Genomic DNA, 140,933 nt, shown 5'->3' with positions numbered 1-140,933 from the left:
TGAGAAGTGGCAGTGCTGACCAAAACCACAGGTGGTGCAGCACTACTGCCCATCAGATGTAGTGAAACTGAAGGCAAAAGCACTATTAATTATAAGGACAGTCACTTTATAATGCCAAAGGGTTCAATTCACCAGGAAGAGAAAACTGTTTCTGAAACTGAAAACCTGGGCGTCTGGGTGGCTCAGTCAATGAAGCATCTACCTTTGGCTCAGGTCATGATGCCAGGGTCCTGGGACGGAGCAGCACATCGGGCTCTGTGGGGAGTCCGCCTCTTCCTCTGTCCCTCCCAGCCCATGCTTGTGCTCTCTCTCTCCCTCACTCTCTGTCTGAAATAAATAAAATCTTCTAAAAAACCTAAAACGTGGCCTCAAAATAAGTAATACAGCCCAAATTAACAAAGCCCATTAAGAAACGGATGTGTCCAGCAGCAGAGAACACTGAGACATGTGTTCCCCAGCAGTGAGTAAATCACACAGACAAAATGACAGTAAGAAGAGAGAAACCTCTGTAACCCAGGGAGCAAGAATGAGGCGCTGCGCTTGCGCGGGCTCCCACCCTCCCACCGCACAGCACACACTGCACGCAGGCTGCGCGCACTTCTCCGCGTGCTGCAGGGGCTGGGGTTACGTGCACTACATTCTCAGACCATACTGCAGTTTAGCTAGAACTTGATTTTTTTTTTTTACGACAGTTAACTAAAACAAAACAAAACACAAAGCCACATGCTTGGACATTTAAAAAAAAAACCACATTTCTAATAACTGGAGGGCTGTCAAACAAAGACTCATAAAGGGAATTGAAAAACGTTTTCCTCTGACTTAAAGTGATGACACCAGACATCAAAACTTGATGCGCAGGGCGCCTGGGTGGCTCAGTGGGTTAAGCCTCTGCCTTCGGCTCAGGTCGTGATCTCAGGGTCCTGGGATCGAGCCCTGTGTTGGGCTCTCTGCTCAGCAGGGGGCCTGCTTCCTCCTCTCTCTCTGCCTGCCTCTCTGCCTGCTTGTGATCTCTCCCTCTCTCTCTGTCAGATAAATAAATAAAATCTTTAAAGATTTATTTACTTATTTGATAGACAAATCATAAGGAGGCAGAGAGGCAGGCAGAGAGAGGAGGAAGCAGGCTCCCTGCTGAGCAGAGAGCCCGATGGCGGGACTCGATCCCAGGACCCTGGGATCATGACCTGAGCTGAAGGCAGAGGCTTTAACCCACTGAGCCACCCAGGCGTCCCAATAAATAAAATCTTTAAAAAAAAAAACTTGATGCGTGCAGCTGCGAGAGCCTGCAGGTCAGCCTGGAACGCTTGTATTTGGAAAGAAGGCTGGAAATCAATGAGCTAAGTTTACAATTTGAGGAGCAAGAAAAAGAAAAGCAGAGAATGTTCTCCAAGAAAGGAGAAGACGTGACAGAGAGAAAAGCAGAGTGTAATGAGCTGTAGGCGCACAGCAGTACAGGCCAGTAACGCCAGCAAGTTCGATCTTTGAAAAATAAAACCAACAAAATTCCACCAAGACAGGGAAAACAGAGAAGGTACAAGTAAACAACACTAGAATGAAAAAGGACACATAAATATAGATGTTGCATAAGTTTATAAAAGTTATGCACAACTACATACTAGTAAATTTAGTGACAGATATAATGGACAAAAATATACCTTAGCCACACTGACCCGAGCAGGTGCAGGGAACATAAAATTAGGTTTCAAATTGTGTGTACATGCACAGAGCACCTCACAGGAAATATATCAGACCCTGGAAGCGGCCCGCAGAGAGGCCAGGGTGGCACAGACAAAGGGTCACCCTATGGCGTGCACTTCCTGAGTTATGAACGGTGTGCATGGGTCACCCATTCAACAGCAGAGTCAAACGCACCGGCAGACAAGGTAAGGCCCCCACCTGGCTGGGTGTGCAGGCCGGCCCTGCAGCTGGGGAGTCAGCAAACCCCATTATCAGTCGGCACTAGGTCTTCTTTCTCCTTCTTTCTGTTCATCTTTACAAATTTAGTACATAGAAATGGCATCTTCTTTGTTTTCAGGGGTGCCTCTATCACTGAGACAGAATTCTCCTATCTTCACTGGCCACCTGCATCTCTTCTATAAACTTCCCGTTCACGCTCTCCATTGGTTAGTGGTGACTAGTGGTAAGTTAGCAATAAGAACTGTTACATTTGGGGCGCTTGGGTGGCTCAATGGGTTAAGCCGCTGCCTTTGGCTCAGGTCATGATCTCAGGGTCCTGGGATAGAGTCCCACATCAGGCTCTCTGCTCAGCAGGGAGCCTGCTTCCCTCTTTCTCTGCCTACCTCTCCATCTACTTGTGATTTCTCTCTGTCAAATAAATAAATAAAAAATCTAAAAAAAAAAAGAACAGTTACATTCAAGTTTAGGCTGAAAAGGAAATTTTTAAATCTTCCCAACTCACAATAAACAACTAGGGAGCAGCCCAAGATCACTGCTCCCCACGCCCAGTCGGAGGCGTGACGCCTAGGAGGAGTCTCTGGACGGCGATCTGCAGCAGAACTATCCAAACCCTTCAGACTCACCCAAATCCCGTGAAACTGCACCCAAGCATGCCGTACGCATGCGCATTCACCGAACAGGCTGTCTGTCAAGCACTGGACCCTGGCGGTGGCCGGGGTTTGCACAGAGCCTCGCTCAGAGCGGGCACTAACAGTGCTGCCCGCCCTTCCTCACCTGTTTTCCAGAACTCCAGAAGTTCTGGAGAAAGCTTTCCAGTTGAGGCACCATCAGTTCTCCTACAAGTCCATGACCCAGACAATACATGGTCCAGCCCAGAGCTCAGAGCAGGACACTTTTCAATACTCTTACAGTCATCACTTTAGAGTCTCACAGGGGTCAGAACGCAGCAGGGCTACCAAAGGCAGCATTGAGGCTCGAGGAGGAAGAAGTGACTTGATGGCTAGCAGGTGCAGGCTGGGATTTAATCATAAGGTGACTGGCTCAAAACCCTATGCTCGTCCACTACACTTCAGATAAAATTGTAAAAGTTGCATGTTTTTACCCTGCCTAGACCTCACACACTGCAGCAAGTCCCGGGTCACAAGCAACAGAAAGCAACTCTAGTTAACTTCAATCACAAAGCAGCTCTCCGGCAGATCGGGAAATGGAGAGACGAGTCATGAACTAAGACCAGAGGAGCAGCTGCACCACTGAAAACACAGCCAAGATTGTACTAAATAAATGGGCCACGGGGCTGGGACACCCACCTCGGGCACCACCACCGCCTCATCCCACCACCATGGCCACTACTGCTGGCTTCCTGAGGCGTGTGACACGACCACGACTTCTCTCAAGAGTCTAAGTGCGTGAGGATAGCATGGGTTTGGCCAAGCTTGGGGCTCACTATCATCTCGTGGCTTCCAGGAAGCAAGGAGAGGGAAGACCTGTCACCTGGGGCAGGCACTGCCAGCAGCTATCCCTCTGCACCCAGGTTCACCACTGGCCTTCCCAACAGGACCCCGCACTCAGCTAAGGAAAGACATTTTCCAGCTTCCCAGCAGAAATGGGATGACTACTGGCCAAGGAGATGGTGGCAGACTGCATTGCTTGTCCTGTTCTTCGTGTCTGCTCTTGCCCCATGGACTGTGGGCAGACCAGCCTCCTCGCCCACTGGCTCTGCACTTGCTCATATGTCTGGCTTCCACTGATGAGACTGAGGAGGAAGAGACTTAAAGTGGCTTCTGTGTCTCTGCTCATTCCTTTCGGGAATGACATCCGCCTAAGAAGAGACTGTCCCTGACAGCTGTTTCTCCCTCTCCGCTCCTGGAACGACAGGCTTGGGAACAGAGCTGAACCCCATTTGGCAGCTGACCTAGACCTATGAGTGTGAAATAAATAATTGCTCTAGTCACTTTTCGTTCCTCAGTCACAACTGACAGATGTGGAGACGGAAATGGAAGTTACTCAGTGGGACTAGAGGGTGAGCCCGCAAGTGCTCTTCTGCCCCTCCTCCACACCTCCTTCCTACCTTGAGGCAAGGATGTGACAGCTAAGCCTGCAAATGCCATCCTGTGACCATGGGCAGCCTTGTGGATAGAAGGTACCTGCTTACGGTGATGGAAGAAAAAGACTGAGGGGCCCTGGATCCCAGATACTTCTGGAGCCTCTGCAGTGGCCATGGACACGCTGCCTCCAGACTTCAGGACAAAGGAGAAAAGTCAATTAATCCCATCATAGGCTTTCTTAAGTAGAAACTAAGGACCACTTCTACCTAAGGGCCACAAAATGAGAGATTCAACACCAAAAAAAAAATATAAAGGTGCTCAGAAACAAACAAAACCCACACCAAAATGTCCACAATAAACCACATGTGAGGTTCACTTATTACATGGCTTTTTCACCAAGTTATCACAATCACTATAACTCAAGTCACTGAAAAATGACAAAATAAATTCTGAGATTCTTTCTATTTCTGTTAGCTAAAAATGCAGCCTTGATTTGTTTTTTAAGTGAATCCAAGAGACAAAAATAAACCCAGATAATTCAGAATGCATTGAGGACAACACATATGCCTACTATGTGAGAAGCTCCCAGCATTATTTATTCTAAGAAAACTTGCTTTACTGCAAGAAATATAAAGAGCTTAAAAGTAAAACAATTAATGACGTAACACATTACCTCCTCCAACACCAGATTCCTTTCCTTGCCTTCACAGTAGCAGGTGACATAACCCGACCAGAACAAAACCAGAAACACCGCATATTGCTGAGACTCTGAAAGTTCAATCAGCCAGAGCATTCTGCTCTCCCAAACTAGAGCCACCGAGCAGGACAACAAGCAGCCCCAGCCTGCAGCGTGAGCCTGGACACCGGGTCCAGGAAGCAGGCATACATCCATGTGGGCCTGGAGGCCATCTGGTGAGCCAGAAACTCTCCCCTTACGACCCCTGGGAGACTCAGGAGGCACTCCATCAGCCGCTCGTGCTGGGCACCATACTACACGGGAACATCCCAAGGAGCTGCTTGGGGTCTCTGCTCCAGAAGCTTGTAACACACTAGGGAAAGCACAACATGCCAGAAAACCACTGTCCTTTTTAGCTATGGGGGCTACCCTGGATGTCTGCAGGGGTCTTTACGGGCCCAAGGAGGGGAGCGGTCAGGCTCCTTAGGCCTGAGAGCTGGGGTGGGCAGTGTCAGCCTCTTCTCAGGAATCAGTTCCTGAGGTTCTGCCCAGTTGGGTGAAAAGCCATAAAGGCCATCCTCACGGGTACTTTAAGCAGCACATCTGTTGGTAAAACACAAATGTTGTCACAAATACGAAGTCACAGATTGCAAAGACACCTGACAGTCTTTAAAACTCATTTCTCTGGTTTTGCAAAGCTACAACTGGAAAATCATGCTGTTAAATTATACACTCATAGAAGATGTATGTTTAAAAAGTGGGGGAACCGTATGGGTGTTATTTAGGCTTTCATCAATTTGTTCCATGTTTTTGGATAACTGCAAATCCCCAAAAAGTAAATCAAAGTAACCATTCCACATATCTGCCCTTTATGTGTACTTTCTGAGTCCAGAAGGTTGGTTTGATTAACCCATAAACAAAACCGTTCCACTTGGCCACAGAGAAGCTAATGAGTAAACAGCAGAGCAGACTGCGTTCTATTCTGTCCCTCTCAGCATGAGACAAAATCTTAGGGCAAGGTCCCACTACAGAATTCGGTCATCCATCCACGCATGCAGTAAGTACACATGATTCTAGGCACTGGATAGACAGCAGGGAAGAGGCTAAGAAAATCCCTGCCCTCATGGGGCTTGGATTCTAGTGAGAGGAAGAGGGCAGAGGGACAGAGAGAGAAAGAGAGAGAGACAGAACACAAATAAAACCAATGAGTAAAACAGCATATGGCAGATGGTAACAAGTGCTAGGCTAGATAGGGGGAACTGGTGGGGTAGAGGCAGATGTCAGCTTTCGGGGAGGGCCACACTGAGAAGGCGACACTTGAGCAGACTTGAAGGAGACCAAAAAGGGAGCCGTGTGAAACCTGGAGAAAGAATGTCCGCAACAGAGGGAAGGACAGGACTATACCCAGAGGGTCCAGGAAGGGAGGCTAGGGAAGCCACAGTGATGGATGAGTGACAGAGAGTGGCAGGAGAGGCGATCACACCAGGCCACTGTAAGAACTTTGGCTCTAATTCTGAGGTGGGGGGGCAGGGAGGGTCCTGCACGTTGCAGGACTGAACAGAGAGGCAGGCGGCAAGCAGCAAGGTTGGAAGCTTGGACCAGGATGGGACCAGCAGAGATGGGAACTTGTCGGGGAGAACAAACAGGGCCTGCGGACAAATGGGACATGGTGTGGGACACGAGAACCAGGCTTCCGGCCCAAGGAGCAAGAAGACCCGGCAAAGAGAAGGCAGGGGGAACTGGCAGTGGTGTCAAAGCCCAGGTCTGAACAGATACAGCGGGAGAAGCCCATCCGAAGACAAGCAGATACTAAGTCAGCACTGGGAGCGTGGGTCTGGAGCTCAGGGGACCCAGTTAGCCTGGAGACATAAATTTGGCAGCCAGGGCTTTGCAAATGGTTGGAGAGCCATGAGGCTGGATCAGATCACCTGCACAGTGTAGGTAGAGAAGTATGAGCCCAAGGCCCTTCAACATCACAGGGGCCCAGAGGAAGACCCAGCACCCAGTCACGAAGGACTAGCAAGGGCCTCTGAATACAGCGGATAATCTTGCTCTGCAGGGATGATACAATTAAGATAAACATGGCTAGTCACCCATTCTGTTAGAAAGGGACCAAAGCTGTGGTTTGGAAGCAACAGGGGTCAGGGTCGGCCCCGCTGAGAAGGTAGACACTGCTGCAAAGTCTTGAGGGAGGGAAGGGGCTGACTCGTGCGGGTAACTGCGATCACCGATGTGGACAGGTTGGGAAAGAGAAGTAACAACCGACTCCTGGATTTAACAATAGGAAGGCCATCGTTCATGTTAGCGAAAGGCCTACTAGAGGGAGCTCAGGAAAGTGTGTAGAGACAGAGTGAAGTCCCGCCGGCAAAGGGAAGCAAAGAAGCTGGAAGGGGGGTGGGGTCAAGGGCCACTTTTGTCAAAGCTGGAGAAGCAGCAGCAGGCTTCAAGGGGGATGGGCATGACCTGGCACTGCGTCCTCCTGACGCAGGAGAGGGCTGCAGAGACAGCAGGAACAGGAGCAGGAGCAAGGGCCGAGGAGAGGAGTGGGGTACAGGGCGGGAGGCAGATGCTGGCCCTGCTGATCTCTCTGGACCGCTTCCCTGCGCTCTGGGAACCAGCAGATGAGACAGCAGCCGCGAGAAGGTGTGACGGCCGATGAGGAGGGCGGGACAGGCAAGGAGAGACCGGGGAGCCGGCGTATGTTAGCCAAAGAAGTCCGGGGGCTCTCTCCAGCTGTGTGGCCGGTGATGACTGATTTTCATCAGGGTTAAGGTTTCGACAACACAGTATGGCAAAGCATGAAGGTGGTGAGGCTGTGGAGGTGGCATGCCAGGGAATGACAACGACTGCCCGTGCCACTCACATCGGGAAGGACAGAGTGAGGATCCGGGGAGGCCCGCCACAGGGAGCAGGTAGAGCCTTCAAGGGCACCCGAGCGCCTGCAAGGACAAAGGCTTGTTATCCAGCTGGGTGCGGAGGCACTCAGCCGCCCACAGCCGGACACAGAAGGGGCTCTACTTTTGCAGATGATGGAAACGATTAGCGGTGAGTTTTCTGGCGCCGGCAGCTACTGTAAAAGTTGTCTGACTTTGAGAAAGAACAAAAAGTTGTGGCTATGCTTCAGAACATGTGCACCTTTACGAAGTCATTTTTTAAAAAAAGATTTTATTCATTTATCTGACAGAGAGAGACACAGCAAGAGAGGGAACACAAGCAGGGGAGCAGCAGAGGGAGAGGGAGAAGCAGGCCTCCGGCCGAGCAGGGAACACAGTGCAGGGCTTGATTCCAGGACTCTGGGATCACGACCTGAGCTGAAGGCAGACAGATGCTCAACGACTGAGCCACCCAGGCACCCCAAGAAGTCATTAAAGGTTTTATTTATTTATTTGACAGAGAGAAATCACAAGTAGTCGGAGAGGCAGGCAGAGAGAGAGAGAGAGGGAAGCAGGCTCCCCGCTGAGCAGAGAGCCCAATGCGGGACTCGATCCCAGGACCCCGAGATCATGACCTGAGCCGAAGGCAGCAGCTTAACCCACTGAGCCCCCCAGGCGCCCCCCCAAGAAGTCATTTTTAAAAAAACAGGCACAAGTGTAAGCACTTTCACGGTTCTCCCCCCCCCCCTTTTTAAAGTAAGCATTATGCCCAATGTGGGGCTTGAACTCATGACCCTGAGGTCAAGAGTCATATGTTCTACCCACTTAGCCAGGTAGGCGCCCCAGCACTTTCACTTTTTAAATGTTTCATTTCCATGTCTAGTCACAGCACAAGGTATAAGGAGTATGAGAAGAGACTTAAAGGAACCCTTGATTTTTTTTTTAAGATTTTATTTATTTATTTGACAGATAGAGATCACGAGTAGGCATGTGACCAAAAGCCAAGGGGCACCCAGGACCACCAGGCAGCTGTCAGCCACTGGAAGAGTCAGGAAGGATCTTCCACTAGAGCCTCTGGAAGGAGTGGGGCCCTGTGACACCTGCATTTTGGATTTCTGGCCTCCAGCACTCCGTAAGCTCTAATTCTCACTAGACGACTGAACCTTAACCAAGGATGCATGTGACTTCAGGACATCTGGGGGGCTCAGTCGGTGAAGTGTTGGCCTTCGGCTCAGGTCACGATCCCAGGGTCCTGGGATCCAGCCCCGCACTGGGCTCCCTAATGAGTGGGAGGCCTGCTGCTCCCTCTGCCTGCCACTCTCGGTGCTTCTGCTCTCACTTACAAATAAATAAAATCTTTAAAAAAAGGTAAGGATCCACGTTACTTCTACCCTCTCCACCCTGACCGAAGAGGAAGTTCCCACCCAAAGTCCACCCTCTAGTGGCCACTCTCCATGCAAGAATTGCTTTTCCAGGGCTCTGTGCCCTCCTCCTCATGCAACCATGCTCTCACACCACCCGCCTGAAGGAGCCTCTGCGGCACCGTCGCCCTCCACCCCACGCTCATTTCTCCAGTCCCCATCACGGCTCTTCTCAAAGAGTTGTCTATACCTCGTCTCCACTGTGCTCCCCTCGGCAGCACATACACTATCCCTGGTCTCTACTCCCTCACCTCCCACTCGCCCCAATCTGCCTTCTGTCCCTATTACCTCTGGTGAAGTTCACTACATTACAGCCACGTGCCTGCTTAAGATCCTTCATTACACACCGAACTGCACACACGCGTTTGCTACCTAGCCCTTCAAACCCTGAAGAAACAAAGTACAGATGTGGGAAGAGGAAGAAAACTCCAACAGAGAGGACAGCAGATGCGGACTTCCAAACAGATATACTTCACAAATTTCCAGATGCTGGAAGGAGGCAGAGTATGCTGACTAATAGAACAGAGCAGAAGGTACTACAAAGGAGATGGGAACCCATGAGCCGGTTAGAACCCCGAAGAGGCTCTCGGAGAATCAGAGTAGACCAGGCACAAGCAGTGCCCCTTGGACTCTCATACACATGGATCATTCCTGGGGCTTCTGAGTGTCAGACTGTGATCTGGAAGATTGGGGCGGGGCACTTCCAGAAAGCTCCCAGGTGAGGCTAATGATACCGTGGCTGATCAGTGGAGCACCTCTGAGTGGCAAGGTACCACTTTCTCCCATGGGCAAGAAACCAAAGGGTCTCTTCTAAATCCAGGAAGGGCTGGAATTTTCCCATCTTCCCAGTAAGGCTCCTGGCATGGCTGACAGGCCGAGGTGAAGCCCATCTCCATCTGACCTCTGGGAGTCCATGGCACAAGGGCTGACTCCTATCTGCTTACCCTGCGAGGCCAACTCTGGTTAACCTGCCCCGCCCCCTACAGAACCCCTACTCCAAACCCTTGTTGCGGGAGAGACCCCACAGGAAACGGGAGACCCCCCAGAGCAGAGGCGGTGCGCCAGCTACCCAGGCCGCTTGCTCCCAACCTGCATGGCTCTCTAGGGCTAGGGGAAGAGACCTGGCAGCATGGAAAAGAGAGTAACTCTGTCCCTAGAGGAAATATAATATCCTGGAGAAAAGTCTAGAAGACAATATAGCTATAAAACAAAACAGAAGTGTCCCCAAACAAGAAGGAAACAGACAATAAAAGAGTTCAGATATTAAAAAGGATTAGCTACAAATACAAAACAACAGTAAGGCACTGTTTACAATAGGAAAAGGCTGAAAAGGATCCAAATGTCCGTCCAGAAAGAGCTGCTCCACTAGAGCGCAGTTCATTTACAGAGCGGAGTCTATGCGGCAGGCACACGGACGAGGAGGAGCAAACTCTGTACTGCCATAAAAAAGGAAAGAAGCTACAAGGATAGGGAATGTTCTCCAGGACAGACCAAGTGAAAACAAACTAAAAACAAAATGTGAAACGCCCATCATGCTAACCGTCTGGGTCACGAAAGAGGAGAAACAAGAATGCGTGTGTACTGGCTTATCTTTTTAAGAGGAAACCCGAGACGGATGAGCAAAAACCTAAAATGATTACCTGTAAAGGGGGCAAAGAGGGGTAGAAACAGAAATGTTACTTTGGAGTATACATTTCTTTTTTTTTTTTTTTTAAAGATTTTATTTGTTTATTTGACAGAGATTACAAGTAGACAGAGAGGCAGGCAGAGAGAGAGAGAGAGAGGGAAGCAGGCTCCCCGCTGAGCAGAGAGCCCGATGCGGGACTCGATCCCAGGACCCTGGGGATCATGACCCGAGCCGAAGGCAGTGGCTCAACCCACTGAGCCACCCAGGCGCCCTGGAGTATACATTTCTTATATAGGATTGGCTTAAAAAAAATTCAAGTCTGTCCTACTAGATCCAGTAGACGTCATCTCACATTTCAACGCTACTTACGTGCACATGAAGTATGGGCATACAAGCCATTAATAAAAAGAATCATTATTACAGGGGCGCCTGGGTGGCTCAGTGGGTTAAGCCGCTGCCTTCGGCTCGGGTCATGATTTCAGGGTCCTGGGATCGAGCCCCGCATCGGGCTCTCTGCTCAGCGGGGAGCCTGCTTCCCCCTCTGTCTCTGCCTGCCTCTCTGCCTACTTGTGATCTCGCTCTCTGTCAAGTAGAATAAATAAAATCTTTAAAAAAAAAGAATCATTATTACAATTGTAACTTACTACTCTACAATAATAACTAAGTGAACTCCATACGGCCATAAAAAAATGAGAGAAGCTACAAGGATAGGGGATGCTCTCCAGGACAGAGCAAGTGAAAACAAACTAGAACAGAAAGTATTCAGTGAAGTAGCAATTCCCCATATTAAATTAGGCTTGACTTTTGAACCATTAAATATTTCACATATTCCAAAAAGAGAAAAAAGCCAACAATACTGAAAATAAACCTAGCTGTATATGAAATCAATAACATAACCACACAGAAAAGAACTATTCCAAGTGACTTTCCCCCAACATATTATAAAGAAAGTCAAATATACAGAAAAATTTAGCAAGCTGCACAGAGGACACCCACATTCTCATCACCTAGACTCTGCCCTTGTTGACACGGTTCATCTAGCCAGCAATCCATCTGATTTTTGATGCATTTCTAAGTCTGCACACCAGTACACCCAAATACTTTTGGCATGCATATCATTAACTATAGTTGAAAACTCATTATCATTTTCTTAGGTAAAATTTACCTCTAGTGAAATGACAAATCAAAGTGTATCATTTGATGAGTTTTGTCAAAGGCATTCATCTGTGTAAGCCAAACCTTTTTTTTTTTTAAGATTTTATTTATTTATTTGTCAGACAGAGATCACAAGCAGGCAGAGAGGCAGGCAGAGAGAGAGGAGGAAGCAGGCTCCCCCCTGAACTGAGAGCCCGATGTGGGGCTCGATCCCAGGACCCTGAGGTCATGACCTGAGCTGAAGGCAGAGGCTTAACCCACTGAGCCACCGAGGTGCCCCAAGCCAAACCTTTCTTTTCTTTCTTTCTTTTTTTTTTTAAGATTTTATTTATTTATTTGACAGACAGGGATCACAGGTAGGCAGAGAGGCAGGTAGAAAGAGAGGAGGAAGCAGGCTCCCCGTGGAGCAGAGAGCCCGATTCGGGGCTTGATCCCAGGACTCTGGGATCATGACCTGAGCAGAAGGCAGAGGCTTTAACCCACTGAGCCACCCAGGCGCCCCTAAGCCAAACCTTTCTTAAGAGAAAACATCACTATGGTTCCCTGGTACCATTTCTCATTCAGTCATACTCAACATCCTCATCAGCATCTGGTATTGCCAATTTTCAATTCTGGCCATTCTGGTGGGTGTGCAGTAGTATTTCATTGTGGTTTTAGTTTGCATTTCTCTGATGGGTAATGTTAAGCATGTTCTCATGGTCGTCATTCAGATGCCTTATTTTGCAAAGTATCTATTAAAATCTTTTCCCCTTTTTATTATTGAACTGTGAGTTCTTTACATATTCTAAGTACAAGTCCTCTGTCAAATATATGATTTTCTATTTTCTCTATGACTTGTCTCAACTATTTTCTCAGTGATTTGTCTTTTCATCTTCTTCTTCTTCTTTTTTTTTTTTTTTAAAGATTTTATTTATTTATTTGACAGAGAGAGAGCAATCACAACTAGGCAGACAGGCAGGGAGGGGGAAGCAGGCTCCCCGCCAAGCAGGGAGCCCGATGCAGGGCTCGATTCCAGGACCCCGGGACCACGACCCGAGCCGGAGGCAGAGGCCCAACACACTGAGCCACCCAGGCGCCCCTGTCTTTTCATCTTCTTAATGGTAGCCACTGAAGAGCAAAAGTTTTAAATTTTAATGTTGAAGTTCCTAACCCTGGTACCTAAGGATGTGACCTTATTTGGAAATAGGGTCGCTGGAGCTGTCATTAGACAGGTCATCCTGGAATAGGGTGGAACCCTAGTCCACTATGACTGGTGTCCTTATTAGAAGACAGCTATGTGAAGACACAGACACCTGAGGAAAACACCATGTGATGAGGAAGGCAGACACTACACTTATGCAGCTGCAAGTCAAGGAATATCAAAGATTGTCAGCAAACCACCAGAAGCTGGGAAGAGGCAAGGAAGTATTTCTCTAGAGGTTTCAGAGGGTGCACGGCCCTGATGACACCCTGAGTTTTAAGCCACCCAGTCTGTGGTATTTTGTTACAGCAACTCTAGAAAACTAACATGGATAGGGTCAAGGTCCTTTTTTCTGGTATATAACCATCATTTGCTATCATCCGGAACCATCTGGTGAAAAGGCTGTCCCTTCTCCCATTGAACTGCTCTGGTGTCTCTGTGAAAGATGAAAGGATCACTGTGGTACCCGGGGGGCTCAGTTGGTGAAGCATCCAACTCTTGGTTTCAGCTCAGGTCATGATCTCAGGGTTGTGAGACCAAGCTCCGCATCAGGCTCTGTGCCAGGCATTGAAGTCTGCTTCAGATTCTTGCTCTCCCTCTCCAATCCCCCCTTCTTGTTCTCGCTCTCTCAAACAAAAAAATGATCAAAGAAATTTGATCAGTTTCTGGGCTCTCTATTCTATTCCACTGAACTAGGTCTTTATCCTTATGCAAGTACCAAACAGTCTTCATTACTATAGATTAATAGTAAGTCAAAGTCAGGTAGAGTAAATGTTCCAATTTTGTTGTTTTTCAATACTGCTTTGAATGTCTTAGTACTCTGCATTTCCATATACATTTTACACTCTGCTTGTCCATTTCTAGAAAAAGCCTGTAATTATGACTGGAATTACATCTAACCTACAGATCAATATGGGGGAACTAACATTGTAAATATCAGTCTTTCAAACCATGAACATAGTAAATCTTTCTATTTATTTAGGTCATTAATTTCTTACAGCAATGTTTTCAGTGTCAGTGTATAGACCTTATACATTTTTCATTAAATTATTCCCAATGCTACTGCATTATAAATTTTACTTTCCAATTAATTTTTGTATAATTGACCTTATGTCCTGAGACCTTGCTGAATTCACTTTTCAGTTGTAGTCGGTTTTTCTTTCTCTCTCTTACAGATTCTCAGATTTTCTACATTAACTTCAAAAGGAAACAGCTTTATCTCCTTTTAACATTAATGCTTTTTTAATCTTTTCTTGCCTTATCATACTGGCTAAAACCTCTACTACAATACTGAACATAAGTATTAAGAGTGAACACCTTTGCCTTGTCTCTGATTTTAGGGGTAGCATGTTCAATATTTTCCTATTAAGTATAGTTTATTTCAGCTTTCTTAAATTTATTGTATCAAATGAGAAAGTTCCCTTCCATTCCTAATTTGGTGAGTTTCTATTATGAACAGGCAGTGAATTCTGTCAAATGCTTTTCCTAAGTTTACTGAGATAATTATGTTTTTTCTCCTTTATTCTCTCTTTTCAAAAAGATTTTATTTATTTATTTGAGAGAAAGCAAGCAAGCAAGTGAGAGAGAGTGCACGTGCAAGTGCATGTGTGCATGCACAAGTAGGGTAGTGGAGGGATGGAGGGGGAAGGAGAGGCCCAGGAGAAGCTGACTCCATGCTCAGTGTGGAGCCCAACATGGGGCTCAATCTCATGACCCTGAGATCATGACCTAAGCTGAAATCAAGAGTGGGCCACTTAACCAACTGAGCCACCCAGGTGCTCTCTCCTTTATTCTTTTTTTTTTTTAAATTTTTATTTAAATTTATTTGACAGAAACAGACACGGTGAGAGAGGAAACACAAGCAGGGGGAGAGGGAGAGGGAGTGGCAGGCTTCCCGATGAGCAGGGAGCCCGATGCAGGGCCTCGATCCCAGGACTCAATCCCAGGACTCTGGGATTATGACCTGAGCTGAAGGCAGAGGCTTAATGACTGAGCCACCCAGGTGCCCCTTTTTTATTCTCTTAATACAGCGAATTATAGAATGGTTTTTAATGTTAAGTCACATTTTTAAAAGATTTTATTTATTTATTTGTCAGAGAATGAGAGAGGCAGAACATAAGCAGGGGGAGCGGCAGGCAGAGGGAGAAGCAGGCTCCCCGCTGAGCAAGGAGACAGATGTGGGGCTCGATCCCAGGACCACAGGATCATGACCTGGGCCAAAGGCAGACACTTAACTGACTGAACCACCAAGATGTCCCACACCTTCCTCCTTTTCTAATATATGGACTTAAAGTTTTAAATTTCCCTCGAAGTACTCCTATAGCTGCATCCTATAAGTCTTAGTACATTTAATTTTCATTATAATTCATTATTGTTTGTAATCTTTTCTAATTTTTCTTTTGACCTCTTCTTTGACCCTATTCAGATATGTATTAATTTTTAATAAAGATTTTTATTTATTTATTTATTTGACAGGCAAAGATCACAAGTAGGCAGAGAGGCAGGCAGAGAGAGAGGCAGGGAGCCCGATGTGGGGCTCTATCCCAGGACCCTGGGATCATGACCTGAGTGGAAAGCAGACGCTTTAACCCACTGAGCCACCCAGGTGACCCTAGATATATATTAATTTTTAAATAGTTCGGGATTTTCTTTTAGATCTTATTGTTAGGATTTCTAATTAATCCAATTCTGATCAAAGAACATAATTCAAACTTCTGAAATTTATTGAGACTCAAGTTATGGTCCAGCAAAATGATACACCGTTGAACTGTAATATGTACATTTGAAAAGAATATGTATTCTCCAATTGTTGAGCTATTCTATAAATGTCAATTAAGTCATTATGACTGATACTGTTCAGATCTACATCCTGATTTTTTTGGTCTAGTTCTAACAATTACTAAGAGTATTAAAATTGTCAAGTATAATTAAAAATTTGTCTATTTCTCTCTTTAATTTTGCCAACTTTTCTTCATGTATTTTGCAGCTTTGTAATCAGGCACATACATATTTGTGACTGTTAATGTCTTCCTGATAAAATGACCCTTTTCTCATTATGAAGTGTTGTCTCTTTATCTCTGGTAATATCCTTTGTTTTGAAATCTGGATTTTTTTTTTTTTTTTTTGGATATTAGTATTGCTACCCCATCTTTCCTATGCTTACTGTTTGCACAGTATACTTTTTCCTATTCTTTTATTTTCAACCTAGCGGTGTCTTCATATTAAAACCGCTTCTTGGGGGACGCCTGGGTGGCTCAGTTGGTTAAGCAGCTGCCTTCGGCTCAGGTCATGATCCCAGCGTCCTGGGATCGAGTCCCACATCGGGCTCCTTGCTCCGCAGGGAGCCTGCTTCTCCCTCTGACTCTTCCTTCCACTCTGTCTGCCTGTGCTCGCTCTCACTCACTCTCTCTCTGACAAATAAATAAATAAAATCTTAAAAAAAAAAAGAAAAATATTAAAAAAAAAATAAAAATAAAAAAAAAATAAAACCGCTTCTTGGGTGCCTGGGTGGCTCTGTCATTAAGCGTCTGCCTTTGGCTCAGGTCATCATCCCGGAGTCCTGGGATCAAGCCCACCATCAGGATCCTTGCTCCACAGGATGCCTGCTTTTCCTGTCCCACTCCCCTGCTTGTGTTCCCTCTCTCCCTGTGTCTCTGTCAAAACAAACGAACAAAAAACTGCTTCTCTTATAGACAACAGATAGTTGCGCTTTGATTTTTTTTTAAGTAGGCTGCTCACCCAACATGGAGCCCAACACAGAACTTGAACTCATGACCTAGAGATCAAGACCTGAGCTGAACCAACTGAACCGCCCAGATGCCCTGGGCCTTGATTTTTAATCCAGCCTACAATCTCTTGCCATTTAACTGAAGTGTCTAGTTCATATTCATTTAACGTAATTATCTATGTGAGTAGATTTAGGGCTACTGATTCATGCTTTCGTTATGAGCATATTTTCTTATACTTCCTTGAGCATGGTTACAACAGCTGCTTTAAAATCCTTCTCTGCTAATTCCAACACCTGGGTCATCTTGGGGCAGGTTGCCATTGATCGCCTTTTCTCTTAAACAGGGGTGGGCAAAGTATGACCTGCAGGCCCAAACTGACCCACTGCCTATCTTTGTAAATAAAATTCCACTGGAATGCAATCATGCCTATTCATTTATGTACTGTCTACAGCTGCTTTCACCCTACAACAGCAGAGTTGTGTAGCTGTGACACAGCCTATACGGTCAGCAAAGCCTAAAATAGTTACTATGCACAGAAAAAAGTTTGCTTAACCCTGCTCCTGAGTAAGGGTCACATTTTCCTATTTTTCAAATGTCCAGACATCACAAATGATATACTGTCAGACTTTGGGTTCTGTTATATTCCAATAAAGAGTATCGATTTATTTGGCAGGCAGTCAACTTGATAGAATTCAAACTCCAAAGGTCTTCCCTATGGTGGACAGCATCTATAATCTGTTCATTTCTTTTGCCTTAGCTGGAATTTAGCCAAGTTTATAAGAAGAATCTGGGCCCCCTGCCTATGGCTATCTGGATTTAGTAGAAATCCTGATTTCCAGCTGCTGTGATTGCTGTGAACTCTGTCCAGTGATTCTTCAATCACTAAGACAGCAGCTTAGTGGTAGTAATAACATTATAATTTTATAACTACTTTATGCATATTATTAGATAAAGCAAATAGTAAGTATGTTAATTAAGAATCAACATCTTCAGGGCACCTGGGTGGCTCAGCTGGCTAAGCGTCCAACTCTTGGTTTTGGCTCAGTTCATGATCTCAGGTTCCTGGGATCAAGACCCATATTATCAGGCTCTCCCTCCCGCTCAGAGGGGAGTCTGCTTTCCCTCTCCCTCTCCCCCTCCACACATTCCCCATTTGTGCACTCTGTCTCTCTCTAAAATAAATAAATCTTAAAAAAAAGAATCAACATTTTCAGTGTAAGAAAAAGACACAAAAGGATAATATTAAAGATGAGCCCTCAAATGTTAAATTTCCACTGAAGACATCATTATATGTACATTAGTTAAAACCATTTTTCAGCATATTTTTTAGCTTAGTCCACTGAGAGCCTAGAGAGATTGTCACCCCAGTAAGAATGAGCACATTTAGCACCCAAATCTTGGCTCCTAAACACCATTTTCCACTAAAAGGAATCAAAACTCTTAGACAAGCACACATGCAAAAGGCACACACATGCTTTCTTGTGCCAGAAAGCAAAGAATCACTCAAAGACTGAGAGTATGCCAAGAAGAGTCAGGTGTCAGCATGAAGGGACTCACACTGGCCAAATCTGGAATACTCTGATAAAAAAAAATAATGATTGTAGCTGAATTATAAAACACTCAATAAGTAAAAATCCATGAGTCCACACTGACCTGGAAGAGAAAACACAACAGCAGATAGTTTGCTACCATCTGAAGGTGACTATCACACCCACTCCTTACTCTGGAATTTAGTAATTAAAGGCAAAGATTTAGTACTTACGCTATCTTTTTAGAAGGAAATACAGATCCTCCTTTTTGATGAGAGAAAGTTCTTAACAGAATGCCAGTATTAAATGTAGAAGAGATGACAGAATTAGAAAATCCATCATTTTCTAACTCCCAAAGAAATAATAGATTGAGGCATGCAAGGATCATCAGTGAATGCTAAAATCATTAGATGAATAGTTGTTGGGAAACAGAATCCTTGTGTCATGCCAAAGCATCATACCACAAATTACTTATCAATTACAACAGAGAAGCTGCATCTGCATCTGGAAAGACCTGGCAACCATCTGCTTCTTCAGCCAAATGGTAAAATGTAGCATCAGGAACCACAGGAAAACTATCTAGTGTATGCCTCCTGAGGTAATACTAATACAAAATAATCTTGCCTAAAATGTTTACCTAAGCAAGCCCGTAAATCTAACCTCTCATTTATAATTAATTGTAAGCGATAAACAGGAAAAGAGACACGTGGAGAATGAGGGCCTTCTGTGAAACAACTGGGCTAGTGCTTCAAAAAGTCTATGTTGCAGGTGGACTGGAGGTGGGGAGGCTATTCTTATTAAAAGAGAAAAAGGAAACATACTCAAATGTAAGGTATAAATCTTAATTGCTTTCTAGTTCCCCTCTTCCCAAACAGCTGTAAGAATCACTTGGGAAAAACCAGAATTTAGAATAGCTGTCTGATAACAGAAAACTGTTAATGCTTTTAGATGTGCTTAGGGTACTGTGTCATACTGGAAAATGTCCTTATTTTTAGGAGATATATGCTGAAGTACTTAGGGATGAAATGTCATGATGTCTGCGAATTCCTTTCAAATGGTCAGCAAAAAGATATAAAAATGCACACATCTAAACAGACCAAGCAAATATGTCAAAATGTTAACAATTGTTGAATCTAGGCAGTGGGCATACAGGCTTCACGGTAAGTAGAGAGAAAGATTTGGCTGAAATGAAGAATGTAACAGAAGGGATGGAAATAGAGTCTAGGAGATCTTCCAAAATTCGGAGTGAAAGAAAACAAAAGGAAAATAGGAGAAGATTGAGACAGAGGAGCAATATAAGAAGTCCAAAATTAAGCTGAAAGGAATCTCCAGAAAAAAGAGAAAATGGAAAAATAAAACATTTTTTTAAAAAAGAGCTGACAACAGACAATGATTTAATGACCCCAGTACAATGAATGAAAAAGACACAACTTCAGACACATTCTCGTGAAATTTTAAGACACCAAAGAGAAAGAAAAAAAAAATCCTAAAAATGTTCTATGGAAGAAGAGAGAAAAGAAGGCTACCTACAAAAGAACCACTATCAGACTGACATCAGATGTTTCTTCCCTTAGTGACTTTGCATGTTAGAAGACAATGGAAGCAGTGCCTTCAAAGTTAGGAGGAAAAATGATTTTCAACTTGGAATCTTATGCTCAGTCAATAGAAGAGCAAAAGAAAAGCATTTCAGACATGCAGTGACTCAGAAGACTTGTCTATTAACAATGCTTTTGGCTGCAAGTAACAGAAAAGTCAAACTGGCTTACACAATAAGAAAATATATTCTCTCATGTAACTGGAAGCCCAGAGCCCTTCTGTTCCTCTGCTTCCCCATCCTTGGTGACAAAGAGCTGTCACTTTCCACTAAGTGAGGCTTAGTACCTCAATCTGAGGTTACACCAGAGCTGCTAACAGCATTCCTGATTTACGTCCAGTGAGGGGAAGTACAGTCTGCCCTGAACATACCACCAAAGCCCCTCCCTTCATTCTGAGTGGACCAACTGAGGCCACAGGTCCAACCTTAATAACAGTTGCTACGGGAATGCAATGTGCAGAATGACTTCAGGATCCTCGCTGGTGGTGGGAGTAAGGTGGAAAGGTGATCACATCAGGGTTCTGTTAGGAATCAGTAAAGAGGGAATGGACATGGGTAATCAACAAGAGTGTTCACTACAGTCAGTTTACTACCCACACACACTATCTCGGTAAGTTATTTTTAAAGATGTATTCCAGAAAACAAGGATAAGCCACGTAAAAGACATGGCTTCTGGGAAACAGTGGCTCCAACCCAAGAGCTCGTGACGGGAAGATCTAGGCGGCAGCTGTGTACAACCTTAGGGAGCGAGTACTTGCCCAGATTGCAGGAAGGGAACAGAGAGCTCTGAGTGGAATATCAGAGGGGAAGGGGAGCTGACACAGAGCCGCAGGCAAGAAACAGCATGGCTGAAAAGACTTCACAACAAGATCAGGAAATACTATTAAAGAAAAGCAAAAACCAATCAGAAAGAGTGGGAATATCTGTACAAGAAAGTGAAGGTCCAAATATGAAGCAGGGGGTGCCTGGGTGGCTCAGTGGGTTAATTAAGCCTCTGCCTTCGGCCTGGGTCATGATCCCAGGGTCCTGGGACATTGGGCTCTCTGCTCAGCAGGGGAACTGCTTCCCCCCTCTCTCTGCCTGCCTCTCTGCCTACTTGCGATCTCCCTCTCTCTGTCAAATAAACAAATAAAATCTTACAAAAAATAAACAAACAAACAAACATGAAGCAGGTTAGTTAAACTCTGGCAAGGATTTTAGGCAGGTGATGGAGTCTAAGAAAAGAGGATCCATTTACCTTGCTTGGTCATTCTTCTTTGAGTGGTCTAGCAACTGTGACTCGACCTATAAAGAAGGAAATGTAATCCTAGCATTTGTGACTTGGCCTCAGAGTAAACAATATTTTCATATGTGTAATAGTGTCAATGATGTTGACAGGTTTTCAACTTTGGAATTAACCTATGACCGCTTGGATGTGGTTGTAGGGCAGAACACAAATGTTAACAATTTTAAGAACTGATATGGTCAAGTGTAGTTTTAGGAGGTAAAAGTGGGGAAAAGGTGGGAGGAAAGGCAGGGTCATTAGTATCCTCATCTTTACAGAGGTGAAGTGCCATGGGTAAAGCTGATGCAATAGGAACCACTGAAGTTACAGAGAAAAGGTGAAAATGTGTCTCAACATGGGAGGTACTGTATGCTAAGTCATCCTCTTTCATTTCAGGGAGTTAATATAATTCCCCAAAGTTGGTAAATCAAGGAAGATGTATAAGCATATGATTCAATTTTGAAGGTAACCATCAAAGAAACTGAAAGTAGAAACAGTTAAAAGCTCTCATATCTGGGCTCTGGAACAGGAAGAGGAAAGGGTAGGCAGCTGTTTTCACCATAACCTGCTTTGAGACAAGTGATATTGTTATCGACAGGCTGTAATATTTTGATAAAACTCAAAGCCCAAACAACCTAACCCTTCAATAGTTTCCTACTGCTCCGACATTAATAAGAAAGTCCTGCCCTGGGGTGCCCGGGTAGCTAGTTGGTTAAAGCATCTGACTCCCGATTTCCACTCAGGTCATGATGTCAAGACTGTGAGATCGAGCTCTGAGCTGGGCTCTGCTCAGCACAGTGTGTGTGAGATTGTCTCTCCCCTGTCCCTCCCCCTGCTCAAATGCACTGACTCTCTCTCTAAAATAAATAAAATCTTAAAAAAGCAGTCCTGCACCTAGCCCATCACCCTGTCTCCCTGCACCACTGCCACCACCCTCCTACTGTGCTTCAGGCATACAGGGCTTCCTCAAGGGCCTCAGACGGCTAAGCTCCTGCGGGGCTCAGGGCCCTCACACGCGCTCTTCTGCGTCAGAAAGCCCTCCTCCACTCCGCGTCCTGCCCGCTCCCGTTCACCCCTCAATTCTCGGCTTCCATACTGCCTCCTTAGCACAGGTTTCCTTACCCCTCACAAGTTGGACTGTCCCACTACTCACGCTCATCATGAACACCCCTTCCCTCCCCGCCCCCACCGCCACTTGTCCTTCAGAGCACTTAACCTGCCGTAATTACATAACTACTTGTCAATTACTCAAAATCTGTGTCTCCTGCCAAACTTAAGGAAAGGCACCAATCTGTCTCAGTCATCCTACGGGCTGCCTACTACGGTGCCCGAGCACGGCACAGCCCTGGCTCCTTTGTGGATGGTATGAACGGCTGGATGACAGCCTGACGAGCCGCAGACCCTTCGGCAGAGAGCAGCAAAGCATGTGGTACTTAGACAGAACTGTGCTGGCCAGATGAAAAGTCACTAAATGTGGAACAAGACCATCACTTAGAACTGACTGTCACTGTAACAAATAGCTCTATGAAATGTGCAGTGTTTCCCGAATGTCAGTGAGGAAGCTGTTCAACGTCACCCGAAGTCCTGTGGCATCCGCTGCGCGGTGACGTGAGGCTTGGACTGAGGCCTTAGCGTTAGAGGTGGTAAGGAGGACTAGGCTCTGCAGGGCATGTTGAACGCAGATACCCACAGGAGTTGCTGGTAAGGGAAACAGCAGAATCAAAGGATTCTCCTAGAATTCTGCACTGGTAACAGGATGGATACTGACATTATTTACTGGGATAAAAAAGACAGGGGGAAAGGCAGATCTGAAGTGGGGGGAAAGCAAGAGAACTGTTTGGGACTTGTTCAGTCTGAACTTGTTCAGTCAACTCACGCGGAAATATTACAGAGGCCACCCAGCGTGGGGGCTAAAGGGGGGGGGGAGTGAGAGATACGGGCACAGAGTGGTATCGTCAGGACACAGGCATACCTGTCGTTGGGAGCAATGGAGACATGGAATCAGTGGATATGCCCGTAATTAAACCGAGGCACAGACCTCCAAATGTCATGTATGCGTCAAAAAATGATGGTATAAAGGGGCACCTGGGTGGCTCAGCTGGCTGAGTGTTGACTCTTGATTTTGGCTCAGGTCATGATATCAGAATCATGAGATCAAGCCCTGTGTCAGGCTCCACACTCAGACACTGTGCTGGGCTTGGAGCCTGCTTAAGATTCTCTCTCTCGGGTCGCCTGGGTGGCTCAGTCAGTTAAGTGTCTGACCAGCTCAAGTCATGATCTCAGGGTTCTGGGATCAAGGCCTACATTGGGCTCCCCCACTCAGCGGGGAGTCTGCTTCTCCCACTGCCCTCCCCCACTTGTGCTTGCTCTCTACTTTTTAAAAAAAATCTCAAGAAAAAGATTCTCGGGACACCTGGGTGGCTCAGTTGGTTAGGCAGCTGCCTTCGGCTCAGGTCATGATCCCGGTGTCCTGGGATCGAGTCCCACATCGGGCTCCTTGCTCCGCGGGGAGCCTGCTTCTCCCTCTGACTCTGCCTTCCACTCTGTCTGCCTATGCTCGCTCTCGCTCGCTCTCTCTCTGACAAATAAATAAATAAAATCTTAAAAAAGAAAAAGAAAAAGATTCTCTCCCCCCATTCAACACACATGCACTTTCTCTCTCTAAAAAAAAAAAATGATGGTGCAAAGAAATTATTAGCCAGACGTTATCTATCTGTAGATGCCACGTTTATAGGTAATTCTCACTTTTCCTCTTTATTTTCTCAAAAATTTTTTCCACTGAGGAGCACCTGGGTGGCTCAATGGGTTAAGCCTCTACCTTCGGCTCTGGTCATAATCTCTGGGTCTTGGGATCAAGCCTTGCATTGGGCTCTCTGCTCGGCGGAGAGCCTGCTTCCCCCTCTCTCTCTCTGCCTGCCCCTCTGCCTATTTGTGATCTCTGTCTGTCAAATAAATAAATAAATAACCTTTTAAAAAATTGTTTTTCCATTGAACAGATACTATTTTTATAATTAGAAAATGCAATTAAGGGGCGCCTGGGTAGCTCAGTCAGTTAAGCAGCCAACTCTTGATTTGGGCCCAGGTCATGATCTCAAGGGTCCTGGGACTGAGCCCTGCATCAGGCTCCGCATTCAGCAGGTAGTCTGCTTCAGGATTCTCGCTCTCCTTCTGTGCCTCCCCCTGCTCTCTCTCCAATAAATAAATAAATCTTTAAAAAAAAATTGCGGAGCACTTGGGTGGCTGAGTGGATTAAAGCCTCTGCCTTCAGCTCAGGTCATGATCCCAGGGTCCTGGGATCAAGCCCCATGTCCGGCTCCCTGCTCAGCAGGAAACCTGCTTCTCCCTCTTCCACTCCCCCTGCCAGTGTTCCCTCTCTCACGGTCTCTCTCTCTCTCTGTCAAATAAATAAATAAAATCTTTAAAAAATGTATTCTTGGGATGTCTGGCTGGCTCAGTCGGTGGATCATGACTCTTGATCTTGGGCTTGTGGATTTGAGCCCCACACTGGATGTAGAGATGACTTAAAAATAAAAAAATCTTAGGAAGAAGTATCCTTAGGGGCACCTGGGTGGCTCAGTCATTAAGCATCAGCTCAGGTCACAATCCCAGTATCCTGGGATCGAGCCCCGCATTGGGCTCCCTGCTCAGCGGGAAGCCTGCTTCTCCCTCTCCCACTCCCCCTGCTTGTGTTCTCTCACTGTGTCTCTCTCTGTCAAAGAAATAAATAAAATCTTTTTTTTTTAAAGAATTATCCTTAAACAGTTTCGTAGCATTACACTTTGCACGGATTCTACAGACTACTGAGTGGGCTCATAAAGACACTTGGGAGAGTGAGCCGCAGCAGGCTCTGAAAGCCGCGCTGTCTCCCTTTATTGCGTCTGTGCTCTGGGGTCTCTCGAGGCTCTTCTCCCACATGCTGACTACTCAGGAGCTGGGTGCTCCGATGTTTGAGGCTGCACGGTACGATGTGCCCAGGTGTTCTTAACCTTCTTCTGCCATGGACTCTCTGGGCTTGGTGGTACCCTCCTCAGAAGAGTGGTTTGAAATGCATAAAAATAAATGTGCTGCTGAAGCGAGCACTGAAATGCATAAAAATAAATGCATAGGAACTGATTAACAGCATACGTCAACATGGGTGCTAGAGTAGTATGTGCTTCTTCAGGAAACCATTAAATAACTAAGTCTAATAACTACCCTAGGTCTGAAGAGTAACGAGGACAAATGATGTTTCTAAAATATCTGTAACTTTAATGTGATATGAAAGCATCTTTCATCTCCATTAGTGACTAAGTCACAGGTACTCCTAATACTACCATGGTCTATGGCCTACATATGTCATTGAAGGAAAACTGAATTTTCAGTGAGAGGTTAGTGAAAATCAAGAAGTATTTTTCCCATCCAAGATCACAGAACCCATGGATTCTCAACCATGACTCAGAACCCTTGGCTAGGAGGCAGAGGACCAGGAGGATAGCAGGAAGGCAAGACCTCAAAGGTAGATTGAATAGTAACAGGAGTTTTTGTCACATGGTGCAATTTCCAGAGTGATTATTTCCATATACATTTTCTGAATTTTCTGCAATGATCCTTCACTTGTTTAATTAAGAAAGAAACAGCTTAATAAATACTATATTTTTATTTGTCTTAAATAATCTGGAAGAGTAGCTAATAAATTTTAGACAGCTGATGGGGCCCCTGGGTGGCTCAGACATTAAGTGTCTGCCTTCAGCTCAGGTCCTGATCCCAGGGTTCTGGGATCAAGCCCCACATTGGGCTCCCTGATCCTCCCTCTCCCACTCCCCCATGCTTGTGTTCCCTCTCTCGCTGTGTCTCTGTCAAAAAATAAATAAAATCTTTAAAAAAAATTTATACAGTTGCTTATAAGCTACATTTTTATAGGGTCGCCACTTAAAAAAGACTCAACTTTTCCTCACTCCTTAAGTATTATGACAACTTTAATCATTCCTATGTTCTTACAAGCTTAGAAAAAAAATTCACTAGAATTTTTTATTCTGGAGTTAAGTGGAACAAAACGACAAACTGTCACAACTGCAGACGTTTGTCTGTTTTTTGTTTGTTTGTTTTGGTTTTTTTTGGCCAAGTCTAATTCCAAAAACAGCTGAAAATATTAGAGCAAATTAGGACTTAATACGGACTGATACCTTCTGCTGTTTACAAAAACACCAAAAAAAACCACACAGAAATTCACATTTTAAAAATATATTATTAAATATCTATAGACAAGTTTAAAATTTAACTTATCAAAGTAATGTCAAAACTTAAGTATCACCAGAAGTCCTAGAAAAGCCAAAATGCTTTAATCTTTTCAAAAATAATCCACACGTAGAAAGTCAGTTTGTGCTTAAAAGTGCTCAAGCTCGGGTTTTAACAACGTGGAATGTTGCAAAGACGACGGGAACAGAGGGAAATGTGCGCATCTCGGAAGCCTTCTTTGCCTTCTTTCAAATCTAAAAATAAAACCTTTGGACTGCCCTATTAATAAATCTAGAAAATGGATGCCTTTTTTTGTAGAAAGCTTTCACAAACAAAGAAATAAAAAATATCTTCTTGGTTAATAGGACCAAAGGATGTAAACATAAACCAGATGTCAATGCCCGTTTCTCTAAATTCCATTCTCCCTCTGGGCTCTGGTGGGGCTTCTGCTGCAAAGATGTTTCTACGGCCCAAGGAGACATGTTGAATGAAGGTCTACACAGAACGACACAAACCAAGCTCAAGAGCCAACTACAGAACGAAAAGAACGAGTTGCAGAATGGTACACAGAGCAGGAAAGCCTCCGGCACGTAGACAGTTTTGAGTGTTATACATTATTATGTGGGACACAGCACACAGCTTGCATGGAGAGTGTCCCCCGCTCCCTTTGGGGACAGGCTACCCTGGGGAGGCAGGGCGAGCTAGCACAGCCAGGACCTCACTGGGCCCGTCACACCAGAACCCCTGGAGGAGGAGGGTGTGAAGAGGGCAAAATGCTAACATATCTTAAGTGTGAGCAGAACATGCCCGAGCAGAGGGCCAGGAGGACGGCAGGAAGGCAAGACCTCGAAGGCAGAAGGGTCAGGCTGGCCTGCAGGAGGGCAGAGAAGCAGGCGCGCAGATAAGCAGCACAGAGCGCTCTTCTCTAACCTTCTGGGCCCGGGCTCGTGGGGCTGACAGTGCTGCCAGCCATGGCGGCTCATCGGGGTGGACCCCGTCCCTGACGAGAGAGTGAGCTAGCTTACGCACTGCTTCCTGCACCGTGAAAATCTTGGTTAAAAAAATAAGGAAAAATCAGAAGAGCTACGCAGCGGCTTTGGCACCAGAGCTGACTCTCCATGATACCAAGCTCCTCTCAGTATCAAGTATGGGAAAAGGAAGTGTGTTGGAGAAGGGGAAGCCCTCTCCTCAGGGGTCTCGTGGAGGGAAGGAAGGTTTCATAAAGAGACCTGAAGCGGGAGTCCTGGGGACCTGATGGGTGGGTGGGAAGTCACTCAGGGCAGATGGCCTTCAGAGCAGCGTGGGATGGAATGGGGTCAGGATGGATGGCCAGAGCTCCTCATGCTGCCTTCTGGGGCTCAGGGACATCTCAGAATGTGGTGCAACTTAGAAGGAAAGCAGAGTGCATCTGGCACAGCTGGTGTGGTGTGTCTCATTTCCTACCAGCGCACTCCTCAAACAAAAACGCTCCTTGCCCTCGGGCCCGGCTTGCTGACCCTGTGTCCTCTCTGTGCTCCAAATACCTCAGACCTAGCCCACCAGTCAGTTGTCTCTTGTCTTAGCCTCTGAACATGGTCTCTCCCCAACTCATACTTTCTTCTGAACTAGCTAACGTCGCCTTATTGTTCAGGTCTTGGTAGTCCCTTTTCAAAGAAGTCACTTCCCTGACCCTCACTTCCAAGTGTAGGCAGGGCCCCTCTACCATTTGTGTGCTCCCTCAGTGGTCAGCGCTCTTCCGTCATAGCATCTGGCCCCTTGTAAAGTAAAGGTCTGTTTGCCCATCTGTATCTTCCTTTAGATCAGAAGATAGCTAAGGGTAATCCACAGCATCTCGTACAGCACATGACACATAATACCATGCTAAACCGGTATAGGGTCAATTAATCAAGTGTTGCTCTGTAAAGAGCACAAGAATCGAAGAGAAACGAAGCGACAGCAATCCTGTCCTGAATATTTCCAGGACATTCCTTATGCATATTACAATACAAATAAGACAGAAGGTCCAGCAGCTTCAGGAGACCTTTCAACTCTGAGTCCCAAGGAGCCACTTCAACTTAGTACCAAAATAAAAATGCTCCATTTTCTTCAAAATTCACAAATGAGAATTGGCTGAAGTTCTGCTTGTCAAGTAAAGGGTCCTGCCTCATAGGCTCTGCTCACCTGATGTCACATCTGATGAAAGGGAAGCTTCTGAAGTTTTGCTTTCTAGCACTAACTGCTAAAAATTATTTCTTCCTAGCCTAATTAATGGCTCTCTAGTCTCTACAAATAGCACTGCAGCCACAAATTTGTGTGTTCATCTACTCATACGTAGTCTTTTCTTTAGAACTATGCAATTAACAGGGCACCTGGGGTGGCTCAGATGGTTAACCGTCTGCCTTTGGCTCGGGTCGTGATCCCGGGGTCCTGGGATCGAGTCCCACATCGGGCTCCCTGCTCAGTGGGGAGCCTGCTTCTCCCTCTGTGTCTCTCTCTCATGAATAAAGAAATAAAATCTTAAAAAAAAACTATGCAATTAACGGGCCACCCTTGATTTAGCAATATCTCTCCAAGTTTAAAATGCATATACTCTTTAAGCCAGCAAGTCCCACATCTAGGAATTTCTTCTACAACCCTTAAAAAGAATGATATGGCTCTACAGAAATGGATATCAATCTCCAAGATACATTAACTAAAAACAGCAAATTTTGGAAATGTGCAAGGTGTTTTACCATTTGTGTAAAAACGCACACCCACCCTTGTGTGTGTAAATGCCCACAAAATATGTAAACACAAATATAAAATAGATAACAATATGAAGTATCTAGAATAGTCAATTTCATAGAAACAGAAAGTGGAAGAAGGGTAGTGGCCAGGTGGGGGAGGGGGAACAGGGAGTTAGGGTTTAATGGAGATGGTTTCAGTTTTGCAAGATGAGAAGGGTTCTGGAGGTACATAATGGGGACGGTTGCACAAGAATACACTTAATGGCACAGAAGTGTACGTGTAAAAGTGGCTAAAATGCTAAATGTCACGTATATTTTATTTTTTTATTTTTATTTTTTTTTAAGATTTTATTTATTTATTTATTTGACAGACAGAGATCACAAGTAGGCAGAGAAGCAGGTAGAAAGAAAGAGAGGAGGAAGCAGGCTATCCGTGGAGCGGACAGCCCGATGCGGGGCTCGATCCCAGGACCCTGGGATCATGACCTGAGCCGAAGGCAGAGGCTTTAACCCACTGAGCCACCCAGGCGCCCCAATGTCACGTATATTTTAACACAATCTAAAAATTACACCCAGGTGCATGTGCACAGGCACACACACAAATAATTAATAAGAAACTGGTAACAATGGCTGCCTCCAGAGAGAGAAATGGTTATTTGGGGACAGAGTGGCAAGTAGCTCTTTAACCATATAACCTCTGACACAACCTTTTTCGTTCTGTACTATACACCCATTTTAAAAAGTTCATTTAAAAAACCCAGCCTATATAAGAAGCTTTTCTTAATTATAAACCATTTATATCCTTTATTAAGTAAAAAATATTTTTCAATCCAAATCAGGATTCCACTTCAGTTTTAAGGTTATTTATTAGATTTAAACGATGTAAGCTGCAAAAAATTACTTTTTCCCTAAGAATATATTCACCAAAAGCCTGCCTTTATTTTTATGAGCTATTACAGAAATGCTTCAAAATCATCATAGAAGAAAATTACCATTTTTATCAGTACACAACTTTTATTCCATCACAACCAAGCTAGCTGAATATAGAACTGTTTCACCAGCAAAAAGCCCTCATCATAATTCAAGACAAAAATCAGCCTGCAATTACATGAGTTAGGAAACAAACGGCGCTTATGTTGCAGTCTACCCTAAGCTCTCACTTCTGTGTCAGAATCTAAAACACACACACGCACGCACGCATATATGCACGCACATGCACACACACACTCTGGATTCCTCCTAGTTTATCCCAAACCTACTTTGTGAAGATCCACTATTTTCTCGAGTCTTCTGGAATGAGCACTGGAGCCGTAGCCACTGGTACTGCAGCCTCTTTGGCCCCGCCCAAGCCAAGGAGAAAGCGGCACTTGCAGGGCCCCAGACTGCTTCTGCCTTGAATCAGGGGCTCCAGGACTTGTTGGGGGAATGAACAGATGATTATATGCTGACCAGCAAGTCATCAAGTCTCACAAAGAAAAACTTCAGAAAGAAAAAAGTAAGAGACACTTTGCTCACTCGAACTCAAGTCTCAAAGTGAAGACTTCACTAAAGGTAGAGACGAGGCGACTGCCCCACCGAACAGTTATGACACAACCAGCTAAGTGGGCTCTAGATCTCATCCCGACCCAAAGCTACACACTAAAGAGGCATTTTTATAACCATATGAAAAACAGGAAAACTTACCTATAATTCTTTTGTATGTATCAATATAGTACATCAATCTTTTTATAGGAAGAAAAATATACGGATGGATACTGACATGTTCTTAAGGTAGGAAAGGACTTTTTCTAAGTATAAAAGCGAAAGAAAAAATCCTAACAGAAATTTTGTATATCAAAAAAGACAAGAAGAATCAAAAGATATACGACAAGGTAGGAGTATCTGTGTAATGACAGAGAGTATCCTGGACACATTACAAGTTCTTACAGATCAACTGAAAAACAAATATCCTGACGGAGGAACAAAGGCAGAACACCAACAGGCAAGCAACTCCCAAACACCAAATACAAATGGCTGATGATTACTGAGGTCCGGCCCCAGTAACAACCCAAGGAGCACAGATTTAAAAGATGGGCATCCAATTCTGGGAGGGTGTGGGAAGAGGCACTTTCTCATACTGTCATGGGAACCGCAACAGCCACTTTAGGAGGCGATGTGGTGGTACCCTCAGCAATTCCGAGTCTAGGCAGCTGTTCTTCGAAAAGACTGGCACATGTGGAAGTTCAATCCAGCAGCATCTTTAATAGTGAACCGTCGGGAAAGTCAACAGGGGGACAAGGCATGACAGTAAGTCAGCACCAGATCACACCGCCACTTAACAGAAACGAGGTAGAGAGAAATAGATCACAAGAACAGATGCAAAATATGTATAGTATCAACCTCATTTTGTTAAAACACAAAATGTGCATATTTGTATAGCCTGAGAAGATTCACAAGGACCTGCATTTATAGTTGTTACTCTGGGTATCGCGAGCATGGAGAGTAATGGTGAGCTTTCGTCTTTTTAAATGGTATACTTTAAAATGGTTTGTTTTCTATAAAAGCATGCATTATTTTTATAATTTCTTAAAAAAGGAAAAAAAGAAAAATAATAAGAAACTTATCTAGTAAAGACAGGTTCTGTCCTTGCAGAATTCCCTTCAGTTTCTTGAAGCTCAAATGGCTGTCTTTCCCACTCGTAAGTAACAGATATTATTCTAAATATCTCTTACTTTCTACATGTCTTGGAAGAAACTATTTAGACTGACCACTGCCTGTTTTATAAAATCCATTCATAATCTGAGAAAAAGACTATGAAAAACATAAACCACCCCCAGGCCTCACATCTACCAGAAGAAACGCATTCACTGCCATGATACATTTAGTCCACACCATTTCTGAGACAATGCACAAAGCACCAGCCACACAACTCCCACCAGCATAAATATGCGGTGTACAAAGGACGTCCTGTCAGCAGGGCCCAGAGTACACCCCACAGCAATAAAGCAGAAATGACAATTTGAGTCACAGGATCAGGGCTGGAACCAAATTTGGGACTTGGAGGCAGCGCAATGCTCCTCACTTCATTCCACACCTTCTAGTTTCCCTCACCCCAGCCGTGCCCTCACACAGTCCTCTAACAGGCCATGTTATGGATGGCCACAAAGCTTTAGACTCAGGTGTCAGAAACCACCAGAGAGAGACAACAAAGTGCTACCTGGGGGTCTCAGCCAGAATCACAATGGCAGCTTATGCATAAACTTACATTTTTTCTTAGGAAAAAGAATGGAAAAATTCAATCAGTACGTTCTGCCTTACCACATGGAATTTTGAAATCCAGGTGTCAAAACATCAAATGTGGAGTGACCACTGATTTTAAAAAAGCTTGAAATATTGAGCCTGACAGTTGAGAATTAAAGAACCACTCATTTTTACAAAATTAAATCCCACACAATGGCACCAAGATGGCCAAAAGTGTGGCTTATAGAGCACCTGAGTGTCAGACCTCATATGGCTTGGGTCCTCAGCTTTTCCAAAGGCACTCATTCTACTCTAGAGTCTCAAGAGCCAGACCCGTGTCTGGGTCTTCTCTTTAGTTCCCGTGGGAGGAGGGTAGCAAGCACAGCCAATAGCCGTGCGCTCTGTGGTTCTGTGACAGCTTTCAAGAAGCTGTCCTTCTAGGGGGCCGCATACCAGTTCCCGTGTCTGAAAATATTTTACCACTGCTCACTAACATTGACCAGGAAGTCATTTACCCAAAACCAAAGCAAACAAAGCACCACGCTGAAGACCGCTAGGCAACAGCAGCAGTGGCAGGTGAAGAACTCAGTCAGAGCGCCCTCGGCTCAGCTGACCTGCTTCAAGGTGAACTGAAGTTGCAGATCACCAGTTCCGGCTCTAATCTGACGCCCGCCCCCAGATCACGCTGTGGCTACCAAGTAACCCTACCCAAACTGACCTTTCAGGGCTCAGGGAAGTGACTTTTTTTTATTATATGGCACAGTTTGGCACAGTTATAGCTTTAGTCTTTGGGGTACTTTTATACTGTCCAAGAGTAGTACATCTTGTTTTTTTTTTTTCCTTGTTTTTTTTTTTTTTTTGTTTTTTTTTTTTTTTTAAAAACAGATGGCCAAACCAGGACATATACTAAAAAAAAAAAAAGGAAGGTTACTTACCTGAGCCCTAACATTCCAGCTACCATGGAATCCTGTTGGAGCTGGTCTACAGAAGCAAGATGTATTCTGGGGAGTCACATGTCACATCAAAGCAGGAACTGGTGAGTCTGTATTTTTATGGAGCCTAAAACAAAGAAAATCGTAAGTTGAAAGCCCCCATCGTGCTGCACGACCTTTTTCCCAGGGCTATTTGGGACATTTTGAAGATAAACATATAGACAAAGTACTATGCTATTTCCCAGCTTACCTACTAGGAACAAAGGATAAACTGCAAATTCCTAGCACATAACACACATACTAAAATAAAGATTCATGTGTGTTAGAACCGACACTATCACAAGTCACCTCTGAGGGACACTTTGGAACTTTGGCACTATAAAGCGTACTGTCAGTGGTGATCCCTGGTAAGTATTTCTTGCACTATGTCATACAGAAAGGCTCAGGGAGAGAAAACATGTTCAAGAGAACATTCAACATCAAAATGTCATCCCAAAAAGAACACATGAAATCCAGAGGAAAAGTCTCCCTTCTTTTTCAAGCAGCTGAATTTGAAACGAGCTGCTGTAACATCACTTAAAGGAGCTTCAACCCTGAGGGGGCGGGGGGAAACAGCACCAACAGAAACCAAACGCCCTGGGAGATCCAAAGCCCTCCTCCAATATATGCAAGTCTGATTCAGAGCGATCACTTTTAAGCCTCTCAGATCAGTTAAATCACAATGCTCAACAAACTAAGTTATTAGTTTGATAGTTTCTCTTTTGTTTTTGAATATATTCAAAAGAAGACTTCTGTCATTACATTTTTCATCAACATAATATCATTTCCTTGTTAAAATCTAAACTGCCCCGTATTAGCTAATCTCTGGTTAGCGTGCCAGCCCAAGAGCAGCACTTTCACCTTTACACTAAAAAAGCCTCCAGTATACAATTTAGAGACTATTCACACTAATAATTACTCATGTAATTTAACCCAGAGAAAGGGCAACACCAACCAAGTCTTCTACAGCTGGTCTATAACTACTGGGATGGTACCTAGAATTATCTATTGAGGTGCAGTGAGGCCTTACAATTCCCTTAAACAGTGGAGTCACAGAATACTTTGAAACCCAGAAGTCAAGGTAACAGTACTACTCAGTTAGCTATAGAATAAAAATCAAACCAGTATCTTGGCTGGGAGGCCCTGGCAAAGTTACAACTTCTCACAGCCATGGTTTTTTACTTATAAACTGAGGGAGCTGGACTAAGGTTCCTTCCAGCTCTGAAATTTTAAGATCTTTGATTAACTCAAGATTTCATGGAAAAAAGAGCAAGCAAATGAAAGCAGGTAAGTAAAAATCCAATGAAACAGTAATTTGCAGGTTCATATATATGATGCCCCCAGCTCCTAGGCAAGGAAGACAAGTCAACCCTTCCTAAGGCTTGCTCCCCAGAGTACAGACATCTGCAGGAACTGCAGAACAGCCATGCTGAGGACACCTTCGCATGCCAGCAGACCCAACGTAAGTAAGTCCTGAAGAAGTTATAAAGGCCAAGGCTTTATTCTTGAGTAGAATGGCCACACACACCCCTTCGATATGGGAATGGGGATGCTCTGCCTGCCACCAAATACCCACTCCCACTCAGATCCCCCCAACACCATACCTACCATCAAAAATGGCAGAACCAAGTATTTAAGTAATGGCATGCAAATCAAGATTTCAATAGGAAAGAGTTCCTTGCAAGAGAAAGGCAGAAGAGAACAGATAAAGGCAGAAGAGCATAACTTTGTGTAAGTGAGCCCAAGGAAGAAGAACCCATTCACATCTGTCCTACTGGAAATGAGGAAAAGGCACAGTGGTCACAGTGGTGACAACAGCAATCTGACTGGAGAAGGCTGGTGCAGAAGAATTGAGACAAGGTCCTTCCGTTGAAGCAGAAATAATGCTCTGCCCAAGAAAAAAGACTGTGTCTGCCGGCCACATGAGGCCGGTCTGCATGCATGTCACCGCAGCAGAGGGCAGTGGAAACAAGCAGGTGTCCCGCTGCGCTGCCTGGGACTCGCCTCCAATCCAGGACTGTTTCCCCCACCCCTCCACCCCCGTGTGCTTAAAAAACTACAGTTGATCCTTGAACAACACAGGTTTGAACTGTTCGGGTCCACTTACATGCAGATGTTTTTCAGTACAGTACTATCAATGTATTTTCTCTTCCTTATGATTTTCTTAATAACATCTTCTTTGTTGTCTTTAAGAATACGGTATATACTACACATAACATACAAAATATGCATCAATCAACTGTTTAAGTTAATAATAAGGCTTTCGGTCAACAGTAGGCTATTAGCAGTTAGATCTGGGGAGGGGGGAGTCAGAAATTATACGTGGATTTTCAACTGCACGGGGGTGGGAGGTCGGGGCCCCTAATCTCTGCATCGTTCAAAGGTCAACTATAGTCACTACGAATGTCAAACATTTTCTGGGATTCTCTCCTCATAGATAACTCAGGTAGCCTGGCGACAAACTGCCTTAGCCAATTAAAAGATTTCTACTGACAGTCACCTTTATAAATGATGACAAGTTCCAGGACACGTCATTTATCATGCAAATAGTCCCAGGCAGGTTCGTCAGCAGTAGAAACTGGGCTAGAGTAAGGAACTAACAATTTTGCTTCTGTTCTTCTCTATTTCAGGTGAAAGAAGCAAGGTTCTCATTCAGTGCCCACATAGGGGATGGAGTATTCGGGTGGAGGCAACATTGTATTGGACTTATCTAGTCAAACTCCACAGCTTCTTTTTGTTAAACTCCACAGTTTGCCACTCCATCCCTTCTAGCTTTGGCCACACAGAGGCAGGGTGAATGGGAAACAATGACTCTGGCTAGAAATTGCAAAGAGAACACAAAATTGTATTCCAACCCTCCCAATACATCAACAGCACAAAAGTCAGAGTAGAGTTTGACTGCATCACGCTTTATCGGGTGAAATAAAGACCTGGTACTGTAGCTCTAAAGCACTCCAGGCACATCTGTAACAAGAAACAGGATGCCGTGAGAGCCCATGAAGCAAGAAAGCTGCAGGTCTCTTCAAGCTATTAGAACATACTGACTTCAGATGCCACCAGGCACTTTTCAGAGAAACTACATTCTGGAAGCTGCCTGTGCTGCTTAAAAGGCTAGAGGTATGATGAACAGCTAACTGGAGGGGCACTCGAGGAGGCAAGTGCATTGCCAATGATGCAAAACAAAGCAGAGTCCTCATCCTGGCACGTCATAGGCCGAGATGCACAAACCTTGGAATCTCTGTCAAGTGGGCTTGTGCGAGTGTATGGCTAGGAAAGTCCCTCAGTGATCTGCCACCAAGCCAACAAGCCACCAAGCTGACGTGCCACAAAGAGGTATCTATAACAACTTATTTAACCAACTGTACTCTACTAGATGGACTGTGTCCCTTAAGGTTCTCACGTGTCCGGGTAAGAAAATAAAAAAAAGCAAGTGTTTCCCGGGCTTCCTGACTGGCATTTGAAATAGAAGTCATAAAAGGTCCATAAATAAGCCTATTCCCTAAAGCCCTGGTGGGAATTCCTAAAAGACCGAAGAAACCTAGACACCGTTTTTTTTGTTTGTTTGTTCTTGTTTGTTTTTTTAAATAAGGATCTAGCAGATATCAAAAGACCCAAGAGGTCAGCTTACTCTTGTTGTTAACTGAAGTTGCTGAGATCCAGATGAAAATTCTGGCCATGAAACACAAATTTCTTCTCAAGCAATAAGTGCCCATTAACAACACTGAATTTTACTACCACGGCACAAATAAGCTTAATTTTTCTGGTATAACAAAACACCTAAAACTTGTGAGAGTCTCCCAAAGTCTAAGCCACTTGGCATCAGGCGCTGCTAGATTTGCTTCCACCATCACCAAGCCCCCCCCCCACGCCCCTCCGCCGAATTCGATCCTACCATCTCACAATTTGGGGTACTGATCCCCCACAGAACAGAGACACAATGTGTGAATGGCTCTGCAGAGTCCATTCTTGTTCCTGGAAAAAGAACCAGAAGCACACATCTGCCGGACCATGAGTCAGGAATATCACTTTTGTGGTGGAGCCCATTTCTGCTGTGACCAATCCACAACGAACACACTCAACACAGGCGACCACCACAGAGGTAGGTATTCCAGAGCAAGCTTTCCCAATCTCAGGTCCACTTAGCAAGGTCATAAACGGTCTCCTCCGTGAAAGCAAGTTTTTTAGACTCTTTACAATGACATTAAGTCTTCAGGGCAAAACCACAGTAACACTGCCACACCACGTAAAAGTCACCTGAGTTTCAGTGTGGGCAATTCAGTTACAACCAAACTAAAAAGAAAATAAACTTTCAGGGGGCAACTGACAGGAACCACAGCGATGCGATGCACTTGCCCCATCTGGTAATGATGATCTTGAGCAGGGCGCGCTCCAGGACTATAGAAGCCGGTTACATACTATGTCCCACTCCACTTATGTAACTAGATGATCTCCGGCGAAGGGGGGCGGGGAGGATCGGAGGGCGCTCACATTCTGAGGCCACGGAACCCCCAAAGACCCTGGGGGCGCACTCCCACCGAAGAGCCTCCGGTGCTCCCGGACACACAGTCCCCTATGAAAGGTTCATGATGGGAACTATAACCGCCTCTTTATGATGAGTTGTGGGACCAGGAACACAACGTCTAGTCCCTTTTGTGGGTGGGCAATAATTCCCACCTACTTTTCCTGCTGGAGGGGAGAGGAGATGGTGGACCGACTCGCTCGCACTGGGGGCAGAAAGTCATGGAATGGGCGAGAAGGAGGGGGAGGCAAAGCCTGGAGATGGGGGTGAGAGCGCAGGAACCCTTGTGGCGCACTCTCCCGACGGGAGGCGGACTGCGCACGCGCGCCGGTGGGGGGGCCGAGTAACGGCACAGGGGGCGCGCGAGGGAGGGAGAGGGGAGAGCGCGATCCAGGGAGAGGCCGGGGCGGCGGGCGCGCGACGACGCCGCGGGCCCGAAGCCCCGAGAAGGGCACGACGCGCGCGCAGCCCCGACAGGCAAAACCCCGGCGACAGGGGCGCCCGCGGGGCCGGGGGCCGGGATGCGCGCCGGAGGCGGGAGGGAGGGGGGCGCCAGGCGAAGTCGGCCCTGGACGACCGCGCCGAGGACGGTCACCGCGAGTGCGGGTGACGGGCCGGGGGGGGGGGGAGCCGTCACCGGCGGCGGCGGGAGGGGGAGGGTAGAGAGGAGGGACGCCATCCGCCAGCCGTGTCGCCCGACCCCGCGGGCCCCTCCCGCGCCTCGTCCCGCCCCTACCCTCCGCCCCCCGGCAAGGGTCCCCGCCCGCGGCCGCGGCGATCCCACTCACAGTCTCTCCTCCTCGCCTCCTCCTCCTCCTCCGCTCGGCGCGGCAGCGGCGGCGGCGGCCATTTTCCGGACGGCTTTTACCACAGCCCTCTCTCTGAGAGGAGGGAGCGCGCGCGCCGCCGACGCCGGGACCCCGCACGGCCGACGTCGCGCCCCGCCCTCCCGGCCTGCTAGCGCGCTGCTGCACCTGCGCGCCCGCGCCCCGCCCCCGGCACCGCCGGAGCCCTCCCGCCATTGGGTGCGGCGGCCAGGGTGGGGCGGGGTCTCGGTAACGATGCTACCAATTGGCTGGGGTTGGTGTCCGTTCCCGCTAGGGAAAAGGGGGTGGAAACCCCGTCCAGCTCCCGATTGGTTGCCATCCACCGTCACTGGGGGAAAGAGGCGGCTAGGGCGCGGAGGGGCTGGTTTAGTGGGAGGAATTTGAATATTAAGGATTAATGGGCCCTTGCGGATGCTGGGGCAAGTGAAGGCCTAGGCTCCGCACGCCTTTTTTGCGTGGCCCTCCTGGGCCATTGACCCGCTGTACACAAACGCACAAACTACGCTGCTGTAAGAGTTTCACCGCACCTGTATTTTCTCAGTATCCCCACCTTCACTAGGAGTAGCAAACTTGCCTATCCTGGAGCCTGACGTTGTTCCAGACAACCGACCTTCGTTTCAGGGGCCTACCCATTGCATTCTTTCATCTGGGCCTGCTGTGTGCCCGATGCCGTATGCCACACTCTCACAGGGTCAGGGAATAAATAACAAACTACAGCCGTGGTCTTCCTGAAACTCTGGTGGGAGAAGACTGTGTATGGCCAGGCTGCACCGAGATCTGTTAATTGTATCAGAAGCTTTGGTGGAGGTGTGCAGAAGGGGCAGTGAGAGCACAAAGGAAGCAGCACTTAGCTCTGCCAGGAGGGGAGAGGGAACACTTGCTAGAAAAGGTGATTTGTGAACTAAGATGCAGCAATTCTGGGTCAGAAAAATATTTAGGAGTATGGAAAAAGTTTTATCCAATAGGGTGTGCAGGACAGGACTATTTCTCAAAGCAACCTTAATTGTATTCCACCTATCTAGTACATCCAATGCTCCTTGTACTGGTTCTGTGCTTAACAAGGAAACTTCTAGGGGTGCCTGGGAGGCTCAGTTGGTTAAGCAACTGCCTTAGGCTCAAGTCATGATCCTGGAGTCCTGGGATAGAGTTCTGCATCGGGCTCCCTGCTGAGCAGGGAGTCTGCTTCTCCCTCTGACCCTCTCCCTCTCAAGCTCGCGCGCTCTCTCTCTCTCAAATAAATAAATAAAATCTTAAAAAAAAGAAAACAAGGAATCTTCTAATTCTGATTTGGTGGCTCCCCTTCATTTATTAAATACCTGCTACATGCCAGGCATCGTTCCAGGCTCTGGATTCACAGTACTGAACAAGACAGTAAACATTCTTGTGGCAAAGATTCATACTAAGCATACAAATTAGTAATATAATGTCGCATAGTGATAAGGGTTTTGAGACACATAAAGCAAGAGTAAAGGGGGTGCTATTTAGAGATCTATAGACTTTTGCCTTTGTTTTATTCCCCCATATGGATATCTGTGGAGAGAAAATTCCAGGCAAGTTCAAAAGCCCTGAGGAGCTACTGTGCCTGGCATGTTGGGAAGAAAGTTTATGTGGCCAGAGAATAGCAGGGTATGCAGTTGGACAGGCAGCTAGAGCCACCATGGGAACTAGGAGCCTCTCCTGAGATGAAGCCTTTGGAGGACTTTGAACTGAGAGTTAACATCATCAGATCCATGTAGTATGTGCAGTGTGGAGAGCTGTCCGTGAGGGACAGAACCAGAAACAAAAGTCCAGTCAGGAAACCCTGACAACCGTCTAGGAGAAGTGATAGTGGCATGAACTAGGTTCTGAGGTGCTGTAACACTCATTCTGGATTTTCAAAGTCGAGTAGAAAAGATTAGATGTATAGAGAAAGAGAAGGAACAAGGATGATTCCTGAGTTTTCCACTGAGCAACTGAATGAATCGGTACCTTTCACTATGATGGTGAAAACTGTACGAAACCACATTTTCAGAGGTACATATCAAGAGTTCCGTTTTTGTTTTTTTTTAAGATTTTATTTATTTGACAGAGAGAGATCACAAGCAGGCAGAGAGGCAGGCAGAGAGAGAGAGAAGGAAGCAGGCTCGAGGCTGAGCAGAGAGCCCGATGCGGGGCTCGATCCCAGGACCCTGGGATCATGACGTGAGCCAAAGGCAGCAGCTTAATCCACTGAGCCACCCAGGCGCCCCAAGAGTTCCGTTTTGACCATGTTAAGCTTGGGTGCCTATTAGATGTGCAAGTGGAGGTGTTGAGTAGGCGTTTGGGTTAACAAGTCAACAAGTTGAGCATTCAGCTCCAGAAGCTATAAAAGAGGGGTACCTGGGGGGCTCAGTCAGTGCAGTGTATGACTTCAGCTCAGGTCATGATTTCGGGGTCCTGGGATCCAGCCCCGCACGTCAGGATTCATGCTCAGCCAGGAGTCTCCTTTTCCCTCTGCTCCTCCCCCTGCTTGTGCTTGCTCCCAAATGTGTATGATCTTTCTCTCTTTCTCTCTCAAATAAATAAATAAAATCTTAAAAAAAGAAAAGAAACTATAAAAAGAAACAGCAGAGTAAACCTGGAGAAAATAGAAGACAATTAAGGATGAGTAGAAAAGGATGAAACAGAAACAAATGATAGGATTGGAACATCAAAAGCTGATTCTTCGAAAAGCTGAAAAGAAAAGCCAGCCCTTTAAGAACCTAAATATAAAGAGAGGAAAGACAAATTATATTATAAATGAAAAAGAGATGCAACCACAGATATATAGATTATACAATAGGTAGTAGACAAGACATAAAATTTTAAAAGGATATTATGAACAACTGTATGGCAGAAAATTGGAAAACATAAACAAAATGAACAAATTCCTAGAAAAGCACAGCTTACCAAAACTGACCCTAGAAACATAAAACCTGGATAGACCCTCTATAACCACAAAGAAATTGACTATGTATCTTAAAAATCTACCCCCACCAAACAAACAAAAAAGGCTTGGAGAGCTTTGCAGTTGAAGTCTACCAAATTATTAATGAATGGGTAATTCCAACCATACACAGAAAAAAAAAACTTCTCCAAACGTATTTTATGAGACTAATATAACTACTATAATAAGCCAATAAAAGTATGCTATAGGATATGTTAGATAGATGTAATAATGCTAGACAAATAAACTGAGTCCAGCAGATTATAATTATATTTCATAACCAAGTTGAAATTTATGCTAAGAATGCAAGGATGGTTTAAAATTAGAAATCAATCTTAAAAGATTTAAGGGGAACAAATTATACAATTATTTCAATAAATGCAGGAAAAGTGTTTAATAAAATACAACACCTACTTACGAGGAAAACAACTCAGAGAGCTATGAGTACAAGGGAGCTTCCTCAATCTAATCAAAGGTATCTATTGAGAAGCTCAGAGCCAACATCATATTTAATGGTGTTAGGTGGGGACAAAACAAGAAATAGAACAAGATCTATGGTGCAACATTATTCATGTAAAATAAAACACAGGTATCCTCCTCCAATTCTCTTTGAAACCTCACCCTTGGAGTTTCATCATGAGGAGAAAAACCCATTAGCCTCAGTAAGGGAAGATCAATCCCTGGTGTTTAGGGTTAGGGTTAGACATACAGACACATATATAGACACATACAGACACAGCCAGTAATAAAAAGCTGGGAAATGTAATTTAAAAACAACACTCAACTTACTCTGGCTACAAAAATTATAAAATGGCAGGGAATAGCCTTAAGAAATGCCAAAAACCGGGGCGCCTGGGTGGCTCAGTGGATTAAGCCGCTGCCTTCGGCTCAGGTCATGATCTCAGAGTCCTGGGATCGAGTCCCGCATCGGGCTCTCTGCTCAGCAGAGAGCCTGCTTTCCTCTCTCTCTCTGCCTGCCTCTCCATCTACTTGTGATTTCTCTCTGTCAAATAAATAAATAAAAAATCTTTAAAAAAAAAAAGAAATGCCAAAAACCTATTTAAAAACTATAAAACTTGACTGGAAGACATAAAAGAAGACGAAAGAAAGAAAGAAGAAAGGAAGGGAGGGAGAGATCTTGGAAGACGACATCAAAAACTAATGATGTATTGTATGGTGACTGACATAACACAATAAAGAAAATAAAGTACTAATAAGAGATTTAAAAAAGAAAGAAAGATGGGGCCCCTGGGTGGCTCAGTTATTAAGCGTCTGCCTTCGGCTTAGGTCATGATCCCAGGGTCCTGGGATCAAGCCCCACATTGGGCTCCCTGCCTGTGGGAAACCTGCTTCTCCTTATGTTCCCTCTCTCTCTGTCTCTGTCTCTGTGAAGTAAGAAAAAACAAACAAACAAACGAACAAACAAACTACTGCATTCCTGGAAAGAAAGAGTTACATAATAAAGATGCCAATTCTTCATAAATTAATCTAGAGATTCTTTTCCCCAAGTCAAAATCAAGGACTTTCTGCGAACAAGTTAATTCTAGATTGGGAAGAGTAAGTGCACAAGACTAGAAGTCAAGACATTTTTGAAAAAGAAAACCAATGAAGAGGATCTTGCTGAATTCCTTAGTTTGACTAAACAAGGCTTAAATAATACAATTTCACTTTTGCCATTGAAAAGTAGAAAAACAGTAGAGTTTAAAGTATTCACCAGTAGAATTAAAAATGTGTCATTTAAAAAAATGGGCTATAATGTTTATTAAATGGGTCCCCTTAAAATTTAGACTGTAAAAGATAAAAACCAGGAAAATTGGAGCACCTGGGTGGCTCAGTTGGTTAAGTGTCTGCTTTTGGCTCAGGTCATGATCTTGGGGTCCTGGGATCGAGCCCCACATCGAGCTCTCTGCTCAGCGGGGAGTCTGTTTCCCCCTCCCTCTGCCGCCACCCCTTGTGCTGTCTCACTCTCTAATAAATAAATAAATAAAATCTTTTAGAAAAACCAGGAAAATATAGTATGACTAGCAACTGACAGAAAACCAACTACCAGAAGGATTTTATCAATATGACATACAGAGCACCAACTCCTAATTGATCTGTCTAAAAATTCCTTGGACTGATAGGAATATTTACTTTTAAGAAAGCACATCCACAAAGACAATGGAAAATGAGAAGGACAAAACGGATGGTCTGGAGTTGTAGAACTAGCATCCCAGATGATAACAAAAAATTAAGAACATAAATTTGTTTCAAGCACTATGGAAAATTTCCTAAAGTTACTTATGAATTAGACACCTCAAAAAAAGTCTCAGTAAATTCCAAAATGTTGAAATCATGCAGTCCAGTCTCTGGCAACTTTATGATAAGATTCAAACTTAGGAACAAAAGAATGGGCAAAAGCAAAACAAAATAAAATGAAAAACCACTTTCCACTTGTAAGTTTTAAAACAGACTTCAAAATAACTCTGGCTGAAGAGGAAACAACAGCTAAAATGATAAACTTCAGAAATGACAAACAATGACCTAAGTTATGTAGCTAAAGTAGTCATCTAGAAAAATTAATAACCTTGGGGGGCCTGGGTGGCTCAGTCACTGAAGCATCTGCCTTCGGCCCAAGTCATGATCTCAGGGTCCTGGGACCAAGCCCCACATCAGGCCCTAGGCTCAGCAGTGAGTCTGCTTCTCCCTCTCCCTCTGCCTCTGTGATCTCTCTCTCTCTCCCAAATAAGTAAATAAAATCTTTAAAAAACTTAATAGCCTAACTACATGTACTAAGAAATGGGAAAATAGATGAGAAATGAATTAATTCTGATACATTATATTCACAGTTGTATGTGCATACACACAGAGGTTTTTTTTCCTTTTTTAAGATTTATCTATTTATTTATTTACTTTAGAGAGAGAGAGCAAGAGCGAGCATGTTTGTGGGGAGGGGCAGAGGGAGAGAGAGAATCTCCAGCAGAGTCCTCCCTGAGCTTGGACCCTGACCAGTGGGCTCAGGCTCACAGTGCCAAAGATCATGACCTGAGTCAAAGCCAAGAGCCAATGGTCAACCAACTGAACCACCCAGGTGCCCCAGAGTAGGCTCAGAACCAGCAGGCATGTGGTGGAAGGCAACAGAACAAAATGGGACCGAACACATGAGAATTAACTGAAGATCCCAATACAGAATGACTGCAACAGTTGGAAGCTCCTCTTCTCTACCAGGTAGCTGAGCTGGCAGCTGGTGCAGGCCTGCAAGAAAAACCCGTGACCGTCCTCTATAGAAATGGAATGAAATGTCTACAGAGAGGTAGAGCCTCCAGCATGGGAGTTGGCAACTCCTGAACAATTTTCTCCTCGTTCTAACGTTTGGAGAATGTGAACTCTGTTCTTTGGTTCCCTGGCCTACACAGAAGACTCATAGCAGGAAAACAGACCTATTTTCCCCAAAGCAGATTAAATCCACAATAGCTATCCAGCATTTCTTTGCTAAATATTAAAAAACCACTAAGAGGGGCACCTGGGTGGCTCAGGGGGGTTAAGCCTCTGCCTTCGGCTCGGGTCATGATCTCAGGGTCCTGGGATCGAGCCCCACATCGAGCTCTCTGCTCGCGGGGAGCCTGCTTCCTCCTCTCTCTCTCTGCCTGCCTCTCTGCCTACTTGTGATCTCGCTCTGCCAAATGAATAAATAAAACCTCTAAATAAACCCATTAAGAATCCTCAGAAATTTGAAGAAGGTCTTTGACATTAAAAATAATCAAGTATGACCTATAGAAAAAAATGAACTTAAAGGAATTCCAGAAAATGCAGGGATCATATGGAAAGAAAATTTTAATTTAATTAGCATATTCAGAAAACTAAAAAAGATATTGTATCCACAAAACAAGAATAGAATATTATGTAAAAGGAATGGAGAAGAAAAAATAATTACTGGAAATTAAATGTGATTATTGAAATTCAAATTCCAATAGCAATATTGAAAGGCAAAACTGAAGAAGTCTGCTAGGAAATAGAACAAAACAATACAGACAAAAAATATGAGCAAAAATATAAGGACTAGGAAGAACAATTTGATAAGTCCAGCAAGCAATTAACAAGAGTTCTTGAAAGATAAAAGTGAGAAAAAAGAACAGGAATCAGAATAAGTAACATCATCTCATAACACTGATAAAAGATAATAGGGCAACAATTTTAAAAAGATAATAGGGCATGGTGCCTCGGTGGCTCAGTCGGTTAAGCATCTGCCTTTTTTCTTGGGTCGTGATCCCAGGATGCTGGGATCTCAGGGTGACCTGCTCCCTGCTTAGTGGGGGTTGGGGGGGCGCATCTGCTTCTCCTCCCTGCTTGTGGTCTCTCTCTCAAATAAATAAATAAAATCTTTTTTAAAAAAGGTAATAGGGCAATGTTTTCAGAATTCTAAGAAAAAATGGTTTTCAATCCAGATTCTACACCAGCCAAAATATCCATCAAATATGACAACGGAATTAAAATATTTTTAGATATGCAAGAGCTAAAAAAATTTCTCTCAAATACACTTTCTTAGGAAACTACTTGAGGATGTTCTCCAGCAAAACAAGGGTATAAGCCAAGAAAAAGGAAAATGTGGGATCCACAAAACAGTGGATCTAATCCAGGACTACAGTGATAGGAAATATCAGGGATGCCAACTGGGCAGAAGGCCTGATTGGCAATCTGAGCAGATTGAAGTAGGAGAATGGCAGGCTCTGGGAGAGAGAACTCCAAGAATTCAGAGAAGAAAGGGCGTGTGTGCGTCAACTCAAATATGATATGGTGTGATTGGGAGTTTGAAGAAAATTGAATGCGATGATGGTTAATTAGTACAAGAAAATAAAGGAAAGCACCTAGAAACAGGAAAACAAGAACTGATGAGAAATTTATGATCAAAATAAGAAAGAAAGTAAAATATGTCATAATTTTACCAACTAATGGTGCACAAGAAGAGAGAATTCACTGGACCTTGATTCTGAAACAACTCTCTTTCCCAATGGCCCAGGGTTCATCAGTTCAATTTATACAAAGGAAATGTAATCCTAAAATGTGTCTTCTTGATCTGGCATCAAAAATATTTACACAAATAGCATAACCCACATTCAGGTTATGATATCTTTGGTTTTCAACTTGTCTTTGGTTTTCAACTTGCAGAAAACTTGTTTATATACACAGAACATGGAAGGATAGGTTCTCATTGCAGGATGGCACACAGCCCTAACTCAGAAGGCCTGGGTGCTCCTGAGGGTGATCTTGGGAACTCCTGCCACACCGTATTTGATATTCATACTCTTATCTTTAGATGTTTGTAAGTATAAATATTACACTCAAACCTCTTCTCTTAACTTTCTTTTTAAAAAAACATTTTATTGGGACGCCTGGGTGGCTCAGTTGGTTAAGCAGCTGCCTCAGGTCATGATCCCAGCGTCCTGGGATCGAGTCCCACATCGGGCTCCTTGCTCGACAGGGAGTCTGCTTCTCCCTCTGCCTCTGCGTGCCATTCTGTCTGCCTGTGTTCATGCTCTCTCTCTCTCTCTGACAAATAAATGAAAAAATCTTAAAAAAAATTCTTTAAAAAAACATTTTATTTATTTGAGAGAGAGAGAGAGAGACAGAGGCAGGGGGAGGGGCAGAGGGAGATGGAGAAAGCAGACCCCCCACTGAACAAGGAGTGTAACACAGGACTTGATCCCAGGACGCCAAGATCATGACCTGAGCTGAAGGCTAATGCTTAACCCACTGAGCCACCCAGGTGTGCTAACTTTCTTTTTTTTTTTTTTTTAAGATTTATTTATTTATTTATTTGACAGAGAGAGATCACAAGTAGGCAGAGAGGCAGGCAGAGAGAGAGAGAGAGAGAGGGAAGCAGGCTCCCTGCTGAGCAGAGAGCCCGACGCGGGACTCGATCCCAGGACCCTGAGATCACGACCCGAGCCGAAGGCAGCGGCTTAACCCACTGAGCCACCCAGGTGCCCCTAACTTTCAATAGTAATGTATCTTTGACCACTCGATAGCAGCTTCACTTGACTTTTGAACTGTCAGAATATTTACATCTCATCCTCATAAAGAGGAAAAGATAATCTCTAAAAGGGGAGAGAGTGGAGGCAAGAGGAACAGAAACATCGGGAAACTGAAGGATGCCAGTAGGCGTTATCCATTTTTTCCCCTACCTGAATGTCATGGAACTTAAGGATATGATTCAAGTGTTCATCACAGTAAATATACAAGATGGGCCAAGAAACTGTTGACTCAAGAGAAGACTGCCTTACCAGATATCCAAACACACTCTGTAATGAAGGGGGTGGTGCAGAGGGAGAGGAAGAAACAGAAAATCTCAAGCAGGCTCCACACCTAGTGTAAAGCCCAACGTAAGACTTGATCTCACGACCCTGAGATCATGACTTGAGCTGAAATCAAGTGTCGGATGCTTAACCTACTGAACCATGCAGTCACCCATGGCTCCCCCTCTTCTTGTGTAATTCAGGAAGAACTCCTGCTGTGGCAAACTGTGGTGGGCAGTGACTGAGTTCTAACCAGGGTTAAGTTCAGGGATGTTCTCCAAGGGACTTCTGGGAAGCCACAGACGTTCTGCTCCTCCTGGAATGGATTGGGTCTGGAGGTGACATCTGAAACAGTGGCAGTAGCTCAATCAGGCATCAGGGATCTCTTCACGAGAACGTTCTCTGTGGTTAAGGCTTCCCCTACCATAATTACTTTTTCTGTTGCCTATAACACAAATTGTTTGTGACCCTGGAAGACTTATGACCAATTTTATTATTTCCCAGTTTGGGCCTTTCATTTTGTTTTCTTTTGGTTCTTTTCACCTCTTGCTTAGGTTGGCTGTTGTTTTATCTTTGGGTCTTGTTTTGGTGTTCTCAAAGAGCCAGTTTTGAGATTGATTTATTAGTTCTCTGGTTTCTCTGTGTTCCAGCTCAGTACTTTCTGTTCTCATCATTCCTGTTTTCTAGATATTCTGCAATTTTTTTTTCTTAGACTTCTTTTAACCAAAGATTTTTTTTTCTATTATGGTTAATTTTAATTATTTTAAACATTTTGATTTATTTTTCATTACACACTCCCATTATATATAATAAGTAATATACAGCATTTGGAATTGACATATTAACATCTCCTCCCCTCTTCCTGCATACCATCCCTAGTAGTGAAATAAAAATTAACTAAGAAATGTAAAATAACAACTCTAGGTAAATAATATAATAATTGTTCTTTGGAGCTCATAACCAAAGATTTTTTTAAAGGGAGTTTTAAATTCTAAAGGTAGGCTTTTGTTCTGTTTTCCATTTTAATTAACATTCTATTCCAAGAATGTGTTCTGGAGTGCCTGGGTGGCTCAGTGGGTTAAGCCTCTGCATTCGGCTCCGGTCATCATCTCAGGGTCCTGGGATCGAGCCCCGCATCTCTGCTCAGTGGAGAGCCGGCTTCCCCAATCCCTGCCTGCCTCTCTGCCTACTTGTGATCTCTGCCTATCAAATAAATAAATAATAAAATCTTTTTAAAAAGAATGTGTTCTGTATTCTTTTCTATTTTTTGAAATTTCTTCAGGGCTCTTTCTGGCTTAATATTTGGTCAATGGTTATCTCTCACTCCCCTCTGCCATGATGCCAGCATGGGCTCTTCCTTGTGGTCTCAAATTGGCTATTTTATCCATGAAGTTCCTCTCAAGAAAACAGAAACTACGTCAACTAAGGGCATTGAATGCCAGGGAAGGGGCACCCAGCAGTACCGGGAGGTTGATGTGGAAGAAGCTTGGTGATCCATCCAGGTAGGAAACCGCTGCCGCCCCTAAGGCTGGAGCTCCCGCCAAGAGGCCCTCCTTGATTCCAGGTCTTCTCCCTGTTCCCCTCCAGCCTTAGGAAACCCATAGAACAGTATCTACTGATAAGAGCAGTTTTTGTTGAGAGATAAGGAAATCGGCCCACTTGACTTTTCTCCCGCCTCTTCTCTCTCTCCATCCTTGGTTTCCTTCTCTGAGTTTTATTTCTGTAGCCTTGTTTCTCACGGTTCGTGGTCTTGGTGGATTTCGTGTTCTCTGTTAGAAGAGCATGCAGAAGAGAAATTTTCGAGAAGTTGCATGTCTGACAGTGTCTGTGTTCTGCCTTTAGGTGTGCGTGATAATGTGGCTACTATGGAATTCCGTGCTGGTCATGATTTTCCTCCAGCATCTAGAAGCAGGTACCTTGGAGAGGGTCTGTTTTCAGCCACGTGCTGGGCGCTCGCTGGGTGTTTTCAACTGGGTGGCTCCCGTCCTTCAGTTCTGGAACTTCGAGCAAAGCTCAGTCTCACCCCAAGTCTTTGGAGAAGATTCTATTTATTTAAAAAAATTTATTTATTTATTTTTTTATTTGATACAGAGAGAGAGAGAGAGAGAGAGCACAGCAGGGGGAGTATCAGGCAGTATCCCTGCTGAGCAGGGAGCCCAGTGCGGGGCTCAATCCCAGGACCCCAGGATCATGACCTGAGCCGAACGCAGACGCTTAAGGACTGAGCCACCGAAGAGCCTCTGCAAAAGACACTTCTGACCTTGAGGCCCGGATCTGTGCGCGGAGGACGGGCTGTCCGCTCTGAGCACACACGTGGGACACATTCATAGGCTCTCTCCGTTCCAGGAAGCACTTCATGCCCTCGCCAGGTACAACAAGGCAAATGTCCTTCAGGGGATGAATGGGAAGCAGCCTGTGGTATGTCCAGGACAGGGAATGCTACTCAAGGACAAGCTGAGGGTCATCCCACTGAGTGAAAGAAGCCAGACAGAAAAGGAGTCTACGCCGCATTTATATAAAGAGTCTACACTCCGCTTACATAAGACCCTAGAAAATCCAAATGAACACGTAGTGATAGAAAGCAGATCAGTGTTGCCTGGGGACTGGGCCGTCGGGACTGGTGGGGGGAAGGGTTTACCGAGGGGCATGAAGACTCTTTTGGGGGTGATTGCTGTGTTCATGATCTTGATTGTGGTGCTTTCACAGGAGTATACATGTGTCAAAATGTGCCAATTTGGATACTTTATGGTCTATTATTTTTTTACATGTGGTTTGAACTCACACCCCTGAGATCAAGACCTTAGCTGAGATCAAGAGTCAGACACTTAACTGACCGAGACAGCCCGGCACACACCCCCCAAGTGTATACTTTAAGCACTACATTTGGATGCATGTAAGTTATAGCTGAGTAAATCTGTTCGAGGGGTGCCTGATGGCACATTCTGTTGAGTGAAAGACTCACTCAGGTGGCTCAGGTCCTTTCCGCTCAGGTCATGGTCTCAGGGTTGTGGGACGGAGCCCCATGTCAGGCTTTGTGCTCAGCGGGGTGTCTGCTTGGGATTCTGCCCCTCTCCCTCTGGCCTTCTCCCACCCCCAAAATGAAGAAATAAATCTATTTTTTTTAAGCTGTTTGAGGGTGCTTGGGGGCTCAGTTGGTTAAGCCTTTGCCTTCAGCTTGAGTCATGTTCCAGAGTCTTGGAATTGAGCCCCGCATCAGGCTCTCTGCCTGGCAGGGAACTTGCTTCCCCCTCTTCTGGCTCATGCTCTCTGCTGCTGTCTGTTTTTCTCTCCCAAATAAATAAATAAAAATTTAAAAACAATTTTATCACCTAAAGAAGCTTCCCCAAACAAGAGTTTAGTCCGGCCTACTTTGAACTTTCTCTGAATGGAATAATGCCAAGTTTGTTTCTTTATTTTCGCTAACCACCATGTTGGTGATACTAAATATAGTGACGGCTCGTTCGTTAGCATTCCTGTGTGATATTTCCGCTTGCGGATACACCACAGCTCATTTACCCGTTCTAGTCTCATTGGGCATTTGGGGGGTTTCCTGGTCTTGCTTACTACAGAAAGCCAAACGTCCGGCCCGGAACATTCTTCTTGGAGCCTCTGTCCGAGAGACCAGTTCCTCAAAGCGACGTGGACTCATTTCCTCACATCCTCGTCCGCGCTTGGTACTGTCAGAGCTGGGACTTCTTTTATGTTTTGTTTGGTTTTAAATATTTTATTTATTTATTTGACAGACAGAGATCACAAGTAGGCAGAGAGGCAGCAGAGAGAGAGAGAGAGAGAGGGAAGCAGGCTCCTCGCTGAGCAGAGAGCCCGATGCGGGACTCGATCCCAGGACCCTGAGATCATGACCTGAGCCGAAGGCAGCAGCCCAACCCACTGAGCCACCCAGGCGCCCTGTGTTTATGTTTCTAATCTATGTGAGACTGACTTTTGTCTATAGTGTGATGTAGAGGTACAGTTTTGCTCCATTTCAGTCTCCATATGAATGCAGCCTCTGTCATATATCAGGGGTCCGCAGAAGAAAGGGTCCTATTTCTACACTCTCTATTCAGCCCAACTGCTCTGTTTGTCCATCCCCACACCCTGACTACACTTCACTGAGTTCTGTAACTCTAGAATATGCTCCAAATCTGGAACAGTAAACCTTTCCCCTCACCCTTCATCTTCAAGAGTGTCTCCTCTTTGGGCGCCTAAGTGGCTCAGTTGGCTAAGCATCTGCCTTCAGCTCAGGTCATGATCTCAGGGTCCTGGGATCGAGCCCCGCATCAGGCTCCCTCCTCAGCGGGGAGCCTATTTCTCCCTCTCCCTCCACCCCTCTGCCTACTTGTGCTCTCTACCTCTCTGTCAAATAAATAAATCAAATCTTTAAAAAGAGAGTGCCTCTTCTATTCTTGCATTTCAGTACAAAGTTTAGAATCAGCTCGTCGTATGATGGTCTTGATAGGTATTGCCATGAATCTGTGAATCAATTTGGGGAAACAGTACCGAGTCTTCCAGTCTGGACATTTATGTAGGTCTTCCTTAACGTCGCTCGTTAAAGTTTTATCATTTCCTCCCCAAAAGGCCTGTGAATCTTTTAGAAACGTATTCCTAGGTATTTTGTGTTTTTTAAAATGTTATTGCAAATGGTATATTAATTTTTAAAATTTCATTTTTGAACTGTTCACTGCTGACAGAAATATAAGTAAGTTTTATATATGGATTTTATATCCGGCAACCTTGTTAAACTCTCTTAATAACTGTAATGATTTATCTCTAGATTCTTTGTATTTCATAGTCCACATCAAATCACCTGTGAATAATGACAATCTTTTCTTGCCTTTAGCTTTTACTTATTACTAGGGCCAACATTACAACGCTGACAAAAGTGGTGATGATAATGAGCACCCTTTACTTATTTCTGATCTCAAGGGAAAGCCTTCAACGTTTTACCATTAACTGTGGTGACTATAATTATTTTTATAGGGCTTTTGTTAAGGAAGCCCACTTTAATTCCCGGTATCCTGAGTTTTCTTTTTTAATTATGAATGGATGTTGAATTTTATTGAATGCATTTTCTGCACCTATTGTGATAATCCCGTAATTTTTCTTCTTTAACGTATTAATGTGGTTAATTACAATAAATTATTTTCTCTTGTTAAACCAACTTTGCACTCCTGAGATAAATGTAGCATGGACAGTATGTATTACCATCCTTATATACAGCTAATATTTAAAAAAATATTTTATTTATTCATTTGACAGACAGAGATCACAAGTAAGCAGAGAGGAGGAAGCAGGCTCCCTGCTGAGCAGAGAGCCCGAACAGCTAATATTTTGCTTAGGATTTCTGTGTCTATGCTCATAATGGAGCTTGCCAATAATTTCCTGCCCCATGATGCCTTTAATAGGTTTGGTGTCAAAGTTATGTTTGCCTTCTAACAAAAGTATATCCTCTTTTGTTATTCTCTGTGAGAATGTGTATAAAACTAGAACCATTTATTCTTGAATATTTGGTAGATCTTCCTGATTAAGTCATCTGGGCTTGGAGTTTGATTACTGATAAAAATATTTTATGATTATATGACTGTTTAGGGTTTCTGCCTCTTCCTTGTGTGTGTGTGCACGTGTGCATGTAGACATTTAGTTCTATTGTAACTAGGCAACTTGTAGATTTTAATGTTTAAAACTGAGCATCATCTTTCCTTCCCAGTGAAACAAAAGGAAAATTTAAAAATAAACAGGAATGAAATTACAATGAAGAATTTCAGTTCCAGGTAAGATCCTACAGGTTCCTGTGATTTTCCCACTGACTGGCAGGGCTCAAGTCATCATTAGGAGACAATTTTATTTGATTGATTGATTGATTGATTGATTGATTTAATTTAAATTCTAGTCAGTTCACATATAGTGTAATATAGGCCTCAGGAGTAAGATTTAGTGATTTGTCGCTTAGACGTCACACCCAGTGTTCGTCACAGCAAGTGCCTTCCTTAACACACGTCACTCATTTAAGCCATCCTCCACCCGCCTTTCCTCCACCAACCCTCGATTTTTTCTCTGTGCCCAAGAGTCTCTCATGGTTTGCCTCCCTCTCTTTTTATTCCCTTCCCCTGTGTTCATCTGTTTTGTTTCATTCTTTTTAAAAAAATAAAAAAAAGAAGAAGATTTTAAAAAATTTATTTTAGAGAGAGTGCGCGCATGCGTGGGGGGGTGGACAGAGAGCAGAGGGAGAGGGACAAGCGGACGCCGCACTGAGCACAGAGCCCATCCCAGGCCCCATCACACAACCCCAGATCATGACCTGAGCCGAAATCAGGAGTCAGATGCTCAACTGGCTGAGCCACCCAGGTGCCCCACATCTGTTTTGCTTCTTAAGGGAGATTTTTATTTTGAAAGTGTCATCTTCGACTGCAAGGGTGTCAGTCAGAAGAGAAGCCATGTGGTCAAAATGCCCACAAACCCACGTGAACATCTCAAACCCACCCTTTGCTGACCATCTATGACCTCATTTTTAAGGTTCTTTTTCTTTTTTTATAAGAGAAAATGGACAGATACCAGTTGGTAAATGCTAACTGTCCATACCCACGTAGAGACACAGTGTAATCTCTGAGCCCAACATCCGGAGAAAGGGGGAAAACAGCTCGGATTCGGGGCACCTCCATGCGGGGGCCTCCTACCTTCCAGCTTCCAGCTTCCTTCTGCTAAGGGAGCAGAAGGTTTTTCTTTTTTCCCACAGAGCACAGTGGTGTTGATTCTGTAGTTTTTGTTGAGACAGGAAGGGATAAAAATACATTTGGAAAGAAAGGGGTAGATATGTTTTCCCACTGCATTCCGCTCAAGGTGCTTCCCCCCCAAAATAACTTGGGAACCATGGTATGTATAGAGGGAGGGAAAAGAGACTTCAGAAAACACGGCAAATGAGCGCAAGAGGAAAAAAAAAAAAGAGTGCAACTTGCTCCCAGGGACTGCAGAACATTAAAAAAGGAGAGACGGAATCCAGGCGTGTCCCATCACTCAGCTCGTCCTCCCGCCTCGTCGCCTCCTCCCCGGACGTCGTCATCCTCACCTGCCTCACCTTCGCCTTCATCTCGTCCTTCATCGGTATCTTCCAATCGTCCCTCTTCAACATCATCGTCTTCTCCTCCTTGCCCTTCTCCATCATGCGCAGCGGGCACCAAGCAGTGCTGTCATGGATTTGGCCAAATACCATCTTGGGTGACCCGTGCGGAGTCGTCTGCCCCTGCATGAGGCACGTCTCTTCCTGCTGGCGGGCTGCTGCCTTGGACTTGAACGTTTCTTGTCAGATCCTTTCCAGATTTCCATTTGATTTCAGTGGACTTTGAAGATGGTTCGCCACTCTCATTCAGGTGAAATTCTTTGGAGAGAACTTTATTTTCAAACTAAGGGTTTTCACCAAAATATATACTTTTTTTTTAAAGTATATTCTGCACCCTGATTTAATATCTTCAAATCCGGTCACTTCAACTCTTGTCAAATAACGCAGGGCCTCTTCGTCCCCCTCCCCAAGCAGAGCCGACACTTGTGAATGGCTGACAAGTGTGGTTACCCCCAAATTTGGAATTTTGGCGATAAAGTCCGACCTCTTCCCAAGAAAAGGTTGGTGGAGTTTGCTTTATTTCTGTTCCGCTTTCAAAATCTCCTCGCTGGCCTGTTCTTTTAAATCTACCTGTTTCCTTTTGTACTTCATCAATCTGTTCAAATTGCTTCTTGCTGTTCCTTTTCTCCCTTCAACACGTGCTGAGAGGCGGCCTTCTCCTCCGGCTTGGGGGCAAGGGGCACTCTCCGTTTCTTCGGTTGAGGCGGGAGCAAAGACCGGCGTTCGGGGCCGTGCTGTGAGGAAGTCCATGAGGCGAGAGCGGATGCGCACCTGGGAGAAGCTCTGATCGCTCTCTGCCTTTTCCTTTTCTGGGGATTTGTTCATTCCAACAGCACTTTTCAAAGCATTGGCGTGAGGTTGTTCATAACACCCATTATTTGAAATCATGACCGCATCTGCAGCTGCGCGTCATTTTCCATTCATGATACAGCTCCTCGGTGCCCTTCCTCGTGTCCTGACGAGGTGTGTCTGTGTCATGATCCTGCCGGGGAAGCTCCCACCTCAGCCAGGCAGTTCTGCTCCACCGCCCCCCCCCCCCGGCTCCGTCGATCATGTCACCATGCTGGGGACAACGCCATCCTGTAGACAGTGATGCGGACATCATGTCTACGCCCGTGTCTGAAGTGGGAACGACACAAAGACCCAAATACAAGTGGGTGAGCTCTATTCCGAATTTAAGGAAAAGTGGGTTTTCTCTCAACTGAAGCAGGACTTTTTCATGAGAAAAGAGCTGAACTTCCTTCCGCTGTATTTCTTTCTAATTGAAGTTCACAACCATATTGCTCGTTAGTTCTCATGAGGAGTGCCATATCTAGCATTTCCTGGAGGTGTCGCTGGGACATGACCCAGGTGTCACTCACATAAGTCATAAAGAAATGGCAGATTTTGGGACGCCTGGGTGGCTCAGTTGGTTAGGCAGCTGCCTTCGGCTCAGGTCATGATCCCAGCGTCCTGGGATCGAGTCCCACATCGGGCTCCTTGCTCCGCAGGGAGCCTGCTTCTCCCTCTGACTCTGCCTTCCACTCTGTCTGCCTGTGCTCGCTCTCACTCGCTCTCTCTGACAAATAAATAAATAAAGTCTTTCAAAAAAAAATGGCAGATTTTTAGCCCTTGGAAAAGTAACATCCCTTATACCTATGGAAGAAATTTATCTATACACGCCTTTCTCTGCAGCCTGTTCTCAGATTATGCTGAGTGAAATAAGTCAGGCAGAGAAGGCCAATTAGCACATGGTTTCACTTAGCATGGAGGACAAGGGGAGATGGGGAGGAGAAGTGAAGGCAGGGAACTCGGAGGGGGAGACGAACCATACGAGACTGGACTCTGAGAAACAAACTGAGGGTTTTACAGGGGAGGGGTTGGGGGCTTGGGAGAGCCTGGTGGTGGGTGTTAGGGAGGGCACATATTGCAAGGAGCACTGGGTGTTATATGTAAACAATGAGTCTTGGAACACTGCGTGATGTACTCTATGGTGACGGACACGACACAATAATAATGAAAAGACGGTTGTTTCCACAGTTTGGAGGTTTCCCCCATGGTCACTCACCTCTGGGTAGCTGCCATGAGGGCAGAGCCTTAGCCCTTGGCAAGTCTCAGTCGTGGAGGTGAAGGTCCTTGAGTCTCTAGCCGTCCTTCCCAAGAGGGTGGCTGCTGACTGGGAAGCTGACTGTTGGTTGCCGCGACTGAGCTGGCTTCTGGGTTCTTGTCTGTCAAAGTCTGGGGGGCCACTTGAGATTTCTGGTCCCCTGGTCCATCTTGGTTAGTTTCTCTTGTCTTTCATGGTGAGAGACTGAAAGTCCTGTTTCTGGCAGTTGTGACTGTGTTCCAGGATACAAAGCTGACAGGGCTTCTGTAGCGTGTTTGTCTTCCAGTTTAGAAACAGCGAGCCTGGGTGAGCTGTCCAGTCTCCCAGAGTGAAGTGACACACCAGTCTCTCTTTCTTTGCTTCCTATCTGGGGCCAGAGTCATTGTGTCCAAGGGTTAGCAGTTTCTGCAGGGGAAGGCGGGTGGGGGCCGGACAGGAGCCCTCCCTGGGGACTACACTTAGCTTCTAGCTCTAGCTGCAGAACTGGTTCTGCCTGTTTTCTGTGGTCTTTGCCTTGAGCTCTGCTCCCTGGAGTCCAGGGGAGCAGGGCATGTGGTCCCTGGGGGAGTTCGGGGCACCTGTGACATCTGGGGCATGGCTATTGTAGGTCTGGGAGGGAAACAAGTGGAGTCCCAGCCAGCTCATAAGCCCAACCTCCACCCAGGCTCCGTGAGGCTGGTTCTGACTGCTTTTTCTTCATTTCTCCCCCTTAAAAGAACCAGGGGAATTTCAGGAAAATACACAAGTGGGCTAAGGCAGGATGCCAGGAGAAGCTGTGGACACCAGCATGACCTCAGAACCTTTCCACTGATTCCTAGCTTACCCTCCGCACACCCCAACAAATTCCCAACTTTATATAGTGCCCCCATGAAACGGGGCAGCTCCTGCACCTGTCAGTCTGCACCCAGGGGTTCCTGAGCCAATGGGCTCAGCCCTCCGGGGAGACACTGAAACTTGGTGCCCAACAAAGATCCCCAGTTCAGACACAGTCGCAGTGGAGGCACTTCTGTCCCCACCGGAGGCCTCCTTGACAGTCTCCTGCATGTGGGAGGGTTTGAGGATACTCTTGGGGGGATGAAGGCCGGGTTTTGCTCTGTATGCGCGTCGGCGGGAGGAATTTCCCTGAAAGGTATCGTTGCTCACTTCTGGACGAAATGAACAAATGAGGACCACAGGAATTCCTTTTTCCATTGATTTCAAAGACATTTGAAGACTGGAGGAAAACCTTTTTAAAATTTAAACCCACACCTCTGATGTGAAAGTACCAGCTCCTTAAGGTTAGGAAACAAGAAACCAGACTGGGTTGGAGCCCAGGCAGGTTTCCTGAGCAAGAATCTCACCGCCAGTTCCCTCACAGCTCAGAGGGCTGTCCCCAGGATCAGGTGACAGGCTCTACAGGCCCAGGCCCCCCTCACACCCTGGGCAGGCGTGGTGCCAGTGCTGTAAGACCACCTCAAGTAGCCCGACTTCTCTTTCACCTCGAGGAGAGGGAACCACAGGAGAGCTACTAGGTCAAGGGTGGTGGATTAGGGTGGTTCAGGGAGGCTACAGCCAGGCTTCAAGGTCATCGGGATGGTCCTGGAATAGAGAGAGCAGGGATGGCACTGCCCTGACAGCAGCCCCATAGGTACAAAGAGGGAGATGGGCCATTTCAGCTCATACCCAGGCCACATCCAAAGAGCTGGTGGCAGAGCAGGGAGTCGTTTGTTGTGATTTCTTTTATTTTTCCAAATAAACATACATTTTTGGAACTAAATTTGTATTCGATTTCTTTTTCCTTTAAGATTTTATTTATTTATTTGACAGACAGAGATCACAAGTCGGCAGAGAGGCAGGCAGAGAGAGAGAGAGGGAAGCAGGCTCCCTGCTGAGCAGAGAGCCTGATGTGGGGCTCGATCCCAGGACCCTGAGATCATGACCTGAGCCGAAGGCAGCGGCTTAACCCACTGAGCCACCCAGTCGCCCCTGTATTCTATTTCTTTAAGAAGGTCCAGGTGCACCTGGGTGACTCGGTCAGTTAGACATCTGCCTTTGGCTCACGTCATGATCTCGGGGTCCTGGGTTCGAGTCATTCATTGGGATTCTGGTCAGCAGGGAGTCTGCTTCTCCCTCTCCCTCTGCCGTTCCCCCTGCTCATGGGTTCTCTATCTCTCTCTCTCCCTCTTTCTGTCTCTGAAATGAACAAATAAAATCTTTTAAAAAAGAAAAGAAGGAACCAAATTGAAGGCCATCTAAGTGGCTCAGTTGGTGCAGTGACGAGCTCTTGATGTCGGCTCAGGCCATGGTTCAGGGTGGTGAGATGTGAGTCTCGTGCCAGGCTCCCCGCTCAGTGCAGAGTCTGCTTGTCCCTCTCCCTCTACTCCTCCCCCTGTTCCCTCTCTCTTAAATAAATAAATAAATAAATATATATATATATATATATATATATATATATATATTTTTTTTTTTTTTTAAAGGGCCCAAATTGTATATACTCCAGTCCCCGTCCAACATGGATCTGTCCTCCGGTACGCCTGTTCCGATATTCAAATAAGTTAAAGATATTGATCTTATGGGGGCAATATCATATCCTGGTTTCTTCAATGAACAAAGGTAATTTCCAAATGCTCAAAAAGGAAAACAGAAAAATTAATTAATTAACTAATTAAGTCATTGAATTTGTGGTTATCATACTCTAATAAGTAAAGATAAAATATGTATGAATAACCATATAAAACCAACTATGCTATTAGTAAAAGTCTGAACTGTAGTCATATTTCCTCAGTACACTCTTTCTCTCTATAAAGCAGGTTTTGGATAAGAGAAAATGAAAACTGTTTTTTTTTTTTAAATTGCCAGGGTGTCCTGGTTGCTAAGTTACAGGATAAGGAACAAGGAAACACACATTGCTATCAGGCCAAACATTAACAGTTGTGGAGAAGCTTCGGGAGCCTCCTCCTGTATTAAACACTCTTCCTAGTATTTCAAGGGCCTTAACAACGTAAGAGACAAATGGGGAAGTGGCCTCAAGCCTGACAGAACAGGGAAGACAGAGTTTCCCCTCCCCAGGCGCCTTCATGGGGCCAATAGATGGCTGCCACGGGCTCCACCAGTCACGGGATCCTCCGGCCATGTAAGTGGGGCACTGGGTAGCTTCGCGTGGCTAAGGCCCTGGTCATTCCACTCACCTCCAGATGACACGACCTCTCATTATTTGTGATTAGAAGTTTTGGACCCCACTTATGAAGTCCTCGCTTTAGCTGTACAACTTGGTAAAATAAAGCCAAGAAAACCATCTAAAACTCCCAAGCTCCTTCAATGCTTCTCAAGGTAAACCCTTGAATAATTTTGTTAATTTTCATTTAAAAGATGGTTCTGTCTTCTCCCCGATCTTATTACAGTATAAAATATCACGTGAACACTACATTTGGGTTTTTGCAAGATTTGAGTTGTATTTTTTTTTAAAGATTTTATTTATTTATTTGACAGAGAGAAATCACAAGTGGGCAGAGAGGCAGAGAGAGAGAGAGGAGGAAGCAGGCTCCCTGCTGAGCAGAGAGAGCCCGATGCGGAACTCGATCCCAGGACCCCGAGATCATGACCTGAGCCGAAGGCAGCGGCTTAACCCACTGAGCCACCCAGGCGCCCCTTGAGTTGTATTTATTATTCATTTCTTACAAGATGCTTTATTAAGTGGAACTTTCTAAACTCATGATACTTATGCTGTACACCAGATAAGTCATCACTTCTTACACTAAGTAGCTGTAGTTACATGAGTGTAATAGCAGGAAGTGTGTCATCCCACAACGTCACTCTGCTTTGTATAGTGAGTACTCCTTTATTCACCAACTGCAAATGTATTGCTTTTCAACGTCAGCCTACTTATCGTTTCTCAATCCATTGACTTGGCGACCTTGGGTGAATAATAAATTGAAGCGGCTAGCAATTAATCTCTACCTGTACAATCTCAAAAGGAATTACAATTAATACAGAGAACGGAGAAGTACTCAATGAGTTTTACTTCTATATTGTTGTCTGTGTATAAACTCCATTGGCCCTCATACCACTCAAACTCATGAAGTCGCTCTGGTATAATTATTGTTTTGTGCCATGCCTGGTTGTTTTAATTACATTTTTAAAACTTAAAGTCTTAAAGCTTCCAATAGTATTGCCATCCGTACATCTTTACTGTGACAGTACATAAGTGTACATTTTCATAATACATATAAATATGTATTAAGTCAATAAATGTTTTAAAGACTTATGTATAATAGAGTAGAGAGGTCTGGGTCTTTAAGTAATCACTAGTTTTTCCGCACTGGTATTCTAGCCAGAGGGTAGAGGTTTTTTTCACCCTAGTAGGAATGGACAGCTCAAAATTCTGTTCAGAGGTGCTTCTCTGCCTCCCCTTAGCATGGTTACTTCACAACAGAGGTCAATTATAAGAAAATAAGCAAGCCAGCAAAACAAGTAGCAAAAGCTCTTTCTTAGAGGAGGAGCTAAAATTCCTACCGGTTATCATGTTACTTTGTCCTGTGGGTTGTTATCAAATATTGTGACTCTGGTTACACTGTCAAGGCCATGGGCATTTCTACTTCTAGGACACCTATGTTCTTATCAAGCAACTGACCATTCTCTTCTCACAACTCTCTTTGTTGGTTTTTTTTTTTTATTAATTTATTTCCCCCCCCCCTCCCTCCTCCCCTCCAGCAACCCTCAGTTTGTTCCCTGAGATTAAGAGTCTTTTATGGTTTCTCTCCCTCTCTGGTTTTGTCTTGTTTCATCTTTTCCTCTCATTCCCTCTGATCCTCTGCTTGGACACAACTCTCTTTGACGTGGGCTTTTTCCAAGATCAGTCCTCAAATTAATAATGCTGACGAGAGTTGTCTCCATGCCACGGCCTTGCTAGATGGAGGCTTTGTTGTGCCAAGGGTTACTCCTTTGCCGGCTTGGGTGACACCCTGTGCGGTGCATGTGAGTAACGGGCAGTGTGGGGAATAACGAGGCATGATCCCAGTGTGCTGGGGTTATTACAAACAACTCGATGGGATTATATAAAAGCTACATTTATTAAAATTTAATTTAAATATGTTAAATTATTAAATTAAAATATTAAATTAATTAAAATGAACTTAAATATGTTCTGGTAGAAAGGAATAAAATACTGATACATGGTACATTGCGGACGAATCTCAAAAGCATGATGCAGAAATCATCAAAAAGTGAGTCAACAGGTAAATGAGTAAATAAAATGCAGTCTGGCCGTGCAACTGGATGTTATCCAGCTGAAACACGGAATGGCATTCAGACACCTGCTACAACATGAATGAACCCGGACAATATTCTGCTGAGTGAGAGAAGCCAGACATAAAAGGTCACATATTACACGATTCCATTGCTCTGAAATGCCCAGAATAGGCAAATCCACGGAGCCAGAAAGCACATTATGGTTGCTAGGGGCTGGGGGCGGGGAAGCAGGGAATGGCAAGTAACTACTAACGGGTGCGGGGTTTCTGTCTGGAACAAAGAAAATGTTCTGGAATTAGTGATAATTTTACATTGTGAATGTACCAAATACCACTGAACTGTATGTTTTAAGATGGTTAATTTTACGTTAGATGAATTTCACATCAATGAGAAAACACTTGGGACACCTGCGTGGTAGAGTCAGTCAAGCCCTGGTTTAGGTGAGGTCATGGTCTCAGGGTCATAAGATCAAGCCCTGTGTCAGGCTCTAAGATCAGCACGGAGTCTGCTTAGGATTTTTCTCTGTCAGGACACCTGGGTGGCTCAGTGGGTTAAGTGTCTGCCTTCGGTTCAGCTCATGATCCTAGGGTCCTGGGATCGAGTCCTGCATTGGGCTCCTTGCTCAGTGAGGAGCCTGCTTCTTTCTCTGCCTCTGCCTGCCTCTGCCTGCCACTCTGCCTACTTGTTCACGCTGTCTCTGTCTGAAGATAAATAAATAAAATCTTTTAAAAAATAAAAAATAAATTTAAAAAATATTTTCTCTCTCTCTCCATCTGCCTCTCCCACTCATTCTCTCTCTCAAATAAATAAATCATAAAAAAAGAAAAGAAAAGAAAAACACTTAAAACCTGTTTTGGTACTCATATAACTTCTTAGAATGAATTTTTAAATGCACTTATTTTTACACAAGAGCTAATACGAGCAGTCTTGGCACAATGACTTTTATACCTTCTCTGAGATTATACTATACGATATGGTTTAAAATTCCCTTGTTTATTAGCAGCTTTAGTGACACATGAAATGGACAGATTGTCAGGCTCGAGGTGGTTGGAGACAAATGGCCCAGCAGGCCAGTGTCATGGTTTATCAAGGGGTGACAACACAGACACCAACACTCAGGAAGGCAATGCTGCTTTCAGAGGCTCTACCAGAGACCTCAGTGCCAACCATTCAACAACTTCTTTTGGGCCCTTAGGTTTTCTCTTAGATGTGGGGATGACAGAGCATTTCTCACCAGACGGATGGACTGCTTCCCAAGACGGCCACCTCTGTCGCCCCCGCTGTGGGCTCCCTGTTGCAGTACGGTGTAAGCACCCCGCTTCTCGGCCAAAGGTGGAGTCTACTTCCCTTTCTCTTGCCCAGGCCTGGCCTGGCGACTCGCTCTAACAAAACGTGGCACAAGTGACACTGGGTAACTTCCAGAAGAGGCTTCGCCCTTCCTGTGTTTTCCCTCTCGGAAGTCAGTACCGGCACGGGAAGAAGTGTGAGCTGTCGCACTCGGGAGGCCAGAAGGAGAAGCCGTAGAAGATGAGCAGCCGCACGATGAGAACCGTACGGCAGCCGGCGCCAATCGCCAGACTCGAGACTGGGGCCATCTCAGAGGTTCCAGCCTCCTCGGCTCTGCTCCCAGCTGAATGAAGTCGCACGAGGGACCCCGACCAACACGGTGCAGAGCAAAGAACCGGCCTCCCCGCCCCGCCCCCCTCCCCAGGTCGGTCAGCACATAAACCTGCAAGAAATCAGAAATGATTGTTATTTTAGACCACGGGGTTTTGGGGTGGCTTGTCCGTGGAAACACTTGAGAATTGCCCAAAAGTTCTTGAAAAACGTGCCTGAAAAGCTTGCAGAGGAGTAAAGCTGAGGATGGCTAGGACCAATTCCAACCAGAAGCAGATGACTTCCTGGGGCAGGCGGCTGGCCCAGGACCAGTGGAGTAAGGCATAATTACAAAGGCCTTTCAGGGAACAAGTGAAACTGATGAGGGAGAGCCAGCTGTCATTATCTGTCCTAGAATATTTCTGGCATTGTCCTTAGTGCTCCATTTTCTAGTAGTCATAGACAACGCAATCTTTTCTTCTCGCTCTTTCTCTTTTTCTCCATTTCAAAGGTTATGCTTGTGCGGACTGGCCTGGGCGGCCCACTAACATCAGGATCACGCTAGATTTCATGGAGCCACCACTGGAGAGAGAAGTATTACAATGCAGAAAACATGTAAGAAAACCTGAGGGCAGGGACCACGGATCGAGCTTCAGATGCTTGCGTAACACAGGGATTCAAAAGCTCACACCTGTCTTTTGAGAGAAGAATTTGTGCCAAGAGCATATTCCCCTTGCCTTGTATTCATTCGAATTTGTCTTGGCATTCTGACCCTGCACCCCCCAAATTCATGTAATTCTCACATGCAAAATACATGCATTCCATCCTGACAGCCCCAAAGGTCTTTATGAGCTCCAGCATTGACTCCAAAGTCCAAAGTGCAAAGTCTCATCTAAACATTGTATAAATCAGAAATGGGTAAGAGGTCTGAGTCACCCTGAGGTGGATTCCTCTCCAGCTGTGAACCTTTAAATCAAACCAGTTCTGTACTTCCAGAATACAGTGGTAGCACAGGCAGAGGATAAACACTTCCGATCCAAAAAGGAGAAATTGGCAAGAAAGGGCTGAAGGATGGCGGGCAAGTCTAAAACCCAACAGGGCAAACAACAGCAAATCTGAAGTTGTTGGATCTTCTAAGATTTAGTTAATTTATTTGTGAGACAGAGCAAGAGAGCACAGGCAAGAGGCAGAGGGAGAGGAGAAGCAGACTCCCCACTGAGTGGCGAGCCTGATGCGTCCCTGTCCCCACGGCTTTGCTGGGCATGGCCCACATGGCAACCCATGCTTTGGGCGGGGGTCGTTTGGCCCCATGCCCCCCACCCCTGGCTTTGACACCGAAGAGGTAGCAGCAAAGATCTCTGAATAGGCTTTGGGACCCTTCCTTTGTCCGGAAAAATAGCTCTCCAGCTGCACCCCCCGCCTGCCTTCCTGCCTGCGCAGCTCGTTCCCGCCAGCTCCAGCCGGCAGTCCGCCTGCTGCGGGGCTGACGAGCCTGGGCTCGCGCACCCACACGAGGCTCCTCACCAGAGGCCCGGAGTGTTCTCTTCCTGATATGCTTATTTGTGTCCTGCAATACGGCCAGGCCCCAGGCCGAGAATCTTCCGAGGTTTTAAGTTCTGCTTCCCTTTGGATTAACCATTCCATCTTACCCATTTCTTCTCTAATTGTGCCGTCAGCACTCAAGACAAACCAAGCAGCACCTTCACTCTCTGCCGACATTCCCTCAAGCGAGTGCACAACCCCAGTACTCACAGGACAGCACCACAGGAACACAGTTCACTGGCGCCTGGGGGGCTCAGTGGGTTAAGCCTCTGCCTTCAGCTCGGGTTGTGATCCCAGGGTCCTGGGATCGAGTCCCACATCGTGCTCTCTGCTCAGCGGGGAGCCTGCTTCCTCCTCTCTCTCTCTGCCTGCCTCTCTGCCTACTTGTGATCTCTCTGTCAAATAAATAAATAAAATCTTGAAAAAACAAAACAATTCAGCCAAGTTCTTGGCCATTTCCCGAAGCTGGCCTTTCCAACAGCTTCCCAAAGCATGTCCTCATTTCTGTGCTACTTTCCACCAACACCCGGCTCGGGACCCCCAACAGGCGCTCTGAGAAGGTTCTCTGTCCAGTTCTCCTCTGTAACTTCTGGAACCTCATCAGAATCCCCCATGAAGGGCCCTTCATGGCAACGTAGCTTTTTTCCAGATCATGCTTCCAGACGCCAGCCGCTTGCCATGATCGACTTCCGAAGCTGTTTCAACACCCTTAAGGATCTGTGAGACCAGGACCCCAGAAATCAGTTGCTTACGGGGCGACAGGTCGGAAGTCCGAGACAAGGGGCCAGTGAGGCGGGATGAGGGCCCTCTCCTGGGTCACAGACTTCTCAGTGTGCCCTCACCGGGCCAAAGAGGAAGAGGTCTTTCTTCCGCCCCTCTTCTAAGGGTACAGTCTCATTCTCCAGGGCTCCGCCTTCATGACCTAATCACTTCCCAGGGGCCTCACATCCTAAAGCCAGCACACTGAGCATTGTGATCTCAACGTAAGGGGGGGGGCACAAACGTTCAGACCATAGCAGAATTATGAGACATGTATAACTAACGTGAGGTGAGGTACCAAGTGAAAGGAGAACTTGACCGAGGCCATTGTATCATCCCTAAGCATCGTAGTGCTGGCCACATGCTGTGCCTTTCCCCGATGGCCACTGGGTTTCGAGCCAAGTGCGTTGGTCAGTCAGAGTCGATCCTCTTGCTTGCTAGAGTATAAGCGGAGAAATCGATTTCATGAGCACAACCTCAGCAGGAATGTCACTTGCAAAAGTAAAGCTTAAGTAATCAGACTTGGACACCCAGGCTTACAGACCAAGGTGTGGATGGACCGCACAGAAAATGGCCTGGGGTTCCGCAACAATGACGCGGAGAGTTGCCACAAGAGAGAGCAGCCAGCAAGCCGCTCCACCGGAGAGGGAGGGATGCGGCCAGTCAGACCCGTCGGGGTCAAGCTTTTCGTCCTTGGTTCCAACCATTTCTAGAACAATGGAAACGAAACATGTCTTGCCGTGCTGTGTAAAAAAGGCAGGACAGATAAAGAACACACGGCAACAGATAAAGGGAGTACACACACGCTGAAAACAAGGGACCCTGAGCAGCAGGACCCACTACTGGTAAAATGGATTCACCCGGGGCTTCTATTTGGAATATCTTTCCGTATCAGGGGCGGCCAGTCAAAGGGAACCATATCGTCCAGGTACATCTTATTGATAATGTTAACTGCATGTATATCGTGTAAGCCTTTGTTCAATTCCCACTGTCTGTGGGAATGAAAATAAGAAACCAATTAACTGGACCACAAATTGAATTAATGATCTTAGTACAAAACAGAAAAAGACAACAGAGGCAACAAGGATGGACTAACGCACCTACAAATGGTCCCAGTGGTAAATTTTATGCGTACTTCACCACAATCTAAAAGTCAGTTAGAAAAAAAAGATAAGGAAATAGCTTTCTGAGTTCAGGTAGGAGTCGGAAGGCAGCAGAAAATCCGAACTCCCCCGCTTCGAAAGGACCAGGGACGCCCTGCCACAGCCGCGCCGCCCGCCCCGTCGACTGGACACGGGACGCACAATCGGCAACCGCGACCTGTAGGACCAGAGGCCACTAACTAGACTCAAGTGAAATTCTGCGCGCCACGGGCCCCCGGGACGCCCCCAGCAGGATCTACTCTTGCAGGACGCGGCCCGACCCTGCACGGGGACAGCAGGGGACAGACGTGGGAAGGAGCCGGGCTGAGGCGGGCGCGGGTGCAAGTTGGGCAGAGGCAGAAACGGAAGCGGCCCGGGCGCTGCGCGGCGCCATCCCGCGGGGCGAGGCGCTCGGCGGAGCCAGCAGAGGGCGCCCGAGAGCTGGAGCGAGGCCGGGGTGGCCTCTCACGCCCGCCGGGTTCCCAGGCCCGAGCCGCCTGTTGGGAAAACAAGTCTGTCCAAGCCTAGATCCACTTGGCGCGCGGGAGGCAGTCAGACCGCGCACAGACTCCGTTCCTTCCAGGAATCCTTTCTGAGGCTCAGTTTATCCCAGGAGGGTATATTGGCCGAGGGACTCTCCCCAAGCTGGCTCCCGTGCCCCTTTGCCGTTCGCCCACGGGTTCTAGGCCAACGGAGATGCTCCAGGCTCACCTTGACCCTCTTTGGACAGACAATCCTGGAACGTGTGAACACCATGAATAACCTCTACCTGCGGATTTGTTCCCCAGCCCCCCAGGCTCCACACCCGGCGTGGGGCCCAGCGTGGGGCTTGAATTCACTACCCGGAGATCAAGATCTGAGCTGAGACCGAGAGTCAGGAGCTCAACTGCCAGAGCCACTCAGGCACCCCCATATACGCGTGGATTTAAACCTAGAGTTCAGATCGAATGTGCCAGTTAGCATGCACTAGGCCATCTCTCCCCTTCCTCTTAGCCTGAAGACCCGGATTTGTAGACCCAACTACTCATTTTCTCTGACCTGGGGTATAAAGAAGCCAGTCTGCAATGCTAACAGGAAAAGAGAACCCTTAGTGCCGGGCTTGTGGCTCCGGCCCTCCTCCCACCTGAGGCTCCAGGCTCCGGCAGAGCCCACAGCTCCCCTGGGCCTCACGGGCACACAGGCTGCTCCAGCAAACCCCGGAGAGTTAGGAAGTGATAGGCCCTGGCCCAGCACAGCTTCAAGCCCAAAGCCAAATGTGTGCTCGGCCTGTTTGCAACGGTGCCAATGGGGACACTGACACCTGTGGAGTAGAGTGCCAGGGTTAGAGACGCTCGAGTTGCCCTATTAGACAGCTCAGTGTGAACAGTTTAAGGACATCTTTGTGTTCCTCGGGAGTTCTCTTACACGTGGACCTGAGGGAGCACGTCTCCCTCCATGTGATCTGCTGTTCCCAAGGAGGACTTTTACCACTTTCATGTTGCCAGGTGGACACGTGCGTTCACTACAGGCTTCGATGGAGTTAATATAATGGAGAATATATATTTTCCAATTTTAATTGTGGTTAAATACATATAGCATAAACTTTGCCATCTTGATCGTTTCCTGGAGTACAATTCCGTAGTATTAAACTTTGTACAGTCAAGCTTGCCAACTTCTTCATTGTGTGAAACTGCAACTCTCTTTAAAAAATATTTTTTTTATTTATTTGACAGACAGAGATAACAAGTAGGCAGAGAAGCAGGCAGAGAGAGAGGAGGAAGCAGACTCCCCACTGAGCAGAGAGCCCCATGTGGGGCTTGACCCTGAGATCATGAGCTGAAGGCAGAGGCTTTAACCCACTGAGCCACCCAGGTGCCCCGAAACTGCAACCCTATACCGATTTAACACAAACTCTCCATTCCCCCCTTCCCCAGCCCTCTGCACCCACCCTTTTACTTCTGTCTCTATGACTTAGACTTCTCTAGGGGTCTCATATAAGTGGAATCATACAGTATTTGTTCTTTTGTCACTGCTTTTGTAGAATATATCTTTTTGAAGGCTCTTTATACACAAACATGAAATGGTTTTAAATGACAGCAGAAACTAGAAACAGTTTAAGGATTGGCTCTGAACTAAATTGTAACTATGGACCAGATTGGAAAGAAATACTTCTTTTTCTCCAAGTAAAAACAGGAAAAATGGATTCAAAAAGACGAGGAACCAGAAATGAAGAAAGGGAAAATGAAGCAACACAAACCCAGTAGGGTTTTCTGGAGGAAACTGTCTTAATAGTGTAAGTAAACAAAACGTGTGTTCCTTCGCAGTGGAGGCCTGGTGAATTTCAATCCATTCAAAATTCAGATATTTACACCAAAACTTTCAGCGGTGACTTATTGATTCTGTTTGTGTGGATACAAAGACCTCCGGGGATGAGCCGCAAAGGTCCGAGGCTTACTGGGGAGGACAATACAAACAAGGCTTGAAAACTAACAAGGTTGTAGGGCCCAGAAACCGAAGAGAGACAACGTGTGGCCAGTTTTGTGATCAGGGCTCCCACGTCTCTGTAGATGCAAAACTCTTCAGATTTTGTACTTCTTGAGCCCATTTTGGTAAGCTAAGTTTCTTCTAGAAGTTGGTCCTTTTCACCCAAATGTTCACACCGATTGGGATAAGTTGTTGGGCATAGTCTCTTTGAGTAACGTCTATGGGTCAAGGGGACAGGCCCTGTTTGTTCCTGACATTGGCGGTTTACACCTGCGTTCCTGGTGCTCTCAGCCTCCCTCCGCCAGCCGAACCCCTGCTGCCCGTGGCCCCGACTTCTCGGCTGAGGACAACCTCCATCCTTCTAGTTGCTCAGGCCCCAAACTCTGGAGTCGGCCTTGGCTCCTTCCTTTCTCCAACTGCTTCCACCAAGGCCACCAGGAAATCCTGTTGGCTCTACCTGCAGAAGCTTCCAGGCACCTGACACTCCTGCCTATCCTGCTGGCCTGGCCCTTCCATGGTGAAGCCATCACCGTCTCTCACCTGGACCCCCCGAGTGCTTCTCACCTGATCGCCCCACTTCTGCCTCAGTTGTTTCCCCTCTCAGGACAGCAGCCAGGTCACATCGTGTCACGTTTCCCTGAAAACGGTGCAGGGCTGTGCATCATTCCCAGTGAAAGCCAACATGTGAAAAATGGACTCCAGGACACACATGCTCTGGCCTCTGCCCCCTCTCTGCCCCCTCTCTGCCCCCTCTCTGCCCCCTCTCTGACCTTTCTTCTTTCTAGTCTCCACTCACTCTTCTTTTGTTACCCTGGTCTCCAGAACAGGGAGGATACTGTTCTTTGAACATCCCAGGCATGTTCCGGTCCCAGGGCCTTTGCATTTACTTGCTGGTTCTCTCCTGGGTTGTCTTCCTCAGATCTCTACATGGCCCCCTCCTTCCTTCCTTTAAGTCTTTGCTCCCATAGCCCTTTCTCAGGGAGGCCCCCCGCATGCCCTGTGAAAATGGACACCCATTCCCTTTCTACCCTGCCACCCCCAACCCCTGTGTCCCATTGCCCTTTCCCTGTTCTCCGTCCTACTTGTCACAGCTTACTTATGATGTCTGGTGGCCACGCTCTCTTCCCCTGATACTGAATTCTCTGTATCAAATACTGTGCTGGAACTTTTCCAAAGGATGATCTCCTTCAAGCTTTACAGCAAGTACATGTCATCCCCTCTTCCTGATAAGGACACGTGCTCCGAGATGGTGACTGACTCGCTCAAGGTCACAGAGGGCAGGCGTGACAGCACTCCAGGAGGCCCACAGCAGATGGGGGGAGATTAGGGGCCTGAGCTGAAGAGAATGGAGATTGGACCACAAAGAGGACATTGGCCGGAGGGGGACTTGGTCAGCTGGAGGGTGAAGCAAATCTGATTGTTGTCGGGTTCTGAGGTGAGCAGTTCAGGATGCCGTGGGACAGTCACGGGAACGGGGAAACTGTCCAACCCTTGCCTTTGGACTTTCTACACATGGTGCGTGTTGACGGATCTCCGAGGAACTCACAGTGGGAGAACTTTTCCAACCAGAAACCAAAAAGGAAACAGAGTCGCATTTGGCCACATAAAAATTAAAAGTCGATGTATGTAAATCTATTGGAAGGTCAAAGGCAATGGATGGTCTTTGAAAACGTTACGCCAGCTGCAAGAAAGCAGACACGAAAGGACAGACACCGTCGGAGCCCACCTCTGTGAGGCGCTAGAGGCTGCGGGGAGCTGGCCATGTCTAATGGGGACAGAGTTCCAGCTTGGGACGAAGGGAAGCACGCTGGAGACGATGGTGTGTTGTGCTGTACACGTGCAAGTGGAGCACATGGGAAATTTGACCTGATGTACGTTTCATCGCACACACAAAAACGTCACAGACAAATGAGCCAACAGTCCCTTGCCCTGCAGCCTGAGCTGTTTCCAACACAGCCTCCGGCCTGCAGGATGCAGGGCGCGGACACGGCACCCCCACGCCGCATCCTTTGGGAGCAGCGGGGTCAGAGACGAGGCCAGCCTGTCCTCTTGCAGCTTGGCAGCGAGGGTGTGGCGACTCGGGCAGAGTGGTCGGTGTGAGCCCCGAGTCTCTCGGCTGTGAGAGGCCCCTCCCCTTCCTGTGCCTCCTGCTGCTCCGCACCCCCATTTTGGCCCAACTCCTCGGGCTCATCTCCCTCTCCAGTGCCCCTCCCCGGGGACCCAGCGTGGGCCTCGGGGAGCGCACGTGGGCGTCCAGGTGCTAGGTGACTTTCCGGGGCAGTAATCTGCTTTACGCTAAAATGAGACTTGATCTTCTGTTAGCCCTAATCATCAATTAGCACCCCACTCCCAGCGATGTGACAGCCCGGGGCTCACCGCTGACTCCAGCTCCTCTGGCCTCTGCCTCCCCCCGCCCCCTCCCCAGGTCCTCGGGCAGACCCAGCTCCATCATCAGGGCAATGCTAAACAAGGGCCAGCTCTGGGGCCCAAGCGGGGGGCTCCCCCACACATCCTGCTTCAGCTCTGCCAGACCCCCACTGAGATGGTCCCTTCCACGCAACAGGGTGGCCCTGGATCACCCTGGTCATCCCGTGGGGTCGGGGGCAGGCAGGATTGGTCACCTCCCTGCAGAAAGAGGGTGAACCTGGCCTGAGAGGGAGGGTTTGGCCCGTCCAAGGCCACCTTGCCAGTCCCTGGTGGTGCTGGGCAGAGGCCATCCCACGTCTGGTGTTCAGAAGGGGCCAGGCTCGATGGTGACCTCAGAGAAGACCCACTTTTATTTTTGTTTATTTTTCTATTTTTAAAGATTTTATTTATCCATCTGAGAGACAGAGAGTGAGCAAGGGAGAGCGAGAGAGAGAGAGTATAAGCTGGAGGAGGGGCAGAGGCAGAGGGAGAAGCAGGCTTCCCACTGAGCAGAGAGCCCGATGCGGGGCTTGATCCCAGGACTCCAGCATCATGACCTGAGCCGAAGGTGGTCGCCCAATAGACTGAGCCACCCAGGCGGCCCCAGGAGGTCACTTTTAATTCTGACGTTCTCAAAGGCTCTGATTCTTTGACCCTGGTGGGGTACGGGCAGACAAACCTCCCTGGGACCCAGGAGGAGGGAAAGGTGTAAACTGGGAAGTCACAAAACCTCGTCACATCAGGCTACGCTATGAGGCCTGCGCCTCACAGGGCGCCTTGAACCTGCTGTGCTCATGCTAGCTGCCCCTGCTTCTCATTCTCCTGGGTCGTTCCTGGAAGTACTGCTGGGCCATACAAGGAGTGGCCAGACTGCTTCACAGTCGAATTTAAGAATATATCCATCACCCCCCAAAAGAACCCCTGTTCCCACAAGCAGTCACAGTCTGCTGTCCACCCCCACCCCCGCCTCTGGCAACCACTCATCTGTTTTCTGTCTCCGCGGACTTGCCTCTTTTGGACATTTCCTCTCCATGGAATCATCCAGTATGGGGGCTTCTGGGTCCTCCTCCGCAGGCCGGCTCCTGGCGCCGCGGCTGGAACCCCATCCCTGGCTACGGTGCACGGTGCCCTGCTGCACGGCCAGGCCGCGCTCTGTTCATTCATTCATTTTTCTCCTGTTTCTACATTTTGGCTTCCGGTGAGCAGTCCTGCTCTGAGTGCCCCATACATGTCCGGGACATATATCTTCACTTCTCTTCAGCAGATATCTAGGAGTATAAGTGCTGGGGACACGTTCCCTGGGCTTTCCAGCTACCCCTGGGCAGTGAGCCCAGCTTTCCAGGCTGCCAGTGGGGCCTGGCAAGACTGTGGTCAGGACTCCTTCCTTCGATGCTACAAGGAGCTCCTAGCCTGACCCCAGGCATGCGGCAGACGCTGACCCATGCCAGGAGCCATTCTCACTTTGGGTGGCCACCCTGGGGCCCCACGGGGCTCCAGCCCCCAGGGAGGCAGCCAAGGCTTTCCCTCCACCACCTGTAGCAGCGGCCATGTCATCAGGAGCCGTAGCCTGGGGTGCTGCCAAGTCACGGCACTGAGAGTGTGCCCAGGTCTTGGCTTTCCGGAGTTTCAGGCCAACCCCAAGGAGGTGACGGAGGCAGCTGAATTTCAGGACTGTGCAGAGAGGAGCTGGCAGGACCCATGAGAGAAGATGTGCTCCCCTGTAGACAGGGACAAGGGCTGCAGACATGGACAATCAGCATGTCATTGGAGCGCGGCCAGGCCCAAGGCCTGCAGCCAGACTACAGTGGGCGAAGAGGACCCAGGAGGCGGCCCGTCGGAACACTCTGTTGACAGGTTTGCTTTGAAGGAGGTGTGGTCGGGAGTGGTCCAAGGAAAGGTCATGAACTCAGGGGACAGAGACTTGAGCAGGTGGAATGTGAATGGGTGTGGGCACCTTCGGGGGCTCCGGAAAGGCTGCTGGGAGGGCTCCCCCATGAGCCCCCGCCACCCCACGAACCCTCTGCTGACGTAGCTCATAGGGAGCAGGCAGTGGAAAGCAAGATGCACAGTGCAGCCTCTCCCCGCCTCACGCCAGTCCCCCTTCGCCGGGCTGGGGACCCCCGTCAGCAGAGCTTGCATCCACTTGAGTCCTCGAGATGGCCTGACCCTCAGGGGGCCCCCCTTCCGGGCCTCAGCACTGCACCTCCCAGGGCTCTGCGGCAAATCAGGCAGGGAAGGCAGGTCGAGGCTCTGAGCTGCTTCCCTACCCCACGCCCCAATCTGGAGGTCTTGAAGCTTGAGTCCAGCTGACCTAAGAGCGAGTGCCAGACAGTAGGGAGGAAAGGGAGTGTGAACACGGGTGAGGGCCCACAGCAGCTCCCACAGCCACCTGCGCAAGCTGGGGGCTCCGAGTTGGGTTCCCAGAAAATCCTTCTGAGCCGCCCTTGCAGGCTCATCTTAGGAGCCAGGAGGCAAGGGGTGGGGGAGGAGGAGGTCTAAGTCCCAGGCCCAATTAAGAGATCAGGTGGGGAAGGGTTTGGGAGCTTTTAAGGTGAGGAAGCCTGGGCTGATCCCATGGGCGGGTATAAAGCGCCATGACCCCCAGGCAGCACCAGGGCTAGCAGGCACTGAGGACAGGGCTTTCTGGAGCCATGACCCAGCGGTGGGGCCCCCAAAGGCTTGCAGGTGGGCACCCGCAGCCCAGCTATGAGGACAGCACCCAGGCGAGCATCTTCACCTACACCAACAGCAATGTCACCCGAGGTGAGCGAGCAGGCGCTGTGAAGGCCGGGTCACACTGGCTGGAGCAGCCTTCCAGGGACACTGAGCCTTAGTGGCCACACAGGGGGCCACTGGCCACCCAGCCCCATTGTGAGACTTCTCTTCCGCACATCGTCCTCAGCCGAGATGGTCTTCTCGCTTAATCTTTATGATGACGTGAAATGGGGGGGGGCCTTCTGATTATAAAAGGACACCACAATATGGAAGCGGCATTTTCAAACCACACAGACTTCCCAGACCTTTTGAGAATCCCTGTCCCAGGGACACCCTATTTCGCTGCGGTCCCAAGCTACTAACAAGCGCTCATTTCGTTCAGTTCTGGTGCGTCTGTCTGGATGCACTGCCCTGAGCTTCCTGGGGAAGAAGCTGGGTCTGCCTCATTTTTGCATCTCCCGAAGCCAAAAGGAGGCAAACAGTGGGAGCGGGAGGCTGGGCAGCTGACCCGGAGGAGGGTGAGTGACTTCTCCAAGCTTAGGGTTGGAAGGGACAGCAGCAGTCATCTTGTCCAACAGTGCGCCCGGCGCCCGCAGCCTTTGGCTGCACATTCTTGGGGAGGAGGCTCGCGTGGCTCCCAGGGCAGCTCTTCCGCTGCAGGGGCGGCATGAATTATGCCCCGGGAGTGGGCCAGTCCAAAAGCTTTGCATGCAAGCCCTGGAAAGAGCTGAGGACACCGGTGACCCCTAGCCCCTGGCCCCCCTTCCCCAGTCGCTCCTCCAAACCAAAGACCATCTGTTCCTTCGGGAATGTCTCACATGCCGTGGTGTCCAGAAGCCACACCAGCTCCTTGACAGCCAGGGTTCCCGGGCCAAACTAACTGAGACCCCCGAAGTTTGCTCTGACCTGATTGTCCACATCCTGTCAGTGCTCTCCCCGGAGGACCCTAGGGCTTCACTGAGGCCTGAGGTTCCGTTTTTGTCCTCCCCCCAAACTCAAGTACCAACTGAAGCGGAGGCCAGTGTGTAACACCCCCCACCCCGATTTCTGGAAGCAGGTCTGAGATATCACACCCTTTCCTTTGCAAATCTTCAGGGGAAAGGACTCTTTAGAAATGTAACTGCAGCGCCATTGTCACACCTAGAAGGTAACGTTGCCTTAGTATCATCCAATCTCCTAGTCGGTATTGAAAGAAAAGTCACACATTTTGTTCTCCCTTTGCCTGAGCCACGGCTCAGATTGACTGCTCTGTTCTCATCCCCTTTGAATTTCAAGGCTCCCCTCTCCCTCCTTGTAACTGATTTGTCGAAGGAAAGGGGTCACTCGTCCCTGGGCTTGTCCACTTCAGACTTCACCGGCGGTTCCCCACAGGTGGCTTTCCCCCACCTCGTTTGTCATTACATTTGTGCAAATTGGTAGTTGCTCGGAAGATCTGCTTGGAGGTCAGTTGGATCCGCTGGGTGTTTTGGCAACAGCTCTCCACTAGGACGGCGTCCCTTTTCCTGGGGAGTTGGCAGCTGCTGTCATTCTGGTTCCTTTACCTCCCACGTGCATCCATAGCTATTTCCCTCTGGCAAAGAGGGAACAATGCCCTCATGGACTCTTGGGTTCCCCAGGGGCACAGTGTGTATAGCAAAGGCGAGAGAAATGCCCCTTCTTTCTTTTTATTGCTCCGATTCCAAAGTGATGATTTGGTTTCCCAGCAGAGCCAGCTGGGGTTGACCTCTGTGTCTCCTTTCCTCCCACTCGGAATCCTGTCCTCAAGGGCTTTGCCTGGAAGAATTAGAATATCATTTAATTACTCCTTTGCTTGATCTCAAAGACACTCACAACGGTCTCAGAATAAGGACACCAACACTACCATCAACAATGTGATTACCCAAAACTTAGCTGTTGGACAGGTCTATTTATCTAGTGTCTTTCCAAGTCCTTTAGAATAATCTAATGTTCCAGTTCCAGTTCAAGTCCTTTAGAATACTCCCTTCCTATGTGATTATGCCTCTGAGTGGATATGCATTTAGTTTCTTTTGTTTTATTTTGGATTTTCTGGGATTGCTTTTTTTAAAAAAAAATGTTGTTTTTATTTTTATTTTTTAAGGATTTTATTTATTTATTTGACACAAAGAGGGAGATCACAAGTAGGCAGAGAGAGACAGGAGGAAGCAGGCTCCCTGCTGAGCAGAGAGCCCGATTCGGGGCTCGATCCCACAACCCTGGGATCATGATCTGAGCCGAAGGCAGAGGCTTTAATCCACTGAGCCACCTGGGCACCTTAAAATTTAATGTTGTTTTTAAATTATGTAATAAAATACTTACAAGATTGCACATTAAAATCTAGAGAACAAGGTCTATTCAAGGAAATCTTGCTTCCTTGTCTGCCCCCACACCTAATTCCCTCCCCGCAGAATTTTCTTTAGAACCTGTTCTCCTGGTCAAAAAATTAAAAAAAAAAAAAAAAAAAGAACCTGTTCTCCTGTGAGTTCACTGTGATAGCCATTTGTGTACGAAATTCTTTCTGTAGACGACCCTCCTCTGTGACTTCCCACCTTCAGAGCCCTCCTCTCCCCTCCCCCACTGCACACTGCCCTGTCCCCTCTTGTCCCTGCCCTGCCCAATTTGGACTCCATGGGCTATCTGGGAAGGGTGCTCTGGCGGCCTCATTTTGAAATTATCCCCAAGCCAGAGTGTTCCAAACACCTCCTAGTTCCAGCTGCTGTTCTCAAACTGACCTGCTGTAGTTTCCAGGGACAGTGTGTTGGCAATTTGGTGGGGAATGGTCTCTGTTCCCCCGTCTATCAGCAACCCCATTGTTTCCCTCTGCTTCCTTCTGCACAGAGACTCATACCACGCAGGCCATTGGTACTCAGGGATCTGGTCCCAGGGAGCCATTGTTGCCGTGGGGTCCACTTGTGCTGGCGGGGAGAGCGAGATCTACCCCATTGCTCATAGCCAGGGGACCCAAGAAAGCCTTACTTTTTCTTTTCTTTTTTTTTTTAACTAACATATAATGGATAGTTTGTTTCAGAGGTGCAGGTCTGGGATTCATCAGTCTTACACAATACACGGTGCTAAAACTGGTTTAAGTTGGGCTTTTGAAACACACCACGGAGCCGTCCTGGTAAACCTGGGGCTCCGCGTGGATGCTTTTCTAGGCGCTGTTGGATGGTGGTGGGCACCAGCTTATGACCCCTTCCCCTATTCCGCCAAAAATGGTGGTGGTGAAAAAGGTCCTTCCAAAACAGAGAGGTGCAGAACTACTGTGTTGTAGTAAAGGGGAGCTAGCCCTTCTTTTCGATCGGTGTGCATTTCCTAGGGCCGCCTTGACCAAGGCCCCCACACCGAGTGGCTCAAACGAACGAAATCCCTTCCCTCACAGACCAGGGGGCCCGAAGTCCGAGATCCAGGTGTGGGCAGGCGTGGCTCCTCCTGGCGGCTCTGAGGGACCGTCGGCTCTGGGCCTCTCCTCTAGTTTCTGGTGGTCACTGGCCATCAGTGGCGTTCCTGGGCTTGGGGAAACCTCACGTCGAGCTCTGTCCCCCTCCTCATGTGGCCTTCCCCTGCGTGCCCGTCTCTTGTGTCCAAATGACCCCCTTTTAGAGGGACCCGGTCCCGTTGGCTCAGGGCCCCACCCTAACGACCTCATATAACTCGATGGCCTCTGGGAAGACCCTGTGTCCAGATAAGGTTACACTCGCACGTGCTGGCGGTCAGGACTCCGACATGTCTTTTTGGGGGGATACAATTCGACTCAAAACTCATTCATTCATTCTCCGAACACCGATTGTGTGCTGGCCCTGCGTGTGAGATGGAAAATGGGACGCGTGCATGGGTAGCTCCGATACCGGCTAGAAGGTCACAGAGGAGCGTGGAGACGGTGGTCCTGAGGGGCCAAGCTGCCTCTCAGCTCCCGGAGGACAAGCATCGCTCTGCCAAGGCAGAGAGGGCCGGGGAGGGCATAGCCGTGCCCCTGCCGTAATGCTGGTCCCCAGCTCCTGTCCCCACTCTGCACCTCCTGCCTTGCAGGCCCCTTCGAAGGCCCCAATTATCACATCGCTCCCAGGTGGGTGTACCACCTCACCAGCGCCTGGATGATCTTCGTGGTCTTTGCATCTGTTTTCACGAACGGGCTTGTGCTGGCAGCCACCATGAGGTTCAAGAAGTTGCGTCACCCCCTGAACTGGATCCTGGTGAACTTGGCAGTCGCTGACCTAGCAGAGACCATCATTGCCAGCACCATCAGCGTCGTGAACCAGATCTATGGCTACTTCGTGCTGGGCCACCCTCTCTGTGTCGTGGAGGGCTACACTGTCTCCTTGTGTGGTAAGCCAGGCTCGGGGCCCGCTCTTTGTAAAGGACACACTCATGCAGCAACCCCGGGGGTGTGCCCAGGGTACATATTTGAAGGGAGACGAACCTGCAGGGTGAACTGAGCTGGGATCATTATGGGGTGGGATGGTTGCCGTCCAGCAAGCAGGCCTCCCAAGTGCCTACCCTGAGACGGGCTTGTTTGTGCGGCTGGCATGGGAGGAGACAGCTACAGCTCCAGACAATCCCAGAATCGTGTGGGAGGGAAGGGCTCTGGTCACGGCAAACAGAACTTGTGCTCAGGTCAGAGACATGTGCCCTTTAGCTCACCCGTGCCAGCTTTCTCCAGGGAAGGAAGCACGTCCCATTCGAGCTCTTGGGATATTGGAACTAGATCCCAGATCCCCTTCCCCACCCCCAACGCTAACACCTCTGTGGGCCTTGGCTCTGTCCGGGTCGACATCCGCAAAGAAGAGACCACGTGCTGGGCGCAAGAGTATAGGGACCCCGCTCCGAGGTCATTCCAAGTCCTGGCAAGAGGGGTCGCTATCCCAGTTGTGATCACATGGCACCATCAGTTCTCTCAGAGGAGCTGGAGGAGACAATGGAGGACCTGAATCTTAAGTCAACCAGACAAGCAGGGAGCTGGGACGAGACAGGAAGGAGAGCCGGGGGCCGCCGGCACGTGACAGAAGGAGGGGTGCGGAGGCTAGAGTGGGGGCTGGGCCTGCACACGTGGGGGTCCGGGCGGGGGGCTGCCATGAGGCCAGGTGTCTTTCTCTGGGGCCCGCAAGGAACAGGAGGACAGGCAGGCCTGCTGAGGCTGAGAACCCTCCGGGAGCTCTTGTGCCAGACCCCCATGAAAGAATGGAGGCCTGAGGGTTGCAGCTCGGTGCCCATCCAAGAAAACAGAGAGCCTAAGGGCCACGGGGCTTGGCACATGCAGCCCTGTGTCTCCGGGCCCCCGGCTGTCACAGCAGCTCTTCTGTCTGAGAAGCTTCCCAGAACCATGGTCATCATTCCTGGGTCCTTGGTTCCCACATCCATCTTGGGTTTGCCTAATTGCTACATAAACTGATCTGCAGTCCGCATTCCGAGGAGGTGGAGATTAGAAGAGAAAACAAAGACACAGGACGGCAAGGGCCTGGGGAAGGGGGGGAGGGGTCCCTGGCCCCAGACTTGAATCCTTCACGCCGTGAATGCCACTGAATTAGGTTACCACACCACGCCTCCATTTTCCCATCTGTAAAATGGGGGCAGGACTTGGGGGCGAAGAGAAGCTCACAGTGCAGGGGTGGACGCTGTCCCCCTGTATCGAACTGCCTCTCATTACGGATGACAGCCCAGCACTCTCCCAAAGGTACGGACGGGGCTGCCCAGGGAAGGTGAAGCAGAGAAAAATCCATCCCCAGTTCCAAGTGCTCAGTGCACCTTTATCTCCACTTGGATCGGTCTCTGGTTCTGCCAGGAGTCCCCACTCGCTTCTGTCTCTGACTGAAGTCTGTTTTCAAGTCACAGAGGCGCCGCGGAGCCTGGGGACCCGTCCTCAGGAGAATGTTTACCAGCGCGCGCAACAAGCTGCATAGGATTACAAAGGAATCCAGTGAGATTGAAATGTAATCATCAAAGTATCAAATATTGATTAGTGGCATAGTCCTTCATTAAAATTATGAGCAAATGTATTATTTAGAAGTATGAATGATACCATTCTTTATTAAAGTACCAGATAACTGGATCTGGCCCCTGCGATTGCCAAGTGGAAAGGAATGTAGTGATATTGGGAAATGTGTGCCGCCTCTGGAGAGTGACCAAGTCCCAGGCATTGCTGATGACGCGGTGCTAATAACGGAAGGAAATGCCCAGTGTCTGCTAGAGGTTGCCGCAAACAACGCTGTCTTTTTTCCTGCCCCAGTTCGTGGAGCCCTGAATGCTGCCCACAGACGTCCAGCGTGTAAGCAGGACAGAAGACACCATCTCCACCTGCCAGGTGGTGGGCAGTGGTGGGAGATCTGGGAGCCTAAACAAATGTGCAGAGTGGCAGAAAGGGCACAGGTCGCTGGACATGTCGTGTTTCCTTGCCCTTGGCCGGGACCACAGCACCTCAGTGCAGTCATGTGGGTGTGTCTGTGGCCATCGGGAGGGGTATCGGCGTCCGAAGAAGGGCTGGTGGCCAACGGGAAAAGAGCTAGGAAGCGGGGTGGCACTGGTCCGAGAGGAAAGAATGGGGAAAGGGGGGTGTCAGAGAAGTTGAGCAAGACACCCACTGCCCCCCGGACCCAAATACACTTCTGGGGAAAATTTGGTGTTGCAGGTAGGTGTCGGCTGGTCTGGATGGAAGGAGGGATTTGGGAGGCTCAAAGCCCTCATCTGCCTTCTGTCCCCTGCAGGGATCACAGGTCTCTGGTCCTTGGCCATCATTTCCTGGGAGAGGTGGATGGTAGTCTGCAAGCCCTTCGGCAACGTGAGGTTTGATGCCAAACTAGCCATCGCAGGCATTGCCTTTTCCTGGATCTGGGCTGCTGTGTGGACAGCCCCACCCATCTTTGGCTGGAGCAGGTGAGCTCGCTGGGAAGGCAGCTGCTTCAGGGCACAGGGTGAAGGACGGTGGGGGAGGGGCAGACTGCCGATTCCCTCTGGGAACTTGGGGCAAATTGCTTCCTGTTTCTGGGCCTCTGTGACCCCATGAGTAAAGCAAGGATTGACCCAGCTCTCCCTGGGACCCCTCTGAGGGTGCAGTGTCTACAAATGTATAAATCTGTCTGCCTGTGGTCTCAGAGGTTCTGGAAAGGTCTGTTTCCCCCAAGCGTGAAACGCTTGTGGGAGCACACAGAGAAAGGCAATGAGTTCGAGCCCTGGGAGGATCTGTAAGTAAAAGCAGGGCCCCTTAAACCACTCTGCCCCAGGCCTCTTTCTCGAACATTCCAAGGGGCCTCCCTTTCAGAGGCTTGCTTGGGTTGTCTGTATAGCTGGGCCTGTAGGTCATTGGTGTGTTGGCCGGGCCGCTTCTTTGGGGACTCAGATGTTATGAGTACTTTACCACAATAAAAAAAAAAAGGGGGGGGTAGAGGTGCCTGGGTGGCTCAGTGGGTTAAAGCCTCTGCCTTCGGCTCAGGTCATGATCCCAGGGTCGTGGGATTGAGCCCCGCATCGGGCTCTCTGCTCAGCAGAGAGCCTGCTTCTCCTTCTCTCTCTGCCTGCTTCTCTGCCTACTTGTGATCTCTGTCAAATAAGTAAATAAAATCTTTAAAAAAAAAAAAAGAAGGGGTTATGAGACCTAGAACTGGACAAAGGTTTACCAAAATCCTACCCACAGGTTTCCTTTGGGGGCGATGAAGGTGCTGGAGAACTAGATAGAGGCGGTGATTCACAACACTGTGAATGTACCAGACACCACTGAACTGCTCGCTTCAAAAATGGTTAATTCATGTCATGTGAATTTGACCATAATTTTTGAAACCCAACAATCCAGGGGCGCCTGCCTGGCTCAGTCCGTTGAGCAGCCGACTCTCGGTTTTGGCTCAGGTCGTGGTCTCAGGCTCCCGGGATGGAACCCCGTGTTCCCCCTGCTATGAGCAGGGAGCTGCTTTAAGGATTCCGTCTCCCTCTCCCTCTGCCCCTCCCCCCTCTCTAAAATAAATGGATGGAGCTTTAAAAAAGCAAAACCCAGCCATCTTGCCACCCAGGTCGGTGGCGCGCCTGGCCTGAGGGGTTCCCAGGCCACCCTGCCTGCATCAGGACAGGCTGCCAGCCCTTCTCTGCAGGTACTGGCCCCATGGCCTGAAGACGTCGTGCGGCCCAGACGTGTTCAGTGGCAGCTCGTACCCAGGGGTGCAGTCCTACATGATCGTCCTGATGATCACGTGCTGTATCATCCCACTCAGTGTCATCATCCTCTGCTACCTCCAAGTGTGGCTGGCCATCCGCGCAGTAAGCCCCCAAACCCTCCAGGCTTCCCCGCACCCACCCCCCTGGCCTGGCAGGATCCTGAGGGCCAGAGAGCTTAGGGCTGGCACAGAGGATCACCCAGTCCTCTCTCCTGCCCTCAAACCTCACAGGAACCCTGCAGTTCCTGGGGAGCAGCCCCTGCAGCCCGGACTCCCTTATCCTTGCCCCTGCGAGATGGGAGGGAACAGCCCCCCTTCACGTGGGGTCCAATCAGGAAGCAGAGCTGCATTTCCTCCCGGACCCAGGATGCTTCCCCTCTGGGGGGGAAGCCGGCCTTTCCCGGGGAGTCCCGTGCAGCCGGCTCTATCCACAAGCAAAACATGTATCCATAAGGTCTTTCTAGAGTGAAGGCCACAAGCTCCCTGCCTTCAGCCTGTGATGTGCCCCTGCCCCGCTTGCCCGCCCCCAGCCCCACTGGCAGGTGGGGATCAGAGGCAGCCTAGCTGCCTCCCGCAGGAATCCAGCCATGGCTTGAACCGTGTTAGCTCTGGGCTGTGTCCTTGCCCACCGCAGGCAGTGTCCAGCCTCTGGGTCTCCTCACGCTCAGCCCGTCAGACCTGTAAGGGACCGCGTGAGGCTAAGAATGGCCTCCTTGGCTCCTTCCCAAACTCCTTTTGTGTGGCTTGGCCCTTCTAAGCCAAGAGCCTGGAAGGCCCTGGCTTGAGGCCCTTATCTCCAGGGCCAGCTGTGTGCCCCCTCCAAGCCTCCCTCAAGGCCAGCCCTGTCCGGCCTAAGCCCGGCTGCGGCCTTCCTCAGTGAGAGCTGGCTGCTGATCGGCACGGGTGGGCCCATCGCCCTCTCTCCATCACTCCCCATCCCGGTGCTGACTCCTTGACTCACGGCCCAACAACAGCCATAGAGTCCCCGGGGTGGGGTGGGGGGATGGGAGCCCAGAGGGGCTCTTCCACTCCCCAGGCCCGGGGTGGGGTGGGGGATGGGAGCCCAGAGGGGCTCTTCCACTCCCCAGGTCCAGGCATGAATCTCTGTCTCCCCCAGGTGGCAAAGCAGCAAAAAGAATCTGAGTCCACCCAGAAGGCGGAGAAGGAGGTGACGCGCATGGTGGTGGTCATGATCTTTGCGTACTGTGTCTGCTGGGGGCCCTACACGTTCTTTGCATGCTTCGCCGCTGCCCATCCTGGCTACGCCTTCCACCCCTTGGTGGCTGCCCTGCCAGCCTACTTCGCCAAAAGTGCCACTATCTACAACCCCATAATCTATGTCTTTATGAACCGGCAGGTAAGTCACATCGTCGGCAGGACAAGCTAGAAACTGACCGCAGAAAAGCCCAGGGAGGGCCCCACCTGGAGTCATGTCCGGGGGACCCTGTTAATGACATCTAGGACAACAACCAGGGAAAGCTCAGCTAAGTCCCCGCTCTGGATTCTTTCAGGGTCTCGACCCAAGGGTGGCCACCACAGGGCATCCTGTATGCTGCTACCGTCCCCTTCTGTTGGCCGTAGGGCCATCCTGGAGCTCGAACGCGCAGGGAACGCCTGAATACGTTCACCCTGCCTGTGCCCGTTTTGCCTTTATAAGCACAACTCTCCTCTTGATTGTCATCTATCTGTCCGTCTTGAAACCCTTCAAGAGGTCCTGCTTGGCTGTACTGACATGTGGCTTGGGTGACTTTATGGTTTAGTTCAGGGGAACATGCTGTGCCTGCCCAAGGCCTCGGCACACGGCGGCCACCAGGGGCCGGCACGTGGAGCCTCAGCAGTGAACCACCCAGGACCCCTAGACCTCACGGTGGGTTACAGGGGACAACTGAGGCTCTGCGCCTTCCGAGTACGGTTTGCCCCATTCTTCCTTGAATCCATCAGATCTACTTCATTAAGGCACAGCTATGGGTGTGTGACTTGACGGTGACCAGAAAGGTCCATGGGCCAGAAACCACCCTCAAGGGGGTCTTGCATTCCACCAGACCCAACTCCCATTCCTCCCAAATGGCTCTTCTCTGTTCCTCCATTTCATGGTTGACCCATGGCTCCACGCCCTCTGACCTGGCCCTGACTCCCTGTAGAGTTCATTGAGCACACACTCCTTGGGTCATGTTCAAATATTAAGTAGGACCAGTGCTGGAGTTGATTCCCCAGGACTCCACTGCTGGCCCCTCAATACCTCGAGTGTAGCTCTAGCCCTGACTCCTGTTTCCTGGCTTTCCCGAGGGTCTCTTGTTAAGTCTGGCTTTTGTTTATGAAAGCCTAGGCCATCTTGACTTGTACCGTGTTTACTTGAGTCTTTCCATCCTCCCCTTCCAGAACTCCCTCTCCTAGGCAAGACTTCTGCACTTCTGGACCCCTCCAGGCTTTCAAACTTTGCTTTCACCCTTTCCACATTGTCATCTCTTCCTGCTGCATTCAGAGAGAGTTTTCTGTAATGGTGCTCCATGGGACGGAGAACGTTACTCTTTTTCTCCACTGCTGACCCCCCCCCGGGACACAGTCTGGCGCTGAGTGGGTACTCAGGAGGTGGATGTCGAATGAATTCCTCAGCTAAATGAATTCCGCTATTTGGCCCATTTCTTGTGTTATTGATTTCAGTAACTGTGTGTTTTCTTTGTGAGAGTTTTGATGTTGGAGGGAGCTGGAGGTAGTCAAGAATAAGCCTGGAATGTACAGGAGATGCCTCCGATCTGCATTCTCAAGGCACTGTGGTTAGCTCAGTGATGACATGAGACTTAATCTGAGAAATGAATACATTCCAGATCTCTTTATGGCCAAGCAGCAAAGATGGCGGCCCTCCTGATGCTGGAAGATTCTCATGGTTAAAGACATGAGATAGCGGCTAGACTGTTATCAGCCTAGTTCTGTGTGTCCTCAAAGCTGATGGAATGGAAGCGAGATGACAATCGCACGCCTTTTCACTGAAATGGCTCCGAGTCTCTTCCCAGACATTCTGGAGGCAGGTCATCCTATGCAGGGGCCCCTTAGCTGGCATCATCGTTGGTTTCTGTACCAGCTTCCTGAGGCTCCCATAACAAAGTGTCACAGACTGGAGGGCTTAAACCAGCAGAACTCTTTTCTCACCCAGTTCTGAAGGCCGTAAGTCTGAGGTCAAGGTGTGGGCAAGGTTGGTTCCTTTTGAGGGCTCTGAGGGTGACCCTGGCTTCTGGCGGTGGCCAGTAACACTTGGTGCTCCTTGGCCTGTAGACAAGCCACCCTGATCTCTGCCTTCACCTCCACATGACCTTCTCTCTGAGTCTGTGTCTAAATTCCCTTCTTCTAATGACGCTAGTCATTGGATTAGGGCCCACTTTACTCTAGCATGACCTCATGGTAATGTACATCTTAATCACATCTACAAGGATTCTATTTCCAAATAAGGTCATGTTCACAGGCTCTGGTTAGGACTCGAACATAGCTCTGGGACATGGGGAGCAGAGTCACAATCTGACCCGTGACAGTCACCGTCAGACTCTAAATTAAATGACTCAGATGAACGAACAGGCAGGAGTAGACCATCGCCACGTGTAAGTGACAGCCTCGGGCTCCTCTACTCTCCGTACAGGGTTCTGAATAGTGGAAGAGAGGGTGTTCAGTCATCCAGGTGACCCTTATTGAACACCTTCCTCAGAATTCCCCAAGAATGACTTTTAGCAGAGTACATGGCTCTTTCTGCTCTGTTGAGTAACACTTTCTGTCCTGCCAGTTTCGAAACTGCATCTTGCAGCTTTTTGGGAAGAAGGTGGATGATAGCTCTGAACTCTCCAGCGCCTCCAAGACAGAGGCCTCGTCTGTGTCTTCAGTGTCACCTGCATGAGTGTCTCCCAGCCATGACAACAACAAGGTCTGCTCCCACCAGGAAACATAACCCCTGCCCCCACACCAGCACTTTCGCTGCCACCCCCTCCGCCACCCCTTCTTCTCTATCCCTGTGAAAGGAATGTAGTTTCTCTTTGCCAAAAGCAACAAAGTCATAGAGGCCACCACTGCAGCCTGGGGACACCGGAGCCTCTGAGGGTCTGGTCACTGGGTCACAAGAGGTCATGAGGGGGACGGAACTGCAGATCCCCAGTTCCCAGATCAGCCTCAGACACTTTAATATTTTCAAGACTTGTGTCTGCAGATGGTATTGAAGGGTCACGAGGAAGAGAAGGGCAAGGCGGGCGAGTGGTGATGGAATCAGAAAGGGGCAGCTGGGAAGTGGCTCTCTGGGTTGGGCTGGCTGGACGCCCTTGACACCCAGAAGGCGGTATGAGCCAGCAAACCCAGACTTTAAGTCCCGTCTGATAGAGGCTTGGAGTCCTTGGAAGACAGTCTCCATCTGGAGGGGACCCAGGCCTGCCAGTCTGCGGCAGGGAGGACGTGCCGCTTCTGCCAGGCCAGGGCCCCAAGACCGATGAGCATGAGTGTGGTGCACGTGCGCAGGCGAGAGGTCACCAGTGGCAGGGGACAGGCGCACACAGTGGAGACGAAGACCAGGAAGACGGCGGCCAGCGTGAGGAGCAGGCTCGCGCATCGGGACACAAACTTCTGGGGGCGGGTCCTGGAGCTCTCCGTTATCTCCACTTGTGTGGCTCGTTGTAGCGTTTCAAGCTTAGATATGCGGTTCTTGAAAGTCTCCATGACCTCCTGCAGGTGACAAGAACGGCACCCCCACCCCATGAAGTGCAGTCACTCCCCTGAGTTCCTCAGGGGAGCACAGCAAACGTGGGCAAGCCGAAGATTTAGGAGGGGAGTCAAGAGCCTAGAGCTCTTCCATGCCAAGGGCCCTGTCCCTGCCCTGTAGCACCCGCTGTGGCTGAAGACTGAGAGGCTGGCCGGGCAGGAGCTCGCCAAGGACGGGAGTCCCGCTGAGGGTGCGGAAGACGGCGAGCCCAGTCGTCACAGGCGAGGGGAGCCCTACCCCGTGCTTGCTAACTCGGGCTCAAAAGCCACCCAGAGGGAGCTCCCCGCACCAGAAGAAGCTGCCAGTGACTCACCAGCAACCCCCCCAGGTGGCCCCGAAGCACCCCCAAGTATGAGAACAGCAGAGCCCAAAGCCCCAGTCCAGCTCAGCTGCGTCAGGGCAGGGGTGCGGGGCGCAGCGCGAGCCGAGAGACCGGATGCTGCCAGCGCGGACACACGTGCCAGTTGCGACTGGTCCGTCTCTCCTCAGTTTGCAGGGCTTATCACTCTTTGCTTCTCTCACCCCGACGTCCTTCTCCCTGGCCACTTCCTTAAAAGCCCTGCCCCTCGAGGTTCTCACCCATATCTCCTTGGCTCTCTCGTAGGACAGATAGGCCATTTTCTCCTCTGCGCTCGCCAGGCTCTGCCTGAGGCGGTAGATCTCATCCAGGCGTCCCTGCAGGTGCTGGTCCGCCTGCTCCTCCAGCAGCGCTTGTCTCGGAAGCAAAAGAGAAAGTAATCGTCCCATGCGCCCGGCCCACAGGCTGTGCTGGTGGTGAGCGGCCCTGAGTCAAGGCTGCAGCCGGGTGCCGACTGCTCTGTCCTCCTCCGTCCTCCTCCAGGCCGTCCTCAGCACGCCGCGAACGCACAGCGGCCGCACACACACGGACACACAGGTCTGTTTCGCAGACAGTTAGCATTCCGCAACAGCTGTCCAAAACCAGCCACAGACTAGAAGTTGGAGAATTAAAACTCTAAACTGTCCACGCCTGCTATTAAATTCTCTGTAAGCTCCCAGCACCAGTGTTTGGTACGCAGTACTTATTCCAGAAAAGTCTGCAGCTTATAGGGATGGAGCAGTCACAAAAGACTACATATTGTATGATTCCATTGACATGAAATGTCCAGGGGCACCTGGGTGACTCAGTCAGTCAAGCATCCGCCTTTGGTTCTGGTCACGATCCCGGCGTCCTGAGATGGAGCCCCAAGTCGTGTTCCCTGCTCCGAGGGGAGTCTGCTTCGCCCTCTCCCTCTGCCCCATCCCTGCTCATACTCTCTCTCTAAAGAGATAAATAGATAAATCTAAAAAAAGAAAGAAAGAAAAAGAAAGAGATGTCCAGAATAGGCAAATCCATAGAGACAGAAACAGAGGAGCGGTTCCTGGTACTTGGTGGGGGGTGGGGGGTGGGGGGGAGTGACTGCTCATACATCGGGTTTCTTTTTGGAGTGATGAGAATATTCTATATTGAGAGAATGTGATGGTTGCACAGCTCTGTGAATATACTAAAAACCACTGATTGTAAATGGGTGAATTTTATGGGATGGGAATTATATTTCAATAAAGCCGTTATTAAAACAAAAACAGGAACACCTCGTGGCTCAGTCGATTAAGTGTCTGCCCTTGGCTCAGGTCATGATCCCAGGGTCCTGGATTCGAGTCCCACATTGGCTCCCCTCATTGGACTCTTTGCTCAGCAGTGATCCTGCTTCTCCCTCTCCCTCTGCCTGCTGGTCCCCCTGCTTGTGCGCACACTATCTGACAAATAAATACATGAGATCTTAAAACAAAACAAAGAACTGTTGCATAACTTAGTAAATTTACTAATGATCATTGAAACATACAGTTAAAATGCTACATTTTATTGCATATAACTTATACCTCAGTAAACCTCTTAAAAACCATGAACAAAACGTCACTAACCAGTATGTATTCAACCAGCCATGTATGTAAGTTGTAAAGCACCAATACACGCGTGGGAAGATGCGGGCCCAATGAGGACGGCGAGGTGGGTGGAAGGGGCTGGGGTTGGGAAGGGTTAGGGGCGCTGTGACAGCTTCACGCGAACCTTGTAATTACTTCTTAATAAAATCACATGTGAAGCACATATGGTAAATGCGAAGACTTAAGAGGCCCGCAGGCGGCTACATAGTCTTGATCATGTTATCCTCTACATTTTCCCCAGGTTTGGAATTTTTCATAGTTTAAAAAACACTTTAAGGTTCTTCATTTGGGCACCAAGAAGGATGGGCTGGAGGCCAGAGGCCATGTGGCTTTTAGTGACGTCTTTTAGGGAAGAGCCAAAGACAGAAAGGCTGTCCCATGGGTGTGGAGTGAGAGGTGACGCTGCCGAAGCAGACAGGTGCCGGAGAGCCCTGGGGACACAGAAGGGCTGGGGCGTGGTGCCCAGTCAGATGACAGGGCTCCGGCACTCACAGGGCATAACCAGGGGTGCTGTCGCACAGACAGGAAATACGAGGCAAGGAGGTCAGTTTCGTCCTGCTTCAAGCACTTGACTGACACCCAAACGGAGTCATTGCCCAGGCACGTAATGAGCCGAACAATCAGGGAATATTCCATTGGGCTCTGCCCTACTCCTTATGGAGAAGAGACAATGCCCACGGATGGGGAGGCAGTACGGTGCCCCCTTGAAAGGACATTCTGCATACCCGTCTCTCCATTTACGTGAAGGATTCAGACAAAAGAGCGTTCAAGTACATGTTCATGAATATACTCTTCACGGTTATGAAGTCACTGAAGTCAATGAATAGATTCTTCATTAACATATTTATACAAACTGACAAATATATTCTTCAGTGCGTTCTGGAATAGATTAGTGAATGAGAAAATGTTGAGTCATGACAGTACTCTCGCAGTCTCCCCTTGTCTCCGGCCCCCAGGTGGCACTGCTGACGCTCCTCTCCATCCCTCCGTTAGTCAAGGACCTCTCGCTCTCCCACTCATACAGCTGCAGAGGCAAATGGACCACTCTAGAAAATGCCCTTCCAGGGGTGCTCGGGTGGCACAGTCAGTTAAGCATCCAGTTCTTGGCTTTGGCTCAGCTCGTGATCTCAGAGTCATCAGATCAAGCCGTACAAGGTCCCGCACCAGGCTCGGTGCTCAGCACAGAGTCAGCTGTAGTTTCTCTCCTTCTCCCCCTACCCCTCCCCTCCACGTGCTTGCTCTCTCTCTCTGAAATAAATAAATAAGTCTTTTTTAAAAAGAGAGAGAAAACACTCTTACAAAGACAAAATGACAACCAGCCAACAAAAATGCCCTCCAATCTTCCCAAACTGTGAAACCTTCCCTCGCCAACACGGAATGTCCTAAAGCTTATCACTGTTGAAGAAGCGTATCGTTCTCGATCATTCCTGAAGACTGGTCTTCAGTGCACTGAGCTTGAAGCTAGTGGCTTGCAACTTGAAGAAGTCTGAGATGGAGAAAGTGATGTAGGAGGGATCAAGCCCTATGGGCAGGGTGGGGGTGATGCGGTAGGGACAGAATCGGTCCTCCGGAGCAAACGTGCAGTCACACGCATGCCTACAGGAGGGAAGCAGAGGGAGCTTCTACACACAGAGGAGAGGCCCACAGGAAGACAGAACAGAGAGAGATGTGAAGATCGGAGTAATGTGACCACAATCTAAGGAGCCCGGCAGCCACCAGAAGCTGATGCAAGAACGTTCATGGCGGCTTTATTCATCACAGCCCCAGCCTGGGGGGCTCAGTCAGTTGGGCGACCGCCTTTGGCTCAGGTCGTGATTCCGGCCTCCCAGGATCAAGTCCCACATCGGGCTCCCAGCTCCACCAGGGGTCTGCTTCTCCCCCTGCCTTGCTCCCCTCTCATGCTTTCTCTGTCTTTCTCAAATAAATAAATAAAATATTAAAAAAGAAAAAGCTCCAACCAGCAGCAGGTGAATGTGTAAACTAACTGTGGTGCATCCATACAAGGGAACAGTGCTAAGCAAGAAAGAGGTAACTACTCCTCCATGCAACTCTGATGAATTTCAAAACTCTTACACCAGTGCAAGAAAACAGACAGGGGTATACACTGTATGATTCCAATTACACGAAATACCCAGAAGAGCCAAGTGCAGAAAGACAGAAAGCACATTGGTGGTGACTGGGGGTTGGGGCAAAGTGGATGGGGAACGATGGGGTCTCTCTTCAGAGTGATGACAATGTGCTGGAACCAAATAGAGGCGGTGCTTGCACAGTACTGTGAATGTACAAAATGCCACAGAATTGTCCACTTGAAGATGGAGGAGTTTGTTTTGTGAAAGTCTTCTCAATTCAGAAATAAAAAAGCAAGCCCTCTTGAAAGCAAATTCAGCTGTGCGAAGTGTCATAGGACTTTTCAGCTTGAAATCTCACCTTGTGACACACCAGAGGAGACATGACAATTACAGGGGTCTGAGCGGTGCCCACACCAGTGTGTCTACAAGGTGACACTTCAGTGACTTCAACACATACGGCATGACCGCATCTAGCTCACAAAGAAGTTTTTTAAAAAGATTTGAAGGACGGGGCGCTTGGGTGGCTCAGTGGGTTAAGCCTCTGCCTTTGGCTCAGGTTGTGATCTCAGGGTCCTGGGATCGAGCCCCGAATCAGGCTCTCTGCTCAGCAGGGAGCCTGCTTCCCCCTTTCTCTCTGCCTACCGCTTGACCTACTTGTGATCTCTGTCTGTCAAATAAATAAATAAAATCTTTTAAAAAAAGATTTGAAGGAGATGTATGTTTTAAAAATGGCATTGAGGGGTGCCTGGGTGGCTCAGTGGGTTAAGCCGCTGCCTTCGGCTCAGGTCATGATCTCAGGGTCCTGGGATCGAGTCCCGCATCGGGCTCTCTGCTTAGCAGGGAGCCTGCTTCCCCCTCTCTCTCTCTGCCTGCCTCTCCATCTACTTGTGATTTCTCTCTGTCAAATAAATAAATAAAAATCTTTAAAATAAAAATGGCATTGAATTCCTGCACCCCCTTCACCTAGATCAGGAAGCCATGTGGCTGGGACATGTTGACATGCACTCAGGCTTGTGCCTCTCCAAAACTCCATTTCCCCATTGGTAAAGTGGGTGACTGAATGGTACAGGGAACAGGGGTACTTGCTCCCTGCTGTCACTGCTGTTATGTGAAGTCGTCTCCCACCCATTCTCTCCCTGTCTCCTGGTAAATCTGAGTCACACAGACCTGCTTCATCACTTCTCATGTATATTAATCAAGGTAGGCTGATTGCTGTAGCCAACAAGCTACTTCACACTCCTGTCACAGTCCAGTGGCAGTGGGGGCAGCTGTTCCAGAAGTGCAAGCTTGTAGAATTCATTGGGAATCCGGGAGTGGTAGGTGACCCTGCTGCCCCTCACTGCTGCTGGATTCTGATTTGCTAAGGGGTTAAGAGCTTCCAAGAACAAAGCAGTCCTGTTGGCCAAGGCAGGATGGAAACTTACGGGGATTTGTGTAACTGCCACTGAGCTCTAGTCTTGCTTTGTATAAAGCTTGGAAATGAATGGTATTTTGGCAAAGGGGCATTAAGAGTCTCAACATTTAAGATTTGGTTGCCGTGTCCTACAAAAATCACATCCAAAAGAGATCTATAATTCTGATTCGTTATCTTATTTGACAGCGGGTTGCCCCGTAATACTTGTTTAAAGATTTATTTATTATTAGAGAGAGATAGAGCATGAGCAGGAGGATCAGAGGGAGAGGGAGAGAGACTCTCAAACCAGCTCCTTGCTGATCACTGAGCCCATCGCGGGGCTCCATCCCACGACCCCAAGATCATGACATGACCAGAAACCAAGAGTCAGACGCTTAACCGATGGTGCCACCCACCCAAGCGCACAACCCCTGTCATATTTTGTAGTTGTCCTTTCTAGATTTGTCAAGCACTGTTAACGCAGGTAACGTTTTCCTGAGAAAACATTAGAGGACCGATTCCCAAGTTTCTTTCCGTGCACCACCCCCCCAACACACACACACAGAAGTACTAAGGGACCGTGAAGTTCTTACTATACTGAGAATCTTGGTTTGTAAGTGAATCCCTCCCTCCACGGCCAGGCTGTTGGGAGGGTTAGAGCGAGCACAAGCAGCCCATGCCACAGACTATGGACGTCAGGGGAGACTGTGGTGCCACTGAAGGCTGGCAGGACCCTCCAAGAGGTCCAGGTAGGCATGGGATGGGTCCTTTGAGAGACCGAGTATGCCTTTTTCTTCCTATTTGTGGGACCTAGTCTGGTCTTAGATGAAAATGAAGTTGACCCACCACACAGTGGAGAGAAAGCATTCCCCAGAAGACAAACATTTTCAGAATAAATATCCTATATGGGATCTTTGGCCCCAACTCAGCTACGAGCACAGGTGAAGGGACCGGGACTGGTGGGGCACCTGCTTCCCCTGCTCTATTATAGCAGGCGCCAGACCGCTCCCTGAAGGGCAGCGGGCATCTGCTGTGCCCCCACCGCGCCATGGCGGAGCCCCCAGCTTCTGGGACCACCGAGCAGGACCCTGAGCTGGAACCACGCTGGCAGCAGATGATGCAAGCCCGAGTGCAACAGCGGGCCGGGATGAGCCCTCCCCACTGTGGGGGCATCCCACTGCCCAGAGAAATACTCACTGGCTTCGCCCCCCTTCCCCTCCCGTGACCCTCCAAGTTCACATCCTCGCTGCCCTTCACTTTCCTGCACACAGTCCTGGGAGGAGCGCTGTTCCCAGAGCTGGGGCAGCAGAGGGGAGGATCTCCCGCTCACCTGCATTTCTCTTCCCGAAGGGACACTAGAGACGCCTGCAGGTCCGTCCCATGCTTCTCCTTCAGGCTCTGATAGGACACCTGGAGGCTGAGGTGGAGCTCCCTGGCTGCCTTCAGGTCTTCCTTCATCTTCTGCAACAACAAGTTGCGCCGCTGGGCCACACACTTTGTCTTGGAGGGCTTCCCTGGCTGCGAGGCTTGGAAGTGACTCTCCAGGGGCGCGTGTCTGACAACGTCAGACAGTTTGGTGGACAGGCCGTCTGGCCTGTTCGGCTTGGGAGGCTCAGAAAACGGGGTCTTCTCGCTGGGCTGCTTGCACTCGTCCAGGCTGCTCTTTGCCTTCAGCGCGAAGCCCCTGGGCCTGCGGCCTTCCTGCAGCTCCTGCAGCTGCTGGTGGCAATGGCGGAGCCTTCGCTCGATCTGGGCAATGGTGGCAGAGGCGCGCTGGTTCACCCTCTCGAAGGCCTGCCGGATGTGGGGGGCCTGGTGCCGGCCGGCTTTGGACACCAGCTTGAGGTAGCCCATGGTGTTTTCATCCCGGCTGGCCTTCTCCACTCTCAGCTGCTCGGAGAGGTAGAGAATGCGGTGCCTGACACTGTCCTGTAAGTTCCGGGCCAGCTCCCCAGTTGGGAGACTGCAATGGCCGCTGGGGCCATCCTTGGCGGATGACAGGGACCTGCACGAGGGAATGCTGGAGGCAATGTTGGAGGGGACGTTGGAGGGAATGGTGGCACTTGAGCTCTTGCTGTCTTCCGCCTGCATTGGGAAACAAGAAATCATTAACAGGTACTTCTTTGAGCTACAAATAGTAGGACAGGACATGGAATTGCCTCATGCTAAAAATACTTAGGCGTAAGCACAGATACTCACATATGCAGGATTTGTGCATTCAAGATGGGCCCAGCACAGATGAGGAGGTCAAGTTCAACTTCCAGGCACCTCTCCCCTTCTCTTCAGCACCTGACTTTTTTTTCTTAGATGTCACAACCTTCAGATCAAGAGTCGCATACTCCTCCAACTGACCCAACACCCGACTTTTTGCTCTATGAGTGTACCTCACTAGAACCCCCAGAATCTTCCTTGGCTAGAATCTTCCATGGCTAAAATCTTCCCTCCATATTTGTCCTATCTGTTCTTGGACTTCCTTTCTTCCAAGAAATACCAACTGTATTGGTATAAATCTCATTTTGTAAAGAACTATTCTGGTAAAGTATGGAATAAGCTTGCTCCCATCAACCCATACGGTTTCTTATATTGCTATTGCCAGGCAGATAGAAGAGGTAGGTAAGGAGATTTGCATTCTGACAGGCTCTTTTCTTCATTCAGTCATTCATTCAACACGTGATTCCCGAGCACCCACAACATGGTACAGAAGCCAGAAATGTTCCTTGCTCGTATAGAGCTGGTGGTGAAGTGTGAAAATGTCTATTGTGATGCCTATGAATGAGTCTCTTGCATGGACAAGTTAATAAACCACTCAGAGGGTCAGTTATCTCATCTCTAAAATAAAAACGCTTATAGCAGCATAGCTGGAACACAATGGACCAGGGAAGAATGAATGGTGATGAGCCAGGAAATGTAGGTGAAGTCAGAACGGGTGAAGGGGCGCCTGGCTGGCTCAGTCAGTGGAACGTATAACTCCTGATCTTGGGCTTGGGAGTTCAAGCCCCACATTGGGGGTAGAGATTATTTTAAAGTAAAATCTTTTATTTTTCTGCCAATGCTTGTAAACATTTACTAAAAAATAACTGTCTTTGTAAAGATTTTTATTTATTTATTTGAAAGAAAGAAAGCCAGTGAGAGGAGGAGCAGAGGGAGAAGCTCTCCCCACTGACGAGGGAGTCTGACACGGGGCTCAATCCCAGGACCCTGATATCGTGACCTGAGCTGGAGGCAGACACCCAACTGACTGAGCCACCCAGGCACCCCCGAAAAATAACCATTAAAAAAAAAAAACTAGCAGGAAGTGGTATTGTTTTATATTTTTAAAAAAATCTTTTTAAAAAGCCTCTGTTCTGTTTCTACTTTTTTAAAAAAGATTTTATTTATTTGACAGAGAGAGAGATCACAAGTAGGCAGAAAGGCAGGCGGGGGTGGGGGTGGGGAAGCAGGCTCCCTGCTGAGCAGAGAGCCCAATGCGGGGCTCAAACCCAGAATCCTGAGATTGTGACCTGAGCCAAAGGCAGAGGCTTAACGCACTGAATCACCCAGGTGCCCCTGTTTCTATTTTTTAACTGTAAAAGCCTTCATAAACATTTTCAATCTGCAAAGGATTTCCTGGTGGTAAATCATGGGTGATTATATGATAATACATAGCTTGGTTCTGTCTATTTTATTGTATGCAAATTACACCTTGATTAAAAAAATGTCATACCATTATGCATCTAGTAGACTGGCAAAATTTAGACTAATAATAATAAATGTTGGCAAGGATATGGAACAACGGGACCTCTAAATCACTCCAGGTGGGACAGTAATTGGTACAAGTACTTTGGAAAAGCACTAGTAAATTGTAACATTGAAGACATGCATACCAAATGGCCCAGAAATTGCATTAATAGGTATAGCCTTGAGAAACAGGTAGACTAATTTCCCCAATAACCAAAGACTAGAAACAACCCATCTGCCCATCAATAGTGAAATGTGAAAGTGAACTGTAAAATGCTCAACAATATACTACTATACAACAATGAAAATGAACTACAGCCTTGAAAACATGAACGAACAAGCATGATGTGTTGAACAAAAAAAGCTAAACACAAAAAAATCCTTACTCTCTATGGTTTCATTCACACAAAGTTCAAAAGCAGGCAAAACAAAATGATGTTGTTTAGGGACAGTAGACAACAAAACTATAAAGAAAAGTGTGAACATGGATAGCATAAACCTCAGTATAGTGACTCCCACTAAACTGGGAGAAAGGGAATTGATTGAAAGAGACATGTGGAGGCCAAGGTGCTTGACCCTAGTAATAGATACAAGCAAATTCACCTTATCATTATTTCCTAAAATGTATGTTAATGTTTTCTGTGCCTTTATGTACATATGCCAAATCTCACATTTTTAAAAGTTTTTAAATAGTTGGGACACCTGGGTGGCTCAGTGGGTTAAGCGTCTGCCTTCCACTCAGGTCTTGTTCCCAGGATCTTAAGATCGAGCCCCACACTGGGCTCCCTACTCAGCTGGAACCCTGCTTCTCCCTCCCCCACTATCCCTGCTTGTGTTCTCTCTCCATATATATATCAAATAAAAAAATAAATAAACTAAATTTTAAAAATAAAAGTTTTTAATGGTCAACAGATGGATGTATAGTGCATTAGAAATAGCTGAGGAGAGAATTAGAAAAATGCAAAACAGGGACACCTGGGTGCCTCAGGCAGTTAAGCAGCCAATTCTTGATTTTGGGTCCAGTCATGACCTCAGGTTTGAGAGATCAAGCCCTGTGTCAGGCTTTGCATTCAGCATGGAGTCTGCTTGAGGTCCTCTCTCTCCCTCCCTCTCTGCCTGTCCCCCTGCATGCTCTCTCTCTGAAAGAAATAGATAAAATCTAAAAAAAGAAAGTATCCAGAATGTAACACAGAGGGGACAAAGAAATAGAAAATTTGAAAAACAGAAGATATGGAAGATAGAATGAGAAAATCTAACAAAATGAGAGAATGGCAAGATTTTAAGAGATAATCAGGGGCACCTGGGTGACTCAGCAGGTTAAGCATCTGCCTTCAGCTCAGGTCATGATCTCAGGGTCCTGGGATCAAGCCCTATATCGGGCTCTCTGCTCAGCGGGGAACCTGCTTCCCCCTCTCTCTCTGCCTGCCTCTCTGCCTACTTGCCATCTCTGTCTGTCAGATAAAAAAATAAAATCTTTAAAAAAATAAAAAGAGAGATAATCACAAAGAACTTTCCAGGACTGATGAAATACAGAACTCCACAAATTCAGGAAGCCAAATAAACCCCAAACAGGAAAACAGAAGTAAACCCACACCTAGACACACGACTTTAAAAACAGCCAGATTTGGGGCGCCTGGGTGGCTCAGTGGGTTAAGCCTCTGCCTTCGGCTCAGGTCATGATCTTAGGGTCCTGGGATTGAGTCACGCATCGGGCTTTCTGCTCGGCGGGGAGCCTGCTTCCTCCTCTCTCTCTCTCTCTCTTTCTCTCTGCCCGCCTCTCTGCCTACTTGTGCTCTCTCTGTCAAAAAAATAAATAAAATCTTTAATAAATAAATAAATAAATAAAAACAGCCAGATTTTAAAACCTGATTACCTTTAAAACCATGACCTTCAGACTGAAAGCTGACTTCTCAGCCGGCATCAATGAAATCCAGAAAAGAGTTGAGTAATATCTTCAATATGCTGAGAGAATAGCTGTCAGAGAGAAAAAAATAGGTCATATTCAAATAATCAGAAGTCATTGTCTTCAGACTTTTCAGCAAAGCACTGAGGAACAAGAAAACAAGTAATGCCTCTGAATTTGCAGGGCGGGGGATGATTTTCCAACCTATAATTCTACACCCAAACTGCCTACTGTGAGATTAGACTCAAGACATGAAATAACTGAAATCCTTTACTTCACCCGCATTCTTTCTCTGGAAGCTATTAGAGAAGGAGCACCACCAAAACAAGAGAGGGACCTAAGAACAAGGTAGGGATGTGATCTATAATACAGGTCAAAAGGATAATGGAATGGTGGAAGGGATGCCCAGGCTGGCAGCTGGACGGCAAGTCAAAAAGCTCCAGGAAAGGGGCACCTGGGTGGCTCAGTCGGTTAAGCATTTAATTCTTGGTTTCAGCTCAGGTTATGATCTCGGGGTCCTGGTATCGAGCCCCGCGTCCAGCTCCACACTCAGCACGGAATCTGCTTGTCCTGCTCCTTCTACTCCTCCTCCCCACCTCTGTCTCATAAATAAGGAAAATCTTTTTTTAAAAAAGCTCCAGGAGAGGGGCGCCTGGGTGTCTCAGTGGGTTAAAGCCTCTGCCCTCAGCTCAGGTCATGGTCCCAGGGTCCTGGGATCGAGCCCCACATCAGGCTCTCTGCTTGGCAGGGAGCCTGCTTCCTCCTCTCTCTCTGCCTGCCTCTCTGCTTACTTGTGATCTCTATCTGTCAAATAAATAAATAAAATCTTAAAAAATAAAAAAAAAATTTTTAAAGGACTCCAGGAGAGAGCACTCCAAGGAAATGAAGTGCATGGAATGCTGGGCATCTTTGGCCAGCTAGAGAGAAGACATAAAGAGCTGTAGGAATTGCTAGTCAATGAGAAGTAGTAGAAAAAAAGCAATGTGGTGGGAGGGGACAAGTATTAAGTCTAAGGTAAACAAAACATTGGGAGAGAAAAAAAAAAGTCATCAAAGTGATGGCTCAATTACAACTAGCATTTCCATGGACTTGATAATGTGAACACCAATGATCTAACCTAGATTACCTGTACACCATAATGGAAGGATTTGGAAGGGGGGTGTGGGAGAGAGATATATTATCATCATCTTCTTTTTTTAAAAGATTTTGTTTATTTATTTTGATAGGGACACAGCAAGAAAGGGAATACAAGCAGAGGGAGTGGGAGAGGGAGAAGCAGGCTCCCCACTGAGCAGGGAGCCCCGATGCGGGGCTTGATCCCAGGACCCTTAACAACTGAACCACCCAGGCACCCCAGGATTGACATTTTTTGCAATAAACTTCGTAGAACCATTTAACTCTTCAAGCTGAAGGTTAGACAACCATGGCTTTATTTTGTACAGGTGTAAGTTAAGAATGGTTTTTACATTTTTATTTTTTATAAAGTTTTAAAAAAGATTTATTTATCTTTATAGAGAAAGAGATAGCGCTCCTGATTGAGCACAAGCACAGGCAAGCAGGCAGTGGGGGAGGAGCAGAGGGAGAAAGATAATCTTAAACCAACTCCGCACAGAGCTCAGAGCCCCACTCAGGCATCCCAGTGCCCTGAGACCACAACCCAGGATGAAATCAAGAGTCAGCCGCTCAACCAACTGAGTCACCCAAGCACACCAATTTTTACATTTTTAAATTGTTGGCAAAAATCAGAAGAGTATTTTGTGACATGTGAAAATTATAGGAGATTCAAATTTCAGTGACCATAAACGAAGTGTGATTGGCACACAGCTAAACTTGTTCATTTATGTGTTGTCTGTGGCTGCTTTTGTGCCACAAAACTGCACAAAGGAGACCACACAGCCTCAAAGACTTACTATGTGGCCATTTATAGAAAAAGCCGGTTGAGCCCTGATTTAAACTATGTTCATATAGGGGCACCTGGGTGGCTCAGTTGGTTAAGTGTCTGCCTTCAGCTCAGGTCATGATCCTCCTGGAGTCAAGTCCCACATCTGGCTCCTTGCTCAGCCAGGAGCCTGCTTTCCCCTTTCCCTCTGCCTGTCTTTCCCCCTGCTTTCTGCACTCTTTTTCTCCCTCAGTCAAAGAAATAAATAAAAGCTTTTTTTAAAAAAAATGAAGTAGGGGACACCTGGCTGGCTCAGTCTGTACAGCTCACAACTCTTGATCTCAGGGTTGTAAGTTCAATACACACATTGGGTGTAGTAATTTCTTACAAATAAAATCTTTAAAAAAATAAAATATAGGGCACCTGGGAGCCTCAGTGGGTTAAGCCTCTGCCTTCAGCTCAGGTCATGATCCCAGTATCCTGGGATCAAGTCCCGCATTGGGCTTCCAGCTCGGCGGGGAGCCTGCTTCCCTCTCTCTCTCTGCCTGCCTCTCTGCCTACTTGTGATCTCTGTCTGTCAAATAAGTGAATAAAATCTTTAAAAAAATAAAATATAAAGGAAGTAGGAAATAGAGAAAATTAAAGTTCGTTAAAGACTGGCTCTATTGGGGCATCTGGGTGGCTCAGTGGGTTAAAGACTCTGCCTTCAGCTCAGGTCATGATCCCAGGGTCCTGGGATTGAGCCCCGCATCGGGCTCTCTGCTCTGCAGGGAGCCTGCTTTCTCCTGTCTCTCTGCCTGCCTCTCTGCCTACTTGTGATCTCTGTCTGTCAAATAAATAAACAAATAACAAATCTTAAAAAAAATAAAATAAAAACTAAAGACTGGTTTTACTGTGGAGTTTAGATATAGATAGAGGTATCATTAAGTACTCAGAATTGAGAGAATACATTGGTGGAAAATTAACCACTGGGGAAAAAAGCCACGTACAAAATATCCAAATAACCAAAAAGAGAAAAACAATTGCACTCTATTAATCCCAAAAAAGGAAGGAAAGGAGGCACAGAAAGAAACAAGATATTAGGGCAAATAAAAAATATAAAATAGGATGCCAATTAGATGTGATTATCAATGACTCTGTACCATGGTCTTGAAGAAAACACTTAATACCATAAATATGTCAGTCTCTACACATCAACCTATAAATTCAGTGAAATCCCAATTAAAAACCCAATAGAAGTGTCTTATGAATCTTTAAATTAACTGCTTCCAAAATTAATTTGAAAGAGAAAATGTAAAATAATAGCTAAGACATTTTTGAAAAAGAATAATAAATATAGTGTTGGGACAATTGGCTATTTAAAAAAAATAAGTTATGTTGAGCACCTGTATATGCTGAAAGGAGACCACACGGTCTCAAAGACTTACTATGTGGCCATTTATAGAAAAAGCTGGTTGAGCCCTGATTTAAATAAAGAACAAAGCATAAAAATGAAACAACAAAAACATTAGAAAAACATAATAATGCTTTTACAATCTTTTCATGAAGAGGACATTTCTAAACAAGACCGAAACCAAAGATTCATAAATAAAAAGATTTATATGTTTTACTTCATTAAAACAAGCTTTCTGGGGCGCCTGGGTGGCTCAGTGGGTTAAGCCGCTGCCTTCGGCTCAGGTCATGATTTCAGGGTCCTGGGATCGAGTCCCGCATCGGGCTCTCTGCTCAGCAGGGAGCCTGCTTCCCTCTCTCTCTCTCTCTGCCTGCCTCTCCGACTACTTGTGATTTCTCTCTGTCAAATAAATAAATAAAATCTTAAAAAAAAAAAAAACAAGCTTTCAGGGGCTCCTGGGTGGCTCAGTCAGCTAAACATTGGCCTTGGGCTCAAACCACAATCCCAGGGTCCTCAGATCGAGCCCCTTGGCAGGCTTCTCTTTCTGCCTGCTCTTCCCCCTTTTTGTCTATCTGTCAAATAAAATCTTTTTTAAAGAATAAGGTTTCTCTTAATATTTTTAAAAAAATTTTTAACTTATTTTTGTGTGTGTGAGAAAGAGAGCGCCCACGAGTGCACACGAGGGCAGGGGACAGAGGGAAAGAGGGAAAGGAAGAAGCCAGACTCTGGCTCGATCCCAGAATCCTGGGATCATAACCTGAACCCAAGGCAGATGCCTAATCAACTAAGCCACCCAGGCCCCCGTCGCTTAAGTTTTTAAAAAAGCCACAGGTTGAAGGGAGCGTGGGTGGCTCAGTCAGTTAAGCGTCTTCTTTCAGTTTGGGTCATAATTTTGGGGTCCTGGGATCAGCCCTGCGTGGGGCTCTGTGATCAGCAGGAGTTTGCTTGTCCCTCTTCCTTGCCCCTCCCCCCACCGCCATCTTTCTCTCCTCTCAAATAAATAAATAAAGTATTTTTAAGTTAAAAATAAATAAGAAATAAAAATCAACAGTTTGGGAGAAAAGATTTGCAATTATCTCTCATAGAGAACAGGCTAGTCAACACAGTATATAGAAAATTCCTACAAATTAGAAAGCTACAACAATCCAATATGAAAACAGTAAAGGATAGTAATAGACACTTCAGGAACGAGAAACTACTGATGGCAATAAACACAGCAAAAATGTGCGACTGCAAAGATATCGGGCAAACAGGAATCAAGGCAGTAACTGAATACTGTTTTCTCATCCAGAGAATGCCACACGTTAAAAAAGACTAATGACAGCCGGTGTTGATGAGGATGCGGGAAAATGAGCACTCACATATGCTGCAGTAGGGGCACACATGGCTTTCGTGGAGCGATTAGGCAATATCAAATGAAATTTTCAGTGCATGTGCCCTTTACACAAGCAAGACCGCGGGAGCGTATCCGCATTCACTGGCACTTAAGGGCTCTCAGTAGCTCGGCAGTTTTGAATTAAGATGCTCCCCAGTATCTGAACTTGGGATATAGTGTTGAGGGGGTGGTGTCATTCACTGGGGGGAGTCATTCAAGTTCTTTTAAGATTGTCTCAAAGTCAGAAGGACCAGCTCTCCAAGACTACATTGGGACGTTGAGGAGATGGGGCTCCCAGAAGTCAAGTTGCCTCAGGAAAGCAGCAGGGTAGCTGGCGTTGGGCTAACGCCACCTCAAGGATCACAAGGAGCTTGCAGCTTGTCGTACAGAAGGTTCTAGAAAGAGAAAAAGAGGTAGCGGAAATAGACAATGCTGTTTCAGAACAGCATGCCTCATCACCTGAGAAGCCTAACTGGGGCAAGGCTGGTTTGGAGGGTGGGGGTCGGGGGCCAACAAAAGGTAAAATTCTAGGGTGGCTTATTCTTTAAAAAATATTGTGATAAAATGCGTAAAACAGGACTTCACTTATTGTAACACTTTAAAGTGCGTGAAAAAGTCCTCTTTTTCACCATGAGCGGAACGACCACAACATATAGTTCCAGAATAGTTTTACCACTCAAAAGTAGACCCTGGACCACCCTCCCTCCACACACACACCGCAGAGGCAGTCCTCTTTGAATTGACAGCACAAAGAAATATAAAAAGAAATTAAATTATTTCGATCAATGTCCCACAGGCAAAAGGTTAGTGTTCAAAATCCACCTCGCGGAGGAAGCGTCGAAGCACCTCGCGGAGGGAGCGTCGAAGCACCTCGCGGAGGGAGCGTCGAAGCACCTCGCGGAGGGAGCGTCGAAGCACCTCTCCTGGGCCTCTCGCAGCACCGTGCGGAGGGAGCTGTGCGCAGAGGGAGCTGTGCGCGGAGGGAGCTGTGCGCGGAGGGAGCTGTGCGCGGAGGGATCTTCACAGCACCGCACGAGGGAGCCGCACTACACTCCGCAGGAGCTATAAGGCGCAGCCTCACACAGCCAGCGTCATTCGCTCGTCAGACACCGACCGCGGCAGTAGAGATGGCGGATGCCAAGCCGAGCACCGCGACGGCCGCCGAGGAAGCCAAGCCTGACGCGAAGACTGTGCAGGTGCTGCGGGACATGGCCAATCGCCTGCGCATCCACTCCATCAGGGCCACGTGCACTTCGAGCTCTGGGTAAGGTTTCCTCATCCCAATTCCTCGTGGCTTCAAGCGGCCAGTCTGGTGGGGACAGGAAACCTGAGGTGAAGGGAGCCCTGGGGGGCTGGGCGGGCTCAGTCGTAGAAGCCCCGTTTAGGACCGTGGGGTGCCGAGGCCGCGCCGCCATGGCGAGGGTGGCGGCCCCGACTCTCAGGGCCTCCGGCATGTAGCAGGGAGGAGCCCAGAACACGGCGTGGCCTAGCGGGGATGAGTCCCGGGGAGCGCGGGCGGGCTGGCGCTGGCCGGGGGAGCGGGTGGGGGGTCGTCCTCGATGCCGTTCCGATGCCGCCTGGGGGCCGTAACATAAGCAAGGGAGGGGCGAGGGAGAATTGGCGAAAGCGAGGCTTTTCGGTCAGCTGGCATTTTGTGAGGACTTCGGCGTCGGTGTGTTTCACGGATGTTGGCTTTGTGCGGGGTGCTTGTGTGGCTGTAGTTCAGGGCCGTGCTGGCCTCAGAGGGAGTCGGATGTCCTCTCGGCTTTGTTTGGAAGCGTCTGAGGAGGATTGATGTTAATTCCCTAGCTATTTGGTAGGATTCGATGGCGAAGCCATCAGGTCGAGAGTTTTCCTTCGGCAGAGGCGTTTTTGACTACATAATCGATATCTTTATTAGTTATGGGTTTATTTGGAATTTATTTTTAGGGTCTCTGACTGACTCAGTGGGTAGAGCATTTGATTCTTGATCCTCAGGGTGGTGAGTTAGAGCCCATATTGGGCACGGACAGTATTTTACAAAAATTTCTATTTCTTCTTTGTTCCACCTTACTGAATTCTGTTTCTAGAAACTTCTTAGTTTTTTTACATATCTCTGAAGGTTTTTTGAAAAGATTTTGAGAGTGCGCGGCGCCCGATAGGGGGAGGGGAAGAGGGAGAAGCACGAGGCCAGGAAGGCGGAGAAGCACGAATGCAGGAGGCGGGAAAGCCGAAGAAGCACGAAAGCAGGAGAAGGGGAGGGCGGAGAAGCACGAGTGCACGAAGTGGAAAGGGCAGGCGGAAAAGCACGAGTGCGAGAGGCGGGAAGGGGCAGGCGGAAAAGCACGAGTGCGAGAGGCGGGAAGGGCGGAGAAACACGAGTGCAGGAGGCGGGAAGGGCGGAGAAACACGAGTGCGAGAGGCGGGAAGGGCGGAGAAACACGAGTGCACGAAGGGGAAGGGGCAGGCGGAGAAACACGAGTGCAGGAGGCAGGAAGGGCGGAGAAACACGAGTGCGAGAGGCGGGAAGGGCGGAGAAACCCGAGTACACGAAGTGGAAGGGGCAGGCGGAGAAACACGAGTGCAGGAGGCGGGAAGGGCGGAGAAACACGAGTGCACGAAGGGGAAGGGGCAGGCGGAGAAGAACGAGTACAGGAGGCGGGAAAGGCCAAGAAGCACGAAGGCAGGGGGAGGGGAGAGAAGCACGAGTGCAGGAGGCAGGAAGGGCGGAGAAACACGAGTGCACGAAGGGGAAGGGGCAGGCGGAGAAACACGAGTGCAGGAGGCAGGAAGGGCGGAGAAGCACGAGTGCGAGAGGCGGGAAGGGCGGAGAAACACGAGTGCACGAAGTGGAAGGGGCAGGCGGAGAAACACGAGTGCAGGAGGCAGGAAGAGCGGAGAAACACGAGTGCACGAAGGGGAAGGGGCAGGCGGAGAAACACGAGTGCAGGAGGCAGGAAGGGCGGAGAAACACGAGTGCACGAAGGGGAAGGGGCAGGCGGAAAAGCACGAGTGCGAGAGGCGGGAAGGGCGGAGAAACACGAGTACACGAAGGGGAAGGGGCAGGCGGAGAAACACGAGTGCAGGAGGCGGGAAGGGCGGAGAAACACGAGTGCACGAAGGGGAAGGGGCAGGCGGAGAAACACGAGTGCAGGAGGCGGGAAGGGCAGAGAAACAGGAGTGCACGAAGGGGAAGGGGCAGGCGGAGAAACACGAGTGCAGGAGGCAGGAAGGGCGGAGAAGCACGAGTGCGAGAGGCGGGAAGGGCGGAGAAGCACGAGTGCGAGAGGCGGGAAGGGCGGAGAAACGAGTGCAGGAGGCGGGAAGGGCGGAGAAACACGAGTGCGAGAGGCGGGAAGGGCGGAGAAACCCGAGTACACGAAGTGGAAGGGGCAGGCGGAGAAACACGAGTGCACGAAGGGGGAGGGGCAGGCGGAGAAACACGAGTGCACGAAGGGGGAGGGGCAGGCGGAGAAACACGAGTGCAGGAGGCGGGAAGGGCGGAGAAACACGAGTACACGAAGGGGAAGGGGCAGGCGGAGAAACACGAGTGCACGAAGGGGAAGGGGCAGGCGGAGAAACACGAGTGCAGGAGGCAGGAAGGGCGGAGAAACACGAGTGCAGGAGGCAGGAAGGGCGGAGAAACACGAGTGCGAGAGGCGGGAAGGGCGGAGAAACCCGAGTACACGAAGTGGAAGGGGCAGGCGGAGAAACACGAGTGCACGAAGGGGAAGGGGCAGGCGGAGAAACACGAGTGCAGGAGGCGGGAAGGGCGGAGAAACACGAGTACACGAAGGGGAAGGGGCAGGCGGAGAAACACGAGTGCACGAAGGGGAAGGGGCAGGCGGAGAAACACGAGTGCAGGAGGCGGGAAGGGCGGAGAAACACGAGTGCACGAAGGGGAAGGGGCAGGCGGAGAAACACGAGTACACGAAGTGGAAGGGGCAGGTGGAGAAACACGAGTGCAGGAGGCGGGAAGGGCGGAGAAACACGAGTACACGAAGGGGAAGGGGCAGGCGGAGAAACACGAGTGCACGAAGGGGAAGGGGCAGGAGGAGAAGCACGAGTACAGGAGGCGGGAAAGGCCAAGAAGCACGAAGGCAGGGGGAGGGGAGGGGAGAGAAGCACGAGTGCAGGAGGCAGGAAGGGCGGAGAAACACGAGTGCACGAAGGGGAAGGGGCAGGCGGAGAAACACGAGTGCAGGAGGCAGGAAGGGCGGAGAAACACGAGTGCAGGAGGCAGGAAGGGCGGAGAAACACGAGTGCGAGAGGCGGGAAGGGCGGAGAAACCCGAGTACACGAAGTGGAAGGGGCAGGCGGAGAAACACGAGTGCACGAAGGGGAAGGGGCAGGCGGAGAAACACGAGTGCAGGAGGCGGGAAGGGCGGAGAAACACGAGTACACGAAGGGGAAGGGGCAGGCGGAGAAACACGAGTGCACGAAGGGGAAGGGGCAGGCGGAGAAACACGAGTGCAGGAGGCGGGAAGGGCGGAGAAACACGAGTGCACGAAGGGGAAGGGGCAGGCGGAGAAACACGAGTACACGAAGTGGAAGGGGCAGGCGGAGAAACACGAGTGCAGGAGGCGGGAAGGGCGGAGAAACACGAGTACACGAAGGGGAAGGGGCAGGCGGAGAAACACGAGTGCACGAAGGGGAAGGGGCAGGAGGAGAAGCACGAGTACAGGAGGCGGGAAAGGCCAAGAAGCACGAAGGCAGGGGGAGGGGAGGGGAGAGAAGCACGAGTGCAGGAGGCAGGAAGGGCGGAGAAACACGAGTGCACGAAGGGGAAGGGGCAGGCGGAGAAACACGAGTGCAGGAGGCGGGAAGGGCGGAGAAACACGAGTGCACGAAGGGGAAGGGGCAGGCGGAGAAACACGAGTGCAGGAGGCAGGAAGGGCGGAGAAGCACGAGTGCGAGAGGCGGGAAGGGCGGAGAAACACGAGTGCACGAAGTGGAAGGGGCAGGCAGAGAAGCACGAGTGCAGGAGGCAGGAAGGGCGGAGAAACACGAGTGCACGAAGGGGAAGGGGCAGGCGGAGAAACAGGAGTGCAGGAGGCGGGAAGGGCGGAGAAACACGAGTGCAGGAGGCGGGAAGGGCGGAGAAACACGAGTGCACGAAGGGGAAGGGGCAGGCGGAGAAACACGAGTGCAGGAGGCGGGAAGGGCGGAGAAACACGAGTGCAGGAGGCGGGAAGGGCGGAGAAACACGAGTGCACGAAGGGGAAGGGGCAGGCGGAGAAGCACGAGTACAGGAGGCGGGAAAGGCCAAGAAGCACGAAGGCAGGGGGAGGGGAGGGGAGAGAAGCACGAGTGCAGGAGGCAGGAAGGGCGGAGAAACACGAGTGCACGAAGGGGAAGGGGCAGGCGGAGAAGCACGAGTGCAGGAGGGTTGGTGGGAGGCACAGCAGATAGAGAAGCTGACTCCTCGCTGAGCAGGGAGGCGGATTGTGGGGCTTGATATCAGGACCCTGGGATTGTGAACTGAGTTATTTAGGTGACCTGAAACAAGTTGTACTTTAATTGATTTATTGGCGTAGTTTTTCATGGTACCGCATAGTCCTTTTTATTTCGGTACAATGGTAATACTGTCTTTTCATTTCTGAAATAAAATCTGTAATTTCACTGGACGCTTAGGTGGCTCATTAACTGTTTTCCATTCAGGTCATGATCCCAGGGGCCAGGAATTGAGTCCCACGTTGGCCTCCTTGCTCAGCAGGGAGGCTCTTTCTCCCTCGCCCACTGCGTGCCCTTCCCCCTGCTTGTGCATGCTCGTCCTTGCACTTGCTCTGTCAAATAAATAGTTTTTTTTTAATTAGTAATTTCAAATCTGATTTAGTACATATTTTTGAAAGATATTTATTTATTTACTTACTTGACAGAGATCACAAGTGGGGGGGTGGGGGGTGGAGCAGGCTTCCTGCTGAGCAGAGAGCTTGATGCAGGGCTCACTCCCAGGACACTGAGATCATGACCTGAGCCAAAGGCAGAAGTTCAACCCACTGAGCCACCCAGGCGCCCCTGCTTTAGTACATTTAAAAACTAATTTTTTTTGGTTTTAGTCTAGCAGAAAGATTTGTTAATTTGTTGGTTTCAAAGAACCAACCTTTGTTTTTGTTTTTCTTGTGGGTTTTCTTGGTCTCTCTGTTCTAACCTTTATTATTCTATCTGGTGTCTTTGGGTTTACTTTTTCTGGTTCTTAGGTTGTAAAGTTAGGGTTTTGACTTGAGATCTTACTTTTTAAATGTAAGCACTCACAACTGTCAATTTCTTAGCACTGCTTTTGCTGTATTCCATGAAATTTGGTACGCTGTGTTTCTATTTCCATTTTTCTTTAAGTATTTTCTAATTTCTCTTCTGTTTTCTTCTCTGACCCATTGGTTAAGAGTGCAGTGCTTAATTTCCACAAATGTGTGCATTTTCCAATTTTCTTTTTTTTTTTTAAGATTTTGTTCATTTATTTGACAGAGAGAAATCACAAGTAGATGGAGAGGCAGGCAGAGAGAGAGAGAGAGGGAAGCAGGCTCCCTGCTGAGCAGAGAGCCCGATGCGGGACTCGATCCCAGGACCCTGAGATCATGACCTGAGCCGAAGGCAGTGGCTTAACCCACTGAGCCACCCAGGCGCCCCCAATTTTCTTTTATTGATTTCTAATTTCTGTATTAGTGGAATAGAATTTTCTGCATGGTATCTTTTTTAAAATCTTGTTTTCCATCCTGAGCTTTGATATTAAAAGTACAGTTTACATGAGTTAAAGACCTGCATGTTTTGGGATTTTCTTTTACACTTCTTGCTTTTTTCGTCTTCAAAATTAATAGTGGTTTGGCTTTGTACAAGATTTTTCTAGTAATTTTTATTCATTTGAATTTTAAAGATACCTAACAATTTTTAAAACCTTACCCACTTAGGGGCACCTGGGTGGCTCAGTGAGTTACGTGGCTGCCTTCGGCTCAGATCATGATCCCTAGGGCCTTGGATCAAGCCCTGCATCAGGCTTCCTGCTCCACAGAGAGCCTGATTCTCCCTCTCCCTTTGCCTGCCACTCTGCCTGTTTGTATTCTTTCTCTGTCAAATGAACAAAATCTTTTTATTTATTTTTTTAAGATATTTATTTGACAGAGAGATCACAAGCAGGCAGAGGCAGGCAGAGAGGGAGGGGAAAGCAGGCTCCCCGCTGAGCAGAGAACCCAATGCGGGTCTCAGTCCCAGGACCCTGAGATCATGACCGGAGCTGAAGGCAGAGGTTTAACCTACTGAGCCACCCAGGCACCCCATGAACAAAATCGCTTGAAAAGAACAAAAACAAAACCTTATCCATTTAGGGAATACCTGCAAGGCAAAAGGTTTAAGTCTCCATTTTCTAATAGTGAACTTTGAAAGAAGAGATTGTTAACATACGTGAGCTGGACCTGGGATCTCATCCCACATCGGCCTCCTTGCACGGCAGGCAGTCTGCTTCTCCCTCTCTTTCTGCCTGTCACTCCTCTTGCTTGTGTTCTCTCTCCCAGCCACCTCCCACCCCCACCCCCCCCGGTCTCTCTCTGACAATAAAGTCTTTTTTTAGAAAGTATTTTTGTTTGATGTAGTCCCACTTGTTTTTTATTGTGTTCCTTGTGTTTTAGTTATCCTATCCCCCAAAAAAGTCAGTATGAGGACCCATGTCCAGGTTTTTTCCTGCTTTCTTCTAGGCATCTGATGGTTTCTGGTCTTACATTTAAGTCTTAATTTATTTCAAGTTAATTTCTGTGAGTGGTGTAAGGTAGGATTTCTATTTTTATGTTTCCACATGTGACTATCCAGTTTTCCCAGCACCATTTATTGAAGAGACTGCTCTTTCTCCATTGAGTATTCTTGGCTCCTTTATCAAATATTAGTTTTTCATGTACGCATGGGTTTATTTCTGCTTTATGGTGTTTTTACTTAATGATATCACAGATAAACTCAAATAGATTAAAGAATACTCAAGTGCTTACGGAGTCAGTAGGTGAACTTGCCCCAAGTATACAGGTGCTTCATTGATAGAGGGGGGTAGTCTTGAAGATCTTTCTCTCCACGGGGAGAGGTTATGAGGTTACTGGGCCTTACAGCATCCTTAAAAGTCATGAACTTGGGAGGCAGTCGCCCTGAATCCCTTTTCCTTGACTGGATTCTTCGATGCCTGGGAGAAATGACTGCTGCTTCCAGTCTGAGGAGTCTCTGCACTAAAAGGTCTCCTCCTGTACCGTGTCCCTGGTGAGTCACTTACCTGTGAGAAATGACCTGTGCTGTGTCTGTCTTTAAGCCACCCCACATCATGCAGCAGTGCTGCCGAGATCATGTCCGTGCTGTTCTTCCACATCATGAGATACAAACAGGAGGATCCAGAGAATGCAGACAATGATCGTTTCATCCTCTCCAAGGTAAGCCAGCACAGGAGCCCAGGGCCTGTTCAGATGCTTACTTTTTAAAAATCATTTTAAAAGCTACTGTATGGCAACAAGGCCTGAAATGGGCTCTGTTTATATTTTTGGTTCTTCCTTCTTTGCCTCATGTCTTAGTCCATTTAGTCTGCTATAACAAAATAACCACAGATTGGGTGGCTTATAAACAATAGAAATTTATTTCTAACAGTTTTTGGAGGCTGAAAGCCCAAGGTCAGGGTCACATGGTAACATTCTGGTGAGGGTCTTCTTCCTGGTTGCAGATTTATTATTATATTCTCACATAGCAAAAGGGGAAGTAATCTATCTAGGGCCTCTCTTTTATAAGGGTTCTAATCTCATCTGTGGGGTTCTGCCCTTGTGACATAATCACTACCCAAAGCTCCCACACCTCCTAATACCATCACCTTGGGCTTTGGGTTTTCAACATACAGGTTTTGGGGGACACAGATATTCAGACCATAGCATCTCACAAAGATCTAAAAAGTGTTCCAGCAAGGATTACAGTGGTGGGAAGGATGACTTAATGGCAACTGGCTCCACTTCTTTTCCATCTTTGGTGCCCTGCCTTATCCCACCTAGCACCAAAGCCCCCTTTGACCTATCATGCTCTAATACTTTGCCACCTGGATAGAGGTGGGCAGCAGTGGATCTGACTTACTTGAGCCTCAAGGAAAATTGAGCTTAATTTGGGGAGAGATCATCCACTTGTCAATTATGTTTATTTTCTCTATCTGTGGATCTGATCTGATAGTATGGGGGTCTTTCTCATTACACTAAGTATAATACCAGGTACTTCATGATTTGGGGGAACGGGAAAGAGGAGTAATTTAAAAGCAAGGTCAACCTAGCAGAACATGCAGTTCTTTTGATGCTATCTGAAAGTTTGCTGTGTCCTAAGCAAAATGTTTAAAATTCAATTGGTACAGCACCATGTACAAACAGAAACCCCATATGTGGGCAGTGGGAATTAGTTTAAAGAATAAAGACAGGTGTTTAGGTGGCTCAGTCAGTTGAGTGTCTGACTCTTGATCTCAACTCAGGTCTTGATCTCATGGTCGTGAGTTCAAACCTGATATTGGGCTCCACACTGGACATGGAGCCTACTTAAAAAAGAATAAAGTCAGAAGATGGGTGTGAGTGGAGTATCTGGGGTCATAATTTTGGCCATGTCTTGGGTTCTGAAACAATATCAAATGAGGTTTGGCAAAAAAATAAACTAAAATTTGTGAGTGTGTGTGTAGAAAGATGATGATGAAGCAAAAATGGTCCATTGGCAGTGAATCAAGGTGAAGAGTATATGGGACTTCATTGTGTTATTCTCAAAACTTTTCTATAAGCTTGACCTTCCTTGACCTTCCTTCACAATAAAATGCAAACAAATGAAGATGTACAAACACAGTATGAACATTCAGATTCCTGGTTTAAAAAGTCAGATGGCTAGAGTATCACATAACTGCTGCTATCATGTTCACAGTCATTGGCCTGAGCAGTGAAGAGGCTGTCTGGTGTGCAGTAGCAGGCTGGGCACGGTGTAGCTGTCAGAATGTAAATGCTCATCAGATTGAAGAAACAGAATTAGGAGGAAGGGGAAAGCATATAGCGTAGCCCACCTTGGCATTGGCTGAGAATGGACTAAGTGGACTTGCTACAGCAAAGGAGCTGAGGTCCTCACAGCTGGTGCTGTGAACGTGCAGCTGGGCCCCCACATTCCTGGGGCATGAACGTGCAGTGCAGACAAGGATCAGTATCAGCAGTATCAGGATTGCTGGCTGTGAATCACTGTGGAATCTTGCGGGAGGGTCTTGTGTTTCCCCCAATCCCCACCACTAGGCCTTTGCTTTTGTTTTAATGGCTGTGGTTTTCTTCAGTCAAGCAGGCAGGGTAGAAACCAAAAAAGGCCTTTTAAAAACTTGTTCTTCAAGCATACTTTGTGCCAGAACAAAGGTGAGAAATCCCACCTGAGGAGGAAGTCTCTCTGAGTGCACACAGTACCTCATATGTCCCCCCTAAAGTTTGAGTGTATCCCTCTACACCCAGCATAAGGATTCTTACGGAAGAAAAGGGAGCCCATGTGGGAGTACTTTCATGGTGCCAGGTATGGTGCAGGTGCCTGCCAGTTTTCTCAATCAGTCCTATAGCCCCCTGCTGCCTGACAGGGGTTCTTCATTGTACCCAAAAAATGAAGAAGCCTTGAAGAAGTGGGCTCCCTGTCTGCTTTAAAGCCAGAGGGAAGCAGAGTGGGTCTGAGTGCAGAGCCCAGACTCAGTCCAAGGGCACACAGACAACTGGGGGCCAGACCTTATGGGAGTAACACTAGGAACCGTCGGGTGGAAGACAGAGCTTCAGTGGGAGGGTTCTGTTGGGCTAAGGATACAGAACAGAGAGGGAGTCTCTAGGGGCACAAAGCATGTGAAGAAAAGCTGGAGAAGATTAAGAACCCCGGGAGGAGCCGGAGAAATAGGGTGGAGCAGGATGGGGAGGAATGAGACTAACAAGTCCCCTTGGCCCGTCTTTGGTAGCAACAACCACCTAATGATTTGCTTGAATGGAGCTGACTCTTGCATTGTGAGAAGGGTGAAACAAGAAACCTAGATAATCAGCACGTCAGATGGAGGCGGAGTGGACAGGCTGGTGCAGGAACTTGGGCTCTGATTGGCAGGAGTTGGAGAGACCTTGGACCAGTCTCCGCAGGGTGGTGGGCAGAAAAGGTCTAACAGGCTCCCCCTGGTGGCTGTGTTGAGAATAGCTGGGGGGGGAGTTTGGAGGTCACTGCAGTGACAGTCAAAAGATGTGGCCAGTTCAAGGTGGTGGCAGGGGAAGCACTGAATAAGTTCAGTGTTTCTTTGGAAGCTTGGGACCTTTGGCACCGCCCTGTGGCACCCAGAGGGTATTTTCTGCATGAGCTAAAGATAGCTTGTGCGTAGGCACAGGAGGAGGGGAGAGGAAGAGTTGTGGTCTAGTGATTCATTTCTGACATTTCTAGATGACCACTTCTGAAATCTCATTTGACCTGAGGTTTTACAAACCAGGGAAATTGCAATCTTCTTCAGTGTTTTTGGTTTCTATTTAAGAACCCACATTCTCCAAAAAGATTGAACATCTGGTTTGTTCATGATTAGATAAAAGACCTTATGAAAAATGGCAAGGCTCGTGCTTACGTTTTCTGCTTTGCTCCTGGGCTCTGTTGAGGCTACTGTGTGTAGAGAAATTGTCAGTCTGGATGTCCTCACAGGTCCAGTTGACTTGGATTTACAGTGACCCCCACCCCCCGTCTTGGTGATGTTGATCTGAGACTTGGGGTGCCTGTAAGTGTAGGAAAGAGATAGATACCCTAAAGTGTGGGAGGGGCCATTCCAAAGAACAGCCTGTGCGACTAGGTTCATTTGATCCCTTCTCTTACAGAGGCTGTCGTTTGTTGATGTGGCAACTGGATGGCTCGGGCAAGGATTGGGGGCCGCTTGCGGGATGGCATATACTGGCAAGTACTTTGACAAAGCAAGGTGAGGCACTTACCCAGCAACTGCTTACCTGGCTCCACCCCATTCCTCAGGCACCTTGGCTTTATTTATGGCTTACTAGTTTGGGAAGTTAATAATTGTTTTGAAAGTTCAGACTACCAAATGTTCAAGCAGAAAAGAAATCATGTTTCTGTAAACTGTTCTAGCTTCTCTGGTTAGGTTCTGCAGTATAGAAACTGGTTTACTTCTATTATTTTCCAAGAACGATCGCTTTCTGTTTTTCATCTCTCCGTGAGCTTCATTATACAGTGACTAGCTGGTGCACTTGCACAGGGGACACATACGGTAATAATCAAAGGGCTCAGGCACCTGGTGGCCCAGTGGGTTAAGCCTCTGCCTTTGGCTCAGGTCATGATCTCATGATCCTGGTCATGATCTCAGGGTCCTGGGATCGAGCCCTACATCAGGCTCTCTGCTCAGTGGGGAGCCTGCTCCCCCCGACCCCTGCTTGCCTGTCTGCCTGCTTGTGATCTCTCTCTCTGTCAAATAAATAAATAAAAATCTTTTAAAGAAATAATAAAAATTTTTTTTAAATAATCAAAAGAGTTCTTTTTCTACAGGACCTCTTTCATCTCTCATGACTGCCTCTATTAGTCCCTATTCTGTGGTTTAATCAATTTTTTTAAATTTTGAAGCATTTTTGTGGGGCATGGGTTGTATTTTATTGGTATTAACATTTTTGTGTTTTTGTTGAGGGGAAAATTTACCATTTACAACAGAATATACGCTCCTGAAGCAGACTGTTTTGATTGTTACGATTATCGTAAATAAATTTGTAAGAACAGAAATAGAAGACGGTAGTGCTTAAAATGAAGCTTATTGAGAAATTATATATAAAATGTCATTTTGGGTGTTTAAAGGGACTGTTTACTCCCCATCCCCTCTTGTTTGTGGATCGCAGAGAAGTGGTGGAAAGATGTTAGAATGAGAAAACTTGCCAAAGTTGAAGTCCATCATATGAGGTCCAAATTTTTTTTAAGATTTTTATTTATTTATTTGACAGGCAGAGGTCACAATTAGGCAGAGAGGCAGGCAGATAGAGAGGAAGGGAAGCAGGCTCCCTGGTGAGCAGAGAGCCCGATGTGGGACTCGATCCCAGGACCCTGGGATCATGACCTGAGCCGATGGCAGAGGCTTTAACCCACTGAGCCACCCAGGTGCCCTGGTCCAAATTATTAAAGCTGTGTTTCCGTAACTGTCCAGTTTGGACAGAATTGACAATGTGAAGCAACTATTTGTTCCTTTGTTTCCCTCCACGATATCTATTTGCCTGAGTGACCCAGAAGATCGCTGAGCACAGTCTTTCTTAACATTTCTTGGCTTGCCCCAGCTACCGCGTGTTCTGCCTCATGGGAGATGGCGAGTCCTCTGAAGGCTCCGTCTGGGAGGCGTTGGCTTTTGCTTCCCACTACAATCTGGACAATCTTGTGGCCGTCTTCGACGTGAACCGCCTGGGCCACAGTGGCGCCCTGCCCCTCGAGCATTGCATAGAAGTCTATCAGAAGCGCTGTGAAGCCTTTGGGTAACTGTGTCCTATTTTATGCCACCTTCTTTCTGCCCAGTCCCCCATTCACCTTGTAACCTGGCCTTCTTCTGGGTTGGCAGATGGAATACTTACGTGGTGGACGGCCGCGATGTGGAGGCGCTGTGCCAGGTGTTCTGGCAGGCAAGTCAGGTGAAGAACAAGCCCACTGCTGTGGTTGCCAAGACCTTCAAGGGCCGGGGCATTCCAAGTAAGCAAATGTTTCTTTTCTGCTCAGGGTTATTAAAAACATCTGTGTGCATAGCAATGTGGCAGAAGGAGGCTCATGATGGCAAGGCAGGCCAACTGGCTTAGTGTTCAGTGATGATACCTGTAATATGTGCTGGAGGCTCTTGCTTCCCTTGGCCATTATAGGTAGCAGGACTGATTAGGGTCAGAGGGGAAGCCCAGACGCCCAGTGCAAGAGCAATGATTTTTTGTGTGCCGGAGGGAGTGGCTAGGAGGGCGTCCATCAGTTAGAGAACTAGTAGAGAGTGATCCACACAGAAGTGCAGTGTGAGAAAGAGCGCTACTGTGCACATAAACAGACAAGCCAATAAGGGCCTGCATATGTGCAGGCACCATCGCCTGTGCCCATGCTGTCTTGGAGGACACATAGGGAACTAGAAGCAGCACCTGTGGAACTGAGGGTCAGGGAAGGAAGGGCATTTTGGAAGTCTTAAATTCTTGCAGATTTCAAAGCCGACACCTGAACTTACTCAAGTATAAAGACTTGCAAAGGGTGTGTGGTTGCTCCGTGTTTTCATCAGTGCTTTAGAATAAAACTGTTCTGTGACTCCCCTAAGACACAGTCTTAACTATGGTTCCCCAGTTCAGTGAATGATCACTGAACCAATTTGCTCCTGGGAGAATTCTGGGTATTCTCTTTGCCTTCACCTCTCCCCTATGGGCCCCTACATGGAAATCCGGCCTGTCATCAGTTCTAATGGCTTCTGCTCCTACAGTAAGTGTATCTCAGTCCTGTTCCTGCTATGTCCTATGCTCAGACCTGTCTTTCACTCCTTAATTATAGTCTCCCCAGGCCAGTCTCCACGTGACCACTGTGGCAATCTTTATACATTTAAGAACTGACCAGTCACCTCCCCTCTCCCAATTCTTCTGTGTTTTCCTGTCTTGCTTCTGACAAAACCCAAACTCTTCATACCCACAGGATCTTCCAAGGTCCGCCCTGCCTGTCTCTCCAGCCTCATCTCCCGACTCTTCCCTCCATTCACCAGTATGTGGGCCAGAGGCCTCCCTCGAGAGCTGCTGGGATGTTTCAGGCTGTCCTGTGGGGCTGCAGTAACAGCTCAGGCTCCCTTTTTGTCAGGTTTTTGCTCCTGTGAGTCTGTGGTGGACAGACACTCAATTACTTATACTTAAGGAATGAATGTCTTTTATTGGGTTGCAGGTGTTGAAGACGCAGAAAATTGGCATGGAAAGCCAATGCCAAAGGAAAGAGCTGATGCAATTATCAAACTAATTGAGAGCCAGATACAGACTAACAAGAATCTTGACCCAAAACCCCCTATTGAAGACTCGCCTCAAGTTAACATCACGGATATAGAAATGAGCTCTCCGCCTGCTTACAAAGTCGGCGAGCAGGTAGGCAAACTATATTGTTCTCACTTTTTTAAAATACATGACAGGACTCTTCATGTATTCTCGTCTCCGTGGATGAACCAGTTACTAGATTGCATGACATGTAACTTAAAGGTTATAAGTAATAGAGGTGGTTTTAGTATCTTTTACTATTTTTTAAAATTTATTTGATAGCGAGATCACAAGCAGGCAGGGAGGCAGGCAGAGAGAGAGGGGGAAGCAGGCTCCCCGCTGAGCAGAGAGCCTGATGTGGGGCTTGATTCCAGGACCTTGAGACCATGACCTGAGCCGAAGGCAGAGGCCTAACCCACCGAGCCACCCAGGCGCCCCATCTTTTATTATTTTTTTAAAGATTTTACTTATTTTTGAGAGAGCGCAAGCAATCATGAATGGGAGGGAGGGGGCAGGGGAAGAAGCAGACTCCCCACTGAGCAGAGCAGGGAGGCCAATGCAGGGAGCCCAGTATGGGACTCCATCCCAGGACCCCAGGATCATGACCTGAGCCAAAGGCAGACGGTCAATGGACTGAGCCACCCAGGTGCTCTTTTAGTATATCTGATATTTAATTCTTTCATTTCAAACTTAGGTCTGAATTTTCTTACTAGGAAATGTACTAGTACCTAGTACTTAATAATACTAGGTATTTACTAGTACCTAGTACTGCACAGCTTTTGCTTGCAAAATTCAGTTTGTGGTCTTGGCAGTCTTATGAGCTTGAAACTGCCACTGTTTTGTGTCTGGTCTAAGGGTGGGGACCTGGCTGGTCCAAGTTTGTTTTTTTTTAAGATTTTTATTTATTTATTTGATAGATCACAAGTAGGCAGAGAGAGGAAGGGACGCAGGCTCCCCACTGAGCAGAGAGCCTGACGTGGGGCTCCATCCCAGGACCCTGGGATCATGACCTGAGCCGAAGGCAGAGGCTTAACCCACTGAGCCACCCAGGCACCCCTCGATCAAGTTTTTAAATTTAATCCCTAGATTAACAGAAGTAGGTCAATTAATCAAAGAGGAATGCAAAAAGGAAACAAATTAGGCATGAAACCCTGACCATAAAGCCTTTTACCATGTTTTTATATCCTGCCTTTTGGTATAATACAAAAATAGGCAGTGTCTTCAGGACCTAAGGAAACAAGGTGATGAGCCCAAGAGGAAGGAAATATTTTCTAATCCTTTTTTCTTTTCTTTCTTTATTTGGAGACATTTATAGTGTTGCTTGTGTTTTCTTGGTCTGGTAATATGGGTTAAAACAAATGAATTTTGACAACTCAAGAAATTAGAAAGCAAATTAAAAAGCAGAAGAAAGGTGTTGATCAGGAAAAAGCACATATTAATGAAGGACACGTTGGCAACACTTTAACTGTTCACACACTTCGAACCAATAGTACAACTCACAGGAATTTATCCTACAGAAGTATGCAGATGTGTCTCTAAGAATGAATGTCGTTGGTTGGAACTGGAGGGTATTATGCTCAGTGAAATAAGTCAATCAGAGATTGACTATTAACTATGATCTCACAGATAAGTGGAATTTGAGAGTCAAGGCAGAGGATCGTAGGAGAAGAGAGGAAAAAATGAAACGAGGAAACCAGAGAGACCCTTAATCCCAGGAAACAAACTGAGGGTTGTTGGAGTGGAGGGGGGTAGGAGGGATGGGGTGGCTTGGGGATGGACATTGGGGAGGGCATGTGCTATGATGAGCGCTGTGCGGGGGAAAAAAAAGAATGAAGACTGCAGCTTTGAATGCTGATGAAACGGAAATGACCCAGCTGGAATAGAAGCTAAGAATTTGCCCAAATTACTAAAATTTTTTAAAAAATTTATTTATTAGAGCATGAGCAGGGAGAGCAGAAGGAGAGGAAGGGGAGAGGCAGACTCCCCGCTAAACAGGGAACACCCCCCCATCATGACCCTGAGCCATAAGCAGACACATAACTGATTGAGCCACCCAGGTGCCCTATTATTAAAATTTTTTTAAAGTTGTAAAGCAGGGGCACTTGGGTGGCTCAGTAGGGTAAGCCTCTGCCTTCAGCTCAGGTCGTGATCCCAGGATCCTGGAATCGAGCCCCGCATCGGGCTTAGTGGGAAGCCTGCTTCTCCCTCTCACACTCCCCCTGCTTGTGTTCCCTCTCTCGCTGTGTCTCTCTCTGTCAAATAAATAAATAAAATCTTTAAAGTAAAGTAAAGCACCGTAGAGTATAATTCTCTTTTTGTGTAGAAAATCTTAAAAGGAGGCATCATAGAGGCACCTGGGTGGTCAACAGATATTTGTTCATAGACCATTCCCAACAAGATGCTGCACAGACTCATTTCTGTCAACCTCTGGACAGGGTACTGGATGGCTAGGGAACAAGAGATCAGGGAGAAGATGGTCACTTTGCTCCATAGCCTTTCAGAACTTGAATTTTGTACTGTCTACATGAATTGTTTATTTTTAAAAATAGGGACACCTGGGTGGCTCAATTTGTTAAGCATCTGACTCCTGGTTTCGGCTCAGATCATGATCTCAGAGATGTGAGATCAAGCCCCACATCAAGTTCTGAGCTGGGCATGGAGCCTACTAGAGATTTTCTCTCTCTCTTTCCCTCTGCACTTCCTGCCCCTCCAAAAAACATTAAGTGTTCAGACGAATGAAAAAAAAAAAAAAGACAAGCAAACTTTGTTTTTTTAAATAATAGCTTTATTGGGGTGCCTGGGTGGCTCAGTGGGTTAAGCCTCTGCCTTAGGCTCAGGTCATGATCCCAGAATCCTGGGATCAAGCCGCACATCAGGCTCTCTGCTCAGCGGGGAGCCCTCCTCCCCCCCCCTCTCTGCCTGCCTCTCTGCCTACTTGTGATCTCTGTCAAATAAATAAAATCTTTTAAAAAAATAATAGCTTTATTGAGAAATGACTCCCTATATTACAATCATCCATTTGAAGTGTATAGTTTAATGGTTTTAAGCATATAAACAGAATCCTGAAACTATCACCACACTGAATCTTAGAGCATTTCCATCATCCCTGGAAGAACCTCCCCCCACCAGGGGGCCTGGGTGGCTCAGTCTATTAAGCATCTGCCTTGGGCTCAGGTCATGATCCTGGGATCCAATCCCGAATTGGGCTCCCTGCTCAGTGGGGAGCCTGCTACTCCCTCTCCCTCTGACAGTCTCCGCCCAAATCGTGCTTGCTTGCTCTCTCAGATAAATTTAAAAAAAAAAAAAAAAACTCACACTCCTTAGCAGTCATTGTCCATTCCATCCAGGCCCAGAAAGTACTCATCTACATTTTGTTTCTGTAGTTGCTTGTTCTGGATATTTCCTATAAAGAGTGTCATACAATATGTTAACTTTTTGTCTGATTTCTTTGTCTTAGCACAGTGTTCTCAAGGTCTATCCTTGTGGCATGTACAGTGTTCTATGAATGTACCATACATTTTGTTTACCTTTTCAATCCTTGATGGATGTTTGTGTTGTTTTTACCTTTTGGCTGTTGTGAATACTGCTGCTTTGAACATTTGTGTGCAAGTTTTTGCTGAGATACATTTTTCTCTTGGGTATATACTTGGGAGTAGAACTGCTGGGTCACGTGGTAATTCTCTGTTTAACATTTTGAGGAAGTGCCAACCTTGATTTCTAATAGAAAAATGCAATAATGTGACAATGTCCCCTAAATCAATTCATAAATCCAGTCCAATGTCAAATAATATGCTAATGGAATTTTTTATTACTGGTATCATGATTCTAAAGTTTTACATTTTATTTTTTTGCAGTTAGCCTTACCAGTTTTATAGTTTAAAAAGTCAACAGGCATTTGCATTTGGTGACATTTAAGTTTTTTGGTAAACTATATGAATGGGGCAGAAGAATAAGTTTACTTTTGAGAATTGATACCCAGTGAGTCAAGTATGGATTTAAGATGGGCTAGCAACCCATTTTTAAAACCCTAAAGGAGATTATTGGTAAATCACCAATTTGTTTCTAAGATAGAAGACAACTGGTAATCCACAAAACTTCACCTTCCTTCTAAATTTGCTCTAAGAAACTCCACTGACTTTTCCAGATAGCTACTCGGAGAGCATGTGGTTTGGCTCTGGCCAAGCTGGGCCATGCAAATGATAGAGTCATTGTGCTGGATGGTGACACCAAGAACTCCACCTTCTCAGACATATTCAAGAGAGAACACCCTGAGCGCTTCATTGAATGTTTCATCGCCGAGCAGAACATGGTGCGTGTGCTGTGGGTGTCCCTCTTGGGTCTTCTCACTGACAGTGGCCTGCTGGGCACAGGAGGCAAGACCCATATTATGGTTCTTCTTTCCACTTAAAAAAGCAAAGGAACTAGAGAAAAAATGTCTCTGAGGAAACAAGTAGAGAGTAGCCAGGCAATTTGTGGGGTGCCTTATGGGACCACTAGGAAGGGCATAGTAGACAGAACCATCTCCAGGTATACTGAGGGCAGCAGGCCAAGAGTCACAGCCATGACACCAAGGATCTAGGTCCAAAGTATCCCAAGCTTGTCAGCAGCTGTAGGTGCTAGGAAGATCTGTCAGCACAGAGGCAGCATTCCCTCCTGCTACCCGTTGCTTGGAGCCAAGCAGGGACCCCCTTTAGATGGGTGTCCACAGCCAGCTAGCCATGTCCCTGCCTCCACCAGCCCGCACATTCATTCATGGTGCTTCTCTGGCAGCCGTTCCAGGGCTGTTCTGATTTGTCTCCTTTGCATTGCAGGTGAGCGTGGCACTGGGATGTGCCACCCGTGGTCGGACCGTTGCTTTTGCTAGCACCTTTGCTGCCTTCTTGACCCGAGCATTTGATCAAATTCGCATGGGAGCCATCTCTCAAATCAACATCAATCTTATTGGGTCCCACTGTGGGGTATCCGTTGGTATGTGTTCTCAGTACCCTCCTCTTGATAGCCTTTTTCCTTTACAAAGAAAGATTAGCATGTGAGTGGTTGACCTGTCAATGTACTTGGGGGTTCCATAATGTTTGATTATTTCTGATCTGTCTTTTTTCCTGCCATGTTGTATTTTAAAAGTTCCAGACACTCTAAATGGAAGCCTCGAAGAGTGGGATACAGAGGAGTGGGGCTGAGCGAAACCCAGCTCTGGGGCATTAGCCTGGCAGGACAGGCTAGAGGGAAGCAAGGAGAAACAGGGGGTCGGAAAAGGATTGAGATTTGGTATGTATTAGCAGTAGATAGAAAGTGAGGCTTACTCCGTGAGAGTCTGAAGAAAGAGGTCAACATGGCTGACAGGTGGAGGAGTGCAAAATTGCACCAAAAGTTTTTTTTTTTAAATGGTCTCCAGTAATTTCTTGCTTGAGAGACATCAGGAGATTGTGTTCATGAATGACAAAAATGACAAGAAAGATGAGGTGCCTGGTGTGCCTGTGGTGGCGTAGGTCCTCAGGGTGGATGTGACAGTTTGTGTACACTGCTAGAATGCTGGAGGGGAACAGTGCACTTTGGGAGTCCTCTCTGGGACTTCCTGGGAGAAGTCTCTCAATGGGCCAGATGGCATGTGCACAGTGGGGGGAGAGTGAGGCCCGCAGCTTTTCAGGACTGAGCCAGGCCCAGAGTCCAGAGTCTTTGCCTGGGGCCAGGTGTGTCTAAGTACTAAAATCAGTCAGCTAAGTGACACAGTGGCTCTAGGTCCAACCAGAGGAGCTAGGGTCCTGAGGTTAGATAGTTGTCCCAGGCAAGGCACCATGCACAGTAATAGTCCTTTCTTAGCTGCAAGAGCTAGGCTGTTGTGGCGTACGTTGGACTTTCTTTTTGCACAGCTGTGGCTTTGCTTTCTCAGGTGAAGATGGTCCCTCCCAGATGGCCCTGGAGGATCTGGCCATGTTCCGATCCATTCCCAACTGCACTGTTTTCTATCCAAGTGACGCCACCTCCACGGAGCATGCTATTCTCCTGGCGGCCAATACCAAGGTATTTTTAAGGGGACATTGGTTCAGGCAGAAAATGCTTTTGGGGTGTGATACTAGTTTGCTACTGATTGTTGGGTTTCTCCCATTTTTCTCAGCATACAGATAATAGATATTCATTATGGAAGTTAACATTGGAGGATAAAAAAAAAAGAAAACAAGCAATTGGGGGTTCCTGGGGGGCTCAGTGGGTTAAAGCCTCTGCCTTATGGCTCAGGTCATGGTCTCAGGGTCCTGGGATCGAGCCCCGCATCAGTCTCTTTGCTCAGCAGGGAGCCTGCTTCCTCCTCTCTCTCTCTCTGCCTGCCTCTCTGCCTACTCTCTCTCTGTCAAATGAATAAAATCTTAAACAAAAAAGAACAATTATTCAAAAGTGATGACACACATAAAACATGAACACAGTCATGTTGTGAAAGTGCAAAACAACGCCAGACAGCATCTGGTGGCCCATACGGGGCAGGGCTCAGCATGAGAAATGAGGGTGCTCTGGAGGCTCCAAGAAGTGGGGGACTGTCAGCAATGTCACAGGAGTAGGCTCCAGCAGGAAGCTGTCAAATGCTGCTCTTAGATACATCTCATGCTGTCACTACCTTGTGACAACTGGAAAGCTGAAGAGTGACCAGTGTCTCCACTGCAAACAAACCTCAGAGTCCTCAGACCTGGTCTGCCCTCTGAACATCTTAGAAGGGCATGAGTGTGGATTCTGCCCCACTTTTTCCTCCTCAAGTTTCACACAAGGACAGCAGACGCACTCACCCTCATTCCTGTGTAGAACCCAGCTGCAGGGACGACTAGAGACCAGAGTCTGCACTTTTTCATGTGTTCCAACTGATGGTCACCAGACTCCCATCCTTACCCATCCTCGCACCTACCCATGGCCCTGCAGAGACAGCCCTGGCATGGGTAGGATAGATTATGCAAGTTCCTAAGCATTTCCAGCTCATTAGAGGCCTAGGATTCTTTGGCCTTTTTTTTTTTTTTAAACCTAAGTGGGCTCACACTGTGTGTATTGTTCTGTACTTTTTTACTTACTACATCCTGGAAGTTGCTTCATGACTGTGCATATATAGAGTGATCTCCTCTGTGTGCTGCAAGATTCCATTTCTCGAAAGTTCATAAGAGGCAAAGGCGTGGTGATAGAAATTAGGGGTTGTTTTTCAGGTGGGGAGAGTGGAGAGAGACATGAGGAAACTTTCTGGCAGGTGCAAATGTTATTCATACTCGGGTGATGGTTACACGGTATATGCCTTTGTCAGAATTCGTGGAGTACGGCACTTAAGTAAACTATATCTTGGTAAAAACACTGAATAGAATTGATTTATGATGTGAAGGGATAAACAGAACAAGTATTTCTAAATTAATATGTCCTTTTATAGTATATAGAAACTCTTCAGACACTTGAGTATTCATTTATGCGGTATGTGTTCAAGAGTATGCTTACTTACATTTTCTCATTGGTAAAACATTCTTTTTATATTCTAGTGTGTAGGGTATTTCTAAGAATGAAGTATTACTTACAAGTTGTGGTAAAAATGAGTTGCTTAACTTAGCTTTCTGTTAAACGTGAGTCCGTGCTATGACCTGAATTTGTGTTCTGTGAAGACCGAATAAGTCTGCGTGTTTAAGAAAGCTTTCCTACCATTGAATGTGACAGCACAGAGAGTTTGTCGCTGGCGGCATCTGCCTGGGTCCTGCGTAGGCTTTTGCCTGGCTTGGTAGTAATCTGATCCGGTGACGCTGACCTGTTTGCCCGTGGTTGTAGACGCTTATTCTTTACTCCAAAACGTTTGCTTCGTTTTTAGTAAAAAGAACTGTTTAAGCTTCTTTCTTCTCCCCTTTTTAAAACAGGTTTATTAGTTGACATTTAGTTTGATATTTTTTAATGTGGCTCTGGTGTTATGCCCTAGGGGATGTGCTATGTCCGGACCAGCCGACCAGAAACCGCGGTTATTTACGACCCGCAAGAAAGCTTTGCAATCGGACAGGCCAAGGTAAGGCCTTAAAAGCTCTCCAGTGTCTTCCAGTGTCCCTTCATGTGGAGACAAGTGGTCTGAAGCTAGCACTAGCTATCCCCACAGTGAAGGCTTGATCTGTTCTTCATTTTTGTTTGTTTGTTTTAATTGACCTTTGCCTGCTTTTGCTCAGAAAGGAACATTCTACCACTGTCAGTGGAGGTAAAGTTGTGTCTTCTCCAGATGAATTTCCTTTTTTTTTTGTTTAACTTGTAAGGATAAAGTGGTTAAAACTTAAAGGTACTTGAGTTTTTTGGGTGTAAATTACCACAGCCTCAAGCGAAACAAATAATAGAACCAACTTCAAATTAATAGTAGATGTATTAGATTGGGATTTTACAGATCCAAGTCAAGAATAAAAGGGAAATGAATGGGGTGCCTGGGTGGCTCAGCAGGTTGAACCTCTGCCTTCAGCACAGGTCATGGTCTCAGGGTCCTGGGAGATAGAGCCCTGCATTAGGCTCTCTACTTGGCAGGGAGCCTGCTTCCCCCTCTCTCTGCCTCCCTCTCTGCTTACTTGTGATCTCTGTCAAATACATAAATAAAATCTTTTTAAAAAAGGAACATGAATGCATTGCCCACGGGCCTGATAAAGGCGCTAGCGTCACTGCTCACTCCCGATCTTCTGTGTTCTCACAGGAGCCCTAGAAGCACAGACTTAGCAGCAGCCCTGAGTTGTAGATGAGAGAGAAGGTGAGCAGCTTAGTCAGGATACACAGTCGTGAGCCGCAAGACCAAAACTCAGACCCAGGCATTGACCTAGCCTCTGTCGGGACCACGTGTGCAGAAAACCAGTGGAGTCTGTGGCAAAAATAAGTGGCTCTGCTCCACCACTTGGAGTGGAGGGCTTACAGGTGTTTGGGCATGTTTCCTTCCTGCCTTTTTGAAGGCTGAGCAGGGAGCCTGATACGGACTTTGATCCCAGGATGCTGGGGTCATGACCCAAGCTGAAGGCAGATGCTTAAGGACTGAACCACCCAGGCACCCCAGTAGCCAGAAGTCATTGTTTCTAGTGCTCAGAATGACTGAGCAGTGATTGGCTTTAGGGCCACAAAAAGCAGGTATATGCAGAACAGTCCATGATGTGCTACTCAGTTGCTGGGCATTATTGAATGAGAAAGCGGCAGTACTCACCTCCAGTGTTAGTTACAGCTTTTGCTGCTCCCCATCCATACTCCCACACTGAAACTCAAGGCCCTCTGTTTGCCTCTGAGGTTGGAGGTGTGGGTGGGGGTCTCAGAGACATCATGTGATTTGCAGAGCTTTTTCAAAGCCTGTCTTCTCTTCTCCCTAGTATTTGCCCCATCCTGACAAAATGGAGTCCGTTTCCAAATGGTAAAGGATGGGAGTGAAAATGTGTCTCATAACGTGCATGGCATGCATGGGTAATTTGAGAGCTAGGATTTGCAAAGAGGACTTGGGGGGGAGTGTGCATGTTTATATGTATATATATGAAAAGGCTAGGACATTGTCAAAGAATGGGGTGGCTTAGAAGCCCTGAATATTTGTACTGTCAGCAGTGGTTCTTAAGCTACAAGGAAACCTATACAAAGGGCTGAAATGAATAATTTCAGATGCCTTTGGTTGGGTGGCTTTGGAGTAAATAAAACTCTGAAAAAAGGCTAGGGCCCTATCTTCACTTACAGAAGAGCAAGCGGTTCAGAGTGTGGGCTTTGATGTCAGACAGGCCTGGCTACTAGTCTCTAAGCTGGGCGAGTTCCTCCCACTCTGAGATTCATTCTTACCAGCCACCCCCAGTGCACTGGCCTTAAAAAGGGCGCTTGGGCATGCAAGGTCCTTGGCACAGAGCATGTTGCAAATGCCCCCAAATGATCCCCCATTAATTTGTTCATTGTCAGAGTCCAGTCTGTGTAGATGCCCCAACAAAATGTCCCAAGTTGTCCAGGGGTGGTGCCTTTCTAGACCTTCTGCGCTGAGTCTGTGGTCTGCAGCTCGTGGCCCGTATGACTTGCTTCTCTCCTTCTGCCTTTCAGATCCCAGTTTGAAATCTGCCCTCTTTGCTAAAGGGTATTCTCTAAGAACTTAGTGATTAGGCACCATAAATCATGAAGCATGATAGATGAATTTGTAAAAATGAACATGAAGGAAGGCTTATCAAAAAGGATGTCCTTGGGTGCCTGGGTGGCTCAGTGGGTTAAGCCGCTGCCTTCAGCTCAGGTCATGATCTCAGGGTCCTGGGATCGAGTCCCGCATCGGGCTCTCTGCTCAGCAGGGAGCCTGCTTCCTCCTCTCTCTCTCTCTGCCTGCCTCTCTGCCTACTTGTGATCTCTCTCTGTCAAATAAATAAATAAAATCTTTAAAAAGGATGTCCTTGTTTAGTGTACTGATTCAGCTTTTTTAATACAGTGAATTATTAAGAAGTGAAATTGGTAGGACTGAGGAAGAGCAGCCTAGTAGTATTCTCTCTGAGATGCGCTCTGCACACAGTAACTACAGCTTTTTTGCTCTCGGGGCATAATACCAGGTCCTCCGCCACAGTGTCAATGACAAAATCACAGTGATCGGAGCTGGAGTTACTCTGCACGAAGCCTTAGCAGCTGCCGAAGATCTTTCTAAGCAAGGTCAGTTGGTTTTTGCTGGACATTGATGTTTAAGCTGGGGAGAGGTAGTGCTTGGGCTGCCTCATGTGCCCCACTTAGACTTTTTTTCCTAAGTCCGTTTCACATGCAAAGCTGGCTATTGCTCTTCTCCAGATATTTCTATCCGTGTCATCGACCTGTTTACCATTAAGCCCCTGGATGTTCCCACCATTGTCTCTAATGCCAGAGCCACAGGCGGCCGTATTATCACAGTGGAGGACCACTACCCAGAAGGTACGTGCAGGCCTTGAGGGTCATTGTGAAAGTGGGCTTTGGCAGGATGTGTTTTTGATTTCCATGACTGGAAGCATGACATGCCCCAGGTGTCACCCAGTCAGGCGCTCCTCCAACAACTGTTATTACTGCTCTTTGCAAGCGCATTGTTTTTGGGGTCTCTTACCCACCTACACGTGCTCCTTAGGGCGGAGCCATCCCCATACTCAAGTTGTGTGACCCCAGGACAGCGCCATGCCTGGTGCCGAGTGGCTCAGTGGCAGACAGAGGAGTGTCTGATGGCATTGTGGGTAGGGAGGGGTCTTAAAAATCTTGACAGTTGTGCTTGAGTTCTGAATGGTTAATTTGCTCCCCTCCCAAAAGGGGAATAGTGCCTTGCAAGCAGAGAACACAGCAAATGCAGAAAAACTGTGTGAGCCTGGGAGAGGGGGCTGGAAAGGTTAGGTGAGGCATATGAGGGTGTGGGGAGTTCCGTGTGGTCGTGTGTCATGGGCCCAAGAGCACAACTGTGATCCACAGTGATTTTCTAGGAGCACTCTCGGTGCTTTCACAGCTGAGGTTATTGTAGGGAAAGGACACACACCGGGGCCCACGAGGACAGAAGGCACAGGAGAACCTGTGGAGAAGCCCACCCCTGTGGCTCCTTCCCTCCCTTCGGTGAGGGGCCTGCTGAGTGCTTTCCCTTCTCCAGTAGTGAGAAACTACATCACTGGAGACCCAAGGAACCCACTCAAGACCTCAGCACTCGGGTTTTATTGGGTGCTGATCACACGGGCTCCCCTGCCACACAGCAAACCTCCTGACTTCCAGAGGAAAACATGCGCTCCCAGGGCCCTGCACCAGCCCATTGCCCAGGTGTCTGCCAAGTGCTAGCCTTGCAAGCAGCCCTGCTGAAGCTAGCAACTTCAGGCCTGCCTGGTCATTCTTTTCCGTATGATTGATTGGTTGTTTTAATCATTTTGGGGTTCCCGACAGCTTTAAGAACCTGAGCTTGTAGCCCCCTATGTCTGTGGAGCCCCAGCTGAGAGAGCTCCTGCTGTAATGTGGCTGGGAGCAATTTGGAGACTCACAGGTTTTATGGGGTTTTTTAAAAAGATTTATTTATTTGGGGGGAGGAGAGAGGGAGAAGTAGACTCCCTGCTGACCAGAGATACCCCACCCCCAATTCGGGGCTTGATCCCAGGACCCTAAGATCATGACCTGAGCCAAAGGCAGATGCTTCACCAACTGAGCCACCCGGGCACCCCCAGAGACCCACAGTTTTGAATGAGAACTCCTCTGGCTAGTCAGGGCTGTTCCATGAGTCAGTGGCTAGCGAAAAATATTTTTCCCTAGAAACCAGCAAATTCAAAGGACTCTCTACTTTGGGCTTTAAGGCTGACTGGCCGCCACCAACACAGAGCCTGCTGTGCTTTGTTTCCCCAGGCGGCATCGGGGAGGCTGTCTGTGCGGCCGTCTCCATGGAGCCCGACATCCTGGTCCATCAGCTGGCAGTGCCCGCAGTGCCTCGGAGTGGGAAGCCGAGTGAGCTGCTGGACATGTACGGAGTCAGTGCTAGACACATCATAGTGGCCGTGAAGTGTATGTTGATGAACTAAAATACATTAGTTGGCATTAGACATAGAAGATTGGCTTCTCTACCTTATGTTTATGCTCCGTTGGCAGACTATCATTTGAATCTATACTGTTTTGTTACTAAAAAGTAAAGCAAGTTGTAACTACCTTCTGTTAAACCGTAACTACTTATACAAGTGTAACTCATCTTTGACTCAGGAGAGTGTGTTATAAGCTTACACATAAGACGACAAAAGAACCACGTAAAAGTTTGCTGATAAGATAACTGGGAACTGGGCTGGGGATCAACTTAGGATCAGTTTCTCGAATGTGTATGTTCTCCTTGTAAGTGAAGGGCAAATTGCACTGTAGATGCTCGCGCAGGTCCCCTGCCCCCCCCCACCGGGGCGCTGCTGCCATCGTACCTGCCGCTCCCTGGGGACCGTGGGGTTTCGCTGCACTGGAACCTCCTCTGGTGTTTGCCTTCATCTCCCTTTGACGGTGCAGAGCCTATGGAGCGGCAGCGAAAGCTCTCCGGATGTCCTGTGTTGCTCGCAGTGACTGTTGTGTGAAAAGAGGACACAACTAGTTCCAGTCTCCACACTGCACACTTTGTGAGGTCTCAGAAATGTCTCATTTGCCCAGTGACCAAACTGTTAGCTCAATTATATTCAAATAAGCATTCCAGTTAATGTTAATAAAAACATTTAAAAAAAAAACAGCTGCTTTATTTTATTTGTGCTTCGTGTGTGATTTGGTTTCTCCTTGATGAAATTCTAGTTAAGGAAAGAGTTTCTGTCTAAACCAGGAAAGAGAGTCCCATTCCCCACAGCAGAAGATGCGGGGGAAGGGTATTGGTTGGGAGGCGGATGGCTGGAGAGGACAAGCGGGTGTCTGATAGTCGTGGTCCTAATTTTGATTGCCCTCATTCAGTGGTTGTCAGGAGTCCGTTCTAGAGCATGTGGGGGCGACTCAGAGCTGCCCTGGCCCTTGGGAGCCCTTGGGGCCTGCTGGCTCTGCCCCTACGCTTTTAAATCACTGAACTGGTTTCCTGGCCTGTGCTTGTTTCATAAGATGGCAGAACCAGCAGCTTCGATGTAAGACAGCTGATAGATAAAATACAGCCTTATACAAAACAGTAAAAAGATCAAATGGATTTTTTTGTGAAAAAAAAAATGTAACGGTTGATATAGGGTCACTGTAGAAAATACAAATAAAGGAAATTTTGACCTCAATTACCTGACTCTCTCAACCCCACACAATGCCATAGTTTCTAGGATGTGTATCGAGTTGAATGAACAACTCTCCCCAGGTCATTTTGTGGACATTTGCCTCCAGATAGAAACTCTGAACCCCTTGGTAGTGGCTCCCACTCCCCTTCCCAGCCCCTGGCAACCGCTCATGTATTTTCCATCTCTAGATTTGCCTCTTCTGGACACTCAGCGGGAGGGGCATGGCACGGGGTGTGGCTTCATGCAGGCCTTTGAGGTTCCCGCACGCGGTAGCAAGTGTTGGGAGCACCCTCGGGCCTTCCTGCCCACGGTCTGCATGTGCTGGGAGTTCCCCACCGGAGGCTGCACGCTTTTCACCTCTCCTCTTGTGAATGATGCTGCCCACGCTCCCACGCAAGCTTGTGGGTGTGAATTTGCAGCTCTCTTGGGTGTGTGTGAACCGAGGAGTGGAGCTGCGGCCCCGCAGTTTCTGTTGACTACTCTGTATGTGTGTGAGAGCGAGCGGGTCTCCGAGGAGCGGGAGCCCCCGACCGAAGGCGCCCTGACGGCTGTGAGGCACCGAGTGCTCGCCAGGAGAGCCACTGGGCTTGGAGCCAGATGCTTGGCCGGGCGTGAGCACGACCCCTGCCTGGGCTCAGGTGTGAAATGCCACATCGGTGAGATCGACAAGGACAGAACAGTAAATATGACCCAGGATGAAAGTGCCCTTCCAAAAGCCTAAATTCGGGCCCCGACCGTGCTGGGCTGAGCCTGATCACAGAGAAGGAAATGGACTTGGGGCAGCTACAGCTGCTGCACACAAAGCAGCCGGAGCGCCGGGAGGAAGGAAGCACGCGGTGGGAAGGTGCAGGTGCTGACCTACGTCGGACTGGGGGCCGTGACCCTTTTGCCTCAGTTTGTTCCATCTGTACAAAGGGATGACGCTGATGATGGTGATAATCCCTCACAGGACTGTGGCGGGATTTTGGAGGGCCCATGAAAATGTCCCCACTGACGGCTTCTTCCTGGGGTGTTCCTACTCCCCAGGCCCAGCCTGAGCCCGCCCCCACAACCCCCCAGCCCTCCCCCACCCCCACCCCCCGCCCCGTGCCCCAGCCCTTTTGGGGCCTCATCCCGGGCTTGGCAGTGAATATGCCCAGGCTTTCCCGGCCTGGCCAGCCCCCTCTGCCTCACAGGCTGCTCGCAGCCCACCTCCAGACCGCCTGTGCCCTACCGGGACTCCCTCTACCCACCATTTGACACCGCCTCACTCCTGCCGTGCCCGCCCTCCCGGCAGGCCCCGCGGCCCCCTCAGTACCGGCCAGTCTGGCCAGCCGGGCCACGTCGCTGGGTTTTGTCCCGTCACTCATTGGGCACCAGCCAATCAGCGTCGCCTGCGCCAGGCTGGTGCGGGAGGGGGGCAACGCCCCGAGCGACGAGCAAGCGCAGTGGCTTAGGTGTAGCCCCCTGGCTGCGAGGGGCCACAACGGCCCCGGTGCCCAGGGACCAGTCGGAGCAGTGCACTGCCCTTAACCTTGGGCAGACCAGCGATGGACAGAGGTATGACCAGAGAGAAAGAGACACTGCTGGTGGCGGGGTGACGGCCTTAGAGGGGCAAGGGCGCGGGGCTGCGGAGGGTGGAGATGGGTGGAGAAGCAAGTTGGGTGGTGGCACAGGTGTGTGTCCCAGGCCCTCGTGCACTACCAAGTGCAAGGAAAATGAAACACGACACAGCGCCCTCTTCAGCTCAGACCTCTGGAGCAAAAGGGGTCGGGAGAGGCCTTCTCTGGGGGAGCAGCGCACCCACCGGCGCGCCGGCCCAGCTGCGGCCAAGAGACAGGTAGCTTCGCCCTCCGCGGAGCAGCCAGCCAGCCGCACTTGGGATCAGAAAAGCAGTGGCCTGGATTTCAGAATCCTAAAAAGAACGCACGGTGATTCCCTACCCTGTGAGGAGGACGCACAGAGAGTTACAGAACCCTCAAGGGAGGGACCCAGAAGCACACCCAGGGAAGGAAGGGCAGAGATGCACAGCTCTGGCTCTTACCCATTCCTGCCCTCCTGCAGCATGCTGGCGCTCCGAGGGACTGATGTCACCCCTTTGTCAGCTTCAGCTGAGGCCCACCAGAGGCCCCAGTTCCAGGCATGGCGGTCCACTCCTCCGACCACCGCCTCATCTCTCACAGGAGAGACACGACCTGGGAACTCCGCTGACCTTGGGATTCTGTAACCCCCGCAACTAAACGTTGTTTGATTTTCGGCCCTGCCCACCCTGGCAGGCAGAGGCACTAAGGGAATTTGTATAGGGCCCTCGTGAAAGTTCTCTGGTTGTCATACGGGTGGCGTGGGCCGAGCCCAGAGGGAAGGAACCCGGACTCGAACTCGTCCTTCCTTCTCGGCGCGTTCTCAGGTGCACTCGGGGATCGTCGCGCACCCCCATCTACATGAACGTCCTCGCCACCGCAGTGGCCGCTGGGGTTCCCCGCATCGCTTACTGCCGGGGTTGGCCCTTCATCCCGGTGAGCCGCAGGTGAGGGCCTGGCGACCCACGAGGCCCCTGCCAGCCACGGGGGCCTCACATCCCGCTTCCCACTGGCCGGGAGGGAGCCCCGCACTGCGGCCCGAGGGCCGACCAGACCGGCCCCCACATTCCGGCCCGGCAGTCTGTCTTCCCGGACCCCTCCCCGTCCGGATCCTGCACCCGTCGGGCATGAGTCAGGCTACGGGAAACAGACAGGGTTTCCCAACAGAGGGGACCGACTGGGAGGCATCGGTCACTCAGGGACTGGACGGCTGGAGTCACAGAGGTAATGCGGGAGGAAGCTGCCGCCCCCAGAACAGGGGCAAAGGGGGAAGAAGAGGTTGGCGGCCGGGGAGCCTAGAAGCCAGGATGGGGGCGCCTTGAAGAGCCAGAGCCTGGAGCCCTGAGGAGGGGCTGCTGCAGTTTCCCAGGGAAGGAGGAGCCCCACCACCCAGCAAGCGGGGAACCCGGGCAGGAGGTCATTTCAGAGGCTCCGGCTTCTGGGTCACTAACCCCTTCCTCAGCGGCACCCGTCTGGGGTTCAACCCATCTGTTGGGACTTTTATTTCAATGACGGTGTTTCTTCTACTTTTAAAGTTCTTTTTCAGGGACGCCTGGGTGGCTCAGTCGGTGGGGCGGCTGCCTTCGGCTGGGGTTGGGATCCCGGCGTCCTGGGATCAAGCCCCTCATTGGGCTCCAGCCCCCGCATGGGGCTCCAGCCCCGGCATGGGGCTCCTTGCTCGGCAGGGAGCCTGCTTCTCCCTCTGCCTCTGCCTGAGCTTGCTCGCGCTCTCTCTCTCTGACAAATCAATCAATCAATCATTTTGTTTGTTTGTTTTTAAAGAAAGGCTCTCTTTCAAATCTGCCTGGACACTTTTCTTGTTTTTATGTTTTTACTATTATTTTTTAAAGGTTGTATTGATTACTTGAGAGAGAGGGAGGGAGAGAAAGCACGAGGCCGGAGGGTCAGAGGGAAAAGCAGACTCCCCGCTGAGCCTGGAGTCCCAGTGGGGGACTCCATCCCGGTCCGGGGACTCGATTCCAGGATTCCGGGATCATGACCTGAGCCGAAGGCAGGCGCCCAACCACCTGAGCCGCCCAGACACCCCCAGAGCGCTGGTTTCAGGCGGGATCTCCGTTCCGCTCTCTCACTTCCCGAAAGCCCTTCCTCCTAGCACCCAGGAAACCCAACCCGGCAGCTCCCCGACACAGCCCCGGCCCGTCGCTGAGTCCCTGATCCCTCCTCTGTTCTCATGGGCTCTGCTTCCTCCGGGATTTCTCTTGCTTACCTGTGGGCCACCTATGCATCCTCCACAGCGTTAACCAATTTGCTCATTATGGATTCCCTCGTCTTTCTCTCCAACTGGCCTGGCATCCCTGGGTGGCAGCAGCAGGGGGCCGAATGGCACCGCCCCGCCCACCCCGGCCCAGGCTCGGCTGATTGGCACCGAGCCTGTGGCCAGCTGTCCAGGACCCCGGGGATTGGACCAGCGGGTCCACCTGCCAGGCTCTGGCGAGGAGGAGTTGGCAACGGGGACTCCTAAATTCTGCCCTGAGTCTCCGCACTGTCCTCACGCTTGGCAGGAGGCCTTTGTGCCCAAGACACGCAACCCAGAAATGAGCAACTGAGACTTGAATACATTTGGTTATCTAGAAATGTGCAACGTCGGGGCGCCTGGCCAGCTCGGCTGGTAGGGCGTGTGGCTCTTGATCTCGGGGCCGCCAGTCCCAGGCCCACGTTGGGTGTAGAGGTCGCTTAAAAACGAAACCTGTTTTATTTTTGTTGTTGTTGTTTGTTTTTTAAAGATGTTATTTATTTATTTATTTGTCAGAGGGAGTGAGCACAGGCAGAAAGAGTGGCAGGCAGAGGCAGAGGGAGAAGCAGGCTCCCTGCTGAGCAAGGAGCCCCATGTGGGACTCGATCCCAGGACCCCGGGATCATGACCTGAGCCAAAGGCAGCCGCTCAACGAACTGAGCCACCCAGGCGTCCCAAAAATAAAACCTGTTTTTTAAAAATGGGCAGCTTCTTGACAGCCCAAACCAACAAGCCTAGTCTTTCAAGGCCAAAGCCACGCGGAGGGAAAATATTCGCGACATCCATAGCAAAGAACGGACAGCCCTAGCGGAGGAGGAGCGCGCCTCTTTGCGGGAAGCGGTCACTTTGTGTCTGGCAGTGCGTTGAACGCCGGTACGTCTCCATCAGGCGGTTCCACTTCCAGGTGGTTATAACCTAGAGGGAGGCTGGCGCCCGTTCACAGCAGGCTGTTGCGGCGCCAAGATGCAGTGCGGAGAGCGAGCGAGGACAGGCCAGAGTCCGGCAGCCGGGGATCCGTTCCGGAAAGCACGGTGCCTCTGTGCTCTCCGACGCCGTGCGGCCGGAGTAGGCACGTACACATTGGTCTACTGACATGGCCGGTTTTCCAAGACGTGTTGCTACGGAAAAGAAGTGGAAAAGGAAACACAATGGAATCAACGTGTAGTGTGTAAAATCGAATAAGGACGTTGGAGAGTGCAGCAGCAGAATACAGTGAGAAGAGAGAGACAATTGTTAACAATGTGGCTCAGACTAATGTCGCTTTGGAAACATTTTCAATCGCGTGCTGTACAAACATGCAGGGTGGTCAGGGAAAATGGTCCAGCCGCCCTGGAAGGCGATTCCCCGCAGGTCCTTTCAGAGCGAAGCGCCCTCCCGAAGCGCCCGGCGGGCTCAGTCGGGAGAGTGTGGGACTCTGCACCTCGGGATCGTGAGTCTGAGCCCCGCACTGGGTGTAGACGCTTCGGCGCCCGTCTGCACGGGACCCAGCGACCGTACCCGTGGGCACTTATGCCAAAGAGACAGAAACTTGGGATCCCACGAACACCTGTGTGCGAGTGGTCGTAGCAGGTGTGTTCGTGGAGGCCTGAAACGGGGAACAAGCCAGGTGTCCCTCGGCAGGTGAACGCTTGAGCCTGACCGGTGGATCCACACGGAGGACCGGAGCCAGCGGCAGGAAGGAGGAGCTAACTGTGGATTCATGCAGCGGCCTGCGCGGATCGCAAGGGCATTACGGGGGGGGGGGGGGGCGGGCGAGAAGGAGCCCACCGCAGGCTCCCCACCCCGGCCGCGCACCGCATGGTTCCGTGTACCTAGCAGCGTCCACATGACGGAATTCTAGACAAGAATACAACGCTGGGGACCGTGACGGGGGCCGTGGGTTGGGAGGAGAGGCGAGGAGGCTGTGCTCACGTCAGGTCAACAGGAGGGGTCCTCTCACGTGAATCTCCACGCGCGAGGAACCTGCAGAGGCAGCGCGCCTGCGCACACACATGGACGCAACTCACGCGGCGCGGCTCTCCGATGGCACCAAGGCCGCTTCGCGGTGTGCGATGGCAGGAGGCGTGCAACCTGCCAACCCTCGGGGAACTGCGGCAGGCATCCTGGGGTCTCTCACGTCCCCGCGCGTCACTTCTTCAAGATACAAGCTCAGGGGCGCCTGGGGGGCTCGGAGGGCTAAGCTTCTGCCTTCGGCTCAAGTCAGGATCTCAGGGTCCTGGGATCGGGCTCTCAGCTCAGCGGGGAGCCTGCTTCTCTCTCTTCTGCCTGCCTCTCTGCCTACTTGTGACTTCTCTGTCAAATAAATAAATAAAATCTTTTTTAAAAAATCAATTTATACGGTGCATGGGTGGCTCAGAGGGTTAAGCCTCTGCCTTCCGCTCGGGTCACGATCCCAGGATCCCAGGATCGAGCCCTGCATCGGGCTCTCTGCTCAGCCGGGAGCCCTGCTTGCCACCCCCCCACCCCGCCCCCGCCTGCCTCTCTGCCTACTTGTGATCTCGGTCTGTCAAATAATTAAATAAAATCCTTTAAAAAAAAAAAAAAAGATACAAGCGCACACCAAAAGCACGCAAGCAGGGCTCCGCGTGGACAGACAGGAGGACGTGCGCGGCTCTGCACAGAGAGCCCCTACCGTCCTTCCCCCGACCCCGGCCTCCCGCCCCTGGGGATGGCCGTCCAGCCGTCGGGCAGTTCCCAGGGCCCGACCGCGAGGAAGGCAGCGGTGGGAGCTGAGCCCCGCCGGGCGCGCAGGCGAACGGCCTGTATGGATTGGGCAGAGGAAGTGTCCGTCAGGCCGCAGGGGCTGGGGTTCGTCGGGGACCTAGGGGGCGGGTCCCGTCAGGAGCCGAGCTTCCTCATTGGCTAAGCCAGCCGGAAAAGGGGCGGGAAGCCGGCGCCGCGCCTCCTGAGGGGCGGAGCTTCCTGTGGGCGCGCCAAGGGATGAGAGAAGACGGAGCCGGGGGTGGCCGGGGCGGGGCCCAACAGGCCTGGACGACGCCCAAGCCTTCTCGACATCGCCCTCCGCCCCCCCGCCCCTCCGGGTCCTGGAGGCCCCGTTTCCCGAGACCTGGGGGGGCCTACCCATTCTTCCGCGGGGAGGCGGAGGAGGAGCCTCTATGGAGTGCAGGCCCCGGGCGGCCGTGGGGCGCGGGAATGGGGAAAGCGCGGCTCCGCGGGCTTCTCTCCCGCTGCGCCCTGCAGGGCGCCCCCCGCCCAGCGCTGTCCTGAGAGTGTCTGGCCCCTAGGCCGCCACGGCCAGTGTACTGGGGACCGCAGGGTCCTAGTGAGGAGGGAGGGGGCGGGGGGAGGAGGAAGGGGGGCGACTATCCCCCGCCCCCCCCAACCCCGCCCCGGGATGACAGAGCGCCCTGTCACTCCGTCTCCAACCCCTCCCAGTCCTGGCCTCTGAGAGCTGCCCTGCTGTCCGCTCCTGGGCACTTCCACCCTCCCAGGGCCCAGACTGTGGTCCTGCCTCCCCCAACATCCACTCCCCCGCCCCCCCGCCCCCCCCCCACCCCCCTGCTCCTTGCGAGCCCCGCGCACTGTGTTCCAGGGCCCCTGAGCGTGTCTGTGTCAGGGACGGTTCACTGTCAAACATAGATCCCAAGATCCCAGCACCCCACCCCACCCGCACACACAGGCCTAGTATCCAGGAAAACGTGGGCAGAGCTGGGGCCTCTACCCGGGAAGGTGGTGTTCGTCAGAGGTCTCTGTCCACGCTTCTGGGCGTGCGGACAGCAGAAAAGTAACAAAGTCTTTCCACGTCACTCGACCGGTGTGGCCCCCCTGGGAGGGAAAGCCGCTCCAGCACACCCGTGCTCCAGGACCACCTGTGGTGGGGACCATCGGCGGTGCCTGCGGGCCTCTCACCTGGGGAGGTCAGTCAAGGTGAGCCCGGCAGACCAAGCTGGAGCTCGCGGCTTCTCTCAGAGCGAGCGGGCGCGACCAGGTGGTTCTCACGCTGGAGGGCTGCACAGGGACAATCACCCTGGGGGTTTGTTCAAACTCGGGTCACTGGGCTCCACCCCAGAGTCTCTGATCTGCCAGATCTGAGGTGGGGCCAGAGAAAGGGTGCCTCTGACAAGCTCCTGGCTGCCGCGGCTGCTGCTGCCACTGCGGGTCTGAGACAAGCCCACCCACCCCCACCCACCCCGCCTCACCTCTACCCTACCCCCACACCCCCCACCCCCCCCCACCCACCGCCCGGCCCTCCCGGTGGTGAGAAGCCGTGCTCTGGAGGCCTGAGACTCCTAGGGGTGTGCGTGCCTGCCCTCCCTGGGGCTGGCTCCTTTGCAGGGTCCCCACGGGTCTGGCAAATGTCAGGAGGGTGCTAGCCCTCGAGGGACCAGGGACTGCCCTCGAGTGGCAGTCACCCTTTCCTGCCTAGGTGGTGTGGAGGGCACCGTCCACAGCCCAGGCACGGGAAGAGCGTCAGCTTTGTCCAGGTGCTCGGGAATTCCCAGACTGGGGCTCGTGACTGTGTGGCCGCGTGGGAGAGAGGAGGGGCGCTGAGCCCCGGGGCTGAGAGTGGGGATGGACAGAATTCTCTGATGAGGCAGAGGAAAGACCCAAACGCTGGGCTCGGGGATGGGAAAGGAACATGGGCCCTGAGATCCAGAATGAGGATTTGGGTGGCGGGCGGGGGAGAGTGGCGGGGGACTTGGAGACCACACGGGGGGCTCTCTGCCCGAAAACGGCCCTGACCGTTGTCTGGTCTGTGCATGCGGTCGGCCCTCGAGCTGGTGGGAGGCCGCTGCCTCTCTTCACCCAGGGGCTCTCCCAGCTCCTCGGTGATGCTGCCCAGACCCGCTCAATGCCCAGCACCACTGCCCGCCCACCTAGGCCGGTCTTGCTGGTTGGTGTTTGCTTGGCAACGTGGTGGCCTCTTGTCTAGTTGGAGCCGCAGGTGAAGTGCGAGGCCAGTCACTGGCCACCTTGTGTCCCCAGAAGGAGCAGCCCTGGGACCCCAGCACCTGAGCGTGTCCTGGCCGTGAGACTATGTGGAGGAGCTTCTGGCTTTGGTTCTCCCGCTCGCCTCCTCCACGTCCTGCAGCCGCTGGCTCGTCAGGCTTTTCCCCGTGGACTGCTTCAGGCCTTGTTCATGGGACGAGCCCTGAGTCACACCTTGCTGCTGTTTTTTTCCCCCACCGTGTCACTTGTCCCCTGACTTTGTAGTTTGGGGCGTGTGTTTGGTCAGGCAGACAGTTTTAGGTTTTGTGTCATCGGACTTTCCAGGCTTTTCCTTGTTTTTTTTTTTTTTTTAAGTCGCTTTATTTGCGAGAGGAGCACG

At 48.6% G+C, this 140,933-nt stretch overlaps 4 protein-coding genes, 2 long non-coding RNA genes and 1 pseudogene across 15 annotated transcripts in view; 2 read left to right on the top strand and 5 right to left on the bottom strand.

The window, feature by feature from the left end:
- The window catches only part of MECP2 (methyl-CpG binding protein 2), a 69,056-nt gene extending 30,452 nt beyond the window's left edge, over positions 1-38,604 (bottom strand). The window contains exons 1-3 of one of the 3 annotated variants that reach the window (XM_082716625.1): positions 38,423-38,512; positions 33,080-33,203; positions 20,980-21,026 (exon numbers count right to left, since the gene is read on the bottom strand). Coding sequence is in view for 2 of the 3 variants with exons in the window: in XM_082716623.1 (XP_082572749.1) it covers positions 38,423-38,484 (62 nt within the window). In the remaining variant the exon portion in view is untranslated. Of the gene's footprint in view, positions 1-20,979; positions 21,027-33,079; positions 33,204-38,422 lie in introns of all 3 variants that reach the window. The other 2 variants (XM_082716624.1, XM_082716623.1) reach the window with 2 other exon arrangements.
- A 16,031-nt stretch (positions 38,605-54,635) lies between these two features.
- Positions 54,636-55,609, bottom strand: LOC309856581 (protein SET pseudogene; annotated as a pseudogene). Its single transcript has one exon. The product of its transcript is annotated as a protein SET pseudogene (transcript).
- A 19,050-nt stretch (positions 55,610-74,659) lies between these two features.
- LOC309855531 (long-wave-sensitive opsin 1) lies at positions 74,660-88,259 on the top strand (the record flags this gene model as incomplete). 2 transcript variants are annotated; one of them, XM_082715886.1, is made up of 7 exons in its annotated part: positions 74,660-74,771; positions 78,747-79,043; positions 81,416-81,584; positions 82,790-82,955; positions 83,970-84,209; positions 86,622-86,759; positions 88,186-88,259. In XM_082715886.1, 6 exons carry the CDS (start codon positions 74,660-74,662, stop codon positions 86,730-86,732), a joined length of 1,095 nt encoding a protein of 364 aa, XP_082572012.1. In that variant the 3' UTR covers positions 86,733-86,759; positions 88,186-88,259. The 2 variants fall into 2 exon arrangements, with proteins under 2 accessions (XP_082572012.1, XP_082572013.1); XM_082715887.1 differs by lacking the exons at positions 74,660-74,771; positions 78,747-79,043; positions 88,186-88,259 and adding an exon at positions 81,038-81,339 and having other exon boundaries at positions 86,622-86,739.
- TEX28 (testis expressed 28) lies at positions 87,182-122,330 on the bottom strand. Of its 2 annotated transcripts, none has more exons than XM_082715884.1 (5): positions 121,500-122,330; positions 98,575-98,675; positions 94,315-95,069; positions 88,161-88,296; positions 87,182-87,544 (listed from the first exon to the last, which is right to left on the bottom strand). In XM_082715884.1, exons 2-5 carry the CDS (start codon positions 98,620-98,622, stop codon positions 87,188-87,190), a joined length of 1,296 nt encoding a protein of 431 aa, XP_082572010.1. In that variant the 5' UTR covers positions 98,623-98,675; positions 121,500-122,330; the 3' UTR covers positions 87,182-87,187. The 2 variants fall into 2 exon arrangements, with proteins under 2 accessions (XP_082572010.1, XP_082572011.1); XM_082715885.1 differs by lacking the exon at positions 121,500-122,330 and adding an exon at positions 114,809-114,890.
- On the top strand, positions 104,307-131,030 carry TKTL1 (transketolase like 1). Of its 3 annotated transcripts, XM_082715880.1 has the most exons (13): positions 104,307-104,515; positions 111,509-111,626; positions 115,053-115,150; positions 116,499-116,690; positions 116,774-116,901; positions 118,102-118,295; positions 122,329-122,493; positions 122,996-123,152; positions 124,072-124,202; positions 126,106-126,189; positions 128,696-128,792; positions 128,925-129,044; positions 130,470-131,030. In XM_082715880.1, the coding sequence occupies exons 1-13, from the start codon at positions 104,379-104,381 to the stop codon at positions 130,640-130,642; spliced, it is 1,794 nt and encodes a 597-aa protein (XP_082572006.1). In that variant the 5' UTR covers positions 104,307-104,378; the 3' UTR covers positions 130,643-131,030. The 3 variants fall into 3 exon arrangements, with proteins under 3 accessions (XP_082572006.1, XP_082572008.1, XP_082572007.1); XM_082715881.1 differs by lacking the exons at positions 104,307-104,515; positions 111,509-111,626 and adding an exon at positions 114,723-114,955; XM_082715882.1 differs by lacking the exons at positions 128,696-128,792; positions 128,925-129,044; positions 130,470-131,030 and adding an exon at positions 127,505-127,564.
- On the bottom strand, positions 130,118-133,177 carry LOC309855532. 3 transcript variants are annotated; one of them, XR_014306846.1, is made up of 3 exons: positions 133,063-133,177; positions 131,024-131,159; positions 130,118-130,638 (listed from the first exon to the last, which is right to left on the bottom strand). It is a non-coding gene; the product is annotated as an uncharacterized lncRNA (long non-coding RNA). The 3 variants fall into 3 exon arrangements; XR_014306847.1 differs by having other exon boundaries at positions 130,118-130,576; XR_014306848.1 differs by having other exon boundaries at positions 130,118-130,573.
- A 1,972-nt stretch (positions 133,178-135,149) lies between these two features.
- LOC309855527 lies at positions 135,150-138,712 on the bottom strand. Its single transcript, XR_014306845.1, has 2 exons — positions 138,202-138,712; positions 135,150-137,935 (listed from the first exon to the last, which is right to left on the bottom strand). It is a non-coding gene; the product is annotated as an uncharacterized lncRNA (long non-coding RNA).
- Positions 138,713-140,933: the final 2,221 nt, after the last annotated feature.

This window comes from Mustela nivalis (genome assembly GCF_964662115.1).
Source record: "Mustela nivalis genome assembly, chromosome: X".
In the NCBI taxonomy this organism is placed as follows: Eukaryota; Metazoa; Chordata; class Mammalia; order Carnivora; family Mustelidae; genus Mustela; species Mustela nivalis.
This window is presented reverse-complemented; position numbering and strand designations above follow the sequence as displayed.

Coding starts and splice junctions, on each gene's coding strand:
- TEX28 (XM_082715884.1), bottom strand. CDS start 98,622: ATGCCGGCTGAGAAGTCAGCTTTCAGTCTGAAGGTCATGGTTTTAAAG. Junction 88,297..94,314: donor CTTCGGGAAGAGAAATGCAG/GTGAGCGGGAGA, acceptor TTTGCTTCCGAG/ACAAGCGCTGCTGGAGGAGC. Junction 87,545..88,160: donor AGAGAGCCAAGGAGATATGG/GTGAGAACCTCG, acceptor TGTCACCTGCAG/GAGGTCATGGAGACTTTCAA.
- TKTL1 (XM_082715880.1), top strand. CDS start 104,379: ATGGCGGATGCCAAGCCGAGCACCGCGACGGCCGCCGAGGAAGCCAAG. Junction 123,153..124,071: donor CCACTGTGGGGTATCCGTTG/GTATGTGTTCTC, acceptor TTGCTTTCTCAG/GTGAAGATGGTCCCTCCCAG. Junction 126,190..128,695: donor TTGCAATCGGACAGGCCAAG/GTAAGGCCTTAA, acceptor GCATAATACCAG/GTCCTCCGCCACAGTGTCAA.